Source organism: Zea mays, chromosome 9 (genome assembly GCF_902167145.1).
Source record: "Zea mays cultivar B73 chromosome 9, Zm-B73-REFERENCE-NAM-5.0, whole genome shotgun sequence".
Lineage (NCBI taxonomy): Eukaryota > Viridiplantae > Streptophyta > Magnoliopsida > Poales > Poaceae > Zea > Zea mays.
Window position 1 is genome coordinate 132,618,878 of NC_050104.1, and position 143,809 is coordinate 132,762,686.

General features: G+C 48.7%; 3 protein-coding genes and 1 pseudogene across 4 annotated transcripts; 1 reads left to right on the top strand and 3 right to left on the bottom strand.

Moving 5' to 3' along the window:
- The first annotated feature begins 69,907 nt into the window (after window positions 1-69,907).
- Window positions 69,908-72,857, top strand: LOC103639108 (Putative calmodulin-binding family protein). The gene is made up of 9 exons (XM_008661905.4): window positions 69,908-70,133; window positions 70,256-70,793; window positions 70,915-70,980; window positions 71,076-71,164; window positions 71,259-71,349; window positions 71,446-71,592; window positions 71,711-71,803; window positions 71,912-72,013; window positions 72,106-72,857. The coding sequence occupies exons 2-9, from the start codon at window positions 70,290-70,292 to the stop codon at window positions 72,628-72,630; spliced, it is 1,617 nt and encodes a 538-aa protein (XP_008660127.1). The 5' UTR covers window positions 69,908-70,133; window positions 70,256-70,289; the 3' UTR covers window positions 72,631-72,857.
- Window positions 72,858-75,178: 2,321 nt separating this feature from the next.
- LOC100272380 (SNARE associated Golgi protein family) lies at window positions 75,179-80,551 on the bottom strand. Of its 2 annotated transcripts, none has more exons than XM_008660000.3 (5): window positions 80,125-80,551; window positions 78,436-78,709; window positions 76,863-77,099; window positions 76,519-76,736; window positions 75,179-75,923 (listed from the first exon to the last, which is right to left on the bottom strand). In XM_008660000.3, the coding sequence occupies exons 2-5, from the start codon at window positions 78,685-78,687 to the stop codon at window positions 75,650-75,652; spliced, it is 981 nt and encodes a 326-aa protein (XP_008658222.1). In that variant the 5' UTR covers window positions 78,688-78,709; window positions 80,125-80,551; the 3' UTR covers window positions 75,179-75,649. The 2 variants fall into 2 exon arrangements, with proteins under 2 accessions (XP_008658222.1, NP_001140333.1); NM_001146861.1 differs by lacking the exon at window positions 80,125-80,551 and adding an exon at window positions 79,880-80,116 and having other exon boundaries at window positions 75,180-75,923.
- Window positions 80,552-94,764: 14,213 nt separating this feature from the next.
- LOC100283285 (uncharacterized) lies at window positions 94,765-98,659 on the bottom strand. The gene is made up of 5 exons (NM_001156187.2): window positions 98,069-98,659; window positions 97,603-97,971; window positions 96,321-96,923; window positions 95,321-95,448; window positions 94,765-95,014 (listed from the first exon to the last, which is right to left on the bottom strand). Exons 1-5 carry the CDS (start codon window positions 98,450-98,452, stop codon window positions 95,011-95,013), a joined length of 1,488 nt encoding a protein of 495 aa, NP_001149659.1. The 5' UTR covers window positions 98,453-98,659; the 3' UTR covers window positions 94,765-95,010.
- A 2,365-nt stretch (window positions 98,660-101,024) lies between these two features.
- Window positions 101,025-104,751, bottom strand: LOC109942626 (uncharacterized; annotated as a pseudogene).
- Window positions 104,752-143,809: the final 39,058 nt, after the last annotated feature.

Sequence of the window (143,809 nt, forward strand, 5' to 3'; positions counted from 1 at the left end):
TGACGTTCGAGGTGGTCGGGTTCCGAGGAACCTACCACGCCGTGCTAGGGAGGCCATGCTACGCGAAGTTCATGGCCGTCCCCAACTACACCTACCTGAAGCTCAAGATGCCGGGCCCCAACGGGGTCATCACCGTCGGCCCCACGTACAAACACGCGTTCGAATGCGACGTGGAGTGCGTGGAGTACGCCGAGGCCCTCGCCGAGTCCGAGGCCCTCATCGCCGACCTGGAGAACCTCTCCAAGGAGGTGCCAGACGTGAAGCGCCACGCCGGCAACTTCGAGCCAGCGGAGACGGTCAAGGCCGTCCCTCTCGACCCCAGTGGCGACATCACCAAGCAGGTCCGGATCGGTTCCGGGCTTGACCCCAAATAGGAAGCAGTGCTCGTCGACTTTCTCCGCGCAAACGCCGACGTCTTTGCGTGGAGTCCCTCGGACATGCCCGACATACCGAGGGATGTCGCCGAGCACTCGCTGGATATTCGGGCCGGAGCCCGACCCGTCAGGCAGCCTCTGCGCCGATTCGACGAGGAGAAGCGCAGAGCAATTGGCGAAGAGATCCACAAGCTAATGGCAGCAGGGTTCATCAAAGAGGTATTCCATCCCGAATGGCTTGCCAACCCTGTGCTTGTGAGGAAGAAAGGGGGGAAATGGCGGATGTGTGTAGACTACACTGGTCTCAACAAAGCATGCCCGAAGGTTCCCTACCCTCTGCCTCGCATCGACCAAATCGTGGATTCCACCGCTGGGTGCGAAACCCTGTCCTTCCTCGATGCCTACTCAGGGTATCACCAGATCCGGATGAAAGAGTCCGACCAGCTCGCGACTTCTTTCATCACGCCGTTCGGCATGTACTGCTATGTCACCATGCCGTTCGGATTGAGGAATGCGGGCGCGACGTACCAGTGGTGCATGAACCATGTGTTCGGCGAACACATCGGTCGCACAGTCGAGGCCTACGTCGATGACATCGTAGTCAAGACAAGGAAGGCTTCCGACCTCCTCTCCGACCTTGAAGTGACATTCCGGTGTCTCAAGGCGAAAGGAGTCAAGCTTAATCCTGAGAAGTGTGTCTTCGGGGTCCCCCGAGGCATGCTCCTAGGGTTCATCGTCTCCGAGCGAGGCATCGAAGCCAACCCGGAGAAGATCGCGGCCATCACCAGCATGGGACCCATCAAGGACTTAAAAGGGGTACAGAGGGTCATGGGATGCCTCGCGGCCTTGAGCCGCTTCATCTCACGCCTCGGCGAAAGAGGTCTGCCTCTGTACCGCCTCTTAAGGAAGGCCGAGTGTTTCGCTTGGACCCCTGAGGCCGAGGAAGCCCTCGGCAACCTGAAGGCGCTCCTTACAAAGGCGCCTGTCTTGGTGCCCCCGGCGGACGGAGAAGCCCTCTTGGTCTACGTCGTCGCGACCACTCAGGTGGATAGCGCCGCGATTGTGGTCGAAAGGCAAGAGGAAGGGCATGCATTGCCCGTTCAGAGACCGGTCTACTTCATCAGCGAAGTGCTGTCCGAGACTAAGATCCGCTACCCACAAGTTCAAAAGCTGCTGTATGCTGTGATCCTGACGAGGCGGAAGCTGCGACACTACTTCGAGTCTCATCCGGTAACTGTGGTGTCATCCTTCCCCCTGGGGGAGATCATCCAGTGCCGAGAGTGAGAGCACCTAGAGGGGGGGGGTGAATAGGTGATCCTGTAAAACTTCAAAACTTAAGCCACAAAACTTGTTAAGTGTTAGCACAATTATGGCCAAGTGGCTAGAGAGGAGTCAAAACACAATAACCACAAGAAAGCAATCACAGAGTTGACACGGTGGTTATCCCGTGGTTCGGCCAAGTACAAAACTTGCCTACTCCACGTTGTGGCGTCCCAACGGACGAGAGTTGCACTCAACTCCTCTCAAGTGATCCAATGATCAACTTGAATACCACGGTGTTTTCCTTTCCTTTGATCTTTTCCCGTTTGCGAGGAATCTCCACAACTTGGAGTCTCTCGCCCTTACAATTGAGTTCACAAAGAAGTATAGAGTAAGGTGGGAATGAGCAACGCACACAAGACTCGAAAATCAGAGCAACAACACGCACACAAGTCGCAACAAGAGCTCGCAATGCAACACAAAGAGTTCACAACTCCACAAGAGCTCTATATGCTATCACAATGAAACGAATGCGTGAGATTGATGTCTTGGTGCTTAGAAGAGTTGTAGGAATGCTTGGTGTACTCCTCCATGCGCCTAGGGGTCCCTTTTATAGCCCCAAGGCAGCTAGGAGCCGTTGAGAACAAATCCAGAAGGCTATCCTTGCCTTCTGTCGTCGGGCGCACCGGACAGTCCGGTGCACACCGGACACTGTCCGGTGCCCGATTTCTTTCCTTAACAGGCGCACCCGACCGTTGCCGACCGTTGCAGATCTGGCGCACCGGACAGTCCGGTGCACACCGGACAGTCCGGTGCTTCCTTCCGACCGTTGGCTCGGCCACGTGTCGCGCGCCGATCGCGCGGCCGACCGTTGGCCCGGCCGACCGTTGGCTCACCGGACAGTCCGGTGCACACCGGACAGTCCGGTGAATTTTAGCCGAAGTCGCCGGAGACAAACCCGAGAGCGGCCTCTTCGGCTGGGGCAGCCTGCACCACCGGACACTGTCCGGTGCACCACCGGACAGTCCGGTGCCCCAGACCGAAACAGCCTCTTGACTGTACACAGCCAAGTCTTCTCTTCTCTTCTTCTTTCTGTTTCTAACACTTAGACACGAATATTAGTACACAAAACCAATGTACTAAGGCTTAGAAACATACCTTAGCTTGTGATTTGCACTTTGTTCATCCATGGGCATATTTTCACATTTAAGCACTTGTGTTTGCACTCAATCACCAAAATACTTAGAAATGGCCCAAAGGCACATTTCCCTTTCAATCTCCCCCTTTTTGGTGATTTATGCCAACACAACATAAAGTAGATAGAACAAGTGCAAAATCACTTCAAATAAAAACTCAAATTGGTTTTGATTCAATTTTGGCATATATGGATCATCCTTTGCCACCACTTGGTTTGTTTTTGCAAATCAAACTCAAATCTCTATTTCTATGTCAAACACACATGTTGAGGCATAAAGAGAGTCATTCCAAAGGAGATTGATCAAAGATTTCAAAAACTCCCCCTATTTCCCATAATCAACACTTCTCCCCACAAGAAGCCAACTTTTGACAATAGAGACAATAAGAGACAATAAAAGCTTTTGACAAAACAAAAACTCTATTCTACTATTTTCAAAATCTCTCAAGTGGTAGCTGATCCATTTATCACTTTGGCCTTTATTTTCTCCCCCTTTGGCATCAAGCACCAAAACGGGATTAATCTTGGCCTTCTATCCCCATTGCCTCACCAAAGTCTTCAATTAAGATCAAATGGCAATAAGATTTCATGAGATGAACTTGGAATTAGTTACCCTCTCATCGGAGTGCAGTGGAAGTCTTTCATGGTCCAAGTCCACCTTTTCCCTTTCAATCCTCCTTCGAGACTAAATTATCAAACTCAAGCACAAGGTTAGTCTCAAAGGGTCAAGTTGTAACACATCTCCCCCTAAACATGTGCATCACTTTGCAATGGACTTGTGAGGTCCAGGGAGTGTTTGTACAACTTGAGCACCATAATAAGCAACAAAATGCAAAAAGGAACATGATCGAAAGCATAAGTACATGTATGCTACAATTCAATCCAGGTTCCGCGAATCTATGACATTTAGCTCACTACGCAGCCTGCAAAAGGTCTTCTCATCTAGAGGCTTGGTAAAGATATCGGCTAGCTGGTTCTCGGTGCTAACATGAAACACTTCGATATCTCCCTTTTGCTGGTGGTCTCTCAAAAAGTGATGCCGGATGTCTATGTGCTTTGTGCGGCTGTGCTCAACAGGATTCTCCGCCATGCGGATAGCACTCTCATTGTCACATAGGAGTGGGACTTTGCTCAGATTGTAGCCAAAGTCCCGGAGGGTTTGCCTCATCCAAAGTAGTTGCGCGCAACACTGTCCTGCGGCAACGTACTCGGCCTCAGCGGTGGATAGGGCAACGGATGTTTGTTTCTTAGAGTTCCATGACACCAGGGACCTTCCTAAGAATTGGCACGTCCCCGATGTACTCTTCCTATCGACCTTACATCCAGCATAGTCGGAGTCTGAGTATCCAACTAAGTCAAAGGTAGACCCCTTTGGATACCAGAGCCCGAAGCAAGGCGTAGCAACCAAATATCTAAGAATTCGCTTCACCGCCACTAAGTGACACTCCTTAGGATCGGATTGAAATCTAGCACACATGCATACGCTAAGCATAATATCCGGTCTACTAGCACATAAGTAAAGCAAAGAACCAATCATTGACCGGTATGCTTTTTGATCAACGGACTTACCTCCTTTGTTGAGGTCGGTGTGTCCGTCGGTCCCCATCGGAGTCTTGGCGGGCTTGGCGTCCTTCATCCCAAACCGCTTTAGCAGATCTTGCGTGTACTTCGTTTGGGAGATGAAGGTGCCGTCCTTGAGTTGCTTCACTTGGAACCCAAGGAAGTAGTTCAACTCGCCCATCATCGACATCTCGAATTTCTGCGTCATTACCCTGCTAAACTCTTCACAAGACTTTTGGTTAGTAGAACCAAATATTATGTCATCGACATAAATTTGGCACACAAACAAATCACCATCACATGTCTTTGTAAAAAGAGTTGGATCGGCTTTCCCAACCTTGAAAGCATTAGCAATTAGAAAGTCTCTAAGGCATTCATACCATGCTCTTGGGGCTTGCTTAAGTCCATAGAGCGCCTTAGAGAGCTTACACACATGGTCGGGGTACCGTTCATCCTCGAAGCCAGGGGGTTGCTCCACGTACACTTCCTCCTTGATTGGCCCGTTGAGGAAAGCGCTCTTCACATCCATTTGATACAACCTGAAAGAATGGTGAGCGGCATATGCTAGCAAGATACGAATGGACTCTAGCCTAGCCACAGGAGCGAAAGTCTCCTCAAAGTCCAAACCTGCGACTTGGGCATAACCTTTTGCCACAAGTCGAGCCTTGTTCCTTGTCACCACCCCGTGCTCGTCCTGTTTGTTGCGGAACACCCACTTGGTTCCCACAACATTTTGCTTCGGACGAGGCACCAGTGTCCAAACTTCATTGTGCTTGAAGTTGTTGAGCTCCTCCTGCATGGCCAATACCCAATCCGGATCTAGCAAGGCCTCCTCTACCCTGAAAGGCTCAATAGAAGAGACAAAGGAGTAATGCTCACAAAAATTAACTAATCGAGATCGAGTAGTTACTCCCTTGCTAATGTCACCCAGAATTTGATCGACGGGATGATCCCTTTGAATCATCGCTCGAACTTGGGTTGGAGGTGCCGGTTGCGCTTCTTCCTCCATCACTTGATCATCTTGTGCTCCCCCTTGATCAAGCGTCTCCACTTGAGGTACCTATTCGTCATCTTTGGTTGGGGGATGCACCATAGTTGAGGAAGAAGGTTGATCTCGTTCATCTTGTTCCTGTGGCCGTACTTCTCCAATCGCCATGGTCCGTATAGCGGCCGTCGGAACATCTTCTTCATCTACATCATCACAATCAACAACTTGCTCTCTTGGAGAGCCATTAGTCTCATCAAATACAACATCGCTAGAGACTTCAACCAAACCCGATGATTTGTTGAAGACTCTATACGCCTTTGTATTTGAGTCATAACCTAACAAAAACCCTTCTACAGCTTTGGGATCAAACTTAGAATTTCTACCCTTCTTCACTAGAATGTAGCATTTACTCCCAAATACACGAAAGTACGATACATTGGGTTTGTTACCGGTTAGTAGCTCATACGACGTCTTCTTGAGGAGGCGATGAAGGTAGACCCTGTTGATGGCGTGGCAAGCAGTGTTAACGGCTTCCGTCCAAAAGCACTCGGGGGTCTTGAACTCTCCTAGCATCGTCCTCGCCATGTCGATGAGCGTCCTGTTCTTTCTCTCTACCACACCATTTTGCTGTGGTGTGTAGGGAGCGGAGAACTCGTGCTTGATCCCTTCTTCTTCAAGGAATTCCTCCACTTGAAGGTTCTTGAACTCGGACCCGTTGTCGCTCCTTATCTTTTTCACTTTGAGCTCAAACTCATTTTGAGCCCTCCTGAGGAAGCGCTTGAGGGTCCCTTGGGTTTCAGACTTATCCTGCAAAAAGAACACCCAAGTGAAGCGGGAAAAGTCATCAACAATAACTAGACCATACTTACTTCCCCCTATGCTTAGATAGGCGACGGGTCCGAAGAGGTCCATATGCAGCAGCTCCAAGGGTCTTGAAGTGGTCATCACATTCTTGCTGTGATGCGCTCCTCCCACCTGTTTCCCTGCTTGACAAGCTGCACAAGGTCTATCTTTTTCGAAATGAACATTGGTTAGACCTATCACATGTTCTCCCTTTAGAAGCTTGTGAAGGTTCTTCATCCCCACATGTGCTAAGCGACGATGCCACAGCCAGCCCATGCAAGTCTTAGCCATTAAGCATGCATCTAGACCGGCCTCTTCTTTTGCAAAATCGACTAAATAAAGTTTGCCGTCTAATACACCCTTAAAAGCTAGTGAACCATCACTTCTTCTAAAGACAGACACATCTATATTTGTAAACAGACAGTTATATCCCATATTGCACAATTGACTAACAGATAGTAAATTATATCCTAGTGACTTTACTAAAAACACATTAGAGATAGAGTGCTCATTAGAAATTGCAATTTTACCTAACCCTTTTACCTTGCCTTGATTCCCATCACCGAATATGATTGAATCTTGGGAATCCTTATTCTTGACGTAGGAGGTGAACATCTTCTTCTCCCCCGTCATATGGTTTGTGCATCCGCTATCAATAATCCAGCTTGAACCCCCGGATGCATAAACCTGCAAGGCAAATTTAGGCTTGGGACTTAGGTACCCAACTCTTGTTGGGTCCTACAAGGTTAGTCACAATTTCCTTAGGGACCCAAATGCAAGTTTTATCACCTTTGCATTTTGCCCCTAACTTCCTGGCAATTACTTTTCTATCCTTTCTACAAATTGCAAATGAAGTATTCAAAGCACAATAAATTGTAGAAGGTTCATTCACTACTTTCCTAGGAGCATGAATAACATTCTTTCTACACACATGATGAATAGCATTTCTCCTAGACATATTTCTACCATGCATATAGGAAGAACTAGAAGCAAACATGGCATGAGGGTCAAAATCATCAAAAGCATTATAACTCCTATAAGCATTTCTAGTTTGTCTCCTATCATAATACATAAAAGCATGATTCTTTTGCACATTACTAGCCATAGGGGCCTTCCCTTTCTCCTTGGCGGGAATGGGAGCCTTATGGCTTGTTAAGTTCTTAGCTTCTCTCTTGAAGCCAAGTCCATCCTTAATTGAGGGGTGTCTACCAATTGTGTAGGCATCCCTTGCAAATTTTAGCTTATCGAAATCATTCTTGCTAGTCTTAAGTTGAGCATTAAGACTAGCCAGTTCATCATTAAGCTTGGAAATTGAAACTAGGTGTTCACTACAAGCATCAATGTCAAAATCTTTACACCTAGTACAAATTTCAACATGTTCTACACAAGAATTGGATTTATTTGCTACTTCTAATTTAGCATTTAAATCATTGTTGACACCTTTCAAAGTAGAAATGGTTTCATGACAAGTAGATAGTTCAAAAGAAAGCATTTCATTTCTTTTAACTTCTAAAGCATAGGATTTTTGTGCCTCAACAAATTTATCATGCTCTTCATACAACAAATCCTCTTGCTTTTCTAAAAGTATATTCTTTTCATTCAAGGCATCAATTAATTCATTAATTTTGTCTATCTTAGATCTATCTAAGCCCTTGAACAAACATGAATAATCTACTTCATCCTCATCACTAGATTCGTCCTCACTTGAAGAAGCATAGGTAGAGTTGCGAGTACATACCTTCTTCTCCCTTGCCATAAGGCATGTGTGACGCTCGTTGGGGAAGAGGGTTGATTTGTTGAAGCGGTGGCGGCGAGTCCTTCATTGTCGGAGTCGGACGAGGAGCAATCCGAGTCCCACTCCTTGCCTAGATGCGCCTCGCCCTTTGCCTTCTTGTAATGCTTCTTCTTTTCCCTCTTGTTTCCCTTTTCCTGGTCACTATCATTATCGGGACAGTTAGCAATAAAATGACCAAGCTTACCGCATTTGAAGCATGATCGCTTCCCCTTGGTCTTAGTCTTGCTTGGCTGTCCATTGCGACCCTTTAGCACCGTCTTGAATCTCTTGATAATGAGGGCCATTTCTTCTTCATTAAGACCGGCCGCCTCAATTTGCGCCACCTTGCTGGGTAGCGCCTCCTTGTTCCCTGTGGCTTTGAGAGCAAAAGGTTGCGGCTCGTTGATCGGTCCATTCAAGGCGTCGTCCACATACCTTGCCTCCTTGATCATCATTCGCCCGCTGACGAATTTTCCTAGGACTTCTTCGGGCGACATTTTGGTGTACCTGGGATTCTCACGAATATTATTCACCAAATGAGGATCAAGAACGGTAAAGGACCTGAGCATTAGTCGGACGACGTCGTGGTCCGTCCATCGCGTGCTTCCGTAGCTCCTTATTTTGTTGATAAGGGTCTTGAGCCGGTTGTATGTCTGAGTTGGCTCCTCACCCCTTATCATCGCAAACCGTCCAAGCTCGCCCTCCACCAACTCCATTTTGGTGAGCAAGGTAGCGTCATTTCCCTCATGAGAGATCTTGAGGGTATCCCAGATTTGCTTGGCGTTATCCAAGCCACTCACTTTATTATATTCATCCCTGCACAATGAGGCTAGAAGAACAGTAGTAGCTTGTGCATTCTTATGGATTTGCTCATTAATGAATATAGGACTATCCGAACTATTAAAGTGCATTCCACTATCTACAATCTCCCATATGCTAGGATGGAGAGAGAATAGGTGACTACGCATTTTGTGGCTCCAAAATCCGTAGTCCTCTCCATCAAAGTGTGGGGGCTTGCCGAGTGGAATGGAAAGCAAATGTGAATTTGAACTTTGCGGAATACGAGAGTAGTCAAAAGAAAAGTTAGAATTAACCGGTTTCCTTTGTTTGTCGTGGTCGTCGTCCTTTTGGGAAGAAGAGGACTCGTCGCTATCGTAGTAGACGATCTCCTTGATGCGTCTTGTCTTCTTCTTCTTCCCATCTCTTCGCTTGTGGCCCGAGCCCGAGTCATTGGACTTGTCATCCCTTGGCTCGTTGACGAAGGACTCCTTCTCCTTGTTGTTGATCACAATTCCCTTCCCTTTAGGATCCATCTCTTCGGGCGGTTAGTCCCTTTCTTGAAGAGAACGGCTCTGATACCAATTGAGAGCACCTAGAGGGGGGGGTGAATAGGTGATCCTGTAAAACTTCAAAACTTAAGCCACAAAACTTGTTAAGTGTTAGCACAATTATGGCCAAGTGGCTAGAGAGGAGTCAAAACACAATAACCACAAGAAAGCAATCACAGAGTTGACACGGTGGTTATCCCGTGGTTCGGCCAAGTACAAAACTTGCCTACTCCACGTTGTGGCGTCCCAACGGACGAGAGTTGCACTCAACTCCTCTCAAGTGATCCAATGATCAACTTGAATACCACGGTGTTTTCCTTTCCTTTGATCTTTTCCCGTTTGCGAGGAATCTCCACAACTTGGAGTCTCTCGCCCTTACAATTGAGTTCACAAAGAAGTACAGAGTAAGGTGGGAATGAGCAACGCACACAAGACTCGAAAATCAGAGCAACAACACGCACACAAGTCGCAACAAGAGCTCGCAATGCAACACAAAGAGTTCACAACTCCACAAGAGCTCTATATGCTATCACAATGAAACGAATGCGTGAGATTGATGTCTTGGTGCTTAGAAGAGTTGTAGGAATGCTTGGTGTACTCCTCCATGCGCCTAGGGGTCCCTTTTATAGCCCCAAGGCAGCTAGGAGCCGTTGAGAACAAATCCAGAAGGCTATCCTTGCCTTCTGTCGTTGGGCGCACCGGACAGTCCGGTGCACACCGGACACTGTCCGGTGCCCGATTTCTTTCCTTAACAGGCGCACCCGACCGTTGCCGACCGTTGCAGATCTGGCGCACCGGACAGTCCGGTGCACACCGGACAGTCCGGTGCTTCCTTCCGACCGTTGGCTCGGCCACGTGTCGCGCGCCGATCGCGCGGCCGACAGTTGGCCCGGCCGACCGTTGGCTCACCGGACAGTCCGGTGCACACTGGACAGTCCGGTGAATTTTAGCCGAAGTCGCCGGAGACAAACCCGAGAGCGGCCTCTTCGGCTGGGGCAGCCTGGCGCACCGGACACTGTCCGGTGCACCACCGGACAGTCCGGTGCCCCAGACCGAAACAGCCTCTTGACTGTACACAGCCAAGTCTTCTCTTCTCTTCTTCTTTCTGTTTCTAACACTTAGACACGAATATTAGTACACAAAACCAATGTACTAAGGCTTAGAAACATACCTTAGCTTGTGATTTGCACTTTGTTCATCCATGGGCATATTTTCACATTTAAGCACTTGTGTTTGCACTCAATCACCAAAATACTTAGAAATGGCCCAAAGGCACATTTCCCTTTCAGAGAGGCCTCGGGCAGGATCGCAAAGTGGGCGGTGGAAATCATGGGCGAAACGATCTCGTTCGCCCCTCGGAAGGCCATCAAGTCCCAGGTGTTGGCGGATTTCGTGGCCGAATGGGTCGACACCCAGCTGCCAACGACTCCGATCCAACCGGAGCTCTGGACCATGTTTTTCGACGGGTCGCTGATGAAGACGGGGGCCGGCGCGGGCTTGCTCTTCATCTCGCCCCTCGGAAAGCACTTGCGCTACGTGCTGCGCCTCCATTTCCCGGCGTCCAACAATGTGGCCGAGTACGAAGCTCTAGTCAACGGATTGCAGATCGCCATCGAGCTAGGGGTCAGACGCCTCGACGCCCGCGGAGATTTGCAGCTCGTCATCGACCAAGTCATGAAGAACTCCCACTGCTGCGACCCGAAGATGGAGGCCTACTGCGACGAGGTTCGGCGCCTGGAAGACAAGTTCTTCGGGCTCGAGCTCAACCACATCGCTCGGCGCTACAACGAAACCGCAGACGAGCTGGCTAAGATAGCCTCGGGGCGAACGACAGTCCCCCCGGACGTCTTCTCCCGGGATCTGCATCAACCCTCCGTCAAGCTCGACGACGCGCCCGAGCCCGAGGTACCCCGGCTCAGCCCGAGGTACCCTCGGCTCAGCCCGAGGTGCCCTCGGCACAGCCCGAGGTACCCTCGGCCCCCGAGGGCGGGGCACTGAACATCGAGGAAGGGCAGAGCGGGGCCACGACAGATCAAGATTGGCAGGCCCCGTACCTGCAATATCTCCGCCGAGGAGAGCTACCCCTCGACCAAGCCGAGGCTCGGCGGGTAGCGCGACGCGCCAAGTCATTCGTCTTGCTGGGCGACGAAGAGGAGCTCTACCATCGCAGCCCCTCGGGCATCCTCCAGCGATGCATCTCCATCGCCGAAGGTCGGGAACTGCTGCAAGAAATACACTCGGGGGCTTGCGGCCACCACGCAGCGCCCCGAGCCCTTGTCGGAAATGCTTTCCGGCAAGGCTTCTACTGGCCAACGGCGGTGGCTGACGCCACTAGAATTGTCCGCACCTGCGAAGGGTGCCAATTCTACACGAAGCGGACACACCTGCCCGCTCAGGCTCTGCAGACAATACCCATCACCTGGCCCTTCGCTGTATGGGGTCTGGACCTCGTCGGTCCCTTGCAGAAGGCGCCCGGGGGCTACACGCACCTGCTGGTCGCCATCGACAAATTCTCCAAGTGGATCGAGGTCCGACCTCTGAACAGCATCAGGTCCGAGCAGGCGGTGGCATTCTTCACCAACATCATCCATCGCTTCGGGGTCCCGAACTCCATCATCACCGACAACGGCACCCAGTTCACCGGCAAAAAATTCTTGGATTTTTGCGAGGATCACCACATCCGGGTGGACTGGGCCGCCGTGGCTCATCCCATGTCAAATGGGCAAGTAGAGCGTGCCAACGGCATGATTCTACAAGGGCTCAAGCCTCGAATCTACAACAACCTCAACAAGTTCGGCAAGCGATGGATGAAGGAACTCCCCTCGGTGGTCTGGAGCCTAAGGACGACGCCGAGTCGTGCCACGGGCTTCACGCCGTTTTTCCTGGTCTACGGGGCTGAAGCTATCTTGCCCACTTACCTGGAATACGGCTCCCCGAGGGCGAGGGCCTACACTGAACAAAGCAACCAAGCTAGCCGAGAGGAATCGCTGGACCAGCTGGAGGAAGCTCGGGACAGGGCCTTACTACACTCGGCGCGGTACCAACAGTCCCTGCGACGCTACCACGCCCGAGGGGTCCGGTCCCGAGAACTCCAGGTGGGCGATCTGGTGCTCCGGCTGCGGCAAGACGCCCGAGGGAGGCACAAGCTCACGCCCCCCTGGGAAGGGCCATTCGTCATCGCCAAAGTTCTGAAGCCCGGAACATACAAGCTGGCCAACAATCAAGGCGAAATCTACGGCAACGCTTGGAACATCAAACAGCTACGTCGCTTCTACCCTTAAGATGTTTTCAAGTTGTTCATATACCTCGCACCTACGCAAAGTTTAGTCGTCAAGGAAGGGTCGGCCTAGCCTCGGCAAAGCCCGACCCTCCCTCGGGGGCTAAAAGGGGGGAGACCCCCTCTGCGTCGAATTTTTCCTCGAAAAAGGACCTCTTTTTAGCATGATTTCTTTCGTGCTTCTTGACTACTTCGAAAAGCGGATCCTGGAAACGACGGAGTACACGTAAGCAGCCAAGGCTGACCGAGCCGAGGGACTCCTACGCTTCCGGGATACGGATACCTCACTCATCACCTTCTGCGATAAGTAACTTGCGCTCGGATAAAGCGACCCCGTGGACCGAACAAGTCTTCACGTTCGGAAGTTCTCCTGCCGAAGCAGTCCTTCAAGCTTTCTCGACTGAGTCGGGGACAGGGCCTCATGGACGGGTGAAAGTACGCGTAAGCGGCAAGGCCGACCGAGCCGAGGGATTCCCACGCCTCTGGGATACGGATACCTCACTCGTCCCTTCCGCGAAAAACAACTCTCGCTCACACAAACATCCCTGTTACCGACAGAGTCCAGATGCTCGAAACAAGAGGAAAGAAGGCGCAGCTTCGCAAGCGCGGCGAGGGTGTGTTTTTTCTGGCCTCGGCGGCCGCAGAAAGCACACGCTACAAGATGATCTGATCCCGCAGGCTCGGGTCTTCACGCTGAAGGGAGCCATAGCACCCTCGGCATCGACGACGTCCTCAGCAAAGTCCGACCCAGCCTCGGGCGGCGACGCGATCCAGGGACTCCTCCGGGAATCCGGCCCGAGCAGGCGGCTCAACCGGTTACCCCGGGGCCTCGGTCAACCGGCTTCCAAGGGCGCCAGCCCGACCCGAGGCCTCAACTGATCGACTTTGGTGTCGGCTCCGCTGACGGACAACACGACTAGGCTCCGGCCAACCAGGTTCCCATTCTCGAGCCAACTCCGCCTCTGTTCATACTGATATCGCTACCCCTGGCCTCGGTCCACCGAAGGGCGGCCGAGGGGTCTCTTTAACTAAGCTAGAGGAGCCCCAGACAACAAGGCCAAACGGGCCGAGGGATTCCTACGCCTCCGGGATACGGATACCTCACCCGTCACCTTAACACGGGGCGACTCATGCTTGGTAAAGCGGTTCAGATAATCAACCGGCGAGACTTAGTGCTCGAAAATGAGGAAAAAACACGGCTCCGTGCCGAAATTACATACATGTTCAGGCCCCGACAACCACAATGAACAAAAAACACTGGCATTCGAAGTGCCATTACCAACGGAACTCCGGTTCCCCCCTCCGCAGGCACGAACAACCCCACTCCGAGGGGGAAGGCCTGCGGAGCAACGGAAGGCCGACGAATGGTGCGCCGTCACCTGCTCCAGCAGCGGCGACGACGACGCCTTCTGCTCCGAGGGACCAAGCAGCGGCAACGCCGACCTCAGGCTCGATGCCGCTGCCAGGAGGCCCCCGCCCATGCCAAAACTTGTGAGGCAAGGACGGGCAGAAGGCCGTAGAGTTGGAGGTCAGCCCGTGGCCGGCCCCGGCTATCCTGCCGGCAGCAGAACCTTTTCAAGCTGCCGTGGCGGATGCCGGCACCGCGAGCGGCTCCGAAGCCACTCGCGCCTGAAAGCCAGGCACGCTGCAGCTGCCAGCGCCACGGACGGCGGCCGCCTTTCCTTCCGATCACTGAGTGAAGGAGCGGGCCGCCGCCCCCGCGGGGGCCGACCTCAACTCGGCGCACTCCCCTCCCCAGCCCTGGTGATGAAAATCCTTGAGGCTGAGGGAGGGGAAGAGGCCGCAGCCCGGCTCGCTTTCCCCCACCATCAAGTCGGAGGTCGCCATCTCAGGTGACCGCCGGCGGAGGGGAGCAGCCGGGCAGCACGATGAAAATCCTTGAAGCCGAACGATGGCTGAGAGGTACCAACTCCCATGGAGTTCTGTTCCTCCAACGAGGAGGCGGAAAGGCGGCGGATACCCCCCATCCAGGGGCTTGGAAGATGGGAAGACACGACGCTTAAGGGAGGAAGACATGGTTGCCTTCCGAAAGGAGTCTCCCTCCTTTTAAAGGCAACTCTCCCTACGTGCGCCCCCAGGCGCCACAGGCTGAGTCTTCTCCAACACGCTCCAAGGCCCTCCCCTGCGACTCGGGGGCTGGGTTCCGCATGTCATGCAAGCCGGCTCAGGGCAGAAGAAGCCAAACCGCCGCGCGTGGTGCGCACGACCGTCCAGCGGTTACAAGCGACCCCCCATTTTCGCCCAGACCAACGGGCAGAAGGGGCGGGCAGCCATGCAGGCGGCATGCAACCGCGCCAGGTGGACGCGCTTCTCCAACTTCTGACACGTCAGCTTGGGAACCCAGGCCCACGCGTCGAGCAACCGACGCGCCAGTTGCTGCATGCAAGCAACCGCACCGCTACTTGTGCCACCATCGCGCCTCTTCGGTTGCGGAGCCAACGCCGCGACTCGAGGCAACCCAACAGCGCCAGCCTGGCGCGTCGGTCAAAGCGACCGAAAGTGGGCCGGCAGTAATAGCGGTGGCAGGCGGGCGGGCGCAGCGGTCACGTCGTCAGCCAGGCTCACGTCCCATCCCGGGACAGCAAGAGAGCCTCCTCTCACGGCGTGGAAACGGTGCACCCGTGACCCGTCCCTCGAACGGATCGCACACGCGCAACGGCCGCCCCGCCAACCACTCGCCCCGTCGCATTTACTCCGCGGCGGGACAGGCGGCGTCTCTGACGGGAGGAGTGCGCGACGCTTCACCTTCGCCATAATAACCGCGTCAGAAAAGGTACGCCACGTCGTCCGATTTCGTATCCTTTTCCGTTTTCCTCTTTCTCTATCTCTTGCAACAGGGACCGGGAAAGGGGGATGCCCCGAAAGGGATCCTTCTCCGCGAAGGAACCGGGCTCCGAGCCCCCCACTACTTATCAGGGGTTCGAAGGCTGGCCCTCCGAAGGGTTCAACAGCCGCCTCAGATCGCGTGGGCCCGACACCCACTACTGGTCAGGGGTTCGAAGGCCAGCCCCCCGAAGGGTTCCATGGCCGCCTCAGGCTACTCGGGCTCCGCGCCCATTACTGATCAGGGGTTCGAAGGCTGGCCCCCGAAGGGTTCACAGTCGCCTCAGACACCGAGCGAGGGATGACCAGGGGTACGTTCGATACATAACCGAGGCTCGGGCTGCGCTCCCGAGGTACCCTAGGACATTTCCGAGACCAGCGGGAACGATCTTGTAACGGAATCCCATCGGAGGGAGGCATCGAGCCCTCGGACCCCGTCGCCAGGGGACCGGGTCCGGCAAATCACCCGCAGGTACTTTTGGGCGTGCCTCTGGGCCCCTAGCCGACCCCCAACGAACGGGGCACGGACGTCCACTCGGATTACCCGCTTGCAGCTCACCGGAGACACCATGTTCGGTGCCCATCGAGGGTAACATGGCGCACTCCCCCCCTCCTCCTTGCGGAAAGGCGACGTAGGGGCGTATGTAAAAAGTCGAGTCTGTCCCTGATCGTCCTCTCGCCCTGTGCGGAGGCTCGGGGGCTGCTCTCGCAAAAACCGACTCCGGCCAGATCGTTGACAGCGTCAACATACCAGCCCGAGAGCTTGGGCCCCGACCGTGCACCCGGGCTACGGCCAGTTCGCATGAGGGAACGACCAGGTCAGCCGAAGCGTTACGCGAGGTATTAAGACCTCGAAGGAGTGTAACCACTCCTCCAAGGCCTCAGGGGCTACACCCGGCGGGTGCGCTCGCGCGCACCCGCCGGAACGAAAGGCAACCGAGAAAGGCTGGTCCCCTTGCAAAAAAGTGTGACAAAAGCCTCCAAGCGAGTGCTAACACTCCCTTCGAGGCTCGGGGGCTACTGTCGGGGACCATAATTAGGGGTACCCTCAAGACGCCTAATTCTCAGCTGGTAACCCCCATCAGCATAAAGCTGCAAAGGCCTGATGGGTACGATTAAGTCAGGGATCAGTCCACACGAGTGACTCGATCATGCTTCACCCGAGCCTAGCCTCGGCCAAGGGCAGCCGACCTCGAGAGACTTCCGTCTCGCCCGAGGCCCCCTTTTTATGGCGGACACATCACCGGCTCGCCCGAGGCCTTGGCTTCGCTCAGAAGCAACCTTGACTAAATCGCCACACCGACTGACCAAATTGCAGGGGCATTTAACGCAAAGGTGGCCTGACACCTTTATCCTGACACGCGCCCCCGGCAGAGCCGAAGTGACCGCCGTCACTCCACCGCTCCACTAACCAGTCTGACAGAGGGACAGCGCCGCCTGCGCCACTCCGACTGCAGCACCACTCGACAGAGTGAGTCTGACCGGCAGTCAGGTCTTGACAAAGGCGCCACGGCGAACTCCGCTCCGCCCGACCCCAGGGCTCGGACTCGGGCTAAGACCCGGAAGACGGCGAACTCCGCTCCGCCCGACCCCAGGGCTCGGACTCGGGCTAAGACCCGGAAGACGGCGAACTCCGCTCCGCCCGACCCCAGGGCTCGGACTCGGGCTAAGACCCGGAAGACGGCGAACTCCGCTCCGCCCGACCCCAGGGCTCGGACTCGGGCTAAGACCCGGAAGACGGCGAACTCCGCTCCGCCCGACCCCAGGGCTCGGACTCGGGCTGAGACCCGGAAGACGATGAACTACCGCTCCGCCCGACCCCAGGGCTCGGACTCGGGCTGAGACCCGGAAGACGACGAAACTCCGCCTCGCCCGACCCCAGGGCTCGGACTTCGCCCTGGCCTCGGCCGAACGACTTCCGCCTCGCCCGACCCCATGGCTCGGGCTCGGTCACGGCAACAGGAGACGGACTCGACCTCGGCTTCGGAGGAACCCCCACGTCGCCCTGCCTAGGGCACAGACCGCCACGTCAACAGGAAGCGTCATCATCATCCTACCCCGAATCGACTCGGGTCACGGAGAACAAGACCGGCGTCCCATCCGGCCAGCTCCGCCGGAGGGGCAATGATGGCGCTCCACAAGCTCTATGACGACGGCGGCCCCCAGCTCTCTTACGGAAGCAGAACGACGTCAGCAGGGACTCGACCGCTCCAACAGCTGTCCCTCCGCCAGGCTCCGCCGCACCTCCGACAGCCACGACATCACACCAGCAGGGTGCCCAGATCTCTCCGGCTGCCACATTGGCATGTACCTAGGGCGCTAGCTCTCCCTCCGCTAGACACGTAGCGCTCTGCTACACCCCCCATTGTACACCTGGATCCTCTCCTTACGACTATAAAAGGAAGGACCAGGGCCTTCTCAGAGAAGGTTGGCCGCGCGGGACCGAGGACGGGACAGGCGCTCTCTTGGGGCCGCTCGCTTCCCTCACCCGCGTGGACGCTTGTAACCCCCCTACTGCAAGCGCACCCGACCTGGGCGCGGGACGAACACGAAGGCCACGGGACTTCCACCTCTCTCACGCTCGACTCCGGCCACCTCGCCTCTCCCCCTTCGCGCTCGCCCACGCGCTCGACCCATCTGGGCTGGGGCACGCAGCACACTCACTCGTCGGCTTAGGGACCCCCTGTCTCGAAACGCCGACAATATCTATTTTAAAATATTAGATATGTCGTAATAGTTCGGATACCTATTTTTCATCCCTTCATGCGTACAAGCTCGAGGCATCCGATGAGGCTATACGGATGAAAAGCTACGTATGATCTATCCATATTTTATTTAACAACTGCTTTATAAATTAAAATTTAACAAATAAAACGCGCAACTCTCCGAGCACAATTCTCTAACACTATCTAGTCATGTTGCAATGCCTCCAGATCGACACACAATCATTATTAGTCCTAAAAGCGCAGCTTTAGCTTATCCCCGTTTACCTGGCCACATGAAAGTGACACGCTCCACTAATTTCCAGCATAAAGTTCCATTCTCATTACCAGGCCACATGAAAGTTATACACTCCACTAATTTCCAACATAAAGTTTCATCCATAAATTATCGTATATTATATGTATATTCCAAATGCATAAACGTACTAATGGCGAGCACCGGCACCGCTAAGGCCAAAATTGACTATTTGAGAGTAAGCGGGGGCGAAACCCACGAATAAGAAACCTCCAATAGAGAACTAATAAGTAACTGGTCGTGGTTTGCTACGGTTGTTATATGTAATATAAATAGATATTAAGATATTTATTTAAAATAATTATTATTTATTTTTAAACACTAAGGTTTCTAAATTTTTTGGTGCAGAAGGTATAGGTTTGAGTCCTTATTCTGTACTATTTTTTTTCATGGTGTGGTGGCTGTACGAACAGAGCCGTGTGCTGGGTAGGCACAATAACTGACTGTCGGACGCTGGGATACACATGACAGTAGCTTAGATCGATGCGCGCGACACCGAGGTGCGACGCCTGTGATGGGAAAACCAACTGGAGCGCGTGGGACGGACACGGAGTCTCAGCTCAACGTGGAGGGTGAATCCGTGTAGCACCAGGTATCCACATTATGTTATTAACAGTGTAGTATAGATATAAATAACATATATATATATAAATCATGTACAAATTTAGTTTGCTCTCTACTTCCTATCTTTTTACACTTCTAAAATTATTTTGCATATATCAGAAAATTTCAATAAGACGTGCATCGTCTACGTACTGCAGCATAAGCATGTATATATTAGAAAATTTCAATCGAGAAACCCGGTCGAAAAAGGTACTAGCTTGACGGTGCTGAAGACCATCACTAGCGGTGGAACGCGATCTTTCCTGTGTGGTTCCCGCCGCCCGGCTCCCGCGATTCATTCATTCAAACTCTAAAGTGCATCACCCTACTAAAACTATACTACTATATAGTGATAAACAGACAAAATTATTGAACCCACAAATCCGGCTGTCGTCGTTCTCGCCATGCATGATCCAGGCATTCCATCCATCTTAGATTTGCCACCTTGCTGTCTGTCATGTGCACCGACGTGTACGTGCTCTGCTCTGCATATATATGTATACTAGAATTGACAATGATCCTACCAACTTACTAGCATGCATTGAAGCTTCCGCGGAAGGTGAGTCTGAAAAAGATAGCTAGCTGTACGAGAGCTAGTACACGTACGCAGCGGTTTCGCCAGCAAAAGCCACGTCGGCCATCCTCTTGCGTGTAATTTATCCCGCCGATGTACGATTAGCGTCAGAAACACCCTGGCGGCGTACCCGGTCGGTACGGTGCTTCCTTGCAAAAAAAAAAAAAAAAAAAACAAAGTATACAATTTCGAAACAGTGTTAAGTTTTAGACTTTTTTTTGTGTATCATCAGTTTGATCAAATCTAAGTAATACTAGTATTCACGTCGATCATGCATGCATGCATGTTGCGGATTAAGGGTCTGTTTAGTTGGGCTGTGGCTGTGAAAAAAGCTGCTGTGGGCTGTAAGCTGTGAGAAAAGCTGCTGTGGGCTGTGAGCTGTTAAAAAGCTAAAAAGTGTTTGGTGGAAACCACTAAAAGTCGCTAAAAGTTTTTCCATATATATTTTCACAGTTCCATCCAAAAGCCGCTAAAAGCAGGTCTAGAGGTGCTTTCAGTTTTGCACTGCAAGAAAGTCGGCTTTTAGAAAAAGCTGCTTTCTAGATTCAGCCCTTTGGTTTGGCTTTTGGCTTTTAGAGGGTAAAAGCCAAAGCCAAAAGCCAAACCAAACACACCCTAAGGTATCATCCTTTCCTGCTAATGAGGGGTGGGTTGTGTTTAGTTGACAACTTGACCGTTATCGGGCATGCCGCATGCCTGCGTACCTGGAACTCTTCTTAATTAGTAGTATATACAGGAATACTTATCTTGGATTCCTTGCTGGCATCTTGTCATACTACCGTTCATTTATACAATATTTATGTCTGGACCGGACGTACGCGTATGTCCGTGGTTTTGGTGATGCACGGGATTCGTCTCTTTGCGGTTGTGTGTGTGGGTTTGCGTTGAGTCGGCCGGCCAGACATAACTCCAATTTCAAAAACATTCCAATTATGCGAGTGTCTAAAAAACATTCCAATTATTCCTGCTTATGCTTGTTCTCATTTAAGGAACATTGATAGGCATATCTGACCGATATGATTCCTCTGTTAATTAATTCTTCCACTAAATAAATGAAATCCATCATGTTTGGCTTTCCTAAATTTTATGAAATAACTCCAGCCACCACAGCATAGAGTCCCAATTCTTAGTTGCTTACGAGGTTTTCAACACAATTGCCGAATGTCAAATTAAAACGAAAGAGCACAATTTAAAGAAAGCAAAGTCTCCTGTTACTTTTTTCCATATATTATTGGCATAGATTTGCAGAGTGATGATATTGTAATAGTCCCTAATAAGGCCTTGTTTGAATAGTCTAGTATTAATCTTAATTAATATGTATTGAGATAAATTAGGGTGTAAATTACTTTAAGTTTCACTCTAATTTACTTCACTACCGTGGATTAAGATAAATACGATAGTATCTAAACAAGGTCCAAGACTTCGCTCTCATGCATTCAAAGAAGCCCGGAAGCTTTTCGCTTTGCATGATCTATCCATATTCCATTTAAGGGCTAGTTTGGTAAATCATTTTCCCAAAAGTTGTTTTTTATTTTTTGAAGGTAATTTAGTTTATTTTTTCTTGTGAAAATATGAATTCCTTGGGAAAAAAATGGTTACCGGAACTAGCCCTTAACAGTTGCTTTTCCATCTATTCTTGGCTGATACCGCGCGGCAAGCGTGGTTAACTACTCGCGATATCTTCCAGAATTTGAAGAGAGAGAAAAACGGTCTCAGATGATAAATTACACTGTCCCAAGAAAGTTCACCGTCCAATTTTGTCGTGCGTTTCGTGGCCCCGTTCCCAATTTGACACGAGACACATGACAGAACCGACCGACCTGTTGTGTTCGAGGAGGTCAAAAGTCAAAACTCAGCTAAAACAAGAGCAAGTGTAACTATCCGTCTGTCTACCCGTGTCCAGGCCATATGGCGCACGAACCAGAGGTTCGTCGACGTCGCACGTATGCGCTGACGTGTTCTTACCGTATTTCAGTAATCAGTATTTCCTTATGTTTAGGAGTTTAGGACAATACGCTGACGTGTACGTGTAAAGCAGAATAAACTAAACGACGACGTGGCAAGAGCAGCATGCAAAGATCTCGTAAATCCAGCGGTTTGCCCTAACATATACTGGAAGTTACTTGCGTGTAGGATCCAAGAAAGTTCAATTCATCTCCAGCAGCGGTACTGAGAATTTAGGGATCCAAGACAAGTTTTAAAATGAAGGTTCTTCTAATTATTTTTTATATATACATAATATCAATTTAACCACTTAATATATATTTAAAAATATTCATATCACATATTATAGTATTATCACACACGCACACATTCACACACATATACATAGGGGTAGTAATGAGCTTTATATTTTATACTATAAAATTTGAGAATCGAATTGGATTAGGATCAAAATCTATTCCTATTCATTTTTTGAACCAAAATTGATTAAGGACCCTAGCTTATTGTAAAGAAATATTTGGACCGTGATCCGTTTCTACCCCTATATAAGGAACAAACAGCTTCGTACATAACTAGATGGAACTGGTGATGAAAGAGAAGATGAAGTCTGATTGTCTTCGAAACTACCTTCAAAGAAAGAAGCAGAAGACACTCAACAAGAAAAGACATGTATGACACATCTCTGTTTGTAAAAGGACATGATTACACCTCCTCTCTAGTTTTGTAGAACCATTGTATAGGGTGAGAGACATCCTTGTAATTATGTACGAAGATGTATACCGCCTCGATCCTATAAATAGGTGATCAGTGCCACTGCTATAGGGCATTGCCATTTTGCAATCTTGCGCCTGAAGCAACTTCTCCCAAGATAACTCTTGAAGGTCTTCAACATTATGGTGACCGTCTTTGCTTAAAGGATCTTCGAAGGTATAACATTACGAAGGTGTTTTGAGCGATCTTGTAATGGCCATGACCACATTGTATAACAATACAAAACATAAATACCACATTTGCCCTATTGATATGTGTCGGCGTTTCGAGACAGGGAGGTCCCTAAGCCGACGAGTGAGTGTGCTGCGTGCCCCAGCCCAAATGGGTCGAGCGCGTGGGCGAGCGCGAAGGGGGGAGAGGCGAGGTGGCCGGAGTCGAGCGTGAGAGAGGTGGAAGTCCCGCGGCCTTCGTGTTCGTCCCGCGCCCAGGTCAGGTGCGCTTGCAGTAGGGGGGTTACAAGCGTCCACGCGGGTGAGGGAAGCGAGCGGCCCCAAGAGAGCGCCTGTCCCGTCCTCGGTCCCGCGCGGCCAACCTTTTCTAAGAAGGCCCTGGTCCTCCCTTTTATAGTCGTAAGGAGAGGATCCAGGTGTACAATGGGGGGTGTAGCAGAGTGCTACGTGTCTAGCGGAGAGAGAGCTAGCGCCCTAGGTACATGCCAATGTGGCAGCCGGAGAGGTCTTGGCACCTTGCTGGCGTGATGTCGTGGCTGTCGGAGGTGCGACGGAGCCTGGCGGAGGGACAGCTGTTGGAGCGGTCGAGTCCCTGCTGACGTCGCCCTGCTTTCGTAAGAGAGCTGGGGGCCGCCGTCGTCACAGAGCTTGTGGAGCGCCATCATTGCCCATCCGGCGGAGCTGGCCGGATGGGACACCGGTCTTGTTCTCCGTGACCCGAGTCGATTCGGGGTAGGATGATGATGGCGCTTCCTGTTGACGTGGCGGGTCTGTGCCCTAGGCAGGGTGACGTGGGGGCTCCTCCGAAGCCGAGGTTGAGTCTGTCCTTTGTTGCCGAGGCCGAGCCCGAGCCATGGGGTCGGGCGAGGCGGAAGTCGTTCGGCCGAGGCCAGGGCGGAGTCCGAGCCCTGGGGTCGGGCGAGGCGGAGTTTCGTCGTCTTCCGGGTCTTAGCCCGAGCCCGAGCCCTGGGGTCGGGCGAGGCGGAGTTTCGTCGTCTTCCGGGTCTTAGCCCGAGTCCGAGCCCTGGGGTCGGGCGGAGCGGAGTTCGCCGTCTTCCGGGTCTTAGCCCGAGTCCGAGCCCTGGGGTCGGGCGGAGCGGAGTTCGCCGTCTTCCGGTTCTTAGCCCGAGTCCGAGCCCTGGGGTCGGGCGGAGCGGAGTTCGCCGTCTTCCGGGTCTTAGCCCGAGTCCGAGCCCTGGGGTCGGGCGGAGCGGAGTTCGCCGTCTTCCGGGTCTTAGCCCGAGTCCGAGCCCTAGGGTCGGGCGGAGCGGAGTTCGCCGTCTTCCGGGTCTTAGCCCGAGTCCGAGCCCTGGGGTCGGGTGGAGCGGAGTTCGCCGTCTTCCGGGTCTTAGCCCGAGTCCGAGCCCTGGGGTCGGGCGGAGCGGAGTTCGCCGTGGCGCCTTTGGCAAGGCCTGACTGCCTGTCAGACTCACTCTGTCGAGTGGCACTGCAGGCGGCGCTGTCCTTCTGTCAGACTGGTCAGAGGAGCGGTGGAGTGACGGCAGTCATTTCGGCTCTGCCGGGGGGGGGGGCGTCAGGATAAAGGTGTCAGGCCACCTTTGCGTTAAATGCTCCTGTAATTTGGTCAGTCGGTGTGGCGATTTAGTCAGGGTTGCTTCTGAGCGAAGCCAAGGCCTCGGGCGAGCCGGTGATGTGTCCGCCGTAAAAAGGGGGGCCTCGGGCGAGACGGAAGTCTCTCGAGGTCGGCTGCCCTTGGCCGAGGCTAGGCTCGGGTGAAGCGTGATCGAGTCACTCGTGTGGACTGATCCCTGACTTAATCGTACCCATCAGGCCTTTGCAGCTTTATGCTGATGGGGGTTACCAGCTGAGAATTAGGCGTCTTGAGGATACCCCTAATTATGGTCCCCGACAGTAGCCCCCGAGCCTCGAAGGGAGTGTTAGCACTCGCTTGGAGGCTTTCGTCGCACTTTTTTGCAAGGGGACCAGCCTTTCTCGGTTGCATTTTGTTCCGGTGGGTGCGCGCGAGCGCACCCGCCGGGTGTAGCCCCCGAGGCCTCGGAGGAGTGGTTACACTCCTTCGAGGTCTTAATACCTCGCGTAACGCTTCGGCTGGTCTGGTCGTTCCCTCATGCGAACTGGCCGTAGCCCGGGTGCACGGTCGGGGCCCAAGCTCTCGGGCTGGTATGTTGACGCTGTCAACGGTTCGGCCGGAGCCGGTTTTTGCGAGAGCAGCCCCCGAGCCTCTGCACAGGGCGAGAGGACGATCAGGGACAGACTCGGCTTTTTACATACGCCCCTACGTCGCCTTTCCGCAAGGAGGAGGGGGGAGTGCGCCATGTTACCCTCGATGGGCACCGAACATGGTGTCTCCGGTGAGCTGCAAGCGGGTAATCCGAGTGGACGTCCGTGCCCCGTTCGTTGGGGGTCGGCTAGGGGCCCAGAGGCACGCCCAAAAGTACCTGCGGGTGATTTGCCGGACCCGGTCCCCTGGCGACGGGGTCCGAGGGCTCGATGCCTCCCTCCGATGGGATTCCGTTACAAGATCGTTCCTGCTGGTCTCGGAAATATCCTAGGGTACCTCGGGAGCGCAGCCTGAGCCTCGGTTATGTATCGAACGTACCCCTGGTCATCCCTCGCTCGGTGTCTGAGGCGACTGTGAACCCTTCGGGGGCCAGCCTTCGAACCCCTGATCAGTAATGGGCGTGGAGCCCGAGTAGCCTGAGGCGGCCATGGAACCCTTCGGGGGGCTGGCCTTCGAACCCCTGACCAGTAGTGGGTGTCGGGCCCACGCGATCTGAGGCGACTGTTGAACCCTTCGGAGGGCCAGTCTTCGAACCCCTGATCAGTAGGGGGGCTCGGAGCCCGGTTCCTTCGTGGAGAAGGGTCCTTTTCGGGGTATCCCCCTTTCCCGGTCCCTGTTGCAAGAGATAGAGAAAGAGGAAAAAGGAAAAGGATACGAAATCGAACGATGTGGCGTACCTCTTTTTGACGCGGTTATTACGGCGAAGGCGAGGCGTCGCGCGCTTCTCCCGCCAGAGGCGCCGCGTGTCCCGCCGCGGAGTTAATGCGACGGGGCGTGTAGTTGGCGGGGCGGCCGTTGCGCGTGCGCGATCCGTTCGAGGAACGGGTCACGGGTGCACCGTCTTCACGCCATGAGAGGAGGCTCTCTTGTTGTCCCAGGATGAGACGTGAGCCTGGCAGACGACGTGACTGCTGCGCCCGCCCGCCTGCCACCGCCATTACCGCCGGCCCACTTTCGGTCGCTTTGACCGACGCGCCAGGCTGGCGCTGCTGGGTCGCCTCGAGTCGCGACATAGGCTCCGCAACCGAAGAGGCGCGACAGTGGCACGAGTGGCGGTGCGGTTGCTTGCATGCAGCAACTGGCGCGCCGGTTGCTTGACGCGTGGGCCTGGGCTTCCAAGCTGGCGTGTCAGAAGTCGGAGAAGCGCGTCCACCTGGCGCGGTTGCATGCCGCCTGCATGGCTGCCCGCCCCTTCCGCCCGTTGGTCTGGGCAAAAGTGGGGGGTCGCTTGTAACCGCTGGGCGGTCGTGCGCACCACGCGCGGCGGTTTGGCTTCTTCTGCCCTGAGCCGGTTTGCATGACATGCGGGACCCAGCCCCCGAGTCACAGGGGAGGGCCTTGGAGCGTGTTGGAGAAGACTCAGCCCGCGGCGTCTGGGGGCGCACGTAGGGAGAGTTGCCTTTAAAAGGAGGGAGACTCCTTTCAGAAGGCAACTATGTCTTCTTCCTCCCTTATGCGTCGTGTCTTTCCATCTTCCAAGCCCCCGGATGGGGGGTATCCGCCGCCTTTCCGCCTCCTCGTTGGAGGAACGCAACTCCATGGGAGTTGGTACCTTTCAGCCATCGTTCTGCTTCAAGGATTTTCATCATGCAGCCCGGCCGCTCCCCTCCACCGGCGGTCACCCGAGATGGTGACCTCCGGCTTGATGGTGGGGGAAAGCGAGCCGGGCTGTGGCCTCTGCCCCTCCCTCAGCCTCAAGGATTTTCATCACCAGGGCTGGGGAGGGGAGTGCGCCGAGTTGAGGTCGGCCCCCCGCGGGCGGCGGCCCGCTCCTTCACTCAGTGATCGGAGGGAAGGGCGGCCGTCGTCCGTGGCGCTGGCAGCTGCAGCGTGCCTGGCCTTCGGGCGCGAGTGGCTTCGGAGCCGCTCGCGGTGCCGGCATCCGCCACGGCAGCTTGAAGAGGTTCTGCTGCCGGCGAGATAGCCGGGGCCGGCCACGGACTGACCTCCAACTCTACGGCCTTCTGCCCGTCCTTGCCTTACGAGTTTTGGCATGGGCGGGGGCCTCCTGGCAGCGGCATCTAGCCTGAGGTCAGCGTTGCCGCTGCTTGGCCCCTCGGAGCAGAAGTCGTCGTCGTCGCCGCTGCTGGAGCAGGTGACGGCGCGCCATTCGTCGGCCTTCCGTTGCTCCGCAGGCCTTCCCCCTCGGAGTGGGGTTGTTCGTACCTGCGGAGGGGGAACCGGAGTTCCGTTTGTAATGGCACTTCGAATGCTAGTGTTTTTTGTTCCTTGTGGCTGTCGAGGCCTGAACATGTATGTAATTTCGGCACGGAGCCGTGTTTTTTCCTCATTTTCGAGCACCAAGTCTCGCCTGTTGATTATCTGAACCGCTTTCCCAAGCATGAGTCGCCCCGTGTCAAGGTGACGAGTGAGGTATCCGTATCCCGAAGGCGTAGGAATCCCTCGGCCCGTTCGGCCTTGTTGTCTGGGGCTCCTCTAGCTTAGTTAAAGAGACCCCTCGGCCGCCCTTCGATGGACCGAGGCCAGGGGTAGCGATATCAGTATGAACAGAGGCGGAGTTGGCTCGAGAATGGGAACCTGGTTGGCCGGAGCCTAGTCGTGTTGTCCGTCAGCGGAGCCGACACCAAAGTCGATCAGCCGAGGCCTCGGGTCGGGCTGGCGCCCTTGGAAGCCGGTTGGCCGAGGCCCCAGGGGTAACCGGCCGAGCCGCCTGCTCGGGCCGGATTCCCGGAGGAGTCCCTAGAGCGCGTCGCCGTCCGAGGCTAGGTCGGACTTTGCTGAAGACGCCGTCGATGCCGAGGGTGCTACGGCTCCCTTCAGCGTGAAGACCCGAGCCTGCAGGATCAGATCGTCTTGTAGCGTGTGCCTTCTGCGGCCGCCGAGGCCAGAAAACACACCCTCGCCGTGCTTGCGAAGCTGCGTCTTTTTTCCTCTTGTTTCGAGCATCTGGACTCTCTGTCGGTAACAGGGATGTTTGTGCGAGCGAGAGTTGCTTCTCGCGGAAGGGACGAGTGAGGTATCCGTATCCCAGAGGCGTGGGAATCCCTCGGCTTGGTCGGCCTTGCCGCTTACGCGTACTTTCACCCGTCCATGAGGCCCAGTCCCCGACTTAGTCGAGAAAGCTCGAAGGACTGCTTCGGCAGGAGAGCTTCCGAACGTGAAGACTTGTTCGGTCTACGGAGTCGCTTTATCCGAGCGCGAGTTACTTATCGCAGAAGGTGATGAGTGAGGTATCCGTATCCCGGAGGCGTAGGAGTCCCTCGGCTCGGTCAGCCTTGGCTGCTTACGTGTACTCCGTCGTTTCCAGGATCCGCTTTCCGAAGTAGTCAAGAGGCACGAAAGAAACCCTGCTAAAAAGAGATCCTTTTTTGAGGAAAAATTCGACGCAGAGGGGGTCTCCCCCCTTTTAGCCCCCGAGGGAGGGTCGGGCTTTGCCGAGGCTAGGCCGACCCTTCCTTGACGACTAAACTTTGCGTAGGTGTGAGGTATATGAACAACTTGGAAACATCTTAAGGGTAGAAGCGACGTAGCTGTTTGATGTTCCAAGCGTTGCCGTAGATCTCGCCTTGATTGTTGGCCAGCTTGTATGTTCCGGGCTTCAGAACTTTGGCGATGACGAATGGCCCTTCCCAGGGGGGCGTGAGCTTGTGCCTCCCTCGGACGTCTTGCCGCAGTCGAAGCACCAAATCGCCCACCTGGAGGTCTCGGGACCGGACCCCTCGAGCGTGGTAGCGTCGCAGGGACTGCTGGTACCGCGCCGAGTGTAGTAAGGCCCTGTCCCGAGCCTCCTCCAGCTGGTCCAGCGATTCTTCTCGGCTAGCTTGGTTGCTTTGATCGGTGTAGGCCCTCGTCCTCGGGGAGCCGTATTCCAGGTCAGTGGGCAAGATAGCTTCGGCCCCGTAGACCAGGAAAAACGGCGTGAAACCCGTGGCACGACTCGGCGTCGTCCTTAGGCTCCAGACCACCGAGGGGAGTTCCTTCATCCACCGCTTGCCGAACTTATTGAGGTCGTTGTAGATCCGAGGCTTGAGCCCTTATAGAATCATGTCGTTGGCACGCTCTACTTGCCCATTCGACATGGGATGAGCCACGGCGGCCCAGTCCACCCGGATATGGTGATCCTCGCAAAAATCCAAGAATTTTTTGCCGGTGAACTGGGTACCGTTGTCGGTGATGATGGAGTTCGGGACCCCGAAGCGATGGATGATGTTGGTGAAGAACGCCACCGCCTGCTCGGACCTGATGCTGTTCAGAGGTCGGACCTCGATCCACTTGGAGAATTTGTCGATGGCGACCAGCAGGTGCGTGTAGCCCCCGGGCGCCTTCTGCAAGGGACCGACGAGGTCCAGACCCCATACAGCGAAGGACCAGGTGATGGGTATTGTCTGCAGAGCCTGAGCGGGCAGGTGGGTCTGCTTCGCATAGAATTGGCACCCTTCGCAGGTGCGGACAATTCTAGTGGCGTCAGCCACCGCCGTTGGCCAGTAGAAGCCTTGTCGGAAAGCATTCCCGACAAGGGCTCGGGGTGCTGCGTGATGGCCGCAAGCCCCCGAGTGTATTTCTTGCAGCAGTTCCCGACCTTCAGCGATGGAGATGCATCGCTGGAGGATGCCCGAGGGGCTGCGATGGTAGAGCTCCTCTGCATCGCCCAGCAAGACGAATGACTTGGCGCATCGCGCTACCCGCCGAGCCTCGACTTGGTCGGGGGGTAGCTCTCCTCGGCGAAGATACCGCAGGTACAGGGCCTGCCAATCTCGATCTGGCGTGGCCCCGCGCTGCTCTTCCTCGACGTCCAGTGCCTCGCCCTCGGGGGCCGAGGGTACCTCGGGCTGTGCCGAGGGTGCCTCGGGCTGAGCCGAGGGTACCTCGGGCTGAGCCGAGGGTACCTCGGGCTCGGGCGCGTCGTCGATCTTGACAGAGGGTTGATGCAGATCCCGGGAGAAGACGTCCGGGGGGACCGTCGTTCGCCCCGAGGCTATTTTAGCCAGCTCGTCTGCGGTTTCGTTGTAGCGCCGAGCGATGTGGTTGAGCTCGAGCCCGAAGAACTTGTCTTCCAGGCGCCGAACCTCGTCGCAGTAGGCCTCCATCTTCGGGTCGCGGCAGTGGGAGTTCTTCATGACTTGGTCGATGACGAGCTGCGAATCACCGCGGGCGTCGAGGCGTCTGACCCCTAGCTCGATGGCGATCCGCAACCCGTTGACCAGAGCTTCGTACTCGGCCACATTGTTGGACGCCGGGAAATGGAGGCGCAGCACGTAGCGCAAGTGCTTCCCGAGGGGCGAGATGAAGAGCAGGCCCGCACCGGCTCCTGTCTTCATCAGCGACCCGTCGAAAAACATGGTCCAGAGCTCCGGTTGGATCGGAGCCGTTGGCAACTGGGTGTCGACCCATTCGGCCACGAAGTCCGCCAACACCTGGGACTTGATGGCCTTCCGAGGGGCGAACGAGATCGTTTCGCCCATGATTTCCACCGCCCACTTTGCGATCCTGCCCGAGGCTTCTCGGCACTGGATGATCTCCCCCAGGGGGAAGGATGACACCACAGTTACCGGGTGAGACTCGAAGTAGTGTCGCAGCTTCCGCCTTTTCAGGATCACAGCATACAGCAGCTTTTGAACTTGTGGGTAGCGGATCTTGGTCTCGGACAGCACTTCGCTGACGAAGTAGACCGGCCTCTGAACGGGCAATGCATGCCCTTCCTCTTGCCTCTCGACCACGATCGCGGCGCTAACCACCTGAGTGGTCGCGGCGACGTAGACCAAGAGGGCTTCTCCATCCGCCGGGGGCACCAAGACAGGCGCCTTCGTAAGGAGCGCCTTCAGGTTGCCGAGGGCTTCCTCGGCCTCAGGGGTCCAAGCGAAACACTCGGCCTTCCTTAAGAGGCGGTACAGAGGTAGACCTCTTTCGCCGAGGCGCGACATGAAGCGGCTCAGGTCCGCGAGGCATCCCATGACCCTCTGTACACCTTTTAAGTCCTTGATGGGTCCCATGCTGGTGATGGCCGCGATCTTCTCCGGGTTGGCTTCGATGCCTCGCTCGGAGACGATGAACCCTAGGAGCATGCCTCGGGGCACCCCGAAGACACACTTCTTAGGATTGAGCTTGACTCCTTTCGCCTTGAGACATCGGAATGTCACTTCAAGGTCGGAGAGGAGGTCAGAAGCCTTCCTTGTCTTGACTACGATGTCATCGACGTAGGCCTCGACTGTGCGACCGATGTGTTCGCCGAACACATGGTTCATGCACCGCTGGTACGTCGCGCCCGCATTCCTCAAACCGAACGGCATGGTGACGTAGCAGTACATGCCGAACGGCGTGATGAAGGAAGTCGCAAGCTGGTCGGACTCCTTCATCCGGATCTGGTGATACCCTGAGTAGGCATCGAGGAAGGACAGGGTTTCGCACCCAGCGGTGGAATCCACGATTTGATCGATGCGAGGCAGAGGGTAGGGAACCTTCGGACATGCTTTGTTGAGACCGGTGTAGTCTACACACATCCGCCATTTCCCCCCTTTCTTCCTCACAAGCACAGGGTTGGCAAGCCATTCGGGATGGAATACCTCTTTGATGAACCCTGCTGCCATTAGCTTGTGGATCTCTTCGCCAATCACTCTGCGCTTCTCCTCGTCGAATCGGCGCAGAGGCTGCCTGACGGGTCGGGCTCCGGCCCGAATATCCAGCGAGTGCTCGGTGACATCCCTCGGTATGCCGGGCATGTCCGAGGGACTCCACGCAAAGACGTCGGCGTTTGCACGGAGAAAGTCGACGAGCACTGCTTCCTATTTGGGGTCGAGCCCGGAACCGATCCGGATCTGCTTGGTGGTGTCGCCACCGGGGTCAAGAGGGACGGCCTTGACCGTCTCCGCTGGCTCGAAGTTGCCGGCATGGCGCTTCACGTCTGGCACCTCCTTGGAGAGGTTCTCCAGGTCGGCGATGAGGGCCTCGGACTCGGCGAGGGCCTCGGCGTACTCCACGCACTCCACGTCGCATTCGAACGCGTGTTTGTACGTGGGGCCGACGGTGATGACCCCGTTGGGGCCCGGCATCTTGAGCTTCAGGTAGGTGTAGTTGGGGACGGCCATGAACTTCGCGTAGCATGGCCTCCCTAGTACGGCATGGTAGGTTCCTCGGAACCCGACCACCTCGAACGTCAGGGTCTCCCTTCGGAAGTTGGAGGGCGTCCCGAAGCAGACGGGGAGGTCGAGTCGCCCGAGGGGCTGGACGCGCTTCCCAGGGATGATCCCGTGGAAGGGCGCAGCGCCTGCTCGGACGGAGGATAGATCGACGCGCAGGAGCTTGAGGGTCTCGGCGTAGATGATGTTGAGGCAGCTGCCCCCATCCATCAGGACCTTGGTGAGCCTGACATTGCCGACAACGAGGTCGACGACGAGCGGGTATTTCCCCGGGCTCGGCACATGGTCGGGGTGGTCGGCCTGGTCGAAGGTGATGGGCTTGTCGGACCAGTCTAGGTAGACTGGCGCCGCCACCTTCACCGAGCAGACCTCCCGGCGCTCTTGCCTGCGATGCCGAGCCGAGGCATTCGCCGCATGCCCTCCATAGATCATGAAGCAGTCGCGGACCTCGGGGAACTCTCCTGCTTGGTGATCTTCGTTCTTGTCGTCGTCGCGGGCCCTGCCACCCTCGGCGGGTGGCCCGGCCCTGTGGAAGTGACGCCGAAGCATAATGCACTCCTCGAGGGTGTGCTTGACGGGCCCCTGATGGTAAGGGCACGGCTCCTTGAGCATCTTGTCGAAGAGGTTTGCACCTCCAGGGGGCTTCCGAGGGTTCTTGTACTCGGCGGCGGCGACAAGATCCGCGTCAGCGGCGTCGCGTTTCGATTGCGACTTCTTCTTGCATTTCTTCTTGGCGCCGCGCGGAGCAGACGCCTCGGGAGCCTCTTCCGATGGGCGGCCCTGGGGCTGCTTGTCCTTTCGGAAGATAGCCTCGACCGCCTCCTGGTCAGAGGCGAACTTGGTGGCGATGTCCATCGGCTCGCTCGCCCTGGTGGGGGTCTTGCGACCCAGCTTGCTCACCAGGTCGCGGCAAGTGGTGCCGGCGAGGAACGCGCCGATGACATCCGAGTCGGTGATGTTGGGCAGCTCGGTGCGCTGCTTCGAGAATGGCCGGATGTAGTCCCGGAGCGACTCCCCCGGCTGTTGCCGGCAGCTTCGAAGGTCCCAGGAATTCCCGGGGCGCACGTATGTGCCCTGGAAATTGCCAGCGAAGGCTTGGACCAAGTTGGAGATCTGCCCCGGAGGCAGGTGCTCCAACCAGGCGCGAGTAGTGTCGGAGAGGAACAGGGGGAGGTTACGGATGATGAGGTTGTCGTCGTCCGTCCCACCCAGTTGGCAGGCATGGCGGTAATCCGTGAGCCACAGTTCCGGTCTCGTTTCCCCCGAGTACTTCGTGATAGTAGTCGGGGGTCGGAACCTGGTCGGGAATGGCGCCCGTCGGATGGCCCGACTGAAGGCCTGCGGACCGGGTGGTTCGGGCGAGGGACTCCGATCCTCCCCGCTGTCGTAGCGCCCCCCACGCCTGGGGTGGTAGCCTCGGCGCACCCTTTCGTCGAGATGGGCCCGACGGTCGCGTCGATGGTGCTCGTTGCTGAGGTGGCCCGGGGCCGCAGGCGCGGTGTTGCGCGTGCGCCTGGTGTAGACCGAGGCTTCCCGCATGAATCGGGAAGTCACGGCATGAGGTTCCGAAGGATATCCCTGCCTTCGGGAGGCAGTGCTTTCGGCCCGTCGGGCCGCAGCGCCTTCCAGGAGATTCTTGAGCTCTCCCTGGATTCGCCGACCCTCGGTGGTTGATGGCTCCGGCATCGCGCGGAGGAGCATCGCTGCGGCTGCCAGGTTCTGACCAACCCCGCTGGATGCGGGCGGCGGCCTGACCCTGACATCTTTGGCGACGCGGTGCTGGAGACCTTGGGGCAGGTGACGCATTTCTCCGGCTAGGGGTTGGCCCGCCCATGCCTGTCCGACGTCCCGACGGATCGGCTCAAGCGCTCCTGTTCCCTCGTTGAGCCTGGCCTGCGCCTCGCGGACTTGCTCGAGTTGTGGGTCGTAACCCCCCGCCGGAGCGGGGACCACAGCTAGCTCCCGTGGGATGTCGGCGCGAGGCGCCGGCCTAGGAAGATCACCGTCCTCCGGCATGCCGAGATGGTTGCCTTCGGAGGGACCCCCTAGCTCGATGTGGAAACATTCGCGGCTTGGGCCGCAGCTCTCGTCGCCAAGGCTGCGGCTTCCGTCGGAACAGTCGGAGAGGCAGTAGTCACATGCGGTCATGAAGTCCCGCATGGCACTGGGGTTGCCAAGTCCGGAGAAATCCCAACAGATGCTGGGATCGTCATCTTCCTCGGACCCAAAGGGCCCGTAGGTCGAGACGTCCGTCAGCCGGTCCCAAGGCGACCGCATACGAAACCCCAGTGGGGTTGCACTCGCCTCAATGAGAGCGCCCGCCAAAACGAGGTCGTTTGGCGGGTTGAGGCCGAGTCGAAATGACGCAAGATGGGAGTTAGTTGGTACCTTTTGGTCGACGGGGAGCGACGTAGTCACATCGGGGACTGGTTGCACCGTCATCTCAGGTACGAGGGTGACGTCCTGCAGGCTTTCCGCGAGCGCGCTGGCGTCGTCTTCTTGTTCGGGGTCGGCGTGTCGCGGGGGGACGGTGCTTGCCTCCGTCTTGAATGCGAGGTCGACGTCCGGCGTGCCTTCCGCCGGGGCGTCGGGGGCGTCGATTCGCTCGACGGCCAACGAAGCGCGGTCTCCCGCCTGGCCTTGACGGCCCCGCCTCCTCCTCCGTTGGCGGGGGAGAGAACGGAGCGAGCTCGAATGTTGCTCTTCCACCACGCGGGGAAGATGTCGTCGATTCCGCCGCCGGCGGGCGGGTTGTCGGCCGCCATTGTTGTCGTCGCGCGGCGGTGGAAGAAGTATCATGTCGTAGCTGCCGTCGAAGGACATGAACTCAAGAGTCCCGAAACGAAGCACCGCCCCGGGCCGGAGAGGTTGCTGGAGACTGCCCATCTGGAGCTTGACGGGGAGCTGTTCGTCAGCACGCAGCAGGCCCCTACCTGGCGCGCCAACTGTCGGCGTTTCGAGACAGGGGGGTCCCTAAGCCGACGAGTGAGTGTGCTGCGTGCCCCAGCCCAGATGGGTCGAGCGCGTGGGCGAGCGCGAAGGGGGGAGAGGCGAGGTGGCCGGAGTCGAGCGTGAGAGAGGTGGAAGTCCCGCGGCCTTCGTGTTCGTCCCGCGCCCAGGTCAGGTGCGCTTGCAGTAGGGGGGTTACAAGCGTCCACGCGGGTGAGGGAAGCGAGCGGCCCCAAGAGAGCGCCTGTCCCGTCCTCGGTCCCGCGCGGCCAACCTTTTCTAAGAAGGCCCTGGTCCTCCCTTTTATAGTCGTAAGGAGAGGATCCAGGTGTACAATGGGGGGTGTAGCAGAGTGCTACGTGTCTAGCGGAGAGAGAGCTAGCGCCCTAGGTACATGCCAATGTGGCAGCCGGAGAGGTCTTGGCACCTTGCTAGCGTGATGTCGTGGCTGTCGGAGGTGCGACGGAGCCTGGCGGAGGGACAGCTGTTGGAGCGGTCGAGTCCCTGCTAACGTCGCCCTGCTTTCGTAAGAGAGCTGGGGGCCGCCGTCGTCACAGAGCTTGTGGAGCGCCATCATTGCCCATCCGGCGGAGCTGGCCGGATGGGACGCCGGTCTTGTTCTCCGTGACCCGAGTCGATTCGGGGTAGGATGATGATGGCGCTTCCTGTTGACATGGCGGGTCTGTGCCCTAGGCAGGGTGACGTGGGGGCTCCTCCGAAGCCGAGGTTGAGTCTGTCCTTTGTTGCCGAGGCCGAGCCCGAGCCATGGGGTCGGGCGAGGCGGAAGTCGTTCGGCCGAGGCCAGGGCGGAGTCCGAGCCCTGGGGTCGGGCGAGGCGGAGTTTCGTCGTCTTCCGGGTCTTAGCCCGAGCCCGAGCCCTGGGGTCGGGCGAGGCGGAGTTTCGTCGTCTTCCGGGTCTTAGCCCGAGTCCGAGCCCTGGGGTCGGGCGGAGCGGAGTTCGCCGTCTTCCGGGTCTTAGCCCGAGTCCGAGCCCTGGGGTCGGGCGGAGCGGAGTTCGCCGTCTTCCGGGTCTTAGCCCGAGTCCGAGCCCTAGGGTCGGGCGGAGCGGAGTTCGCCGTCTTCCGGGTCTTAGCCCGAGTCCGAGCCCTGGGGTCGGGCGGAGCGGAGTTCGCCGTCTTCCGGGTCTTAGCCCGAGTCCGAGCCCTGGGGTCGGGCGGAGCGGAGTTCGCCGTCTTCCGGGTCTTAGCCCGAGTCCGAGCCCTGGGGTCGGGCGGAGCGGAGTTCGCCGTCTTCCGGGTCTTAGCCTGAGTCCGAGCCCTGGGGTCGGGCGGAGCGGAGTTCGTCGTGGCGCCTTTGGCAAGGCCTGACTGCCTGTCAGACTCACTCTGTCGAGTGGCACTGCAGGCGGCGCTGTCCTTCTGTCAGACTGGTCAGAGGAGCGGTGGAGTGACGGCAGTCATTTCGGCTCTGCCGGGGGGGGCGCGTCAGGATAAAGGTGTCAGGCCACCTTTGCGTTAAATGCTCCTGTAATTTGGTCAGTCGGTGTGGCGATTTAGTCAGGGTTGCTTCTGAGCGAAGCCAAGGCCTCGGGCGAGCCGGTGATGTGTCCGCCGTAAAAAGGGGGGCCTCGGGCGAGACGGAAGTCTCTCGAGGTCGGCTGCCCTTGGCCGAGGCTAGGCTCGGGTGAAGCGTGATCGAGTCACTCGTGTGGACTGATCCCTGACTTAATCGTACCCATCAGGCCTTTGCAGCTTTATGCTGATGGGGGTTACCAGCTGAGAATTAGGCGTCTTGAGGGTACCCCTAATTATGGTCCCCGACAATATGGATTACACGTTGGGCACATTGTTCCATTATAAGAGTTTCGGCTCATGAATATGCTTGCCAACCCCCTTTCCTAACACCCTTTGATCCCTTCAAAGGTGCGAGGAAGGGTTTGTAATTTAATTATGTTGTCTTATTGCGGTTATTTGCAGTATTTTGATAGGTACCCAACACTATCATTTGATCACAAATACCCATTCTCCACAAAAAACCTTAGGCAGTGCCATGTTTGAACCTTTGCACTACAATCTTATAGCATGACGAATAACCCTAGTTGCGCAATAGCATCAGCACGTATCGTACCCTACTTTTCACGCTGTCAAACCTCCCATTCCATGTGAATTCACCACTGAAGCTAAGTGGATTATTAAATACTTGTAGTTCATCTTCCATATTTTTCAAACAACCCTTCGTTTCTAACAATTGCTTCATAAAACAAACAGACTAAACAATCTATCTACAAAATAATTTCATCAAACTACATCAAATATCCAAAAAAAACAAGTAAATTTAGCTACATAAAACCTATACATACTAACTTTGGTGCTATTTATTAAAATAGTTTATAAAGTGGTTAAATACAAAATGTTAACATGAGTCTAATATAAACATAAACCTAAAATAGACTTGTACCTAGTCTGAACTAAATCTTATTTAACACTAAAACTAAGACCGTGTCCAGTAGTCTATCCAAACTTTACCCAAAATACTGGTCTGTAGATGTCGGGGACCATAATTAGGGGTACCCTCAAGACGCCTAATTCTCAGCTGGTAACCCCCATCAGCATAAAGCTGCAAAGACCTGATGGGTACGATTAAGTCAGGGATCAGTCCATACGAGCGACTCGATCACTGAAAGTCGCCTAGAGGGGGGGTGAATAGGGCGAAACTGAAATTTACAAATATAAACACAACTATAAGTCGGGTTAGCGTTAGAAATATAAACGAGTCCGCGAGAGAGGGCGCAAAAACAAATCTCAAGCGAATGAAGAGTGTGACACGCGGATTTGTTTTACCGAGGTTCGGTTCTCGCAAACCTACTCCCCGTTGAGGAGGCCACAAAGGCCGGGTCTCTTTCAACCCTTCCCTCTCTCAAACGGTCCCTCGGACCGAGTGAGCTTCTCTTTTCAAATCAAAGCCAGGAACAAAACTTCCCCGCAAGGGCCACCACACAATTGGTGCCTCTTGCTTTGATTACAATGGAGTTTTGATCTCAAGAACAAGTGAGAAAGAAAAGAAGCAATCCAAGCGCAAGAGCTCAAAAGAACACGGCAAATCTCTCTCGCTAATCACTAAAGCCTTGAGTGGAATTGGAGAGGATTTGATCTCTTTGTATGTGTCTTAGAATTGAATGCCTAGCTCTTGTAAGTGGTTGAGAAGTGGAAAACTTGGATGCAATGAATGGTGGGGTGGTTGGGGTATTTATAGCCCCAACCACCAAAAGTGGCCGTTGGGAGGCTGTCTGTTCGATGGCGCACCGGACAGTCCGGTGCACACCGGACATGTCCGGTGCCCCCGCCATGTCATCACTGCCGTTGGATTCTGACCGTTGGAGCTTCTGACTTGTGGGCCCGCCTGGATGTCCGGTGCACACCGGACATCTACTGTTCCTTGTCCGGTGCGCCAGTATGGGCGCGCCTGACTTCTGCGCGCGCAGACGGCGCATTAAATGCGCCGCAGAGAGCCGTTGGCGCCGAAGTAGCCGTTGCTCCGGAGTTGCACCGGACAGTCCGGTGCACACCGGACATGTCCGGTGAATTATAGCGGACTAGCCGTTGGAGATTCCCGAAGCAGACGAGTTCCGGAGGCCACGCTTCGTTGGAGCACCGGACACTGTCCGGTGTACACCGGACAGTCCGGTGAATTATAGCGCGCCGGCCTGAGAAATTCCCGAAGGTGGCGAGTTCGAGTTGGAGTCCTCTGGTGCACCGGACACTGTCCGGTGGTGCACCGGACACTGTCCGGTGTACACCGGACAGTCCGGTGCCTCCAGACCAGAGGTGCCTTCGGTTGCCTCTTTGCTCCTTTGTTGAATCCATAACTTGATCTTTTTATTGGCTAAGTGTGAACCATTTACACCTGTATAATCTATACACTTGGGCAAACTAGTTAGTCCAATTATTTGTGTTGGGCAATTCAACCACCAAAATAATTAGGGACTAGGTGTAAGCCTAATTCCCTTTCAATCTCCCCCTTTTTGGTGATTGATGCCAACACAAACCAAAGCAAATATAGAAGTGCATAATTGAACTAGTTTGCATAAAGTAAGTGCAAAGGTTGCTTGGAATTGAGCCAATCTAACTACTTACAAGATATGCAAGGAATGTTTCTTTCTTATTTAACATTTTGGACCACGCTTGCACCACATGTTTTGTTTTTGCAAATTCTTTTGTAGATCCTTTTCAAAGTTCTTTTGCAAATAGTCAAAGGCAAATAAATAAGATTTTGAGAAGCATTTTCAAGATTTGAAATTTTCTCCCCCTGTTTCAAATACTTCTCCTTTGACTTAAACAAAACTCCCCCTAAATGAGATCCTCCTCTTAGTGTTCAAGAGGGTTTTGATATATCATTTTGAAATACTACTTTCTCCCCCTTTTGAACACAATAGGAAAACCAATTGATGATATTCTTGGAAACACGAAGTTTTGAAATAGGTGGTGGTGCGGTCCTTTTGCTTTGGGCTCATACTCTCTCCCCCTTTGGCATGAATCGCCAAAAATGGAATCATTAGAGCCCTCGAAGTGCTTTCTTCCCCTTTGGTCATAAATAAATGAGTTGAGATTATACCAAAGACGAAGTCCTTTTGCTCTCTCCCCCAAGGATGGAGAGTTACGGAGTGGAAGCCTGAGTTGAGCGACGGCGAAGGATGAGTTACGGAGTGGAAGCCTTTGTCTTCGCCGAAGACTCCAATTCCCTTTCAATACACCTATGACTTGGTTTGAAATAGACTTGAAAGACATATTAGTCATAGCATATGAGAGAGACATGATCAAAGGTATATAAATGAGTTATGTGTGCAAGTCAACAAAAGAAGTTCCTAGAATCAAGAATATTGAGCTCATGCCTAAGTTTGTTAAAAGATTGTTCATCAAGAGGCTTGATAAAGATATCGGCTAATTGATCTTTAGTGTTAATGTAAGAAATTTCGATATCTCCCTTTTGTTGGTGATCCCTAAGAAAATGATACCGAATGGCTATGTGCTTAGTGCGGCTATGCTCGACGGGATTGTCGGCCATTTTGATTGCACTCTCATTATCACATAGCAAAGGGACTTTGGTTAATTTGTAACCGTAGTCCCGCAGGGTTTGCTTCATCCAAAGCAATTGCGCGCAACAATGGCCTGCGACAATGTACTCGGCTTCGGCGGTGGAAAGAGCGACCGAATTTTGCTTCTTTGAAGCCCAAGACACCAAGGATCTTCCCAAGAACTGGCAAGTCCCCGATGTGCTCTTCCTATTGATTTTGCACCCCGCCCAATCGGCATCCGAATATCCAACCAAATCAAATGTGGATCCCCTAGGATACCAAAGCCCAAACTTAGGAGTATAAGCCAAATATCTCAAGATTCGTTTCACGGCCGTAAGGTGAGCTTCCTTAGGGTCGGCTTGGAATCTTGCACACATGCATACGGAAAGCATAATATCCGGTCGAGATGCACATAAATAGAGTAAAGAACCTATCATCGACCAGTATACCTTTTGATCCACGGACTTACCTCCCGTGTCGAGGTCGAGATGCCCATTGGTTCCCATGGGTGTCTTGATGGGCTTGGCATCCTTCATCCCAAACTTGTTTAGAATGTCTTGAGTGTACTTTGTTTGGCTAATGAAGGTGCCCTCTTGGAGTTGCTTCACTTGGAATCCTAAGAAATACTTCAACTCCCCCATCATAGACATCTCGAACTTTTGCGTCATGATCCTACTAAACTCTTCACATGTAGACTCGTTAGTAGACCCAAATATAATATCATCAACATAAATTTGGCATACAAACAAGTCATTTTCAAGAGTTTTAGTAAAGAGTGTAGGATCGGCTTTTCCAACTTTGAAGCCATTAGCAATAAGGAAATCTCTAAGGCATTCATACCATGCTCTTGGGGCTTGCTTGAGCCCATAAAGCGCCTTAGAGAGCTTATAGACATGGTTAGGATACTCACTGTCTTCAAAGCCGGGAGGTTGCTCAACATAGACCTCTTCCTTGATTGGTCCATTGAGGAAGGCACTTTTCACGTCCATTTGATAAAGCTTAAAGCCATGGTAAGTAGCATAGGCTAATAATATGCGAATTGACTCAAGCCTAGCTACGGGTGCATAGGTTTCACCGAAATCCAAACCTTCGACTTGGGAGTATCCCTTGGCCACAAGTCGAGCTTTGTTCCTTGTCACCACACCATGCTCATCTTGCTTGTTGCGGAAGACCCATTTGGTTCCTACAACATTTTGGTTAGGACGTGGAACTAGATGCCATACCTCATTCCTAGTGAAGTTGTTGAGCTCCTCTTGCATCGCCACCACCCAATCCGAATCTTGGAGTGCTTCCTCTATCCTGTGTGGCTCAATAGAGGAAACAAAAGAGTAATGTTCACAAAAATGTGCAACACGAGATCTAGTAGTTACCCCCTTATGAATGTCGCTGAGGATGGTGTCGACGAGGTGATCTCGTTGGATTGCTTGGTGGACTCTTGGGTGTGGCGGCCTTTGCTCTTCATCCTCCTTGTCTTGATCATTTGCATCTCCCCCTTGATCATTGCCGTCGTCTTGAGGTGGCTCATTTGCCTGATCTTCTACTTCATCAACTTGAGCTTCATCCTCATTTTGAGTCGGTGGAGATGCTTGCGTGGAGGAGGATGGTTGATCTTGTGCATTTGGAGGCTCTTTGGATTCTTTAGGACACACATCCCCAATGGACATGTTCCTTAGTGCGACGCATGGGGCCTCTTCAATACCTATCTCATCAAGATCAACTTGCTCTACTTGAGAGCCGTTAGTCTCATCAAACACAACGTCACAAGAAACTTCAACAAGTCCTGAGGACTTGTTAAAGACTCTATATGCCCTTGTGTTTGAATCATATCCTAGTAAAAAGCCTTCTACAGTCTTAGGAGCAAATTTAGATTTTCTACCTCTTTTAACAAGAATAAAGCATTTGCTACCAAAGACTCTAAAATATGAAATGTTGGGCTTTTTACCGGTTAGGAGTTCATAAGATGTCTTCTTGAGGATTCGGTGTAGATATAACCGGTTGATGGCGTAGCAGGCAGTGTTGACCGCCTCGGCCCAAAATCGATCCGAAGTCTTGTACTCATCAAGCATGGTCCTTGCCATGTCCAATAGAGTTCTATTCTTCCTCTCCACTACACCATTTTGTTGTGGTGTGTAGGGAGAAGAGAACTCATGCTTGATTCCCTCCTCCTCAAGGAAACCTTCGATTTGAGAGTTCTTGAACTCCGTCCCGTTGTCGCTTCTAATTTTCTTGATCCTTAATCCGAACTCATTTTGAGCTCGTCTCAAGAATCCCTTTAAGGTATCTTGGGTTTGAGATTTTTCCTGTAAAAAGAATACCCAAGTGAAGCGAGAATAATCATCCACTATTACAAGACAATACTTACTCCCGCCGATGCTTATGTAAGCAATCGGGCCGAATAGATCCATGTGGAGTAGCTCAAGCGGCCTGTCGGTCGTCATGATGTTCTTGTGTGGATGATGGGCACCAACTTGCTTCCCTGCTTGGCATGCGCTACAAATTCTGTCTTTCTCAAAATGAACATTGGTTAGTCCTAAAATGTGTTCTCCCTTTAGAAGCTTGTGAAAATTCTTCATCCCAACATGGGCTAGTCGGCGATGCCAGAGCCAACCCATGTTAGTCTTAGCAATTAAGCAAGTGTCGAGTTCAGCTCTATCAAAATCTACCAAGTATAGTTGACCCTCTAACACTCCCTTAAATGCTATTGAATCATCACTTCTTCTAAAGACAGTGACACCTACATCAGTGAATAGATAGTTGTAGCCCATTTGACATAATTGAGATACAGAAAGCAAATTGTAATCTAATGAATCTACAAGAAAAACATTTGAAATAGAATGGTCAGGAGATATAGCTATTTTACCAAGACCTTTGACCAAACCTTGATTTCCATCCCCGAATGTGATAGCTCGTTGGGGATCTTTGTTTTTCTCATATGAGGAGAACATCTTTTTCTCCCCTGTCATGTGGTTTGTGCACCCGCTGTCGAGTATCCAACTTGAGCCCCCGGATGCATAAACCTACAAAACAAGTTTAGTTCTTGACTTTAGGTACCCAAATGGTTTTGGGTCCTTTGGCATTAGACACAAGAACTTTGGGTACCCAAACACAAGTCTTTGACCCCTTGTGCTTGCCCCCAACATATTTGGCAACTACCTTGCCGGATTTGTTAGTTAAAACATAAGATGCATCAAAGGTTTTAAATGAAATGTCATGATCATTTGATGCACTAGGAGTTTTCTTCTTAGGCAACTTAGCACGGGTTGGTTGCCTAGAACTAGATGTCTCACCCTTATACATAAAAGCATGATTAGGGCCAGAGTGAGACTTCCTAGAATGAATTCTCCTAATTTTGCTCTCAGGGTAGCCGGCAGGGTACAAAATGTAACCCTCGTTATCCTGAGGCATGGGAGCCTTGCCCTTAACAAAATTGGACAATCTTTTAGGAGGGGCACTTAGTTTGACATTGTCTCCCCTTTGGAAGCCAATGTCATCCTTGATGCCAGGGCGTCTCCCACTATAGAGCATACTTCTAGCAAATTTAAAATTTTCATTCTCTAAGTTATGCTCGGCAATTTTAGCATCTAATTTTGCTATATGATCATTTTGTTGCTTAATTAATACCATGTGATCATGAATAGCATTGATATCAACATCTCTACATCTAGTACAAACGGAAACATGCTCAACACTAGATGTAGAGGGTTGGCATGAATTAAGTTCAACAATCTTAGCACGCAAGATATCATTATTATCTCTAAGATTGGAAATTGTAACATTGCAAACATCTAGTTCTTTAACCTTAGCAATTAAATTTTCATTTTCTACTCTAAGGCTAGCAAGAGAAATGTTCAATTCTTCAATCCTAGCAAGCAAATCATCATTATTATCTTTAGGATTGGAGATCGAAACATTACAAACATGTGAATCAACCTTAGCATTTAAACTAGCATTTTCATGCCTAAGGTTGTCAATTATCTCATGGCAAGTGCTTAGCTCACTAGATAGTTTTTGACATTTTTCTACTTCTAGAGCGTAAGCATTTTTAACCTTAACATGCTTTTTATTTTCCTTGATTAGGAAGTCCTCTTGGGTGTCCAAGAGATCATCCTTTTCATGGATGGCACTAATCAATTCATTAAGTTTTTCTTTTTGTTGCATGTTGAGGTTAGCAAAAAGAGTGCGCAAATTATCTTCCTCATCACTAGCATTATCATCACTAGAGGATTCATATCTAGTGGAGGATTTAGATTTAACCTTCTTTTTGCCGTCCTTTGCCATGAGACACTTGTGGCCGACGTTGGGGAAGAGAAGCCCTTTGGTGTCGGCGATGTTGGCGGCGTCCTCGTCGTCGGAGGAGTCGCTTGAGCTTTCGTCGGAGTCCCACTCCCGACAAACATGGGCATCGCCGCCCTTCTTCTTGTAGTACCTCTTTTTCTCCTTTCTTCTCCCCTTCTTGTCGTCGCCCCTGTCACTGTCACTTGATAATGGACATTTAGCTATAAGTGACCGGGCTTACCACACTTGTAGCAAACCTTCTTGGAGCGGGACTTGTAGTCTTTCCCTCTCCTTTGCTTGAGGATTTGGCGGAAGCTCTTGATGACGAGCGCCATTTCCTCATTGTCGAGCTTGGAGGCGTCGATTGGTTGTCGACTTGGTGTAGACTCCTCCTTCTTTTCCTCCGTCGCCTTGAATGCGACGGGTTGAGCTTCGGATGTGGAGGGATCATCAAGCTCGTTGATCTTCCTCGAGCCTTCGATCATGCACTCAAAACTTACAAAATTCTCGATAACTTCCTCGGGGGTCATTTTAGTATATCTAGGATTACCACGAATTAATTGAACTTGAGTGGGGTTAAGGAAAATGAGAGATCTTAGAATAACCTTAACCATTTCGTGGTCGTCCCACTTCTTGCTCCCGAGGTTGCGCACTTGGTTCACCAAGGTCTTGAGCCGGTTGTACATGTTTTGTGGCTCTTCCCCTTTGCGAAGCCGGAACCGACCGAGCTCCCCCTCGATCGTTTCCCGCTTGGTGATTTTTGTGAGCTCATCTCCCTCGTGCGCGGTTTTGAGTACATCCCAAACCTCCTTGGCGCTCTTCAACCCTTGCACTTTGTTATACTCCTCTCTACTTAGAGAGGCGAGGAGTATTGTTGTCGCTTGAGAGTTGAAGTGCTCGATTTGGGCCACCTCATCCTCATCATAATCCTTATCCCCTACTGACGGTACCTGTGCGCCAAACTCAACAACATCCCATATACTTTTGTGGAGTGAGGTTAGATGAAATCGCATTAAATCACTCCACCTAGCATAATCTTCACCATCAAAAGTTGGTGGTTTGCCTAATGGGACGGAAAGTAAAGGTGCATGTTTAGAAATGCGAGGGTAGTGTAGGGGGATCTTACTAAACTTCTTACGCTCTTGGCGCTTAGAAGTGACGGACGCCGCGTCGGAGCCGGAGGTGGATGCCGATGAAGAATCGGTCTCGTAGTAGACCACCTTCCTCATCCTTTTCTTCTTGTCCCCACTCCGATGCGGCTTGTGGGAAGAAGATTTTTCCTTCTTCTCTTTGTGGTGAGAAGAAGATTTCTTCTCCTTCCCTTTGTTGGAGGAGCTCTTCTTCTTCTCCTTCCTCTTGGTGCGGGACTCTTCCGATGAAGTGCTCCCGTGGCTTGTAGTGGGCTTTTCGCCGGTCTCCATCTCCTTCTTGGCGTGATCTCCCGACATCACTTCGAGCGGTTAGGCTCTAATGAAGCACCGGCCTCTGATACCAATTGAAAGTCGCCTAGAGGGGGGGTGAATAGGGCGAAACTGAAATTTACAAATATAAACACAACTACAAGCCGGATTAGCGTTAGAAATATAAACGAGTCCGCGAGAGAGGGCGCAAAAACAAATCTCAAGCGAATGAAGAGTGTGACACGCAGATTTGTTTTACCGAGGTTCGGTTCTCGCAAACCTACTCCCCGTTGAGGAGGCCACAAAGGTCGGGTCTCTTTCAACCCTTCCCTCTCTCAAACGGTCCCTCGGACCGAGTGAGCTTCTCTTTTCAAATCAAAGCCAGGAACAAAACTTCCCCGCAAGGGCCACCACACAATTGGTGCCTCTTGCTTTGATTACAATGGAGTTTTGATCTCAAGAACAAGTGAGAAAGAAAAGAAGCAATCCAAGCGCAAGAGCTCAAAAGAACACGGCAAATCTCTCTCGCTAATCACTAAAGCCTTGAGTGGAATTGGAGAGGATTTGATCTCTTTGTATGTGTCTTAGAATTGAATGCCTAGCTCTTGTAAGTGGTTGAGAAGTGGAAAACTTGGATGCAATGAATGGTGGGGTGGTTGGGGTATTTATAGCCCCAACCACCAAAAGTGGCCGTTGGGAGGCTGTCTGTTCGATGGCGCACCGGACAGTCCGGTGCACACCGGACAGTCCGGTGCCCCCGCCACGTCATCACTGCCGTTGGATTCTGACCGTTGGAGCTTCTGACTTGTGGGCCCGCCTGGATGTCCGGTGCACACCGTCCTATCTACTGTTCCTTGTCCGGTGCGCCAGTATGGGCGCGCCTGACTTCTGCGCGCGCAGACGGCGCATTAAATGCGCCGCAGAGAGCCGTTGGCGCCGAAGTAGCCGTTGCTCCGGAGTTGCACCGGACAGTCCGGTGCACACCGGACATGTCCGGTGAATTATAGCGGACTAGCCGTTGGAGATTCCCGAAGCAGACGAGTTCCGGAGGCCGCGCTTCGTTGGAGCACCGGACACTGTCCGGTGTACACCGGACAGTCCGGTGAATTATAGCGCGTCGGCCTGAGAAATTCCCGAAGGTGGCGAGTTCGAGTTGGAGTCCTCTGGTGCACCGGACACTGTCCGGTGGTGCACCGGACACTGTCCGGTGTACACCGGACAGTCCGGTGCCTCCAGACCAGAGGTGCCTTCGGTTGCCTCTTTCCTCCTTTGTTGAATCCATAACTTGATCTTTTTATTGGCTAAGTGTGAACCATTTAGACCTGTATAATCTATACACTTGGGCAAACTAGTTAGTCCAATTATTTGTGTTGGGCAATTCAACCACCAAAATAATTAGGGACTAGGTGTAAGCCTAATTCCCTTTCAATCACGCCTCGCCCGAGCCTAGCCTCGGACAAGGGCAGCCGACCCCGAGGGATTTCCGTCTCGCCCGAGGCCCCCCTCCAACGGTGGACACATCTCCGGCTCGCAAGCTCTGTGACGACGGCGGCTCTCAGCTCTCTTACGGAAGCAGGAGGACGTCAGCAAGGACTCAACCGCTCCGACAGTTGTCCCTCCGCCAGGCTCCGCCGCTCCTCCGACAGCCACGACACCACACCAGCTGGGTGCCAAGATCTCTTCGGCTGCCACATTGGCATGTACTTAGGGCGCTAGCTCTCCCCCGCTAGACACGTAGCACTTTGCTACACCCCCATTGTACACCTGGATCCTCTCCTTACGCCTATAAAAGGAAGGACCAGGGCCTTCTTAGAGAAGGTTGGCCGCGCGGGGACGAGGACGAGACAGGCGCTCTCTTGAGGCCACTCGCTTCCCTCACCCGCGCGGACGCTTGTAACCCCCTACTGCAAGCGCACCCGACCTGGGCGCGGGACGAACACGAAGGCCGCGGGATTTCCACCTCTCTCATGCCCGTCTCCGGCCACCTCGCTTCCCCCCTTCGCGCTCGCCCACGCGCTCGACCCATCTGGGCTGGGGCACACGGCACATTCACTCGTCGGCCTAGGGACCCCCCGGTCTCGAAACGCCGACAGTTGGCGCGCCAGGTAGGGGCCTGCTGCGTGTTGACGAACAGCTTCCCGTCAGGCTCCAGATGGGCAGTCTCCAGCAACCTCTCCGGCCCGGGACGGTGCTCCGTTTCGGGAGTCTTGAGTTCATGTCCTTCGACGGCAGCTACGACATGATACTCCTTCCACCGCCGCGCGACAACGGCAATGGCGGCCGATAACCCGTCCACCGGCGGCGGAATCGACGACATCTTCCCCGCGTGGTGGAAGAACAACATTCGAGCTCGCCCCGTCCTCTCCCCCGCCAACGGAGGAGGAGGCGGGGCAACCAAGGCCAAGCGGGAGGCCGCGCTTCGTCGGCTGTCGAGCGAATCGACGTCCCCAGCGCCCCAACGGGGGCGCGTCGGGCGTCGACCTCGCGTTTGAGACGAAGGCGAGCGCCGTCCCCCCGCGACACGCCAATCCCGAACAAGTGGACGACGCCAGCGCGCTCGCGGAGAGCTTGCAGGACGTCGCCCTCGTACCTGAGATGACGGTGCAATCAGTCCCCGACGTGACTATGTCGCTGCTCGTCGACCAAAAGGTACCGACCGATTCCCATCCTACGTCATTTCGACTCAGCCTCAACCCGCCTAGCGGCCTCGCTTTGGCGGGCGCTCTCGTTGAGGCGAGTGCAACCCCTCTGGGGTTTCGTATGCGGTCGCCTTGGGACCGATTGACGGACGTCTCGACCTACGGGCCCTCTGGGTCCGAGGAAGATGACGATCCCAGCATCTGTTGGGATTTCTCTGGATTTGGCAACCCCAGTGCCATGCGGGACTTTATGACCGCATGTGACTACTGCCTCTCCGACTGTTCCGACGGTAGCCGCAGCCTCGACGACGAGGACTGCGGCCCAAGCCGCGAATGTTTCCACGTCGAGCTAGGGGATCCCTCCGAAGGCAACCATCTCGGCATGCCGGAGGACGGTGATCTCCCTAGGCCGGTGCCTCGCGCTGACATCCCGCGGGAGCTAGCTGTGGTCCCCGTTCCGGCGGGGGGTCACGACCCACAGCTCGAGCAAGTCCGCGGGGCGCAGGCCAGGCTCGACGAGGGAGCAGAAGCGCTTGAGCCGATCCGTCGGGACGTCGGGCAGGTATGGGCGGGCCAACCCCCGGCCGGAGAAATACGTCACCTGCCCCAGGGTTTCCAGCACCGCGTCGCCAACGACGTCAGGGTCAGGCCGCCACCCGCATCCAGTGGGGTCGGTCAGAACCTGGCAGCCGCAGCGATGCTCCTCCGCGCGATGCCGGAGCCATCAACCACCGAGGGTCGGCGAATCCAGGGAGAGCTCAAGAATCTCCTGGAGGGCGCTGCGGTCCGACGGGCCGAAAGCTCTGCCTCCCGAAGGCAGGGATACCCCTCGGAACCTCACGCCGCGACTTCCCGATTCGTGCGGGAAGCCTCGGTCTACACCGGGCGCACGCGCAACACCGCGCCTGCGGCCCCAGGCCACCTCGACAACGAGCACCATCGTCGCGACCGTCGGGCCCACCTCGACGAAAGGGTGCGCCGAGGCTACCACCCCAGGCGTGGGGGACGCTACGACAGTGGGGAGGATCGGAGTCCCTCGCCCGAACCACCCGGTCCGCAGGCCTTCAGTCGGGCCATCCGACGGGCGCCGTTCCCGACCTGGTTCCGACCCCCGACTACTATCACAAAGTACTCGGGGGAAACGAGACCGGAACTGTGGCTCGCGGACTACCGCCTGGCCTGCCAACTGGGTGGAACGGACGACGACAACCTCATCATCCGCAACCTCCCCTTGTTCCTCTCCGACACTGCTCGCGCCTGGTTGGAGCATCTGCCTCCGGGGCAGATCTCCAACTGGGATGACTTGGTCCAAGCCTTCGCCGGCAATTTCCAGGGCATGTACGTGCGCCCCGGGAATTCCTGGGACCTCCGAAGCTGCCGGCAGCAGCCGGGAGAGTCTCTCCGGGACTACATCCGGCGATTCTCGAAGCAGCGCACCGAGCTGCCCAACATCACCGACTCGGATGTCATCGGCGCGTTCCTTGCCGGCACCACCTACCGCGACCTGGTGAGTAAGTTGGGTCGCAAGACCCCCACCAGGGCGAGCGAGCTGATGGACATCGCCACCAAGTTCGCTTCTGGCCAGGAGGCGGTCGAAGCTATCTTCCGAAAGGACAAGCAGCCCCAGGGCCGCCCATCAGAAGATGCTCCCGAGGCGTCTACTCCGCGCGGCGCCAAGAAGAAAGGCAAGAAGAAGTCGCAAGCGAAACGCGACGCCGCCGACGCGGACCTTGTCGCCGCCGCCGAGTACAAGAACCCTCGAAGCCCCCCGGAGGTGCCAACCTCTTCGACAAGATGCTCAAGGAGTCGTGCCCCTATCATCAGGGGCCCGTCAAGCACACCCTCGAGGAGTGCGTCATGCTTCGGCGCCACTTCCACAGGGCCGGGACACCCGCAGAGGGTGGCAGGGCCCGCGACGACGACAAGAAGGAAGATCACCAAGCAGGAGAGTTCCCCGAGGTCCGCGACTGCTTCATGATCTACGGTGGGCATGTGGCGAATGCCTCGGCTCGGCATCGCAAGCAAGAGCGCCGGGAGGTCTGCTCGGTGAAGGTGGCGGCGCCAGTCTACCTAGACTGGTCCGACAAGCCCATCACCTTCGACCAAGCTGACCACCCCGACCACGTGCCGAGCCCGGGGAAATACCCGCTCGTCGTCGACCCCATCGTCGGTGACGTCAGGCTCACCAAGGTCCTGATGGACGGGGCAGCTGCCTCAACATCATCTACGCCGAGACCCTCAGGCTCCTGCGCGTCGATCTGTCCTCCGTCCGAGCAGGCGCTGCGCCCTTCCACGGGATCATTCCCGGGAAGCGCGTCCAGCCCCTCGGACGACTCGACCTTCCCGTCTGCTTCGGAACACCCTCCAACTTCCGAAGGGAGACTTTGACGTTCGAGGTGGTCGGGTTCCGAGGAACCTACCACGCGGTACTGGGGAGGCCATGCTACGCGAAGTTCATGGCCGTCCCCAACTACACCTACCTGAAGCTCAAGATGCCGGGCCCCAACGGGGTCATCACCGTCGGCCCCACCTACAAACACGCGTTCGAATGCGACGTGGAGTGCGTGGAGTACGCCGAGGCCCTCGCCGAGTCCGAGGCCCTCTCTAAAGAGGTGCCAGACGTGAAGCGTCATGCCGGCAACTTCGAGACAGCGGAGACGGTTAAGGCCGTCCCCCTCGACCCCGGTGGCGACACCTCCAAGCAGATCCGGATCGGTTCCGGGCTCGACCCCAAATAGGAAGCAGTGCTCGTCGACTTTCTCCGCGCAAACGCCGACGTCTTTGCGTGGAGTCCCTCGGACATGCCCGGCATACCGAGGGATGTCGCCGAGCACTCGCTGGATATTCGGGCCGGAGCCCGACCCGTCAGGCAGCCTCTGCGCCGATTCGACGAGGAGAAGCGCAGAGTGATAGGCGAGGAGATCCACAAGCTAATGGCAGCAGGGTTCATCAAAGAGGTATTCCATCCCGAATGGCTTGCCAACCCTGTGCTTGTGAGAAAGAAAGGGGGAAATGGCGGATGTGTGTAGACTACACTGGTCTCAACAAAGCATGTCCGAAGGTTCCCTACCCTCTGCCTCGCATCGATCAAATCGTGGATTCCACTGCTGGGTGCGAAACCCTGTCCTTCCTCGATGCCTACTCAGGGTATCACCAAATCAGGATGAAAGAGTCCGACCAGCTCGCGACTTCTTTCATCACGCCCTTCGGCATGTACTGCTATGTCACCATGCCGTTCGGTTTGAGGAATGCGGGCGCGACGAACCAGCGGTGCATGAACCATGTGTTCGGCGAACACATCGGTCGCACAGTCGAGGCCTACGTCGATGACATCGTAGTCAAGACAAGGAAGGCCTCCGACCTCCTCTCCGACCTTGAAGTGACATTCCGATGTCTCAAAGCGAAAGGCGTCAAGCTCAATCCCGAGAAGTGTGTCTTCGGGGTGCCCCGGGGCATGCTCTTGGGGTTCATCGTCTCCGAGCGGGGCATCGAAGCCAACCCGGAGAAGATCGCAGCAATCACCAGCATGGGGCCCATCAAGGACTTAAAAGGCGTACAGAGGGTCATGGGATGTCTCGCGGCCCTGAGCCGCTTCATCTCACGCCTCAGCGAAAGAGGTCTGCCTCTGTACTGCCTCTTGAGGAAGGCCGAGTGTTTCGCTTGGACCCCTGAGGCCGAGGAAGCTCTCGGGAACCTGAAGGCGCTCCTCACAAAGGCGCCTATCTTGGTGCCCCCAGCTGATGGAGAAGCCCTCTTGGTCTACGTCGCCGCGACCACTCAGGTGGTTAGCGCCGCGATTGTGGTCGAGTGGCAAGAAGAGGGGCATGCATTGCCCGTTCAGAGGCCAGTCTACTTCGTCAGCGAGGTACTCTCCGAGACCAAGATTCGCTACCCACAAGTCCAGAAGCTGCTGTATGCGGTGATCCTGACGAGGCGGAAGTTGCGACACTACTTCGAGTCTCATCCGGTAACTATGGTGTCATCTTTCCCCCTGGGGGAGATCATCCAGTGCCGAGAGGCCTCGGGCAGGATTGCAAAGTGGGCGGTGGAAATCATGGGCGAGACAATCTCGTTCGCCCCTCGGAAGGCCATCAAGTCCCAGGTATTGGCGGACTTCGTAGCTGAATGGGTCGACACCCAGCTACCGACGGCTCCGATCCAACCGGAGCTCTGGACCATGTTTTTCGACGGTTCGCTGATGAAGACGGGAGCCGGCGCGGGCCTGCTCTTCATCTCACCCCTCGGGAAACACCTACGCCACGTGCTACGCCTCCATTTCCCGGTGTCCAACAATGTGGCTGAGTACGAGGCTCTGGTCAACCGGTTGCGGATCGCCATCGAGCTAGGGGTCAGACACCTCGACGCCCGCGGTGACTCGCAGCTCGTCATCAACCAAGTCATGAAGAACTCCCACTGCCGCGACCCGAAGATGGAGGCCTACTGCGATGAGGTTCGGCGCCTGGAAGACAAGTTCTACGGGCTCGAGCTTAACCACATCGCTCGGCGCTACAACGAGACTGCGGACGAGCTGGCAAAAATAGCCTTGGGGCGAACAATGGTTCCCCCGGACGTCTTCTCCCGGGATCTGCATCAACCCTCCGTCGAGATCGACGACACGCCCGAGCCCGAGGCACCCTCGGTCCAGCCCGAGGCACCCTCGGCTCAGCCCGAGGCACCCTCAGCTCGGCCCGAGGCACCCTTGGTCCAGCCCGAGGTACCCTCGGCTCAGCCCGAGGCACCCTCAGCTCGGCCCGAGGCGCCCTCGGCTCAGCCCGAGGTACCCTCGGCCCCCGAGGGCGAGGCACTGCACGTCGAGGAGGAGCAGAGCGGGGCCACGCCTGATCGAAATTGGTAGACCCCGTACCTGCAATATCTCCGCCAAGGAGAGCTACCCCTCGACCAAGCCGAGGCTCGGCGGGTAGCGCGACGCGCCAAGTCGTTCGTCTTGCTGGGCGATGAGAAGGAGCTCTACCACCGCAGCCCCTCGGGCATCCTCCAGCGATGCATCTCCATCGCCGAAGGTCAGGAACTCCTGCAAGAGATACACTCGGGGGCTTGCGGCCATCACGCAGCGCCTCGAGCCCTAGTCGGGAATGCTTTCCGGCAAGGCTTCTACTGGCCAACGGCGGTGGCTGACGCCACTAGAATTGTCCGCACCTGCGAAGGGTGCCAATTCTATGCGAAGCAGACCCACCTGCCCGCTCAGGCTCTGCAGACGATACCCATCACCTGGTCCTTTGCTGTGTGGGGTCTGGACCTCGTCGGTCCCTTGCAGAAGGCGCCCGGGGGCTACACGCACCTGCTGGTCGCCATCGACAAATTCTCCAAGTGGATCGAGGTCCGACCTCTGAACAGCATCAGGTCCGAGCAGGCGGTGGCGTTCTTCACCAACATCATCCATCGCTTCAGGGTCCCGAACTCCATCATCACCGACAACGGTACCCAGTTCACCGGCAGAAAATTCTTGGATTTTTGCGAGGATCACCGCATCCGGGTGGACTGGGCCGCCGTGGCTCATCCCATGTCGAATGGGCAAGTAGAGCGTGCCAACGGCATGATTCTACAAGGGCTCAAGCCTCGGATTTACAACGACCTCAACAAGTTCGGCAAGCGATGGATGAAGGAACTCCCCTCGGTGGTCTGGAGCCTAAGGACAACGCCGAGCCGAGCCACGGGTTTCACGCCGTTCTTCCTGGTCTATGGGGCCGAGGCCGTCTTGCCCACCGACCTGGAATACGGCTCCCCGAGGACGAGGGCCTACAACGGTCAAAGCAACCAAATTAGCCGAGAAGACTCGCTGACCAGCTGGAAGAAGCTCGGGACAAGGCCTTACTACACTCGGCGCGGTACCAGCAGTCCCTGCGACGCTACCACGCCCGAGGGGTCCGGCCCCGAGACCTCCAGGTGGGCGACCTGGTGCTTCGGCTGCGGCAAGACGCCCGAGGGAGGCACAAGCTCACGCCCCCCTGGGAGGGGCCATTCGTCATCGCCAAAGTTCTGAAGCCCGGAACGTACAAGCTGGCCAACAGTCAAGGCGAGGTCTACGGCAACGCTTGGAACATCCAACAGCTACGTCGCTTCTACCCTTAAGATGTTTTCAAGTTGTTCATATACCTCGCACCCACGCAAAGTTTAGTCATCAAGGAAGGGTCGGCCTCGCCTCGGCAAAGCCCGACCCTCCCTCGGGGGCTAAAAGGGGGGGAACCCCCTCTGCGTCGAAATTTTCCTCGAAAAAAGATCTCTTTTACCAGAATATCTTTCGTGCTTTTTGACTACTTCGAAAAGTGGATCCTGAAAACGACGGAGTACACGTAAGCAGCCAAGGCTGACCGAGCCGAGGGACTCCTACGCCTCCGGGATACGGATACCTCACTCATCACCTTCTGCGATAAGTAACTCGCGTTCGGATAAAGTGATTCCGCGGACCGAACAAGTCTTTACGTTCGGAAGCTCTTCTGCCGAAGCGATCCTTCGAGCCTTCTCGACTGAGTCGGTGACAGGGCCTCATGGACGGGTGAAAGTACGCGTAAGCGGCAAGGCCGACTGAGCCGAGGGACTCCCACGCCTCCGGGATACGGATACCTCACTCATCACCTTCCGCGAGAAGCAACTCTCGCTCGCACAAACATCCCTGTTACCGACAAAAAGTCCAGATACTCGAAACAAGAGGAAAAGAGACGCAGCTTTACAACGCAGCGAGGGTGTGTGTTCTGGCCTCGGCGGCCGCAGAAGGCACACGCTACAAGACAATCTGATCCTGCAGGCTCGGGTCTTCACGCTGGAAGGGGGCTGTAGCACCCTCGGCATCGACGACACCTTCAGCGAGGTCCGACCCAGCCTCGGACGGTGACGCGGTCCAGGGACTTCTCCGGGAATCCGGCCCGAGCAGGCGGCTCGGCCGGTTACCCCTGGGGCCTCGGCCAACCATCTTCCAAGGGCGCCAGCCCGATCCGAGGCCTCGGCTAATCAACTCCGGCGTCGGTCCCGCTGACGGACAACCCGGCTAAGCTCCGGCCAACCAGGTTTTCATTTTCGAGCCAACTCCGCCTCTATTCGTGCTGATATCGCTACCCCTGGCCTCGGCTCGTCGAAGAGCGGCCAAGGGGTCTCTTTAACTAAGCTAGAGGAGCCTCAGACAACAAGGCCGATCGAGCCGAGGGACTTGAAAGGGAATTAGGCTTACACCTAGTCCCTAATTAATTTTGGTGGTTGAATTGCCCAACACAAATAATTGGACTAACTAGTTTGCCCAAGTGTATAGATTATACAGGTGTAAATGGTTCACACTCAGCCAATAAAAAGATCAAGTTTTGGATTCAACAAAGGAGCAAAGAGGCAACCGAAGGCACCTCTGGTCTGGGGGCACCGAACTGTCCGGTGTACACCGGACAGTGTCCGGTGCACCACCGGACAGTGTCCGGTGCACCAGAGGAATCCAACTCCAACTCGCCACCTTCGGGAATTTCTCAGGTCGGCGCGCTATAATTCACCGGACTGTCCGGTGTACACCGGACAGTGTCCGGTGCTCCAAGGAAGCGCGGCCTCCGGAACTCTCCAGCCTCGGGAACGCGCAGCAGCCGCTCCGCTATAATTCACCGGACTGTCCGGTGTACACCGGACTGTCCGGTGCAACTCCGGAGCAACGGCTATTTCGGCGCCAACGGCTCTCTGCAGCGCATTTAATGCTCGCTGCGCGCGCGCAGATGTCAGGCGCGCCCATACTGGCGCACCGGACAAGGAACAGTAGATGTCCGGTCCAGGCTGGCCCACAAGTCAGAAGCTCCAACGGTCAGAATCCAACGGCAGTGATGACGTGGCGGGGGCACCGGACATGTCCGGTGTGCACCGGACTGTCCGGTGCGCCATCGAACAGACAGCCTCCCAACGACCACTTTTGGTGGTTGGGGCTATAAATACCCCCAACCACCCCACCATTCATTGCATCCAAGTTTTCCACTTCTCAACCACTTACAAGAGCTAGGCATTCAATTCTAGACACATACAAAGAGATCAAATCCTCTCCAATTCCACTAAAGGCTTTAGTGATTAGCGAGAGAGATTTGCCGTGTTCTTTTGAGCTCTTGCGCTTGGATTGCTTCTTTTCTTTCTCACTTGTTCTTGAGATCAAAACTCCATTGTAATCAAGGCAAGAGGCACCAATTGTGTGGTGGCCCTTGCGGGGAAGTTTTGTTCCCGGCTTTGATTTGAGAAGAGAAGCTCACTCGGTCCGAGGGACCGTTTGAGAGAGGGAAGGGTTGAAAGAGACCCGGCCTTTGTGGCCTCCTCAACGGGGAGTAGGTTTGCGAGAACCGAACCTCGGTAAAACAAATCCGTGTGTCACGCTCTTCATTTGCTTGCGATTTGTTTTGTGCCCTCTCTCGCGGACTCGTTTATATTTCTAACGCTAACCCGGCTTGTAGTTGTGTTTATATTTGTAAATTTCAGTTTCGCCCTATTCACCCCCCTCTAGGCAACTTTCAATTGGTATCAGAGCCCGGTGCTTCATTAGAGCCTAACCGCTCGAAGTGATGTCGGGAGATCACGCCAAGAAGGAGATGGAGACCGGCGAAAAGCCCACTACAAGCCACGGGAGCACTTCATCGGAAGAGTCCCGCACCAAGAGGAAAGAGAAGAAGAAGAGCTCCTCTAACAAAGGGAAGGAGAAGAAATCTTCTTCTCACCACAAAGAGAAGAAGGAAAAATCTTCTTCCCACAAGCCGCATCAGAGTGGGGACAAGAAGAAAAGGATGAGGAAGGTGGTCTACTACGAGACCGATTCTTCATCGGCATCCACCTCCGGCTCCGACGCGGCGTCAGTCACTTCTAAGCGCCAAGAGCGTAAGAAGTTTAGTAAGATCCCGCTACACTACCCTCGCATTTCTAAACATGCACCTTTACTTTCCGTCCCATTAGGCAAACCACCAACTTTTGATGGTGAAGATTATGCTAGGTGGAGTGATTTAATGCGATTTCATCTAACCTCACTCCACAAAAGTATATGGGATGTTGTTGAGTTTGGTGCACAGGTACCGTCCGTAGGGGATAAGGATTATGATGAGGATGAGGTGGCCCAAATCGAGCACTTCAACTCTCAAGCGACAACAATACTCCTCGCCTCTCTAAGTAGAGAGGAGTATAACAAAGTGCAAGGGTTGAAGAGCGCCAAGGAGGTTTGGGATGTACTCAAAACCGCGCACGAAGGAGATGAGCTCACAAAGATCACCAAGCGGGAAACGATCGAGGGGGAGCTCGGTCGGTTCCGGCTTCGCAAAGGGGAAGAGCCACAACACATGTACAACCGGCTCAAGACCTTGGTGAACCAAGTGCGCAACCTCGGGAGCAAGAAGTGGGACGACCACGAAATGGTTAAGGTTATTCTAAGATCTCTCATTTTCCTTAACCCCACTCAAGTTCAATTAATTCGTGGTAATCCTAGATATACTAAAATGACCCCCGAGGAAGTTATCGGGAATTTTGTAAGTTTTGAGTGCATGATCGAAGGCTCAAGGAAGATCAACGAGCTTGATGATCCCTCCACATCCGAAGCTCAACCCGTCGCATTCAAGGCGACGGAGGAGAAGAAGGAGGAGTCTACACCAAGTCGACAACCAATAGACGCCTCCAAGCTCGACAATGAGGAAATGGCGCTCGTCATCAAGAGCTTCCGCCAAATCCTCAAGCAAAGGAGAGGGAAAGACTACAAGTCCCGCTCCAAGAAGGTTTGCTACAAGTGTGGTAAGCCCGGTCACTTTATATCTAAATGTCCATTATCAAGTGATAGTGACAGGGGCGACGACAAGAAGGGGAGAAGAAAGGAGAAAAAGAGGTACTACAAGAAGAAGGGCGGCGATGCCCATGTTTGTCGGGAGTGGGACTCCGACGAAAGCTCAAGCGACTCCTCCGACGACGAGGACGCCGCCAACATCGCCGTCACTAAGGGACTCCTCTTCCCCAACGTCGGCCACAAGTGCCTCATGGCAAAGGACGGCAAAAAGAAGGTTAAATCTAAATCCTCCACTAGATATGAATCCTCTAGTGATGATAATGCTAGTGATGAGGAAGATAATTTGCGCACTCTTTTTGCTAACCTCAACATGCAACAAAAAGAAAAACTTAATGAATTGATTAGTGCCATCCATGAAAAGGATGATCTCTTGGACACCCAAGAGGACTTCCTAATCAAGGAAAATAAAAAGCATGTTAAGGTTAAAAATGCTTACGCTCTAGAAGTAGAAAAATGTCAAAAACTATCTAGTGAGCTAAGCACTTGCCATGAGATGATTGACAACCTTAGACGTGAAAATGCTAGTTTAAATGCTAAGGTTGATTCACATGTTTGTAATGTTTCGATCTCCAATCCTAGAGATAATAATGATGATTTGCTTGCTAGGATTGAAGAATTGAACATTTCTCTTGCTAGCCTTAGAGTAGAAAATGAAAATTTAAATGCTAAGGCTAAAGAACTAGATGTTTGCAATGTTACTATTTCCAATCTTAGAGATAATAATGATATCTTGCGTGCTAAGATTGTTGAACTTAATTCATGCAAACCATCTACATCTAGTGTTGAGCATGTTTCCGTTTGTACTAGATGTAGAGATGTTGATATCAATGCTATTCATGATCACATGGTATTAATTAAGCAACAAAATGATCATATAGCAAAATTAGATGCTAAAATTGCCGAGCATAACTTAGAGAATGAAAAATTTAAATTTGCTAGAAGTATGCTCTATAGTGGGAGACGCCCTGGCATCAAGGATGGCATTGGCTTCCAAAGGGGAGACAATGTCAAACTTAGTGCCCCTCCTAAAAGATTGTCCAATTTTGTTAAGGGCAAGGCTCCCATGCCTCAGGATAACGAGGGTTACATTTTGTACCCTGCCGGCTACCCTGAGAGCAAAATTAGGAGAATTCATTCTAGGAAGTCTCACTCTGGCCCTAATCATGCTTTTATGTATAAGGGTGAGACATCTAGTTCTAGGCAACCAACCCGTGCTAAGTTGCCTAAGAAGAAAACTCCTAGTGCATCAAATGATCATGACATTTCATTTAAAACCTTTGATGCATCTTATGTTTTAACTAACAAATCCGGCAAGGTAGTTGCCAAATATGTTGGGGGCAAGCACAAGGGGTCAAAGACTTGTGTTTGGGTACCCAAAGTTCTTGTGTCTAATGCCAAAGGACCCAAAACCATTTGGGTACCTAAAGTCAAGAACTAAACTTGTTTTGTAGGTTTATGCATCCGGGGGCTCAAGTTGGATACTCGACAGCGGGTGCACAAACCACATGACAGGGGAGAAAAAGATGTTCTCCTCATATGAGAAAAACAAAGATCCCCAACGAGCTATAACATTCGGGGATGGAAATCAAGGTTTGGTCAAATGTCTTGGTAAAATAGCTATATCTCCTGACCATTTTATTTCAAATGTTTTTCTTGTAGATTCATTAGATTACAATTTGCTTTCCGTTTCTCAATTATGTCAAATGGGCTACAACTGTCTATTTACTGATGTAGGTGTCACTGTCTTTAGAAGAAGTGATGATTCAATAGCTTTTAAGGGTGTGTTAGAGGGTCAGCTATACTTAGTAGATTTTGATAGAGCTGAACTCGACACATGCTTAATTGCTAAGACTAACATGGGCTGGCTCTGGCATCGTCGACTGGCACATGTTGGGATGAAGAATCTTCACAAGCTTCTAAAGGAAGAACACATTTTAGGACTAACCAATGTTCATTTTGAGAAAGACAGGATTTGTAGCGCATGCCAAGCAGGGAAGCAAGTTGGTGCCCATCATCCACACAAGAACATCATGATGACCGACAGGCCGCTTGAGCTACTCCACATGGATCTATTCGGCCCGATTGCTTACATAAGCATCGGCGGGAGTAAGTACTGTCTAGTTATTGTGGATGATTATTCTCGCTTCACTTGGGTATTCTTTTTGCAGGAAAAATCTCAAACCCAAGAGACCTTAAAGGGATTCTTGAGACGGGCTCAAAATGAGTTCGGCTGAAGGATCAAGAAAATAAGAAGCGACAACGGGACGGAGTTCAAGAACTCTCAAATCGAAGGCTTCCTTGAGGAGGAGGGCATCAAGCATGAGTTCTCTTCTCCCTACACGCCACAACAAAATGGTGTAGTGGAGAGGAAGAATCGAACTCTATTGGACATGGCAAGGACCATGCTTGATGAGTACAAGACTTCGGATCGGTTCTAGGCCGAGGCGGTCAACACCGCCTGCTACGCCATCAACCGGTTATATCTTCACCGAATCCTCAAGAAGACATCTTATGAACTCCTAACCGGTAAAAAGCCCAATATTTCATATTTCAGAGTTTTTGGTAGCAAATGCTTTATTCTTGTTAAAAGAGGTAGAAAATCTAAATTTGCTCCTAAAACTATAGAAGGCTTTTTACTAGGATATGACTCAAACACAAGGGCATATAGAGTCTTTAACAAGTCCTCAGGACTTGTTGAAGTTTCTTGTGACGTTGTGTTTGATGAGACTAACGGCTCTCAAGTAGAGCAAGTTGATCTTGATGAGATAGGTGAAGAACAGGCTCCATGCATAGCGCTAAGGAACATGTCCATTGGGGATGTGTGTCCTAAGGAATCCGAAGAGCCTCCACATGCACAAGATCAACCATCCTCCTCCATGCAAGCATCTCCACCAACTCAAAATGAGAATGAGGCTCAAGTTGATGAAGCAGAAGATCAATCAAATGAGCCACCTCAAGATGACGGCATAGATCAAGGGGGAGATGCAAATGATCAAGACAAAGAGGATGAAGAGCAAAGGCCGCCACACCCAAGAGTCCACCAAGCAATTCAACGAGATCACCCCGTCGACACCATCCTCGGCGACATTCATAAGGGGGTAACTACTAGATCTCGTGTTGCACATTTTTGTGAACATTACTCTTTTGTTTCCTCTATTGAGCCACACAGGATAGAGGAAGCACTCCAAGATTTGGATTGGGTGGTGGCCATGCAAGAGGAGCTCAACAACTTCACTAGAAATGAGGTATGGCATTTAGTTCCACGTCCTAACCAAAATGTTGTAGGAACCAAATGGGTCTTCCGCAACAAGCAAGACGAGCATGGTGTGGTGACAACGAACAAAGCTCGACTTGTGGCCAAGGGATACTCCCAAGTCGAAGGTTTGGATTTCGGTGAAACCTATGCACCAGTAGCTAGGCTTGAGTCAATTCGCATATTATTAGCCTATGCTACTTACCATGGCTTTAAGCTTTATCAAATGGACGTGAAAAGTGCCTTTCTCAATGGACCAATCAAGGAAGAGGTCTATGTTGAGCAACCTCCCGGCTTTGAAGACAGTGAGTATCCTAACCATGTCTATAAGCTCTCTAAGGCGCTTTATGGGCTCAAGCAAGCCCCAAGAGCATGGTATGAATGCCTTAGAGATTTCCTTATTGCTAATGGCTTCAAAGTTGGAAAAGCCGATCCTACACTCTTTACTAAAACTCTTGGAAATGACTTGTTTGTATGCCAAATTTATGTTGATGATATTATATTTGGGTCTACTAACGAGTCTACATGTGAAGAGTTTAGTAGGATCATGACACAAAAGTTCGAGATGTCTATGATGGGGGAGTTGAAGTATTTCTTAGGATTCCAAGTGAAGCAACTCCAAGAGGGCACCTTCATTAGCCAAACGAAGTACACTCAAGACATTCTAAACAAGTTTGGGATGAAGGATGCCAAGCCCATCAAGACACCCATGGGAACCAATGGGCATCTCGACCTCGACACGGGAGGTAAGTCCGTGGATCAAAAGGTATACCGGTCAATGATAGGTTCTTTACTCTATTTATGTGCATCTCGACCGGATATTATGCTTTCCGTATGCATGTGTGCAAGATTCCAAGCCGACCCTAAGGAAGCTCACCTTACGGCCGTGAAACGAATCTTGAGATATTTGGCTTATACTCCTAAGTTTGGGCTTTGGTATCCTAGGGGATCCACTTTTGATTTGATTGGTTATTCGGATGCTGATTGGGCGGGGTGCAAAATCAATAGGAAGAGCACATCGGGGACTTGCCAGTTCTTGGGAAGATCCTTGGTGTCTTGGGCTTCAAAGAAGCAAAATTCGGTCGCTCTTTCCACCGCCGAAGCCGAGTACATTGTCGCAGGCCATTGTTGCGCACAATTGCTTTGGATGAGGCAAACCCTGCGGGACTACGGTTACAAATTAACCAAAGTCCCTTTGCTATGTGATAATGAGAGTGCAATCAAAATGGCCGACAATCCCGTCGAGCATAGCCGCACTAAGCACATAGCCATTCGGTATCATTTTCTTAGGGATCACCAACAAAAGGGAGATATCGAGATTTCTTACATTAATACTAAAGATCAACTAGCCGATATCTTTACCAAGCCTCTTGATGAACAATCTTTTAACAAACTTTGGCATGAGCTCAATATTCTTGATTCTAGGAACTTCTTTTGTTAATTGCACACATAGCTCATTTATATACCTTTGATCATACCCCTTCATATGCTATGACTAATGTTTTTCAAGTCCATTTTAAACCAAGTCATAGGTGTATTGAAAGGGAATCGGAGTCTTCGGCGAAGACAAAGGCTTCCACTCCGTAACTCACCCTTCGCCGTCACTCCAAGCAACTCTCCATCCTTGGGGGAGAAAGCACGAGCACCAAGCAAAAGGATTCCATCTTTGGTATAATCTTCACTCATTTGTTTTGACCAAAGAGGGAGAATGAAACTCGAGGGCTCTAATGATTCCGTTTTTGGCGATTCATGCCAAAGGGGGAGAAAGTATGAGCCCAAAGCAAAAGGACCGCACCACCACCTATTTCAAAAACTTCGTGTTTTCAAGAATATTATCAATTAATATCCTATTGTGTTCAAAAGGGGGAGAAAGTAGTATTTTAAAAATGATATATCAAAACCCTCTTGAACACTAAGAGGAGGATCTCATTTAGGGGGAGTTTTGTTTGGTCAAAGGAAAAGCATTTGAAACAAGGGGAGAAATTTCAAAATATCGAAAATGCTTTGCAAAATCCTATTTATGTGCCTTTGACTATTTGCAAAAGAACTTTGAAAAGGAGTTACAAAATAATTTGCAAAAACAAAACGTGTGGTGCAAGCGTGGTCCAAAATGTTAAATAAGAAAGAAACATTCCTTGCATATCTTGTAAGTAGTTAGATTGGCTCAATTCCAAGCAACCTTTGCACTTACTTTATACAAACTAGTTCAATTATGCACTTCTACATTTGCTTTGGTTTGTGTTGGCATCAATCACCAAAAAGGGGGAGATTGAAAGGGAATTAGGCTTACACCTAGTCCCTAATTAATTTTGGTGGTTGAATTGCCCAACACAAATAATTGGACTAACTAGTTTGCCCAAGTGTATAGATTATACAGGTGTAAATGGTTCACACTCAGCCAATAAAAAGATCAAGTTTTGGATTCAACAAAGGAGCAAAGAGGCAACCGAAGGCACCTCTGGTCTGGGGGCACCGGACCGTCCGGTGTACACCGGACTGTGTCCGGTGCACCACCGGACAGTGTCCGGTGCACCAGAGGAATCCAACTCCAACTCGCCACCTTCGGGAATTTCTCAGGTCGGCGTGCTATAATTCACCGGACTGTCCGGTGTACACCGGACAGTGTCCGGTGCTCCAAGGAAGCGCGGCCTCCGGAACTCTCCAGCCTCGGGAACGCGCAGCAGCCGCTCCGCTATAATTCACCGGACTGTCCGGTGTACACCGGACTGTCCGGTGCAACTCCGGAGCAACGGCTATTTCGGCGCCAACGGCTCTCTGCAGCGCATTTAATGCGCGCTGCACGCGCGCAGATGTCAGGCGCGCCCATACTGGCGCACCGGACAAGGAACAGTAGATGTCCGGTGTGCACCGGACATCCAGGCGGGCCCACAAGTCAGAAGCTCCAACGGTCAGAATCCAACGGCAGTGATGACGTGGCGGGGGCACCAGACATGTCCGGTGTGCACCGGACTGTCCGGTGCGCCATCGAACAGACAGCCTCCCAACGGCCACTTTTGGTGGTTGGGGCTATAAATACCCCAACCACCCCACCATTCATTGCATCCAAGTTTTCCACTTCTCAACCACTTACAAGAGCTAGGCATTCAATTCTAGACACATACAAAGAGATCAAATCCTCTCCAATTCCACTCAAGGCTTTAGTGATTAGCGAGAGAGATTTGCCGTGTTCTTTTGAGCTCTTGCGCTTGGATTGCTTCTTTTCTTTCTCACTTGTTCTTGAGATCAAAACTCCATTGTAATCAAGGCAAGAGGCACCAATTGTGTGGTGGCCCTTGCGGGGAAGTTTTGTTCCCGGCTTTGATTTGAGAAGAGAAGCTCACTCGGTCCGAGGGACCGTTTGAGAGAGGGAAGGGTTGAAAGAGACCCGGCCTTTGTGGCCTCCTCAACGGGGAGTAGGTTTGCGAGAACCGAACCTCGGTAAAACAAATCCGCGTGTCACGCTCTTCATTTGCTTGCGATTTGTTTTGCGCCCTCTCTCGCGGACTCGTTTATATTTATAACGCTAACCCGGCTTGTAGTTGTGTTTATATTTGTAAATTTCAGTTTCGCCCTATTCACCCCCCCTCTAGGCGACTTTCAGGACTCCTACGCCTCCGGGATACGGATACCTCACTCGTCACCTTGACACGGGGCGACTCATGCTTGGTGAAGCGGTTCAGATAATCAACAGGCGAGTCTTAGTGCTCGAAAATGAGGAAAAAACACGGCTCTGTGCCAAAATTACATACATGTTCAGGCCTCGACAGCCACAATGAACAAAAAACCCTGGCATTCAAAGTGCCATTACAAACGGAACTCCGGTTCCCCCTCCGCAGGTACGAACAACCCCACTCCATGGGGGAAGGCCTGCGGAGCAACGGAAGACCGACGAACGGCGCCCCATCACCTGCTCCAGCAGCGGCGACGACGACGACTTCTGCTCCGGGGGGCCGAACAGCGGCAGCACTGACCTCAGGGCGGATGCTGCTGCCAGGAGGCCCCCGCCCATGCCCAAACTCGTGAGGCAAGGACGAGCAGAAGGCCGTAGAGTTGGAGGTCGGTCCGTGGGCAGCCTTGGCTATCGCGCCGGCCGAAGAACCTCTTCCAGCTGCCGTGGCAGACGCCGGCGCCGCGAGCGGCTCCGAAGCCACTCGCGTCCGAAAGCCGGGCACGCTGCAGCTGCCAGCGCCACGGACGACAACCGCCCCTCCCTCCCATCACTGAGCGAAGGAGCGGGCCACCGCCCACGCGGGGGCCGACCCCAACTCGGCACTCTCTCCTCCCCAGCCCTGGTGATGAAAATCCTTGAGGCTAAGGGAGGGGTAGAGGCCGCAGCCCGGCTCGCTTTCCCCCACCATCAAGCCGGAGGTCACCATCTTGGGTGACCGCCGGTGGAGGGGTGCAGCCGGGCTGCATGATGAAAATCCTTGAAGCCGAGCGATGGCTGAAAGGTACCAACTCCCACGGAGTTGTGTTCCTCCAACGATGAGGCGAAAAGACGGCGGGTACCCCCCATCCGGGGGCTTGGAAGGTGGAAAGACGCGATGCATAAGGAGGGAGAAGACATGGTCGCCTTCCGAAAGGGGTCACCCTCCTTTTAAAGGCAACTCTCCCTACGTGCGCCCCCAAACGTCACGGGCTGAGTCTTCTCCAACACGCTCCAAGGCCCTCCCCTACGGCGCGGGGGCTGGGTCCCGCATGTCATGCAAACCGACTCGGGGCAGAAGAAGCCAAACCGCCGCGCGCGGCGCACACAACCGCCCAGCGGTTACAAGCGACCCCCACTTTTGCCCAGACCAACGGGCGGAAGGGGCGGGCAGCCATGCAGGCGGCATGCAACCGCGCCAGGTGGACGCGCTTCTCCGACTCCCAACACGCCGGCATGGAGGCCCAGGCCCACGCGTCACGCAACCGGCGCGCCGGATGCTGCATACAAGCAACTGCACCGCCACTTGCGCCACCACCGCGCCTCTTCGGTTGCGGAACCAATGCCGCGACTCGAGGCGACCCAGCGCTCGACCCAGCAGCGCCAGCATGGCGCGACGGTCAATGCAGCCGAAAGTGGGCCGGCAGTAATGACGGTGGCAGGCGGGCGGGAGTAGCGGTCGCGTCGTCGGCCAGGCTCACGTCCCATCCGGGGGCAGCAAGAGAACCCCCTCTCACGGCGTGAAGACAGGGCGCCCGTGATCCGTTCCTCGAACGGCTCGCGCACGCGCAACGGCCGCCCCGCCAACCACTCGCCCCGTCGCATTAACTCCGCGGCAGGACAGGCGGCGTTTCTGGCAGGAGAAGCGGGCGACGCTTCACCTTCGCCGTAATAACCGCGCCAAAAAAGGTACGCCGCGTCGTTCGATTTCGTATCCTTTTCCTTTTTTCCTCTTTCTCTATCTCTTGCAACAGGGACCGGGAAAGGGGGATACCCCGAAAAGGATCCTTCCCTGTGAAGGAACCGGGCTCCGAGCCCCCCTACTGATCAGAGGTTCGAAGGCTGGCCCCCGAGGGGTTCAACAGCCGCCTCAGATCGTGTGGGCCCTACACCCACTACTGGTCAGAGGTTCGAAGGCCGGCCCTCCGAAGGGCTCCACGGCCGCCTCAGGCTACTCGGGCTCCGCGCCCATTACTGATCAGGGGTTCGAAGGCTGGCCCCCGAAGGGTTCACAGTCGCCTCAGACGCCGAGCGAGGGATGACCAGGAGTACATTCGATACATAACCAAGGCTCGGGCTGCGCTCCCGAGGTACCCTAGGACATTTCCGAGACCAGCGGGAGCGATCCTGTAACGGAATCCCATCGGAGGGAGGCATCGAGCCCTCGGACCCCGTCGCCAGGGGACCGGGTCCAGCAGATCACCCGCAGGTACTTTTGGGCGTGCCTCTGGGCCCCTAGCCGACCCCCAACGAACGGGGCACGGACGTCCACTCGGATTACCCGCTTGCAGCTCACCGGAGACACCATGTTCGGTGCCCATCGAGGGTAACATGGCGCTCTCCCCCCCTCCTCCTTGCGGAAAGGCGACGTAGGGGCGTATGTAAAAAGGCCGAGTCTGTCCCTGATCGCCCTCTCGCCCTGTGCGGAGGCTCGGGGGCTGCTCTCGCAAACCCGGCTCCGGCCGAACCGTTGACAGCGTCAACATACCAGCCCGAGAACTTGGGCCCCGACCGTGCACCCGGGCTACGGCCAGTTCGCATGAGGGAACAACCAGACCAGCCGAAGCATTACGCAAGGCATTAAGACCTCGAAGGAGTGAAACCACTCCTCCGAGGCCTCGGGGGTTACACCCGGCGGGTGCGCTCGCGCGCACCCACCGGAACAAAATGCAACCGAGAAAGGCTGGTCCCCTTGCAAAAAAGTGCGACGAAAGCCTCCAAGCGAGTGCTAACACTCCCTTCGAGGCTCGGGGGCTACTGTCGGGGACCATAATTAGGGGTACCCTCAAGACGCCTAATTCTCAGCTGGTAACCCCCATCAGCATAAAGCTGCAAAGGCCTGATGGGTACGATTAAGTCAGGGATCAGTCCATACGAGCGAGTCGATCACGCCTCGCCCGAGCCTAGCCTCGGACAAGGGCAGCCGACCCCGAGGGATTTCCGTCTCGCCCGAGGCCCCCCTCCAACGGTGGACACATCTCCGGCTCGCCCGAGGCCTTGCCTTCGCTAAGAAGCAACCCTGACTAAATCGCCGCGCCGACCGACCGAGTCGCAGGAGCATTTAACGCAAAGGTGGCCTGACACCTTTATCCTGACGCTCGCCCCCGGCAGAGTCGAAGTGATCGCCGTCACTTCGCCGCTCCACTGACCGGTCTGACAGAAGGACAGCGCCGCCTGCGCCACTCCGACTGCAGTGTCACTTGACAGAGTGAGACTGACAGGCAGTCAGGCCCTGCCGAAGGCACCATAGGAAGCTCCGCTCCGCCCGACCCAGGGCTCGGACTCGGGCTAAGCCCCGGAAGACGGCGAACTCCGCTCCGCCCGACCCAGGGCTCGGACTCGGGCTAAGCCCCGGAAGATGGCGAACTCAGCTCCGCCCGACCCAGGGCTCGGACTCGGGCTAAGCCCCGGAAGACGGCGAACTCCGCTCCGCCCGACCCAGGGCTCGGACTCGGGCTAAGTCCCGGAAGACGGCGAACTCCGCTCCGCCCAACCCAGGGCTCGGACTCGGGCTAAGTCCCGGAAGACGGCGAACTCCGCTCCGCCCGACCCCAGGGCTCGGACTCGGGCTAAGTCCCGGAAGACGGCGAACTTCGCTCCGCCCGACCCAGGGCTCGGACTCGGGCTCAGCCCCAGAAGACGACGAACTCCGCTTCACCCGACCCCAGGGCTCGGACTCCGCCCTGGCCTCTGCCGAACGACCTCCGCCTCGCCCGACCTAGGGGCTCGGACTCGGCCTCGGCCACGGAAGACAGACTCGACCCCGGCTTCGGAGGAGCCTCCACGACGCCCAACCTAGAGCGCAGGCCAGCCACGTCAGCGGGAAGCGCCATCATCACTCTACCCCGAGCCGATTGGGGCCGCAGAGAACAAGACTGATGTCCCATCTGGCTAGCTCTGCCAGATAGGCAATGATGGCGCCCCGCAAGCTCTGTGACGACGGCGGCTCTCAGCTCTCTTACGGAAGCAGGAGGACGTCAGCAAGGACTCAACCGCTCCGACAGCTGTCCCTCCGCCAGGCTCCGCCGCTCCTCCGACAGCCACGACACCACACCAGCTGGGTGCCAAGATCTCTCCGGCTGCCACATTGGCATGTACTTAGGGCGCTAGCTCTCCCCCGCTAGACACGTAGCACTTTGCTACACCCCCATTGTACACCTGGATCCTCTCCTTACGCCTATAAAAGGAAGGACCAGGGCCTTCTTAGAGAAGGTTGGCCGCGCGGGGACGAGGACGAGACATGCGCTCTCTTGGGGCCACTCGCTTCCCTCACCCGCGCGGACGCTTGTAACCCCCTACTGCAAGTGCACCCGACCTGGGCGCGGGACGAACACGAAGGCCGCGAGATTTCCACCTCTCTCACGCCCGTCTCCGGCCACCTCGCTTCCCCCCTTCGCGCTCGCCCACGCGCTCGACCCATCTGGGCTGGGGCACATTCACTCGTCGGCTTAGGGACTCCCCGGTCTCGAAACGTCGACAGTAGACTGCTTTGTTAGCAGAGTGAAGTTTGAATATGAGTATGAGGATAAGTAAGCTGGTAGAGATAGTATAAGCTAAAGATATCTCAAATTTATCTAAAGCATCAATCCTAGCAATCAATCGTCTTACAAACATCAAATCAAGAAAGATGAAATGTGCAGGGAGTTTGGGATGACTAAATGGGTTAGTTTTTACAGAGAAATTTGTCAGATACTATTTTCAAAGATAGGTTTGAAAATATTTTTTTAAAAAAAATCCCTGCAGGTACCTTCGCAGTGTTGCGGACCGAAAATTTCGAAAATTTCCGGACTCCCGAGGACACGGCTGGATGCGGACTTGCGGAGTCAGGCAGCCGCAGCAGCATCGCTGGTTTTGATACACGGTTGCCAGCCATGCCACTGACCGCGGGCCGCGGCAGCCTAGCGCCACCGCGATTCCGACTTCCGAGTGAGACCAACTCTGACATCCCATCCCCGACAACACGTGGAACCGCCACAAAACTAATCGTCTTTTGGTGGGTCGGCTTCTCGTTCTCGCGCGCACCCCCGCGCCCCGCCCCGCCACCCAGAAGTCCACACCGCCAGCGACAGCGACCCTCATCAGCTCAGCTGCTCCCCCTCTGTCTATATATGGGCCTTGTCTCACACTAATCCTCTCACATAATTAGCCACCGCCACCAGTTAGCCCTCTGTCCTGTTTGACGAGGAGGAGAAGGAAGCAAGGAACAAGGCGCCGGAGGGGGAAGAGGAACTCAAGCTCCGGCAAACAGCAAGCCCATATACGTACATTGTGATAGGTGAGAGCTACGGATCGAGGCTGCCTCATTCTCCCCTCTTGCATTTCTCTTCCTCTCGCTCGCGCTCCAAATCTTCTTCTTGCGCATCAATCGGTTGCTTTGCTGCACGCGGTCTCCTGCAGCCGCTACAACAAGGCCGTCGCCGTCGCCGTTGCCATGGGAGTCCTCTTCTCGTGCCCCGCCGACGACTACGACCCGCTGCACCTGGTGGAGGAGGAGGCGGCGCCGCCGTCCGCCGGCGGCGCAGGGGAGGAGCCGGCCGTCTTCACGGCGGCGCTGGGCTCCGGCAAGCTGCGCATCGAGGGGTCGCTGAGCTTCAAGCGGGCGCAGGCCGCGCTGCAGGTGGAGACCGAGATCTCCATCCGGACCGCCGCCATGCCCGCGCCGGGACCGGGACCCCTGCCCAGGGGAGCTAGGTTCGCCGGGCCGGCGGCCGCGGACAGCCCCAAGCACGAGGCGGCGGCGCTCAGGCTGCAGAAGGTGTACAAGAGCTTCCGCACGCGGCGCCAGCTCGCCGACTGCGCCGTGCTCGTGGAGCAGAGCTGGTGGAAGCTGCTGGACTTCGCGCTGCTAAAGCGCAGCTCCGTTTCCTTCTTCGACATCGAGAAGCAGGAGACCGCCGTGTCCAAGTGGTCAAGGGCAAGAACGCGAGTCGCCAAGGTAACACAGTTTTTTTTTTCTTTTTCTTTTTGTGCTAGTGCCAGTATTGTGGAACGAATTTATAATGTTTGTGGGTTGGGCTGCTAACATTTCTGTTGGAATTTGGACGCCTCTCTCTCAGGTTGGAAAGGGGTTGCTGAAGGACGAGAATGCTCAGAAGCTTGCGTTGCAGCACTGGCTGGAAGCGGTGAGAAACACAATCTAAACAGTTTTGCAGTTTACACATCTTTTTTCGAATCTATAAACAGTTAGTTTCAAACTGAGATTTGTTTTTATGAGCAGATTGACCCGCGGCACCGGTACGGCCACAACCTTCACTGCTACTACGACTGCTGGCTCCACTCCGAAAGCAAGCAGCCTTTCTTCTACTGGTGAGTGCTCCTGGCTGCTAACCCTGCTGCTACCATCTCGGCTGCGACGGTCGTTTGAAGCTGACGGTCTTGGTTTTGGCCGATGCACATGCAGGCTTGACGTCGGAGAAGGCAGAGAGATGAATCTCGAAGGCAAGTGCTCAAGATCGAAGCTTCTGAGCCAGTGCATCAAGTACCTTGGCCCAGTAAGTATTTCACAAAGAGATGGAGCGAGCAAGCAAGCTAGGTGAAAAGCTAGAGCTAGGAGGCTGATACACCATCCTTTTTATATATCTGCGCAGAAAGAGAGAGAGGACTATGAAGTCGTGATCGAGGACGGCAGGTTCTTGCACAAGAAAAGCCGGCGGATCCTTGACACTTCGTCCGGGCCGCGAGACGCCAAGTGGATCTTTGTTCTTAGTACGTCTAAGAACCTGTACGTTGGCCAGGTAAATACCCATCGCATGCATTGGGGAAAAAAAAATAGGGCTCACTCGAGCCTAGAGACTCATCCTCTGTTCATCGTGTAACGTCGTTGTCCTGGATCGCAACTTCGAATGGATGCAGAAGAAAAAGGGAACATTTCAGCACTCTAGCTTCCTCGCTGGAGGGGCCACTTCTGCCGCTGGGCGACTGGTCGTTGAGAATGGAACTTTGAAGGTACTGCCTTTCAATAATCTACTGTCATTACTTGTGCATGCATTTTCAGTGATCGGTTTATTAGATTAGATGACGAATTAATCTGCTATGCTTGGTGTTGCGTGACAGGCTATTTGGCCTCACAGCGGGCACTACCGCCCGACGGAGGAGAACTTCCAGGAGTTCAAGAGCTTCCTCAAGGACAACTCGGTTGACCTAACCGACGTCAAGGTTGGTTGGCAGAAATCTAACTGTGTGAAGTAAAAAGTTCATGTCTTGTTGAAGGTTGAAGCTAACTCTTCTCGTGGACTCGGTCGCTGCAGATGAGCCCAGAGGAGGAGGACGAGGAGTTCTGGGGCAGAGGGGGATCAGCGGCAGGAGGCCGAGACCCATCGGAAGACGTCGACCAGGATGCGGCGGCGGCGGCGGCCGGGGAGCAGCAGCAGCAGGCGGCCGAGGCCGAGGAGGAAGAGGAGGAGCGGCAAGCGCCCGTGCCGCGGGAGAAGATCCTGCAGCGGATCAACTCCAAGAAGGGGGCCAAGTCGTACCAGCTGGGCAAGCAGCTGTCCTTCAAGTGGACCACGGGGGCGGGGCCCCGCATCGGCTGCGTGCGCGACTACCCGTCCGAGCTCCAGCTGCAGGCGCTGGAGCAGGTCAACCTCTCTCCGAGGTGCGCCGCCGCCGCCGCCTCCCGGGTCGCCTCGCCACTCGCGCGAAGCTTCAACAACCACCCAGCGCCCGCGACAACAGCAGCAAGGGGGTGCGAGGCGTCCACGCCGAAGGAGGCGCTCCGGTCGCCTCTGCAGCACGGAGCACTGGCCGTGGCAGCCGCAGTTGAGTCTGAGTGACGCACGCAGTTGCACCTGCATCAGCTGAAACATTTCTTGAATAGTCCTCGGATAATTCATTATTGAAGATATGAAAAGTTTTGAAAAAATCATCAGACAGTTCGATGATGAAGTGGTGTACAGTACTAGGTAGGTAGGGGCCAACAAGGAGAATAATGGAACATACTGTTTGAGTAGTAGATGTCGTAGGGTCCATTTTTTTCATTCTGGTTCTTTTTGACCTATAAGAGCAACTCCAGAAGATGACTAAAAAGGAGTCACAACCTAATAAATAATTCTGAGGATTACATTTAAAAAATACCCTCTCCCAAAACATCTTGAAAAATAGCATAGCTCCAAAACTCCTCCATGCGACCCACAATTATGTTGTAGGAGGAAAGCTCCCAATCCTTTCCCTCGCGAAAGCTCTCAATCCTTTCCCTCGCGTACATCTAGGCTTGCTACTCTGGTGCGCATGCATCTAGACTTTAACTTCCCTCGCCATGTGATAGGTTTAAATATTGGACTACCAAATTATTAGGAAGTTGTTGTGCACAAATATGATTTTGGGCTATGAAAACATTTGTAGTGCTCCTACTAGCTTCTTTTGGGGCTGTCTTTTTTCACATGTTCCTAGAGTTTCTCTAATTGATTCTATCTTTCACTCCGAAATCGATGTGGTCCCTTGTACTACCCCACTTGCCACTACCTCTATCTCTAAGGCGGTCTTTAGCCGCTTACTCATCGTATCTTCTTTCACACCCTATTGCAAAATTCATTATGTAAACAGTCTACGGTGCGAAATAATATTTTACACGACCATATGCACGATCTGCTAGAGACAGTGTGTCGTTGCTTTTGTCCTTGACCCTACCCGAGTAACCCGACCCTGTCTATGGCCTAGCTCGACAACCCCATCCGATGACGTTATTGCTCCTCTCCCTTGGCCCCGACCTCACCCGTCCTCGCCCCACTAAGTGCTCCTGTTCTGGCGCCTACCTGTCCGCTGGTCATGCCTCAACACAAGTCCCCACCCCGTCACTTTTGCTCCTGCACCACCTAAGTCTGGTGAATATGAGTTTTTTTATTGATTGATAACTTAGTTTTTAACTTAATTAATGACATACTTATAGTTAGCTATATAAGGTCATGTACAACTTAGAAATCCTGGATCTTTTTTTTCAAGTTATATAAGGGCATGTACAACCTAGAGACTCTATATCAGTTTTTCAAGTATAAGAGATAGTTAAAAGACAGTATGATATAATACTGAGCCTTTGAATCATAGATACAACTAAGAGACAATATGTAAATAGAGTAGTGTAGAGAGGGCTCTTCGCAAAGATCTCATGTCTTGATTTTTTTTTAATTAATCCCTTATAGACCTCTTAAGAGACCCTATATTAAATGGAGTTATACGTGCCCTGACTAGTTAGTGGTCTATTATTGACTTAGGTACTAGCATTATTTATTAGTACTTAGATAGTTTACACACATATGTAGTTAGTTAGTTTGTTATTTTGCAGTTAGGTTATTATGTAAAATTTAGTTACTTACTAATTAGTTAGGTTGCTAGATATAGGAAGGAGACGTGTTGTGATGCAAACGAGTATAATATCTCATTTGAGGGGTACTTCATATGGGTTTTAAAGACTCAATTATAAAAAAGATGACCTCACTTTTGTCTGAGTATCACTAGCAGAATTATATAAGCTCGATGATGAGAACTTAAACCTAATGGTTGGATGTGTGGTTGTGCTTAAGGTGTCCATTAATCCCACCCTTCACGGGTATCTAGTAGAATTTAGTGATCCGACCTCCATGACCCTCCCATACCTAAACATGAGGTGGATGAGGAAGATGTGGTTATGGTCATGATGATGCTGAATCTACCTTGAATGAGGTTGGAGGCTCTTAACCTATTAGAATTAAATGTTGCAAGAATGATGTCATGGCGACCCTCATTCAAGTAATTGACACAATAAACATTTTACTCCCTCTGTTCCAAAATAAATTTTGTTTTACCGTATTAGTTGATTCATATAGTAATTATGTATTTGTTGTGTATATGTGTTTATATTCATCATCATCCATCTGAATCCATCTGAACATAGACATAAGAAATAAAAGCTAAAATGACTAATATTTTGTGACAGAGAAAGTACTTTTTAGGTTTTCTCCTTAACTCCGTTTATTTGTCTCAATGGTGCCGTTTTTGAGCTTGTGATGCAGGAGATACTCCGACGGCCGAACTGCAAGGCCTACGCCGCCGTGGATTTCATTTCCTGCAAGCCAACGCACTGATATGCCCACTGGCCCAGCGGACTGCGCGGCCCTAGGCAGCCGCTTGCTGTGCGGCCCAAACGAATGCCGTGGCGCCGGTGCCGCACTCGCCCGCTGCTCCCCATTCTCACTCGCGTGAATTTTACCATTTCTGTACAAAAAAAAGGACCAATCGCGGAAAGTTCTCTGCTGATTCATAGCTCCCAGATGCCCCTCTTGTTCCAATTTATACATCGTTTGCATAGCAAAAAAATACGTGTATACAGAAACCAAAACCCAAGCAACCTACAGAAAAAACAAAACCCATAATAACATATAATTTGAGACAGAGACAGGATGGGACCGAACATGGCTGAACAGCCCACGAGCTTCATGTTCAAAACTAGATCATATGCTAACTCTATTAGCAGTTACGTTATATACAAATGTACTACTCAAGTCCAATGTATGCTTCAACATGAAGCTCCAGTGTAGGCTTCAGATCAAGGACTGATTGATACGCTGATGGTCACAGAAACATCGTTGAGAGCAGCATCGCTCGGTCAGTAACTCAGTAGTGAGTAGCCCTGCACCTTCAGATTCAGACAGTATGGCAGTGCAGTAGGCAAAGCACACGAAACGAATCACGCAAACCACGTCAGCTGGGTGTGGATTATTTTAGCCTCCTCTTGTAAACTATAGCTAGCTACCTACCGTAGCCGTGCACCTAATGACCTACTGGTGCCTCCTTCCAAGCAAGATCCGGGCCAACACACCATCACATATCATCTAGTTCTATGTAACGTGCGTCGGCACGCTCCTGACGACGATTCATACGCACCCCTGAGCCATTTGGGCCGTGATCTTCTTCGTCTTTACCGATGCCATCGTCCGGACTTTTTATGTCACCCAGAGCTCTCTTCGCGTACACCGTGAAGGCGACCGTGAGGGCGATAGCGATGACGAAGGAAATGGCGTTGTATGCTATTTCCACTGGTGTCATTTTATAGTTGCCGTACTTCATGTCAGCCAATGTACGTATTAAACGCCCACTGCACCAAAAAAAAAAACACGGCAACATAAGCAAAACACAGCAACATAAGCAAAACACAGGGAACCAATATAAATGCATTCAATAACTTAGTAAGTACATTGGGTGAGTTGTCCCAATATACCGGGAACCAAAAAAACTCAACGAAGTTTTCAAATAAACTAAATAAACTTCTACATGGTCAGATATATTATATAGTACCCCATCACGAAATATTAGTCATTGTAGCTCTTTATTTTTATGTCTATATTCAAATTGATGATGAAGAATCTAGACACGTATATAGAACACATACATTAATTATTTTATGAATCTATTTAAAAGGTAAAACGAATTTTAATTTGGGACGGAGGGAGTAGCTTATAAGAAGAGTACACCAAGAAGCAAGATATCCTTCAACTGGTGAACTTATATAAGAAACAATGATTGGTTAGATTCATGGTCCGAAATTCGGCATGCTACTTTCTCAGTACGTGAATCATGTGAAAAGAATTCGCACACAAGTAGATGATACAGATTTACATGGTAGATGAAAAAAAGAACATGCTAAACTCAATGGATCGATAATCTGCAATGTATTAGAGATCATGTCTAACCTGTAGATATAAATGAAGGCCTCAGGTACCATTCCAGCAACAGAACCACATAGATAAGGGTTGAACTTAATTTCTGTCACAGTCACGGCATAATTAAAAATTGTATATGGGAATGGTGAGATTCTGAAAAGCGCGACAACCCGAAACTGCTGGAACCAATTTCCTTCACCCGCGAGTTTTATTAGTGCTATCTGCTGAGGCCACTTTGTCAGCCATACCTGTATTTTTAAAAAGAAACAGAGAAAGGAAGTAGAGAAAAAAAACGAATCAGGGAATAATCCTAACATAGAAAAGATCTACCTCTTAAATTACAAATCACAGAACATATGGCTTAGAAATTTTACATGCAGACGTTCACGGAACAATGAACCAATCCAATATGGAACCACCATGCCAATAGTACTCCCGGCCATTATAATCAAGAAACCCCAACCATATCCAAAGATCATTCCTGCTAACCACATAGAAGGTCCAGAAGGAACTAGAATAACTGGAAAGAGAGCCAAAGATGCAACGAGAACAATAGCTAATACTGGACGCCCAAAAGCACTGGCTTCCCATTGCATGATTGGCAAGAGAACCTACAACAAACAGGAAAAGTACATGTATCAATAATTTGAAGAAGTGCTGTGAGAAAGCATGTAACTAACACAAAATAGCATGAAGAAGGATGGCACAAGCGATAATTTCATAAAGACATAGACCACAAAATACATTTCACTTCAACTACAACATATTGTATCAACTTATCAACTGCTTGTTACAAAATGATAAGAGTGTGCTAGGATGTTTGCCACTTGAAGTACAGCATACTCACTGTTTTTAAGAAAAAAAAATCACCAGTGTTGTAGGATACAACGAGACATGGGCCCTGGTACCATGTGTTTGTTACTGAGTGATAATTTCTGAACTACAAGCTTTATGGCATATATACATCTAAAACCTACTTATTTTTTTATTCCAAATAGCATAAAAAAGATATTTAAGACATCTTGCATATTCTTTATCATGGTGAAAGGGCTTCTAGCTGAGTCGATAAGTGATCTGAGTTGCACTCTTTAGGTCCTGAGTTCGACTCCTCATGGAAGCGCAAAAGCACATGTCTAAGGCCACAAATTTCAGGTTAAAAAAACCTCTCGCCTGTCACCGCCCGGCTGCCCCGAGCGGCTGCCCGGGCTCACCTGCTGCAAACGTGTATAAATATATGTATCTCAGCAGTAAAATATACTTTAGTGTGGGCAACAATTAAGCTTTATGTTTGTGGCAATGTTATCTTCTAATATTTGCCCAGGCTTTGGAAATTTTCTGGGTCCACCACTGGTCTCACGCCAAAGCAGATGTCTATGGCATGGTCCCAGTCAGTCTCACATGGTATACGGTGTTGTTGTGTATAGACGAGGCAGGGGTTCAAGGGTTTCTCGACCAAGGTGAGGTCTTCTTATTAATGCAATACCCCCGTAAGTCAAGTTTTTTATACTCCCTCTGTCTCAAAATATACTTTGTTTGACTAAACATGCATTCATTAATTAACCTATGAATGTAGTTTGTTTGTATATCTATTTTCATTATTATTCATTCGAATGAGGTCGGAAAAAAGAGGGCTAGAAAGAACTATATTTTGGAATGGAGGGAGTATTGTTTATCATGACAGTTTGAAGTAATTAGCAAGCATAAGAAACGTATATCTTGAAGGTTCGAGGCATATGTACCATATCAATCAAGCAAGCCATCAGACAAAAAAATGTAACTATCCTTTAAGTCCTTTTGAAGTAGCATATTTCAGTTTATCTCTGAAATATAATTGTTGTTGTCCTAGCAATATCCTAATGATCTGATTCATCTATGCAGATGACAAGACCTTTCAGGTTAGAGAAAAGAATGCCTGCAGAAGTGGTGATAAAGAGTATCAGTGCTCACCTTCTCAAAGACAAAGGGGACCCCCCATTTCACGAAGACATAGCCCACTAATATAAGAAGGAAGCAGCCAAGCAGAACTTTCATCCACCAAATGAAAGATCTTGACTTTGGTTGCTCAGATAAAATTGTCGTGCCAACATCAGATGTTGCATGTTGAGCTCTTGTAACCAGCCTCTCATATTCATCATCCTTTCTGCTCTGCTCAGAATGGTCAACTGCTGTGCATGACGCCCCGGCTGATGACCTTGGCATGTCTACCACTGCCTCTTCGCCTCTGTTTATCAACCAAACAAAACATATCAATGTAAGGCTGTGACATACTTGTGCTGTATACTAGAACAGCTTATGAAACTGTGCCAGAAGGCTACCATGTAGCATATATCCAAGAAGCGAACTAATCAACTAAGGAACCTTATATGGTTCGCATGCTATCGTAATGAGATCTCATTTTTGCAATATATACAATACCACGGTATTCACGCATGCACAATAGAAACCCAGCCAACGGAATGAGGGGAACATAGGTTCTAGGTTGCAGTCTCTTTGGAAGTTGAAGTGCAGGTGCTCTCTGGCTAAAATTAGCAGTAAAACATTACCTGCCCTCTTTATTTCAAGGTCACATTTGACGACCCTAGTGAAACAAAGTCGAATTTACCCACAAAAAAGGTCCGCCATGTGTTCTTTGTTTGGTGTAGTATTGCAACTACATCAGTGCAAGAGCAAGATTGTCAAAAGCATCCACTTGTGTTCATCAGTACAGTTCATCCACAACCACAGTAGTCTATGAAACCACCCACCACCACCAGTCGGTACAGTGCAACGGCCAGTGGCCCAATCGAGATACTCTCATACTCATACGAGAGAGATTTTAATATACTCGGATAGGATTGGAAGTTGGAACATCATTAACTAGTAGCAATAATTATGTTCCCCAAATTCGACCAAGCTTCGGACTCTACGTTTTTAAAAAAGATCCACGCGCGGCGCGTGCGTGACACTGGCACCAGGGGTGACCACACGGCGACGCGTGGCGTGGCATGGACGCTCGGCGGCTCCGGTGGCTGGCCGGCGGCGGCCGCCGTTGCTCCGGAAGGCACCACCGACCGCCATTCTTGGAAACTTAAGCGCACCGAGCAAGGAAAAGGTGTGGGGGCCACGGGACATTTCCCGACCAAGCGGAAAGAAGGAAGGGAGCAAGAAGAACATCTTCCTCCCGGAACGAATGAAAACCCCGTGAAGAAGCGCAATCCACCTGTGCCTGCGGGCGGCAGCTACACCACACCTCACGACCTTAAGAAGAACTCTAACGCAACAGAAATACCGAACAGAGTCTCTCAAGCCTGCAGCCGAAGCAAAATTTCCAGGGGGGGAGGGGATGAGAGGAAGGAAAGAGGTAATCTGAAGTTGATGAAGAAGTTTTTTTTTTTTGACCCCGCGCGCGTACCTGGCCATCTCGGCAGTCTCGAGCGGGAGGACGCGCGCCATGGAGGAGGGATCGACGGGGAGGAAAGCCCACGAACGGGGATCAGAGCATTTGGTGCGACTCTGCTCGGCTCCCGGGTCTCCGGTTCCCTCCCTTGTTTCTGGAAGCGGCGTGACTCGGTGGAAGGAGAGAGAGGCGAGGGGGAAGAACGAGAAGCAAAGGTAGCAGGCAGCGCACACGGAACTAGAAAAAGGAAAAGGGCGTACGCTGCTGCTGCTTCTGCTTCTGCTCTTCGCCTTTGGCAGGGGAGGGGGATGACTGGATGACCGAAACGCCCCCGCGCGTCAATTGAGCCCTGGGGGTTGTTGCGACGCGTCGGACGGAACTGGCCCTGCCTGCGGCCGCGGCGGGATGAGAATAATAATATTCGGCGGCGCGCAGGAGTCTCAATGACGCGCGGGGGCGCGGAGGTCAGGTTTCTGGGGTGGGGTGGTGGTGGCAGCGGCGGACGGGACGGGACGGGACGGGGGTCGTGGGTGGGATTCGAATCGGCGAATGTCGCGAGTTGCGAGGGGAGGAGACGCGTGGATTCTAAAGCTCGTCGGCCGGCGGACGTTGCCACGTGCGCCCGCCGGCGCGGTCAGATGCAGCGAGCGCGAGCCCTCAGGAACCGCCCGAGGGCATGTACAACCCCGGTCTTGTGTCAATTGAAAAAAAAATACGAGATAAAAGTCTATCTTTACACGATTCTTCGTGTATATTGTTTTTTAAATATATTTATAATTTAATATCTTAGAATTGTATTATATAATCTCTTAACTGTATAACTAAATTAGGGACCTTGACGGATCTGTGTTGCAGTTAGGGATGACAACAAGAAATTCCCTATCGGATTTTAGCTCCCCAAACACGTCCCCACGACGAAAAGTTTCCTCACGGGGCTTCCCACGAAAACTTGCGGGGGACATTTTTCCTCATCCCCATTCTCCGCGGGAATAAATCCCCGTCGGATAAGAATTTTTCCTTATTGACATCCTGTGGGGAAGAAACTTCTCCATCCCCATCCTCTAATTGAGGAATTTCTAACGGGAAATTGGAGATCAGGTCTCTATTGTCATCTCTAGTTACGGTGGACTAGTGGGAGGGGTAGTAGCAGAGTAGTGCTATGTAGCTTTGCTTTGCTTGCTTCGAAGGGAAGCAATTACTCAAACCCTTCTGACTTGTCAATCTCTCCTGGCTGGTTTTGCTTGAGAAAAGTTGGAACTGCTCACGTATTCAGCTCTACTAGAAGATTAGAAAGTCCCGCGCCATTCTTTTCTCATCTCCGTATGGTCAAAGCGCATTCTCGTTGTTGTCTTTGACTATAGTAATACGTCTTTTTTTTCTTTCGGGTGGGTTGGGGTACGATAATTCATCTTTGACAACTGTCATGTGTGATTGATGTTCAAGACTTACTACCACATAGTATGCAATGTTCTCAGCCAGTTCAATAGCTTTTGGCTCGAGGTCAACTTCGTTCTCGAGGCTCGCGACACTTGTGATTGAAATAAGGTGCCGTTTGGTTCACATATTTGTAACGTAATGGGTAAATGATAACGTTAAATCATGTTTGTTTTAGTCCAACCGTAATCAGATACCATACTAAAATTTGATACCAGCCTATTCAAATTTGTTACCGCCAGTAATCAAGCGTAAACCATTACCATTACCATTTGCGTTACATTTCTTAAACCAAACAGCGCCCAAGATGCTTCGTTAGATGTATGATGATCATGTATGAAAAGCATTCGGTTGTCTCTTAGCCCCAATTTATAGTTCGTTTGAGTTTTTTTACTAAGTTTGACTGACTCATCTTATTTAAAAAATTTGGGAGAATTATAAAACTCAAAGCCATGTTTAAAGTATGTTACTATGTTATATGATAAATGATATCACAGTAAAAACTAATAATACTTACGGAATTTTGTTGAATAAGACGAGCCGGTCAAAATTGAATTAAAAAGTCAAACGAACTATAAATTGAGACATAGGGAGTCTATGGTACAACGCAGTCTACAGTATAAAACAATATCTGGACTTGCGTCTGGCCATATTATTCCCTTGTTATGTGATGAAGCTCTTTAGATGCCTCATCTATTCGTTGTCGAAGCTGAGCGACTCCAAGCATCTTTTGTTTCTAAATATTGATATGTTTTAGATGGCTTCATGTCCTTCAATTTCTTCATCAACATTATCTGGCTCAACCAGTCTAGAGCTCTCGAGCTTTCCTCTTTTCTTGCCTTCGATCTAAGCTTTGGTGTGATCTTAGCCTTCGCGGGTTTAACAACACGTCTAGCACTACCAAACCTATCTTTATCCCTTCGTGGAGACGTGATTATGGTCGTCGATGAGTTCACCAGACGTGGGCACCAAATATTGGGGACCTGCCGAAGTTCTTCAAAAGCCTCTTAAGCCAAACTTAGCGCCTAGAAACTATAGACCTTCGAGAGCTCTCCTAGACGAATATGCTACAAGATCTAGGGAACCAAGTAATCGCCCCCTGTAGCAGCAATATTGTTCACCTATTTATAGGGTTGGACCAGTGTACATCTCTAAATGGAATTATAGGAATGCCCTTCATCCTCTACCAAGATTCTACATCACTAGAGATGGGTAGTTGTGTCTTTACAAGAGAGACCTATCATGCATGCCTCCTCTTCCTTCTATGTAGCTTCCCCTTCCGCACCGTCCGAAGGGGATCCTAGTAACAGTCTAGCTTTCTCCCTCTTTTCATCTTCGACTTATCATTTGCCAACTTCGTAGACTAGTCTAAAGCTCTGACTCAATCTATGGTCTAAAGGTGTATTCCCTAAAAACACACTAAAACATCACTTCTTGTTAACATGGACCTTCGGCTAAGAACATTCTCTCCATTAGTCGCATATACTTGCAATAAATGTGTTGGAGAGAGTAGAGGTACCATATAAGGCTATCAACTATGTTGTCTCCTCCGATCCTAGGAATGATTGGAAGACTTTTGGTCGCTCGAGACAAGGTTTCACAGATATGATAGCATAGACAAGGACCCAAGCCACTTGCATCACTCAAAAATTCAATTGAGGAAGCTTAACTTGTAGTTGAAAACGTCCTAAAGGACATCATCCTAAAGATGGAGCCCCTAAAATGACAACTCAGCATGAAGTTGACCTGGTACCTGAAGGACCCCATCCTGAATATGTAAATTTCAATGCGTTGCGCACACATTATCACATTGAAATATTGGAATGCCCTAGCTCGATCGTTGTGGGAAATCACAATGAGCTAGAGAATGATCATGAGAAAATTGCCACTAACTATGTGGAATCAGAAGAGTCGCAAAATAGAAAGACCATTACTATCAACATTTATTTTGCCTGAAAATGCTAGCTCAATATATATGAACCTAGAATCGGAGTCCATGGCAGAGTGCTAGAAGCACTTAGATTGGAACAAATGGAAAGCAATAATTGAGACAAAGTTGTGCTCGCTTTTATCAAAGCGAGGGTTTTGGGCCTACAACCCCAACACCTCCAAAAGACATCCCTATATGATGCAAATGGGTCTTCTTCCAGAAGAGGAATGAACATGGACAGGTGGTGAAATGCAAAGCAAGACTGGTGGCACAAGGGTTCATGTAGAGATCTTATGATGAAACTTACTCTCCGTGCCATGAGTGGCATAATGTTCTCTTATCGTATACCTATGGTAGTAAAATTTAATCTAAAAATGCACTTGATGGATGTTGTGACAACATATTTGTATGTGCCATTGGATTCAGAAATCTATATGGGGTCCCTAAAGGATTAAACATCCTTGAACTAAATCAAAACCGCAACATGTTTAGAGTATACATGCAACGGTCGTTGTATGGGTTAAAACCTATAAAGACGTGGTTCAACCAATTGAGTAACTTTCTCCTAAAGAGGTTACACAAAAAATGATGATTGTCCCTATGACTTCATAAAGAAGTCCAACGATGGACTTCACATCATCTCAATTTATGTCAATGATTGTGCATTAGCCTTGGAGACTTGATACGAAAGACCAACTATTGTACCTTTTTCATGCAAGGTTTTTAACGAGGCAACAAGTATAACATAAGTAATGCATGTGATGTGCTTTCTTCTACTTTTTCCAACATAAATTTTTGAGGGGAGGCGTAATAAGACATACATATAATATGAATTAGGCCAAGAGGGTGTTATGAATTCATGTCAAAGAACAAATATAAAAACAAGACTTTAATGGTGGCCAAATTAATGAAAGAAGTTGCTTAGACATCTCATGCCATCCTCTTCTCTCTAAAAATGAGATGGGTAGGAGAGCTAAGAGATATTTCAGTGTACATACATTCATGTTCTCCAAAGAAGATGGATAGGAGAGCTAAGAGATTTCTCAGTGTACATACATTCATGTACTTTACAAGCAAAGAAACATGCAAAAGCTCACATTCCCCCTTTGTAACACCCATGGTGTTACGATAACTAAAATGCTGACATGTCATCATAAGCACTTGCATTATCTTGTTCGATATACCTAGAATGCATTCACTAGGTTAAACTTTTTCAAAAGTATGATGTTGTGTGTTGGGTTTAGAGTTTAGTTTAAGGACTTGGCTCAAGTTAAACAGGAGTAGATCATCTCTCAAGCAAGTGATAATTTGGTTTGAAGTCTTAGAGTGCTAAAGGCAAGACTTAGAACCGAGAGAAACTATGATTTCGGAGGTATGTTAAGTGGAAGAATTAATTGATGAACTGGAATGACCTTAAAAAAACCTTAAGTGAGATTTGGAAACCTTACTTGGAATTGTGGATGAACAAAACAACTCCTAAACCAGGGACACTTTGGACATGAGCTTCATATACTAGAGTTTGATTTGAGATTAAGGAGTCACTCATCTTTTAGGAGGATGAATTGAGTTGGTAAATCACTAGATGAGAACGAACCATATTTGAAACCCTAAATTTGCCCTAAAAGTGGAATTCAAAATCTAGAGACAATTGGGCAAAAGTCAAAGTGCCAAAGTTGTAGAGTTTGAAAAAGGTGAACAACTTTTATATTTGGAGATTCCCAAGTTGTGCGGAAGAATTTGGAGTAATTTGCACAAATTCAGTTTTGGGTTCAAATTGGAACTTCTGAAATTAATATAAACTAGCCAACTTTGAACCCTTATAAATTCTGATCTATAAGCATTTTGAAGATAGTCCTTATAACAAAGTCATAGAGCTACATGAGGAGTATAAGTTTGGTTAAGTCATCTAGCTCTAAAACTATTTGGAACCTAGAGAAAAGCTTGCCTAAAGTAGAGCTGTCTGAAAGTGTGGATTTCACTCTTGGTGAAATTCAGAGTCTGAATTTCAGCAATTGGAGCAAACTTTGGGCTATTGAAGTTTGGAGTCCAAGAGGTTTTGGTTAATGGTTACTATATCAAACTTGTAGAGGAACTATAAGAGTATAAACTTTATTAAGCAACTTGCCCCTGTAAACATTTGGAACCCAGGAAAAAGAGTGGTTCCAAGTGGTGCTGCTGTTTTTCTGAATTTTTAGATTGAAAACAGTAACTGAAACCGAGTTTCAGTGTTTTGATAGCAGTTTGGAAGCCTATTTGTGGCTATTCTATAAGGTTTTGGGCTGTGATGTTTGTAGAGGAAAGGAATACTATATGATTTTGAATAACTTTCTTTAAGGGTGAGGGACATGATCCTATACAAAAGTTGGAGTAACAGCTGCTCAAATTTGGACTGTCAGCTAGGTGGCTGAATTCTGAATTTTCAGATTTGGAATAGTATATAAGTCCGAATTTCAGTGATTGTGACTTACTTTGGAGCTTCCTAGTGCACAATCCATAAGGTTTTGAACTATGGTTTTTATAGAGGAATTGAAGAGCATAAGTTGGGGTACAAATGTCTTTGAGGGTGATGGATATGATCCTACACAAAAAGTGTAGAAAAAGTTGACTGAAAATGGGCTGTTGAGTTGCTGGTGACTGAAACCAGTTCAGTTAACAAAAAACTGAAATTCAGTAAATGGTGCCAAATTTGGAGATCATTTGTGATCAGTCCAAGTAGTTTTAGACAAAAGTTTTCATAAAAACGTTGGAGCCCATAGTACAGAGAACAAGTTTCATAAAGAGGGTTGGACTTGGTTCCACATAAACCTGGGAGAAAAGGCTGTTCCAAGTTGTGCTGTCAGGATGTAGAGATGTTGATTTAGTTGATTGTTGCTAGCAGTTTCAGTGAGTTTTACACACCATTGGAACTCTATGGTAATTAAACCAAGGAGAGTTGGGTTAGTTATTTCTAGCAAACTGAAAGGCCTTATATAGAACAAATTCCCTTGAGTGATGTTGGTTTGGTGCTATATGAATTTGGGAGTAAAATACCCTCAAACTCTCTCTGTCAGACTTTGTAGGGGTCGTTTTAGTTAAACTGAAACTGTGTTTCAGTGAGGTTTGCCCAACTTTGGAGCACCATAACTCTTGAATTAGGGGCATCTGGCCTTAGGCTACTGCAACAAACTTGTAGAGCTGTGTTAGGTGAGCAAATTCTGTGAACCAAAATCAGCCTGTTGTCACCAGGAATTGGGAGAAAGTGTTGCTCCAAGTCAGGCTGTCAGTCTTGGAAATTCTGAACTCGATTTAGTCTCTAAAGTTGTGTTCTTGTATTTTTTGTTAGTATTGGAGCTGTTTGGTGTCTGATCCAAGGGGTTTAAGGCTGAAGTCTTTATGAAGAATTGGTAGAGGGTTGTTTAATCGACCAGTTTTAGTAAGTGTGCTCCCCATGTTACTATGGGAAATCGTGGGATTGAAGGAGGTGAACAGGGAGAGATCAGAGTTCAACGGAGTTGCTACAAAAATCTGAAGAAAGATCTTCACATCCCTGTTGTCCTCCACTTATGTGCACAAACTGAGATAGACTTGGGGTGGGCAGTATGGGGCTCGAGGTTCAGTCCCCCTATGCAGAAAAATATCAGTTTTGCACCTGTTTGAGCCTACCACAGTAGAGTTTTTGTCTGTCTTTACTTCTGTCTGTATTCAGTGGATTGGTTGGATATTTGTGGACAGTACAGTGAACCCTTATCTGCTCTACTCTCTATTTGAATAACTGGACAAAGTAGATATTTGAGCTAAGTCGTGGCTGGTGTGGATGTTGAGCATGAAAGCCACGTGTGTTAGTCCCTGTTGTGCTGTCACCTTGGAACTCTTCACCACTAGGCGAGCTGAACCTGAAGACGTCTGCCTTCCTGCCCTTTATTTAAGTGCTGGTTCGATGAAGATTTCCCTTTGCCCTGGTGTTCTAGCCAAAGCTTGCAATGGTGTGAGGGATTCATGTGTATTGCAAGCCAAAGCTCCTCTCCCACTGCCACCAAGTTGGCACTGTCCAGAGCTGTGTGCGCTGTCTTCCTGTGTTTGTGATGACCACAACCACCAAGTTCACCACACCATAGCCAGAACATTCTAGGGAGTTGCTGGACTGTATGAAGCTTGTTCCGTAATCATCTCAGGTCAGTGAAGCTCACACCATTTACTACTTGTACTCTACCACTATCTGTTGTTGGGAACTAGGTGTAAAATTCGCTCAAAAATAGGCTGTTGGATTTTTGGATCCCAGACTTAGTGTAGAAGGCTGAAACTAGGTTCTAGTGTGTTGAGCTCCACTTTGGTGCTTCATAAAAAATTGTTCTGAATGTTTTCAACCTAAGGGTATTATACCAAAGTAGTAGAGCTATATCTAAGTAATAACTTTGGTAATGTGAGCTTGGTCTGTTGCTATGTAAAAATTGAAGAAAAGGGTTGGCTAAAGTTGGTCTGTCAGGCTGGACACATAACTGAATTTTTATTCAGTTCTGAGAACTGAATTGCAGCAGGATGCCTAGTTTGGAATTCATTTGTGACTGATTCATGGGGTTTTGGATTAAAGTTTCCATAGCAAAGCTAGAGACCATAGTAAAAAGAGCAAGTTTTATAAAGTGAGGTGGACTGAGTTCCACGTAGATTTGGGAGTAAAAGTGGCCAAAAGGTGGACTGTCAGGTGTTGGGATTCAGACCTAGAATAATATTTAAGTCTGAATTTGTGTGTTTTTATTCAATTTGGGTCCTTGTGGTAATTAATCCAAGAAGAATTTGGGTAGGAATGCTATAGCAAAGTGAAATACCATGTTATAAGGAACAAATCCCTTTAAGAAAGTTAGGCTTGAATCCACTTAAAGTAGGAAATAACAGTTGTCCAAAACTAAACTGTCAGAGTGACTGTGACTGAATTTTATTGAGTTAGTTGAAATAGCAGTTCAGTGTGGGGGTAACTTTGGGGCACAATAGAATTTGCTCTGAATGTTTTCAATCATGGATTGGTATACCAAGTTGGTAAAGCTAAAGTTGGAGTATAACTTTGGCTAAGAAGTTTTGGTCTGCACCATATTAAATTGTGAGATACAGGGGTTTTAACAGGGAGGTGTGTTGATGGGGCAGCAGGCCTAAGGTAATTGAGTTCAGGATTTCATTTGAAAACTAACGAAGATCACCCCTGCTGCTCTCACCTGTGTATGTGAATAGATGTGAGGGGAAACGGAGACTGAATATATATTGGTTGTGGTGTCGACTAGGTAAAGTTTCAGTATCTGAAATTGAATTCGGTTCAATTCTTTTTCAGTTACCTGAATTTTAGTTTTTGTGTTTTCACCTCAAGTTGGTGTTCAACTTGAGATCTGTTTGGGGTTAGCTGGTAGCCATTGAAACAAAGATAAAGAGTGATTATAGAGGAACAACTCCTAGTAGCGGAGTATGTCGAGCCCTCATGTGGAATTGAGAGGAAGTAGAGTCTTGTGATGTTTTATAATATTTTATTTGCATCAGCATAAGCATTCATGTTCATATCTTTACATGTAGAATTCCGAGAAGAAGAAGATGAAATTCAAGAAGTGGTTTCTCAAGAGGAGTCTGCTTCAGTGCCTGCTCATCAAGTGGTGGGAGCCATCTAACTGGGGTTTAATAGAGGGATTTAGACCTCATCTCTGCAACAAAGGCAAGCCCCGGTGCATTTACCCATTCCTTGTGTTTTTAAAAGATTTTTATACACTTTAAGTCTAGTGAAATGTGCATTAAGTTTATAGGAGTTGCTTGGAAACTATTGGATGCATTGCCTACCTTGATATCCATACCTTTATAGATATTTCTCATGAAGTATCAAAATATGATTTACAAAAAATGCTTAGCCCTGCTTAGATCTTGTGGATAGAGGTTGTCTTTTGCATTAATGCCTAGCTCAGGGGTTATCTTGAGGAAGGATGGCTTCTACCTGCAAGAATATTTTCATTGGGAGCATATGGTGGGATCTTACTGCAAAGTTCCCTATAATGCTCTTTTCATCCTAAGGAACACAAAACAATCCTAAGGGTGGAAGTACTTAACTCGAGACTTGGGCTAGGAACAGGTGATGCTCCACCCAGGTTAATTAAGTATTGGATGCGTATGTAGGCCTGTATGATCAAGGACTATCTTAACTGGCCACATGCCCTGGATATGGGACAGGGTAAGCTTGAACCCGGCTATTCCATACGTGAAAAGACAACCGTGCACTGGGTGTGGGAGATGGTGGGAGTAGTGTGTACCCTCCTGGCTAGAGGCTGGACGGAGGAGTACTGTGCTCCCGGGTAGCGCGGACCGGTTCACGTTGCGGAGGATCTGTGGGAATGGTTGACATATGCAAGGGTTAAGTGCTACATATGTCGTGTGGTTAGAGATCCTCAGCTGAGTAAATCGATTCGGACCGCCGTTATATCCCCGGAGAGTGGAGACTTGATCTTTGACCTGCAACCTAAGTAAGAATGTAAACATTATGAATAAAAATGATGTTGTATTGATGAGATGGTGAAATTAGACTAGATGCAACTAGAGTCTATTAATATTTAATCTGGCTTTAAAATACTGAAAGTAAGGACTCACTTTAGTAAGCTATTTCTGCAAAAGTATCTAATTTGATTCTTGCTAAAGCCTTTTCCTTGATTCCTATTTAACCAGCATATCCTTGAGAGTCATTTTTCCTTAGTCGGGTAAGACTTGCGAAAGTACACTTCGTACTCAGGGTTTTCAAACCCATGTTGTTGTAGGTGATGAGGAGTACTCTAAGTGTTCCTGTGGCTGGAGGGCGTTTCCAGTTCTGGAGGAGGACTAGCTAGGTTTATGTATAAGCTTTGAAGGATTTCTACCTTCCTGCATTTGCAATAAGATATGCACTTTGAGTATATCAGGACTTGTAATAAATATTACTCTTTCGAAACATGTAAAACTTGAGTTTTGAAAAGGTAAAGAATGTTTGTAAAGTCTTCTGCTCTTATCTCTGAAGTGTGTATCGAATGTGATTACTGTAATATGCATGTATGGTGGGAGATCCTTGGGATGATGAGTTCAAGTGGTTGAACTCGTGATAGCCTTGTTAAGTTATCTGGTACACGTGCATAGCCATCTGATGCCATAAAGGCAAGGATTGGCGCATGTGGGCCTGATAACTTGGGAGGGCTGCCACACCCTTACTCTATGTTCTTATTCTAAGGTGTGTGTTCTTCTATGTGTAGATTTCTAGCATTTGTAAGTGATATTTAGGCCTTTATCTATACTACTATGAAGAATGTAAGGAGGTAGGCTGCCACCCGGTTCTGCCCCTCCCTCGTTCTGCCCTCCCCGTCCGTTATTGTCGCAGCAAAAAAAATTGCTGCTAGACTCAGGAATTGAACCCTGGATGCCTTGAGTAGAATACCTAAGCTTCCACTCACTAGCCAACTCGACTCATGTTAGTTTATATTCAATCTCAACTACGATATCTAAGTGATGCTTAGTTTTTCATTTGGTGACCCTGGTATGTATAATTTTTTATCTACTCTGGTATTTTTAACAACAACTTACACACTTACAGGTGATAGACTATTGCATAAATTTAATAAAATCTAAAAAATTACGCATCAGGGGGCATAGTTCACATGGAAAATTGAGCATTATAAAAAATAGTTCACATGACAAACTTGCGCGGCAGAAAAAAACGTGGATTAGTTCACATGGAAATTTTACTCGAAAAGGTGGTTTAGTTCACATGAAAAAAAACGCAGGAGGGAAAATGTGGATTAATTACATGGTAGTTTTATATGTTTAGGCTCCTTCGAAATGCAGAAATTTTAGAAAAAAATCGATTTATGATAAAGCCAAAAAGATACCCCATTGATGCTTAATTTCTGCATTTTACCAAAAATTGTCTAAAATCATCTACTTGGAGGACTGCGTCCTTTGTCATCTATAGTCAATAATGGAGGGCATGTTTTTTCCTTGCCATTTACAACAGTCGAGGAAAAGCTTGAGTTGTATTGCAACATTAGGGTCGTAGTATATGATGTGATATCTGTCTCATAATTGTGATAGGTATTTTTAACAACAACTTACACACTTGCAGGTGATAGACTATTGCATAAATTTAATAAAATCTCAAGATTATCTAAAGTGTCAATCTGGAGGTCGTGTCCACATAGAAAATGCTTTTCAGTTCAACTTTCTAAAGTGAGACGGTGATGTTGAAACTAAAACATACGAGCTATATCCAATTCAAGACATGTCACAAATATGTAGTGCTGAATGAAGGGTTTTACTTTACCTAGACCATGACATGGTAAATATGAGTTTAAAATTTACACTGTTATTGTTTGCATGTATTTTATTTTTTATGCAATATTTATAATTGTTTTGTAGGTGTATCCAATTAAAGACATGTCACAAATATGTAGTGCCTCCTTGTCTCCCTCTCCTCCTACGGTGATAGCTTCCTCGAGGAGATGAGCGCATCGCCCCCACGATCGGCCTACCTCCGCCGTCCCCGCGTGCACCACCACCATCGGGTGGGAGAGGCAGTAACAACTCGCTCGAGGCCAACCCTCGGTGGGAGGGGCAATTATGACTTGCCCGAGGCAAAGCCAAAACAGGACAGACAGTCACGACTCTTCCTAGACCACTCTCGGACGGGAGACACAGTCACGACTCATCCGAGGCCAAGCCTAGGCGGGACAGGCAGTAACGACTCGCCTAAGGTCATCCGCGGGCGGGACAGACAGTCATGACTCGCCCAATGCCAACCCCCGGGGTGGGATACCCAGTTACAGCTCGCCTGAGGCCAACCCCGGTGGGATACAAAGTTACAACTCACCCGAGGCCAAGGCAAGACAGAACAGGCAGTCCGCCCGAGGCAACCCTCGGGTGGGAGAGGCAGTCACGACTCGCCCGAGGCCAAGCCCAGGCAGGACAGGCAGCCACGACTAGCCCAAGGCCATCCTCTGGCGAGACAGGCAGTCACGACTCGCCAGAAACCAACCCCCGACGGGAGACACAATCACGACTCACCCGAGACCAAGCCCTGGCTGGACAGTTAGCCACGACTCACATGAGGCCATCCTCGGGTGGGATAGGCAGTCACGACTCGCCCGAGGACAACCCGGGGTGGGAGAAGTAGTCATGACTCGCCCGTGGCCATCATCAGGCAGGATAGGTAGTCACCACTCGCCCGAGGCCAACCCCCAGCGGGATACGTAGTCACGACTTGCTTGAGGCCATTCTCGGGTGGGAGAGACTGTCAAGAATCGCCCAAGTTCAAGCCCGGATGGGAGATGCAGTCACGACTCACCCGTGGCCAACCTCGGGCGGGAGACACAATCATGACTCGTCCGAGGCCAAGCCCGGGCAGGAGACGCAGTCACGACTCGCCCGAGGCCACCTTTGGGAATGAGACGCAATCATGACTCGCTCAAGGCCATGCCCAGATGGGACAGGCAGTCACGAGTCGCCCGAGACCAAGCTCATGCGAGAGACGCAATCACGACTTGGCTGAGGCCACTCTCGGGTGGGAGAGGCTGTGACGACTCGCTTGAGGCCAAGCCTACACGGGACAAACAGTCACGACTTGTCCTAGGACACTCTTGGGCAGGAGACATAGGCACGAGTCACCCGAGGCCATGCCCAGGTGGGACAAGCAGCCACGACTCTCCCATGGCCACCCTCGGGCGGGACAAGCAGACACGACTCGCCCGAGGACAACCCCGTGCGGTACTGGCAGTAATGACTCGCCCGAGGCAACCCCGAGCGGGAAAGGCAGTAATGATTCGCCGGAGGGCAACCCTGGGTGGGAGAGGCAGTCACGATTCACTCGAGGCCATCCTCGGGGGGAGAGGCAGTCACGACTCGCCCGAGGCCACCCTCAGGCGGGAGACACAATCACGACTCGTCCGAGGCCAAGCCTGAGCAAGACAGGCAACCATGACTCGCCTGAGGCCATTCTCGGGCGAGACAGACAGTCACGACTCGCCCGAGGCCAACCCCCAACGGGAGACGCAGTCACGACTCAACCGAGGCCAAGCCCTGGCTAGACAATCAGTCACGACTCGCCTGAGGCAACCCTCGGGTGGGACATGCAGTCATGACCCGCCCAAGGGCAACTCCTGGTGGGAGGCATAGTCACGACTCGTTCGTGGCCATCCTCAGGTGGGACAGATATTCACAACTCGCCTGAGGCCATCCGCGGGTGGGACAGGCAGTAATGACTCGCTCGAGGCCATCTGCGAGTGGGATAGACAGTCACGACTGGCCCAAGGCCAACCTCCGGCAAGACAAGTAGTCACAACTCGCCCGAGGCCATCCTCCGGTGGGATACGCAGTCATGACTCGCTCGAGACCACTCTCGGGCGGGATAGGCTGTCAAGAATCGCCCAAGGCCAAGCCCGGTGGGAGACGCAGTCACGACTCACCTGAGGACACCCTCGAGCGGGAGACATAATCACGACTCGTCTGAGGCTAAGCCCGGGCGGGACAGGCAGTCACGACTCATCCGAGGCCAAGCCCGGGCAGCAGACGCAGTCACGACTCATTCGAGGCCAAACTCGGGTAGCAGACGCAGTCACGATTCGCCTAAGGCCACTTTGGCAGAACTGTCCGCACCCGACCTCCTCCACCTCTTCCCGCCTCTCGCTCTAACTGCGCCACGTTCCACATGTCGCGACCTCCATCCACCTAACGCCCTCCAATCTGCCTCCCGACGCAATTCGCGGTCCCACACACCCGACGCCCCGCCCCCCGAGCCTACCTCCCAATGTCACCTCCCTCGCATGTTGACCCGACACATGAAGTTTGGTTGATAACATCACTAAACAATGACCTATACATACACAAGTGTCACCCTGCCGGTTGATTACCTCACTAAACAATGACCTATGCCTGCATTAGTATTACCCGTTGCAACGCACGGGCATATACCTAGTTATTATATAAACATCATGGTGCCGGTAGATGTTTCAGTTTTTTTTCCAATAAATTAACATTTTGCTAAAACTATACTTCTTTGCAACCGATTTAACATGGGTGGCAATAAATCACAATCAAAATGTTTCTTCACAATAGGCAACGACCCTTAATTAATTTGCAACGACCCTTAATTAATTTTAGTTTAAAAATAAATAGAAATATAGCCGAATCCTAATCAGATTGGATCCTTAAATTTTATGTAAAATTTAGAGCCATTACCCTCCCCTATTTGGACGTCAGTCTCTTGAGACGCCTCAGTTTTTTTGCCAATAAATTCAGTTCACATTTTGACAAAACCAAAATTCAACCATAGCCAATTTAACATAGCGTTCAATGCCGAGGCTACTTTCGTTGATTCGTTCAGGTGTTGCGGCCAGGAGTAAGAAGTTGCACGAATGACGATATAGCAGTATTTGTCAAACCCAGAATGAATAGTTTGACTTGGCATAAAATCAGAAACCGCGTTATATTTTGTAGGATTGCATAGTTTCTAGTGAGAGTAAGAAGGTCAAACGTGTTTTGGATGAAAAGTAAGCCTCAAGGATTTACCATCATGACCTGTTTCTGACGTAAAGTTTCTTTTAAGGATCTTTCATGCTTTCGATAAGTGTGTATAATTATCTTCTCCTTCAACTAACTAATATATAGTAAGCAAGCATTGGGTATCCTGTCGACAAAATCCATGAGTATAGCACAAATATGAACTGGTATCATACATCGTTCGTAGCTTTGATGCATTTGTCCAGGCGATCTTTTGGATTCAAGACTGTCATAGTCGTCGCTCATCAGTAAACGTGCCACAGATCAACCATCACCTGCCATAGTCATCACTCAATCATTTAAAAATCCATAATGAGGTATAATCATAACAACTTAGTTTCGCATCATGATCTGAAGCAGTTCAAAGGGTTTTCCAACGTTTCTACAAGCTAATTGTCTACGTATGACCCAAAATAAGTCCAACAACAAACACGGCATAAGATGACCCGTTGAATTCATTATAGAGAGGCAACATGGCCAACAGAATCGAAGTGAGTTTTTATTGATTCTAGGGCAACGACTCAGTGCCTAAAATCTACTTCGTTGACAGGATGAAATTTACAATCATACTGATGACTTACATTAGTCGAATGGAAGAAGGTCCAGTAACAGCGGCAACTTTCTGAGCCTTCTGCGTTTCTGATTTATACAGGCCTTTGAGCTCTTTCTTTGCTTTCCGGGCTTCTCTCTTTTCTTCTTTCACTGCTGCCTACAGGTAGCAAAGGGCCAGAGGCCAAGAATGTAAGACTTGTGAAAAATATTTTTCATCAGTTCCATAAAGATAAATGATATCTACTGTCAAGCAGGTTTTGCGAATCAACTTTTTTTAAGAAAAAATTGTGAAACACTTGACAAAGAGAGGCATTCCATCATTGCATGATAAGTTTATTAACTAAACCATTTGGAAGATCAAATTGCATTACAAATAACCAAATCATCACTCTGGTATGAGTGAACTTAAACCTTTAAAATCATCAGCTATTGATATTAGAACAGTCCCATGTGCAGAGTAGGATTGGCTCATGAAGAAACTCCTGCTACCTGTGAATCTATGGCGTATTTTATTTTGTTACAGCAAGACTTTGACCAACAATTACTATCATTTTTGTGATACAAACTTTTAACCATAAACAAGTACTTTTTAATAAAAAAACTAGTGACACCAACTTTGTAACAAACTTATATATATTAACAGAATATTATCCTAACAAAACAAAATACCATAAAATAAAAAAGAATCATGATCTAATATGCAATAGAGGAAGTAGTCAAAATTATGTTAAATACTATGTTGAAACGTCCAAGGGACAATTTGTTTCGATGAAATGTCGACACTATTTATCACAATCACAAGTTAATGCATATTGGTTATCATGAACAAATACTTCAGGTTGTTTAATCTCTAGAAGAGTATACAAAACAAAATTAGATCACAGGCATAACTTGGAAAGCTGGGCCCACTGGCCAAATGAAGAACCAATTGATTAAACAATATTAGCATCCTTTACTTCTTTTTTCCACTTCTGCATTAGTCGATCAAACATAATATATGGCCATAAGGTAGACCTAGAGACCTTTTACCTTTCTTGCCTTCTTCTCCTCTTTTGTTTCCTTCTCAGCTCCTTTTTTAAATTTATCAGTGACAGAAGCTTCTACAGGCTTTACTTTCTTCTCCTTTTCACCATTTCTTCTCCTCTGTGGCAGGTATTCTACTGGCAGTTTCTCTTTCCCATGAAGCTTGATGATGCCATTTGTTGTAGTTGTTTCTCCAGGGAAAACCCTAGGGAACCGCGCTCTGGAGATTCCTGGAGTTTCAATTGTCCCAGGATGATTATCAAGGTTAGAGAATGTGGAAACAATGGTCTCACAGTCCCAAACTTCAGATTCATCACTGCTTTCCGAAACAAGCACAACCACCTCCTCTTCTGCAGTTTCATTTAAATATATTTCAGCATATTCAGCACATTTTTTTATCACACGAGCAGATTCATCCACCTCATCAGCCATGCTTGAATCCAGTTTTTGACGAACAAAATCTGCTGGTGTTCTATATTCTTCATCAACACATACATTCTGATTTTGGAACAGTTTCAGTTCATCAATAGCCTCATTTGGCAGTTCATATTCCCCACCTTTAACACCCATGTCATCATCATCACTGTCTCCATATTCCTCTAAAGCAAGCTGAAAGTTTATTCGCAAGAAGTATTTTTCAGCACAGCATTTGCAACATCTACTCTAAACTTTGAGCAACGGAGTAATAATGAACTATAGATGTCATAAACACTAATGAATGATGAGACATCATGTATGTTAACTAATAATTATTGGTTGTTTTTCCTGTCCAGAGGTTCTATACTACCGGTGATAGAGAAAAAACTAATTCTCCAACGAGCTATAAAGGCAGAGGTACAGTTGACACAACAGATATGTTTCCTACATATTAATCAAAGTGGACTTTCCTTTTTGTTTTACGTAAGGAATTGTATTACTTAATATTATGTGCATATGATCACCGAGCCTTCTAAATAATTTTCCCCAAATTATAACAGACATGTTACAAGCTCAACATAATGACTTTGTCATGTAAACTTACCATTTTTTCCAATGTACAAAAGACAAGATGTCAAACTTCGTAGATTGTTTGATCAATAATTATTCAAATTATATGCACGCTTAGTATATTTGAAGTTATATCAACAGATTTGGATTCTACTTTCCACATATATTTTTTAGGAACTAATTTTGATGCAATTGATGTAGTGTTGTAAGAGTAATTGATGATCAAAGTATGTTTCTAAAGACAACCCAGAATCCAAATATGACATATAAAAAAAAGGAGTATTAGGTTAAGTAGGCTCACCAAATCAAATTGTTCATCCAGCAATCGTCTCACTCTTGGCTTTGGCTCATCCTCCTCAAAATCGAACTCCTCCTCTTCAACATCACTGAAGACACCATTCCACTCTTGCTTTTCTTCCATGTCTCCATCCTCATCCTCCTCCTCCTCCTCAGCTTGGTTAGCTATGATGACAAAATCCTCCTCCAGCCCCTCATCCTCGGACCCAACATGAGACACATCGCTCTCATCGAGCAACCTGGCGATATCTGGGTCGACAGCCTTCTCAATTCGCCTCACTGGCGCAGTCTTGGCAGCCACCTTACACATCGTCTTCCCCTCGTCCAGTTCACCCTCGCTGAGACCAATGCGTACCCTGCTTGCATCATAAGCCTGCAGATAGAAAAGGGTAAAAATAAACTTAAGCATTGCAAGTCCAGTTGCAAAAAGGACAGGGATTCAGGGACTTTGGTATATTAAAAAAAGTGACCTTGACATCGAGCGGGAGGGGCTCCGGGCGACCGGTGGAGCTGGGGACGAAGGATGAGGCTGCGGCGGCGGCGGGACGGAGCTCGCGGAGGTGGGAGAGGTAGTTGTAACCGTCGTCAGGGAGGCCGAGCTCGAGGATCTCGCGGCGGACGTGCTCCGGGAGGGGGCCGGATGCGGAGCCGAAGTTTCCATTGCCGGCGGAAGGGTCGGACCGGGATGGGTCGAAGGAGTCCTCGTCGGCGAACCCGGGGACAGTGTAGTCGTTGTTGTCGACGCGTACGAACACGCGGTCGTTGGGGTCGGCGGCGCCGGCGCGCGGGAAGAGGCGGAAGGTCGCAAAGTTGCGGGCCTTGCGGCCGCCTCCTCCTCCTCCTCTTGCTCCCATATTGGCGGCAGCGACGGTAAACGGTGGCGACGATGGATAGGTTAGGGTTTTGGGATTTGGAGAGCGATGCTGACAATAGGAAGAATGAAAACGTGGTGAAACTGGACTCTATAATCTATTTGGAGAGCATGCTGACAATATGGTTAGGATCTTTGGTCTAGATTGATGGAGCTCCCAGATTGATACGGCTAGGAATTAGGATCTCTGGTGAACATTATCTAGATTGTTACGATTAGGATCTCCAGCTAGTAATTTCGTTCTGCAAGAAGGCCGGCCATCTAAGCATAAGGGTCCCTTTGGTAGGGCTTATTTTTCAGCTTCGGCTCTGGCTCATGCAAAAGTTGTGTCAAACACCTCTTTTTCAAATGGCTTCACCAGTGAAGTGCTTTTCCAAAATGAACTAGAGGGCATGAGCCAAAAAAAAGTGGCTCACCCGACTTCAGCTCACGTCATTTTTGCACAATAGCCCTCCCACCAGTCCAAATTAATTTTTTTTGGTCCTGCCCTCAATCTCTAGCCACGTACAAGAGAGATTTTTCAGAAAAAACTATACAAGGGTCTTTCTGAAAAACAACCTATAAGCCGTTTTGTCAAATGATTTTTTAGAATAACTTTGGCTCATCTAAAGAAGTGGCTTCACCTCGTGAGCCAGAGCCAAAACCATTTTTGGAGAAACCAGAGCCCTGCCAAAGAGGCTCTAAGTATTTCCAAACTCAAAAGCTTTTTACATTCAAATATTGTACTCGGCCATCTAAAATGCATTCACATTCACATCGATATAACAAGCAAGTAATCTTTTTTATGATCTTTACTCAATAATCTACTAGCTAACAAAAAATCTCATTAATTTTGATCACATGCTCTTTTCATGCTCCATCGGAACTTGTGTACCACTAATCATTTCGACCATTCGCTATATCGTCTGTACGCGTTTGTTCTATCTCGTGGCACTTTAGCTAATAGATTTTGTTGTTTATTACCTACGCACAATCTTGCCCAACAAGCAAAAACCTGCTCATGCCACTGTGATTGGCATCCTAGAGAATCATTGCCTTCGTCGCATCTTTAGCTGTCTACATCTTCAACTTATTTAGAATGTCCGCAACACATCCCTCGTGTCCATCTTTCCCCTATTACACAGTCTCCCTCTTCCACCCGCAACGACGCCTCCCTTCTCTTTCACAACGGATGGAGAAGAGCATTGTTCAACCCTCTAGTGTCTTCTCGCGGACGCCAGCGCCTCGCGCGCTCCACAAGTAAGCAATGATTATGTTCGCCCCCAAGTCGACTGACAACAACATTCGGGCGAGTGAACAACGACAAGACGACATGGACGCAAGCAGGCGCAGTCCAACCCGGTCGAGTTCGTCGACGACGAGGAGGGACATCACGAAGGTTCTTGTGAAAGCGGGTTTCGGTACAGTCCTCTTCGTCGTCTGAATGATTGGTCGTCGGATCCGTCTTCTCCTCCAAAGACAGAGGTCATCGTTGTCAATGTTGTTTGGGTCAATGACTTGTTTCCATCTACTTAACGGCTACAAAATATGGCTTTTTACCTTCTTACCATTCATACATTATACAATTCTTTAATATGTGTGAGTAGAGTTCGACGACGAATTTTTTTTGTGTGTTGCTAGACTAACTTTCACTACAAGAAACTGATAAATGTTCGTGGGTAAAATTAAGAACGTGGGTACCGACGTTCTTATTTGATTTAAGTTCATGGGTTATGTTAAGAACGTGGGTGCCAACGTTCTTAATTTAAATTCGTGCGCCCTGGCTAAAACCGTCGAACTTAACGAGTTAGGAACGTGGGTACCCACGTTCTTAAGTTAAGTTCGTGGGCCATATGGACACCGTCGAACTTAATCAAAAAAACCTAAATCCCCTAACCGACCCACGCGCGACTCTCCCTCTCACCTGCTGCCTCATTCCCGCCCACCGTACCACCGCAACAAAAAAGCGCCGCCGCGCCACCGCCAGCAGGCCGCGCCGCCGCACCACTGCCCCGGCTCGCCGCCAGCAGGCCTCGGCTCGCCGCCCCGTCGCCCTTTCTCCTCTTTTCACCAGCTCCGCCGCGCCGCTGCCCTGCCCAATCTCGTCGGCCTCGGTGCCGCCACCACCCAGCTCGCTGTCGCGCCGCCGCCAGAACGCCGCGCCGCCGCACCACAGCCCAAGCTCGGCCTCGGCGTCTCCTCGACCATCACCACCTCGACGATCTCCTTGAAGGTATTTTTCTTCTTTATTCATGCTTGATTTGTACTTAGAACATATATTATATTAGTATATATTTGGTAATCTATATATGTATGACGACAACTAAGACCTGGTCGACGACAAATTGCAGTTAGTCACCTGATCAGTCCTATTGCGACTAGGAATCTAGGATTGACTAGACAACTTGTTAACATTGATCCTACCTATACCAAAATCACTCACAAGAGGGGGGGGGGGCGGAAACAGCCACACATGCTTCTAGTTCAGATTCACTCCAGCATTGGAGTATCATTTTCAAGGTCCATTATATACAGTAAAAGGCAGAATAATGACATACAACATTGGAGTATCATTTTCAAGGTCCAGTAGGCATAAAATAAAAGACTGGATATGCCCAGTGTCTTTTACAGAGCTCAGTATAACTACCTTCCCTTCCCCTCTCATCTATGCGTGTCTTCAAAACCTTTCTTCTCTTCGGTGCGGTGGAGGCAGGCTCAACTGTAGAATCCTGTTTCTTGTTACTGACAGGAGGATCGCTGCTATTTTCTTTTAAAGTAATCCCAGAATGGTTCATAGTATTGACAGTTTTGGTTTTACATTCAGAAGTGAAGTCAGAATCCACCCCATTGAGGAACCTTTTTCAGTGTTCGGTACATCATCTTTATTTTCCAAGTTCTTTTGATTTACTTCAGCGTCTTCAGTAGTTTCAATAACAGGGTCTGGGGTATGCTGATTTGGTACCTCAGGAGATGCAATGCTTATAATATTATCAACTTCCTCATCATCCGAAAAATCAAATACTGCTCTTCGCTTTCTGTTATTTGCATTGGTGGATTCCCTCTTGTACTTTATTCCCTGTTCATCATCGCTGCTATCTCCATCTGCTTCTTCCTTTGCACATATTTGTGCATCAAGAGTAGCTGAACATATTAACAGCATGAGATCTACAGTAGCATGCTTAGAAGGGTTTATATACAGGACTAGATGTGTGCTGAGAGTTATACATAAGAAAAGCACGGAGAATTAAATATGACCATTAGTGAGATACCTGCAGCACTTTCTACAGCTGTAGAGTTAGTGGTACTTGGAGGCTTAGGTTTAGCTGATGCAAGGCCCCACATGTTAGCCAGAGATCCACCATTATTAGGCATGGTCTTTCCATTTTGAGCTCTACTATTGCTTGCATGGGCATCAATTGATTGTTCTTTGACAACAGGAGCATTGCCGGCTTTATCTAATAATGTGGAATTATCCTTCTCAGACTTATTGCCTGCTCCATGCTTTGAACTTACAAGCAAATCTTGCTGCGGAGCAGTAACAAATCTTGTTGCGGAGCAGTAACAAACTGCTCCTTTGTAACAAACGTTTGGAATTTACCAGAATGGGAGCTTCTACGATTGTCAAGTAGAATAAATCACCCTGGATCATAAGCCAAGAGCATTATTTTGTAAGAGACTAAATTTAGATAACCTGTCGTTGAATTGAAAAGAGTCTTGCATGAAAAAAGTAACATCAGGTTACAACTACATGCATGATTTTTAGGTAGTTGTTACAATTGATGCATCCGTGAAGGTATTTTCTTCTTTCTTTGATGCATATTATTACAATTAGTTTGTTAGTTAAAATTTGATGCATGATTTTTGGGTAGTTGTTACAATTGATGCATAATTTCTTGTTCATTGTAAATTAATCGATGTTAGGTTCAATGTTTGGTTAAATGTTTTTTATGTCTAGTGATCCTTCCTAATAGAAGAAGGGCTTAATGATGTTTATTTACACTTTTTTATTTATGTTTGTATGCTTAATGATGTTTGTTTACTCATTTTTTATTTATGTTTATATGCTTAATGATGTTTATTTACACTTTTTTATACATTGGGTTATTTAGTTTTGCAAATGGATGACAACAGAAGAAGGGCGATGTATGATGGATTCAATAGCGTGACTCTAGGTCACTCAAAGGAATGGGTTAGGGTTGCAAAACAATTCGTGGATCTCGCATTTTCCGGTGGACCTCGTGTGGTGAAGTGTCCGTGTACCAAATGTCAGAATTTTAAGTATGTGAGAAAGATCGAAGAACTGGAGCATCACCTTTGCAAGAATGGGTTTATGCCTAACTATCTTGTGTGGCGCTCACATGGAGAAGTAGAGCAGAATATCACAGAGTCAGAAAGAATTGATGAGGAGGAGGAGGATCAGATGGATGACTTGGTGGCTGATATAGTAGAGAGTATTCAACATTGGCCTCGTAACAGGGTACACCAGAGGAAGTGCAGGAGTTTTATAAGCTTCTTCACGCGTCAGAGGAAAAAGTGCATGACGACACTACTATGACCGTGTTGCAGGTGGTTACACGTCTTATGGCAATGAAGGCAAAGTATAACTTCTCGAATAACTGCTATAACGATATAATCAATCTGATTATTGATCTCATCCCATCGAACCATAAGATGCCAAAAGACTTATACCAGTCTAAGAAGATCGTGTCCGGTCTTGGGATGAAGTATAAGAAGATTGATGTGTGCGAAGATAATTGCATGTTGTTCTGGAAGGAATATGAAGCGGCCACCCATTGTCAGATATGTGGTAAATCAAGATATGCGGAGGTACTAAAAGAGGATGGAGCTACTTTTGCTACAAAAGTAACAGTTAAACAACTTCGATATATGCCCATCACCCCAAGGCTTAAACGTCTGTTTTTAACCCCAGAAACTGCGAAGCTAATGTTGTGGCATAAGGAAGGAGACCGTGAGAGCCAAGATCCAGACATTATGATGCATCCATCAGATGGCGATGCTTGGAAGGCTCTGGATCGTTTTGACCCAGAATTTGCAAGAGACGCTAGGAGTGTTCGTCTAGGCTTGTCCACTGATGGTTTCACTCCTTACGACAACAGTTCAACTTCATACTCTTGTTGGCCGGTTTTCATCATACCCTACAGCCCCCTCCCAACAAATGCATGAAAGAAGGGTTCATATTTCTTGCCCTTATTATTCCAGGGCCTAAACATCCTGGAAAGAAGATCAATGTATTCATGCAACCGTTGATTGAAGAGTTCAAAGAGCTACAGGTAGGGGTAAAGGCTTATGATGGTCATCTAAAACGTGAATTTACCTTACGTGTTGTATATTTGTGGTCAATTCATGATTTGCCTGCATATGGTATTTGGTCTGGCTAGTGTGTCCATGGTCGACTGTGTTGTCCCATATGCATGGGGGACACACAAGCATATCGATTGGAGCATGGTAAAAAGGTCTCATTCTTTGATTGTCATCGACGGTTTCTTCCATCCAATCACCCGTTTCGAAATGATACAAAGTCATTTAGAAGAGGCATAAAAGTTAAAGATGGTCCACCAAAACGTTTAATGGGTGAAGATATCCTGATACAACATCGTGCCCTTCAAAGGGCTGCAGAAGGTCATGAGTTTGAAGGCTATGGTCAAGATCACAACTAGACTCATATTTCTTTTCTCTGGGAACTTCCATATGCGAAGGTATTGATTTTACCACACAACATAGATTTGATGCACCAAGAGCGCAATGTTGCTGAAAGCATCATAAGCATGTGTCTAAACATTAAGGGTAAAACAAAAGACAACATCAATGCTAGGAAAGATTTAGCTAATCTTTGCGATCGCCCTAGCCTTGAGGTCAAATTAAATCCTAATGGAAAGGAGAAGACACCACGAGCTCCATACTGTCTAAAGCCGGAAGAGAGAAAAGAAGTATTTCAATGGTTGAAAATGTTGAAGTTTCCAGACCGCTATGCAGCTAACATAAAACGTACTGTTAACCTCAACACTAATAAATTAAATGGTTTGAAGGCTCACGATTACCATATTTTGATGGAAAGACTTATGCCGGTAATGTTCCGTGGCTATTTGAAGCCTCCTCTGTGGAAGATGATTGCTGAACTTAGTTACATATATAGACATATATGTGCTAAGCATATCTCAAAGAAATTGATGATTCAATTTGAGAAACAAATCGCGGTGCTTGTATGCAAGATGGAAAAAGTATTTCTGCCTGGATTTATGAATGTGATGCAACATTTGCTAGTGCACTTACCTTATGAAGCATTGGTAGGAGGACCAGTGCAGTTCCGATGGATGTATAGTCAAGAAAGAGAATTGAAAAAACTTAGAGCTACTGTGTGGAACAAAGCAAGGGTTGAGGGGTGTATCGCAGAGGCCTTTGCAGCTAAAGAGATCACAATCTTCTCAAGTCAGTATTTATCACACACTAACAACGTGAATGCTCAGTCAACACGGTATCATACTGAAGAATAAGGTCCTTCGACCGACCTTAGTGTTTTTCTCTGGAAGGGGAAAGGGGTCGGGGCTTCTACTGCACATTATGTTGACATAAGAGAGCATAATTTCACCATGCTCTACTTGTACACCAACATGGAGGAACTTGATCCATACTTTGAAATGTTTGATTCCATATATTTAGCTGGCCACAAACCTACACCAAAGGAACTGGATAATCTACGTATGAAAGGGATGAATGTAGGTCCATGTTTCGTTGAATGGTTCCACGAGCATGTAATTATCTCTTTATAATTTTCCTTTGTGTACTTAGTTTGCTCATATGACTTGCTATTTACCTATATCTTTTTTTTCTGCTCTATGTAGTGTAAGAAACTTGACTCTCTAGTCTTGGATGATTTGCGACAGATATCACATGGTCAGTTGAAAGCAAGAAAATATAGCCGCTATGATATTAATGGATACCGTTTTCGAACATCAAAATTAGAAAAAAACCGCCCGCAGGCAGCCACGACAAACAGTGGAGTAGTAGCAACTGCCACAAATGCAGACGGAGACACTCATGACTATTATGGTGTTCTTCAAGACATAACGGAGTACACTCTTGGTGGGGCCAAAGAGTTCATGTTTGTGTTATTTGATTGTGAATGGTTTGATCCTCAACAAACGCGAGAGGATGAATTTGGAATTGTGGAGTGTTGGAGACTTGTTCTCAAATGCTATGAATCAAGAACAAGGCAACATAAAATGTTAAATATCAAAGCCCTTCGTCCTTCAGATCATTATTTCCCTTCGGATATAATGAATCTAAGACGAAGGTCGTGAAGGACATACCTTCATGATCATGATAAAAGATGGAGAACATTCATACAAAGTACAGAAAGTAACATGATTTCTGTAAACATTATTATTAATCTATTTCCATTTATATTACTTATGTAAACAATGGTAAATTACAAATGTACCTTTGGCTTGAAGGAATGAGAATACAGGCGTGACACAAAAGTGAATGCCAAGTCACCGTGAACAGTACGAGAATATTGTTCACCTATTTATAGGCACGGGTCGCAGCCCATGCAAAATTACATTAATGCCCTTTACATTTATCAATAACTCTATAGTAATTCTTCGAGGTCTAATTTGGCTTTTCATCTTTAAGTCGGGTTCCCCTTTCTGCCGTTATGCCGAAGCTCTTCTGCACATAGCTTCGTGATCGTCTTATCCTTCGTCGTGATTGCCGTCCCATTCTAGCTTCGTCTTAACCATGCTCTTGTATACTCGCAATCTGACTTCGAAGGTACCTGTTCACATATTTCTCTTGGAAAACATAGTCAAATTACATTTTTGAGGACCTTCGGAAGCCGAGGGCCCCCAACAGTAGCCCCTCGCAATATTAATTTGCTGTAAAGATAAGTTTATATTGCGATATGGACGAAGGCTATGGGCCGAAGGTCCGAAAAAACACCTTCCTTTTGCTAGAATAGCAACAGTCATTGACAAGCGGGACCCTCCAGTTTTCGACACACTGGGTGTATAAATAAGGGCTCACCACAAGTTATTTGGCACGCTCTCTTGCCATCTGTTTTACCTGCTCAAATAGCTTTCTGCCCACAAATATTTGACTGTCTCCCTAGTTTTAAGCTTCAGAGCCGAGAGGCAGGATTTCTGAAGGGATGTCTCAGAAAAAAAAAGTTGTTGCCAGAGTGAAGCTGAGCCTTTTTGAGGAGAAAAATCTGGGCTTCATTGAATCAATAGCAAAAACAAATACAGAGAAAATTACTAGGGAGATTTTGGAAGGCTTATCTGAAGATACTGGTGAAAGTGATAGTTATGATGCAGACAACGGGGGTGAGGATTCCGAAGACCGACCATGGCGACCAAGCCATTCAGTCTTCAGAAAATCAACTATTGGGCAAAGTCATCTTGAAAACATGAGGGGAAGATATTTTCGAGATATGTCCATCGTGAGGGCAGATGACGGAGAGAGGACTGTGCTGACTCCCGAAGATAATGAAGTCGTGATCTTCCGAAGCTTTTTTAAAGTTGGGCTACGATTCCCTATAAGCAGGTTTGTGGTAGAAGTTCTGAAAATATATCAGGTTTACCTTCATCAACTTACCCCTGAAGCAATAATAAGAATGGGAGTCTTCGTCTGGGCCGTGAAGAGCCAGGGCCTAGAGCCAAGTGCGAAAAGCTTTTGCAATATACATGAGTTATATGAGACGAAGCCCTGGGGTAAAGAGCAATATCATAACAACTTTGGTTTTTACAGCTTCGGTGCTCGTTCTGGATCAAGCTGTCCCGTGCCAACCTTTCGGAAGAGATGGCCCGGGGAATGGATGAAGGAATGGTTCTATGTAAAAAATGATTTGAATGTTCGAGAAGATATTAAGGATATCATCATGTGCCCTATCTGGCAGCGCTTCGGACTCCGGAAACCGAAGGTAGAAATGGATGAAGTAGCCGAAGAATGCCAACGGGCCTTCGGCGTAGTCTGTTCTTTTATTGGGACAAGGGATTTAATACAAGAACACATTGCCTTCAGAGTGTGGCCACTTGCAGATAACTGGGAAATGCCAAAAGAAACTGTTAAAGAAACTGAGGAAGGTGGGTTAGTCAGGCTGAAGTATACATTCAAGTACGGAGACAAGTTCGTTGAACCAGATGATGATTGGTTAAAGAGCATTGAGACTGTAAGTGATGAATTGCTTGGGGTATATTCGAAGGCCGAAGACACTGCATTGTCAGCGGCCTTCGGAGGCCGAAAAAAGAAAAGACTCAACCGAGTATTTGATGCAATTGGTTTTGTCTACCCCGACTACCGCTATCCAGCGCGAGGGCAAAAAAGAAAAGGCACAACTTCTGCAAAAGAAACTGCTTCAGCCGCTCCTAGCGAGCCAGCGCCGAAGAGAAAAAGGGTAAAAGGTTCTCACACACCGGCCACGCTATATTGAACCAGCCACGGTGCCTGAGTTCGCCGGTGAGACCTCTTCGGCCACCGAAGCTAAAGAACCAACCCTGCTGCCAGAAATCAAAGAGTTGGCCGAAGTGCCAGTAACAGAAAAGATGGAAGAACCAAAGACTGAAGAAGCAAAAACATCAGCTGAGGGAGTAAAAATATCAGAAATTTTAAGTCCTTTAGGAGAAATTGAAGTAGCAGAAATTAAAAAGGGGCCAACAGTGACCCCGAAAAGAAAAAGAATGGTTAATGTGTTAGATGTTTTAGAAACAATTAAATCTTCAAGCATAACTCCAAAGAAGACTGCTGAAACTTCTGAAGCGTTTGCTGAAGCATATGTTGTTGAAGCTTCAAAGCAACATACTGGAACTGAAGCCGGACCTTCAGAGCCAACCAAGATAAAACCTTTGGAAACAGAAGAAACAAAAATTGCAAAGGCAACCGAAAAAATGAAAATGTCAGAGCCAATTTTGGTTGAAGAAATTGATACTGCTGCCCCCGAAGCACCTTCTAGAATATACGATTATATCGTTCGACATGCTTCAGAGAAAAAATTATCCGAAGAAGAAGTTTTTGAAGCTAATCACTATGCCAAAGAATTGAAATATCCGAAGGGGGCACTAGTGTTCAATGGGACAAACGAAGATGACTTCCTATACTGCCTCCCAGACAACAAAGAATTATCCGTCTGTCGGGAGATGGCTAGAAGTATGGGGTTTCCGAAGTTTGAAGCTGGACTCTGTGCTATGACGAAGGACGATCTTGCAGATAGTCTTGCATATAATAGCCTGAAGTTATGAGAACTGCGTGTTTGAAAATTTTATAATTTGCAAATCATTCTTTTATTCTTATACCAACTCTTTTACATATAGGGTTTAATACTAAGCAACGCGTTGAGAGCGCAAAAGAATGCCGAAGACGAGAGCTATGATATTGCTTTCAACAACCTACGATCAGAGGTTATTAAGCTGAGAAACGAAGCTCTGGAAAAGGATAAAATTCTACTTACATTGGTGGACAAGATAAAAGAGGACGAAGCTGCCTCAAAGGCCCAGGCTGAAGCCCAAAAACGCGAAATTAAAGATCTTCAGAAACAGCTAGCTAGAGCTAAAGAAGAACGTATACTTGAAGAGACAAAACGAGAGCTTAGTGATCAATGGGCCGATCATTTAGAAATAAATGTTAAAGAGCTTCGTGCATCCCAGAGAAGATGCTATGTTAAATCCATAGAGTGTGTTAAGAAGATAAAATCCAGCTTCGCCAACATTGGCGCATTCTCTAGCGAAGAGAATTTCTCAAGGGGCAATCCCGAAGGTCCGATTGAGTGGATCAGTCACGAAGCTGAGGCCTTCGAGGAAATACTGAATAGCTGCAGAGACATATGTGCTTTTTCGGGTGCTAGAGGAATTGCTACTGTTTTGGAGAGGAAAGGTTGCGAGCATGTAAAATTCTTAGCGCAATACGAAGCTACTTTGTCCTCCGAAGACATTAAAGACCCCTCAGCCGAAGCAAGCATGATTGGCGGAAAAATTTTCACCGATATTTGGGACAACGGCGGACGAGAAATGGCTCAAGAAATTATTCAAAAGAGCGAGAAAGGCATTCACGATGCTAGAAAAATAACAGAGGCTGCTGAGAAAAGTACAGAGCCCGAAGGGCAAATAGGTACTAATTAGTGATAATTGGCTCTTCGCTGTAATCTTTTGATTTTGAACTTGTTCACGGCTTGTAATAATATATCTGTACTTTTTCTTTTCTCAGAACCTACTGAGCTAGCCCCAAGCCCTCAGACAAAGGGGGATGACGAAATTAGACAAATGGCAGAAGCCATCATGGATAGAGTTGTTGATCAACTTTTAAATGAAGCTGCAGAAGTAGTCTTAAAAGAAGATTAAATGCTACTGTAAAAACATTTAGTTTGTAATATTTGTCAAAAATCGTGTAACATTGTGTAACATATTAGCTGTTTATAACTCCATTTTTGACGATGCATGAAACATCATACACATACCATTTTTGAGCCTTCGGCGAAAAAACACCTTCCCTTCTTTTCATGCTTCGTAAAAATCAATAATCAATCCTTGTAAAATCAATAACCAATAGATCCTTTCATTTCAGTAATTGACGAAGGTATAGCTCTTCAGCGGCTATTTCTTGTGCCTTGTCAGTAATTCTTTAAAACAATCTTCGGCCATCAATATCAAAACCCTCCCTTCTTGCATTGTTGATGCACTATGATTTATGATGTTATGCTATGCGAATGATGTAATGTTGTGCAAAATGATATTTGCCGAAGATTGATGAAATCAGCGTTTATTTTTCGTTGTAAGCCTCCCTTAGGAGCTTCTTCGCCTTTTACTTCAGCGGAATCAACGTTTATTTTTCGCTGTAAGCCTCCCTTAGGAGCTTCTTCGCCTTTTACTTTCAACGGAATCAGCGTTTATTTTTCGCTGTAAGCCTCCCTTAGGAGCTTCTTCGCCTTTTACTTTCAGCGGAATCAGCGCTTATTTTTCGCTGTAGGCTCAGAAAACTTACACTGCGCTCCCTTAGGAACGACTTTTTGTTGCTTCGAATAAATTGTACTTTGTTCCTTAGAACAAGTTTTTGACAACTTTGAAAATCCTCCTTGCCAACATAAATTCTCATGCTTCAGCAGCTTAGGCCTATGGAGAAGATATATTTTTATTACAGAAAAAAGCGAAACTATTACAAAAAGTTGAAAGGCGATAAAAGACATTAAAACTACCCTTAATTGTTCCTTATTAAAAAGAAAGTAATAGTGAATATGAAAATGCAAAAGAGCTGCTGCTGAGGTAGGATATTTGTCAGTAAATGTGCTTCGACTCCGGCACAGTGCTATTGACTGTGCGAGCTTCGGACTCCTCTCTGAAGTCCCGCTGAAGGTTGACGCGCTGACTCCCTTCTGGCTGCTGACCTCTTTGTGTTGGTGGTGGCGGTGGAGGCTGCTGCCAAGATGCTTGGGGTTGGCTTGCCGAAGCAACAGAAGCTGCAGGGTGGTTGCCTACATATTCTGGAATATAAGGCGAATGATACGAAGCAGTATGCATGACCTGCTTCGGCTGACTTTGTTGCGCTGCTGCTTCTGCTATCTCCTTTTGCTTCTGGATGGTAACGTGGCACATCCTGGTGGTATGGCCCTTGTCTTCACCACAGAATAGGCAGTAAATTTTTCTTGGCTGATCTCCAAACCTTCCCCCGAAGCCCCTGGCGCCTCTGCCCCTTAGCGCTGACGGCCGAAAAGAACTTTGCTGCTGCCCCGAAGCTTGTGAAGAGTATTGTGGCCTTTGCTGCTGGCTCCCTCGATCATCACTTTGAGTAGAGTTATGAATTGACCTAACGTGCCTCGGGTGAAATCTTCCTCCGAAGCCCCTGGTCATTTCAGAGAACCTGAATGCTTCCTCCCTTCTTTGGCGGAAGTCATTGTCAGCTCGAATATACTCGTCCATCTTTTGGAGCAGCTTCTCCAAAGTTTGTGGTGGCTTCCTGGCAAAGTATTGCGCTGAAGGTCCCGGCCGAAGCCCCTTAATCATGGCCTCAATGACAATTTCATTGGGCACTGTTGGCGCCTGTACCCTCAAACGCAGAAACCTTCGGACATACGCCTGAAGGTATTCTTCGTGGTCCTGGGTACACTGGAATAGAGCCTGAGCGGTGACTGGCTTTGTCTGAAATCCTTGGAAGCTGGTTATCAACATATCCTTCAGCTTTTGCCATGAGGTGATTGTCCCTGGCCGAAGAGAAGAGTACCAAGTCTGAGCGACACTCTTGACGACCATGACAAAAGACTTTGCCATGACTGTTGTATTGCCACCATACGAAGATATGGTTGCCTCATAGCTCATCAAGAATTGCTTCGGGTCTGAATGACCGTCATACATGGGGAGCTGAGGTGGCTTGTAAGACTGGGGCCATGGTGTAGCCTGTAATTCTGTTGACAAAGGAGAAGCATCGTCAAAAGCAAAATTTCCATGATGGAAATCTTCATACCAGTCTTCCTCATTGTAGAAACCCTCCTGATGGAGCTCTCTGCGCTGAGGCCTTCGGCTCTGGTCATCTTGAACAAGATGACGAACCTCTTCCGACGCTTCATCTATCTGCCTCTGAAGGTCAGCTAGACGGGCCATCTTCTCCTTCTTCCGTTGAACCTGTTGCTGAAGCATTTCCAGGTTTTGGATTTCCTGGTCCAAGACGTCCTCCGGAGGCGTTGGACTAGTAGCCTTCCTCTTTTGACTTCGGGCCTCCCTGAGAGAAAGGACGTCCTGATTGGGATCCAGCGGCTGTAGAGTACCAGCCCCTGTCGCTGAAGCTTTTTTCGGCGGCATGACGAAGGTGATGCTTGCCGAAAGTGTTCAAGGCTCAAAAAATGGAAGTGAGTTCACCGGAGGTGGGCGCCAATGTTGGAGACTTGTTCTCAAATGCTATGAATCAAGAACAAGGCAACATAAAATGTTAAATATCAAAGCCCTTCGTCCTTCAGATCATTATTTCCCTTCGGATATAATGAATCTAGGACGAAGGTCGTGAAGGACATACCTTCATGATCATGATAAAAGATGGAGAATATTCATACAAAGTACAGAAAGTAACATGATTTCTGTAAACATTATTATTAATCTATTTCCATTTATATTACTTATGTAAACAATAGTAAATTACAAATGTACCTTTGGCTTGAAGGAATGAGAATACAGGCGTGACGCAAAAGTGAATGCCAAGTCACTGTGAACAGTACGGGAATACTGTTCACCTATTTATAGGCACGAGTCGTAGCCCATGCAAAATTACATTAATGCCCTTTACATTTATCAATAACTCTATAGTAATTCTTCGAGGTCTAATTTGGCTTTTCATCTTTAAGTCGGTTTCCCCTTTCTGCCGTTATGTCGAAGCTCTTCTGCACATAGCTTCGTGATCGTCTTATCCTTCGTCGTGATTGCCGTCCCAGTCTAGCTTCGTCTTAACCATGCTCTTGTATACTCGCAATATGACTTTGAAGGTACCTGTTCACATATTTCTCTTGGAAAACATAGTCAAATTACATTTTTGAGGACCTTCGGAAGCCGAGGGCCCCCAACATGGAGGTAAAGCATGAATCACGGTTTAAAGGCAGCGATTATAGCAATGTTGTGCTTGCACATCAAGCGCAACAGGTGTACTATCTAACATATCCTCATGAAAACTTGAAGTCTTGTTGGGTTGTATACAAAATTAATCTTGAAGTCCATCCGTTACGATATGATTATTACAACACAAATAACGAAGATGATGATTCTGTTAATATTTATCAAGAAGAAGGCGATCAGTCAGAAAATAGAGAATTTACTATATCTGAGGATTTAGGGCTCAATGAAGTAGCTAGTCTCACCATAGATTTGATGGAAGAAGAACCAGGTCCTTCTAGGGCAAGGACTCGTAAGTCACAGAGAATTCTTGAAAAACAACAAAGACTTGAAATAATTGAGCAGCATGTTGCTGAAGCAGATTCTGATGCCGATGATTTTTGAAAAGTATATTTATTTAAATTCTTGTATATGCATTCCTATTTCAATACTAAAAGTATATATATTTAAATTCTTGTAATGAAATTTGTGCAGATGATGAGGGTCATGGACAAGCTCAAAGGGAAGAAGCGCGGAGATCGTGGTGATTCCTCAAGGTCACGGTCGACTAGGGGTTCAGGTGGTGGGGATACATCCTCTATGTTGTTCCAGGTATTTAATTTGTTTTATTTTCTTTTCTTCTACGTATACATCGAGTACTTGATATATCTCATTGTTGATTATGTTTGTAGGGCTCTATAGCGTCAAGGCAACGACTAGAGCAGCTCCTTGGTTGCATGGAGGAGCAGGGGCGCGAAGTGGCAAGCCATAGTGCACCTGGGCAAGAGCGCGAGGTGGCAGGCCATAGTGCACCTGGGCAAGAGCGTGATGTGGTAGGCCACAATGCACTTGAGCCAGATCGTGAGGCGATAGGCTCAAGTGGACCTATGCTAGAGCAGGACCACAATGCATTTGAGCAAGCGCGCGAGGCGGCAGAGCACAATGCACCTAGGCAGGAGGACGAGCTGGCACGCCAAGGTTCACTGATGCGTGATGATGATGACTATGGGGAGGACTACGATGGAGAGGCCGATGGAGAGGCCGATGACGAGGTTGTTACAACGACACAGGCAACGAACTTCAGGTAATTTTATTTTGACGAGGAGTTCTATTTTTTGTTGGATTGATATTATTACCAGTGCACAATTTACAATTTTGTAGGTTTCGGCGGTCCCTTAGAGTTCCACCGACACAACCCTTGGACCAACGTAGGGTCATAAACCCTGCAGGAGAGAGGAGCTGGGTGGAGGTGGCATGGAGTGGCAAAGGTCACCGGACACCAGTTAACACAGTGCTGGGATCTATAGCTCGTTTTCACTATCCAGGGGTGGTACAACTCAACGGGGCAGAGATAGGGGCGTATCACTGGGCTCACTGGGGCCTCAAACCATATGGACCCGACCGTACTCACCAAGACGCAATGTGGTCATCGTTTTGGGTGAGTTTATTATGTCTTTTAAATTTACTTACCGTGGGCGTCTATAAATGAATTTAATTGCTTCTTCATTTTGCAGGAACAATTTAGATTGGACGAACCAACGAACGAAGAACATGCAAAACGTGTATTCCACAATGCTGCTAGAAAAGTTATAAATGGTTCAATGTCAGATGCACGGGTCAAAGCTGTTACCGTGTACTTCAAGAAAGTGAAGGGTCAAAGAATGACCAGCAAGCAGGCATGTGAAATCCACTTGACAGCTGAGGAGTACAAACAAAGTGAAGTGGACTGGCTCACTGCTCATCCTGAAGCTTGGGTCAAGCTCTGCGAGTACTGGGCTTCAGATGAGTACAAAGTGATTTCAGATAGAAATCGTTTGAACCGGAAGAGCAAATCGGGCCTCCATCGATTTGGAGCAGATAGATTTATTGGGAAATCACAACGAATGGTATGACAAGCTAAGTAACATTTAGTCTTTTTCCCTCAGACAAATTTGTATATTTTATTATGTCTCTTACTGCAGGAGGCTCCTGATGGTGTTGAACCCTGATTCATTGACGTTTACATGGAGGGACACCGAGGTCCAGATCCAGAGCATCCAGAAGTTTTATGTGATGACAACGCGACAGAAAAGCTGGTAGGTGTAAATAATAACTATATATTCTTAATTAACTTGTGACTCATTTATAATTAACATAAATTGTTTTGTAGACTCGTTATGCCGAGGAGGTTAGGAGGAAAGCAGGAGACGATGATCTAGATTGGAGAGAGGCACCTTTCGATCCGGATGCAGCATATGTTGCTGGTGGTGGGCTACCACATGGGAGGTATGATAAGATCAAATTTGTGATATATAAAAACTACTGGTTCATAACTTGTGATGTTTCTAGGTTGTGGATCGGTGATGGGGTTGTGAGTCGCGATAGCTTTGGTCGTCGGTCAGTTTCCTCGATGGGGAGTAGATCTCAAACTTCAACTTCGAGGGAATCAGAGCTTGATGAGCAACTAAGACAACAACAACAAGTTCAACAACTATCTCAACAAGTTCAGATGATGCATGGAATGCTGATGCAGGTAATAATTTTAGTAATCCGCTCAGAATCTGCCCATATTTTTTTATCTAACTCGCTCTGAGCCTTAGACAGCCCAAAATCGGTCTGGTCAATTGTTGAGTGATTTCTGCATTTATTAGGAGGTTGTCACAGCCTGTGATATGAACATACCCTTAACTGCACAAGCACAACCACTTCAGATTCAGGATGTGATTAGTTGAATCTAGGCTAAGTGAGACAATGACAAACCCTTAACGTTAGCCAAGCAGCCTGGGGCAAATTCAAAGAATTAAAGAACATCGACACACTTGTCTAACGCCAAGCTGCCATGGGCTTTCTACAAGAAAGTTCTCAGCTGCTCTGGTGCAGTGGCACTGTGGTATTGAGACAAGGATCACCTTTTTCTGAATGAAAAAACTTGAAAACGGATAAGAACAGTACTGTGGCACTTATGAAACAATGGCATGGCATAGTCTTTAACGCAAGTAACATGTTATGTTCCGATCTTGCTTGACGGCTCATATGCTGCACAACAGTCAGCTGGAGGACTGGTGCTAGGCAGGCTGAAAATGTTTGGTACAAACACCACATCATAGCTAGATTTGGTGTCTAGTAAATAGTAGTAAACTAAAATTAGTATTGTGATCGTACAGGTTGCCCACCAAAGACCTCCATTCTATCCAGTGGTCTCCTTTGATCGAGCAAATTCAAAAGTGAATTTTTGAATACAGCTACAAGACCGGTTGACACCATTTTCTGGACATCATATCTCTCCTCTTGAACATGTAAAAGGCCACCAATGGTTTTTATGCTTACAACCAGCTCTTTTCTGTATGATCGCAAATAATCATCATTCAGAATTGTCCAAACACTATTCTCTATAGCTGGAAGGTTACAGTTGACCAAACAGTTATTTCTGTACTTCCCCTCACTTAGCTTGTTTTATGAATAATGCCAGTAAATATCACATACAGCAGGCAGGTAGCTAATCAGTAATTGATTATTTGCAAATGAACTACAAATGTACTAGTCAATGACTATATCGGACCCTTGAAAATTCTTCATCGCCCCTTCTTTTTCCTTTCCTGCCAAGATTGTCTATATCTAAAGAAGTCCAAGCATCATAAAGAATGCATACCAGTATCAACAAGCACCAGATAAAAAAAACCATAAATCTAACACTATGTAATTATTTCATTTGTTTCATTCAGTTACTCAGCATCTTGGCCTAATCTGGCTAAATCGCACATTGCTGCTGCAGATAAACAGAATCAAAACATGAAAAAAGGTGAAACTTACATGGAAGCTAAACCTGTTATGTGTTATGATCAGATTCCATGTGTTCTGTCATTTTCTCAATGCTACGCTATAGGTCCACTGAACAGCATAAAGTAAAACATAAATGAACCACCCCTCCTCTCGTTTTCGGGGAAAATAGTAGTCTGGTAGAGATCTGTGCCATTCTAATTCACTGCAAGATCTCTGGAACTATTATGTGCTCCCGGTGATCGTAAGAGTTCTCAAAAGAAAGAGAGGATATTTCTCTCTCAACAAACAGAAACAAACAAGAAAGGGACGCCGTCCTCATAGCCCATAGAGCACGACCTTGTTTGTTCCTGCCATTGCTTTCTGGGATACTTGATAGATTTGCATTGTACTTTAAGCTGCGAGTTGGGATGGGCATATATAGTCGCAAGGTTTAGGCTGTATACATGGCAGCGCGCCCTGCAGATTATTAGATCATCCACATAGACTCCCACCACCAGGAGAGAATTTCCAGCCCCTTTTCTGTAGACAGCATGTTCCACTACACACTTGTTGATTAGCTGATTTTTGTGTTATGTGTAATCTAGGCTTTTCCTATTTGCTTTCTTGATTAGCTGATTTTTGTGTTATGTGTAATCGCAATTTCTGTCATCTACTAGTTGCCTGCATCAGTGAATTGTGACTTCAGTTGGTAAAGCCAAACTCATGGTTCAGTTGGTAACTTGCTTGTGACTTCAGTTGGTAAACCAACTTCGACATCAGCTAGCATCCCATCGTTTACAACATTTTTACATCCAAGTTTTTTTTAAATGGTCTGGTTGTAGAAATAAAGAAAAAAGCATGCACATAGATTATGGTGGCGCGAGTGCTTTTTAGCTCTGTCTTTCTTCTGTATTTATCAACCACTCTAATCCTACACGTTCCAATGCACTTTATGTTTTCCATCGGATTCAGAATTCATTTGTTTAGTATAAACTCTATATATACATTAGTTTAAAATAAAACTCAAGCTTATTGTATTTGCATATGTATAGTGCTCAGATGGGATCTCAAATGGGACCCCAGTTCACCCGTCCGTCACAATCCGGACAGACCCCAAACACCAACGAAACACAGGTATAGTTTTGTAGTATATTTACTTTCATTTACAATTATAATCATGCATCCTTTTATTTGGTTATAGGGTTCTAAGACCGGACAAGGAAACCCACAGATGGACACACAGCGGTCGATGCCCCCTAGAGGACAGATTCTTCCTCCTCCACAACCAGGTATGGGATATTGGCCGCCACCACCATGGGGATATCCTACACATCCAATGGGACCTTGGGGACGCCCCACATGGCCAACACAACCACTTCCATCACCAGCGCTACGTTCCTGAATTTAATGCTAGTTGATTTCCTCCTAAATAAACTAAGTCTAGATTGGTTTTATCGTCTAGTTTTAGTCACTTTCAGAGGGGGGCCACAGTGCACCCTTTTCCTAGTGATTTCTGTTGGTTATCAGTCAGTTCCTCAACAGTTTCTACTAATAACGCATCTGCTACCATAATCAGTCAGTTCCTAGTGATTTCTGTGTCGTTGTGCTTTCAATCTGTTGACTGCTGCCTTTGTCATATTGAGCTAGTTCTCAATTCTCACCTAAACAGATTCATTGTGTGTCAATACAGACATGGGGCAGCAATTAACTCTTAAATCACTGTCTGGTAATATATTGACTCCATTCTGGGGCATATGAATAGTTCAAGAAGAAAGGTCCAAACTATCAGCAAAAAAGTGAAAACAGCAAGTGATGCACACTAAACACAATTAGTGACTATGAACCTATTTAATTTCTAGCAAATGAAATGGTGGTTTTGATGATTGTTAGCTAGAATGTCATGCACACATTAGTTTTTCTGTCTGACTGTGCATGCAGTGTGTATCCGCATCCACGCGTCGTCTTTCTGTTCTTCTCCGCTTGGTGTGTGTTTCAGTTCTGTTCCGGTGATCTCAAACAACTGTACAGAGAGTCAGGGTAAATGCACAGATCTAGAGAGAGAGAGACAAAGAGTTTTTTGCTTGGCAAAGAGTTATGGTAAATGCACAGATCTGAGTAAATGCACGGTTAAATGCACAGATCTGGTAAGACTTTGCAGAAAGGGTGACATTAGAATGTCTGAACAACGTCGGTTAAAGAGCAGTAACCTGAAGCCCAACAAGCCAACAACAACCAGGGAAAGAATGTTGTCGTCCTGCAGCTGTGGCGTGCAGATGAAACCGAGCACAAATGGCCGGGACGGCAGACAGCCGGCGTACAGTGAGTGGATACGAAATGCATAGGTGCAGTTCGTGAGCAGGTGTATCCTCTAGTAGTGCGTGCGTGTATCTGTGTATCCTCTGCCCTTTTATGTGTAGAATATGTGATGTGTATCTGTCCTATCCCTCTAATAATTAAACAAGGCATGATGGATGGGAGGGCAGGAGAGGAACATGTGGCGTCCAAAAACTGTACAACACAACGTGGGCGGCTACTAGTACTAGTACATATGTGCAGGTAGACACTGCATGCATGCACAGTCAGACAAAAAGCTTTTTTCTGAAAATAAATGGCAAAATAAGTTGTGAACCCATTGTGAACATGTTCTGCATTTACGTTGTGGTGGGGCCTTCTGTTTGCACTTTAGCAATGTGAATTTTGTGTTTATCATGCTTTCCTATATCTTTGTGTACATGTGATTTAATGCCAGTTGTATATTTATGAGAATTTTGGTTTATTTTGTAGGATTCCGGCTCTCATCAAGTGACTCCTCCCCCTCGCGATGACTTTGCAGACAGATGTCTCAATTCTAGTGGTGGAGCTACGAACAACAATCTGATGTCCTGATCGAGAGCAATGAAGCTAATGTTTGAACTTGTGAACTAAAAATGTGAACTAGTGTGTTTGAACTTGTGAACTATGGATGTAAACTTGTGTGAATTTGTGAACTTATGTATTTGGACTTATGTGAATTTGTGAACTTATATATTTGGACTTGTGTGAATTTGTGATATGAACATATATCAATGTGTTTGAAATCTGTATTGTATGTTATATATTGTGTTGCATGTGATATTATGTGTGCCTAATTTTTCATTTTTGTATTTTTTATTTTTTTCTGGAAAAGGGTTAAGAACGTGGGTACCCATGTTCTTAAGGTTAAGAACGTGGGTACCGTCGAACTTATTGTGCAGTCCTTGCAGACCCACGCAGGGTTAAGAACATGGGTACCGTCGAACTTATTGTGCAGTCCGTGCAGACCTCCGCAGGACACATAAGTTTGACGGCCACGTGGCCCCGTCGAACTTAAGGTTAAGAATGTAGGTGCCGTCGAACTTATTTTAAAAAATTCGACGGCCCCCGTCGAACTTAAAAACGCACGTTCTTAACCTTAAGTTCGACGGTACCCACGTTGTTAACCTTAAGTTCGACGGGGCCCACGTTCTTAACCTTAAGTTCGACGGGGCTCCCTAAGTTCGTCCAAAAATCGTCGTCGGCTATATTCGTCGGTAAACCCACGTTCTTACAGTAAGTTCGACGGCCTATTACATTAAGTTCAACGGTTTTTCACCCACGTTCTTTAACCAGTTTCCTATAATGTTTATACATGTCTAAAATATTTATTCAGACTTCGTATAAAAGGTTGACAACACCTTTGCACATGGCATCCTCGAAAGAAGAGAACTTGAATGCTTTGCTCAAAGTCCTTGTAGACTGTGTCGAGGATGCTAGCTAATCGGTGGAGGGTTTAGTAGATCATGCATTAGATCACATGTATGATGAAGATATCCTCTTTAGGACCTTGTTAGCCATCAAAGAAATGGTTCGATTGTTGCAGGAAGAAGCCTTAGAGGCTAAATTCCAAGCATTTCTAGAAAATGTGAAGTACGAGGGTGATGACATCAATGTGGAACCAAGTACTCCATCCACCCCTCCAACTATGTCCAATAACTATGATGAAAACGGTTACTACTGCCCTGATGTTAGCGATTACTTCTACCTCACCAACTCAGATAGGTCCACACGAACTAGCTATTAGAACATGTTATAGGGACTTATACATCCTAGAATTTTACCTGATTTTTTTATTTTGGCTTTTTCCAAAAAAAAAACACGTGTAGACCCCCCAAACGACTTAATTTTGTTTTTCGACCCTTTGCTCGGTGTCGTAGGACATGTCGTCGAGGTAACACAGCTCGGTGCCACAGTCTACAGTGCTGAGGTACGTGACCTGCTGGCAGTGAGGGTTGACGCGGAGGCCGACGTGGCACCTAGCTCGTCGCCACAGATCTTGGCGCCGAGCTAGCAAGTCATATAAATTGGTTGTTTCCTAGCCGAGATCCCGATTTTTTTGTATTTTGGCCCTTTTCTCGAAAAAAATCGCGTTTAGACTCGGACGACTTAATACCAAATTTGGACCCTCTGCTCAGCGCCATAGCTCGTGGCACCGAGGTAACATGTCTCGGCGCCACTGACTATGGCGCCGAGGTATGTTACTCGCTATCCGGGGAGGGCTGACGTGGCCCCTAGCTCAGCACCATAGATCTTGCGCGTCAAGTAGGAAGCTAATTCTCCAGTCGCCTCCTTCTCTCTCCCTGTGCGCCACTCTTTCTTTTCCTCCCCGCCAAGGTATTTATAATGTACGACAAGGTAAGCCTAAGATCACAGATGAGTCAAGCAACCGAAGGTCGAGTCGGACAGACTCCTATCTACAAAAAACATAATAATCTCAGTAAAAATTTCGTCATCAACCCCTATATGGTAAGTGTCGGTACCCTGAATCAGGGGTACCCCTTACTACAGTATAAAGGCACGGTGCCCGTGCGGCAATCTCTAGCCGCACGGTGAACAGCACCCGACCCCACCGCATGGACGACTTCAGGGGCGCCACGTGGCCAGAAAGGATGATATATCCTAGGACGCAATTAGTTGGACCAGACCTCCACGAGAAAGCTGAAAGGGAATTAGGCTTACACCTAGTTCCTAAATGATTTTGGTGGTTGAATTGTCCAACACAAATAAATTGGACTAACTAGTTTGCTCTAGTGTATAAGTTATACAGGTGCCAAAGGTTCACGCTTAGCCAATAAAAAGACCAAGAATCGGGTTCAACAAAGAGAGCAAGGGATAACCGAAGTGTGCCCTGGACTGGCGCACCGGACTGTCCGGTGTGCCACCGGACAGTGTCCGGTGCACCAGGGGACTTCACGCTGAACTCTTCACCTTCGGGAAAAATCCAGAGGCGCTCCGCTATAATTCACCGGACTGTCCGGTGTACACCGGACAGTGTCCGGTGCTCCAAGGAAGAGCGTCTCAGGAACTCGCCAGCGTCGAGAATTTGCTCCGCTATAATTCACCGGACATGTCCGGTGTACACCAGACTATCCGGTGAGCCAGCGGAGCAACGACTACTTCGCGCCAACGGTCACCTGCAGAGTCATTTAATGCGCGCCAGAGCGCGCAGAAGTCAGGCACGCGCGAAGTGGCGCACCGGACACTCTACAGTGCATGTCCGGTGTGCCACCGGACATCCAGGCGGGCCCAGCAGTCAGAGCTCCAACGGTCGGAACCCAACGGCCTGGTGATGTGGCTGGCGCACCGGACACTGTCCGGTGTGCACCGGACTGTCCGGTGCACCATGCGACAGACAGCCCCACCAAACGGCTAGTTTGGTGGTTGGGGCTATAAATACCCCCAACCACCCCACATTCAAGTCATCCAAGTTTTCCCACTTCAACTACTTACAAGAGCTCTAGCATTCAATTCTAGACACACCCAAGTGATCAAATCCTCTCCAAACTGCACACAACGCCCTAGTGATTAGTGAGAGAGATTTGCTTGTGTTCTTTCGAGCTCTTGCGCTTGGATTGCTTTCTTCTTTCTTTGATTCTTTCTTGCAATCAAACTCACTTGTAATTGAGGCAAGAGACACCAATCTTGTGGTGGTCCTTGTGGGAACTTTGTGTTCCAAGTGATTGAGAAGAAAAGCTCACTCGGTCCGAGGGACCGTTTGAGAGAGGGAAAGGGTTGAAAGAGACCCGGTCTTTGTGACCACCTCAACGGGGAGTAGGTTTGCGAGAACCGAACCTCGGTAAAACAAATCCACGTGTCACACTCCTTATTCGCTTGCGATTTGTTTTGCACCCTCTCTCGCGAACTCGATTATATTTCTAACGCTAACCCGGCTTGTAGTTGTGATTATTTTTGAGAATTTTAGTTTCGCCCTATTCACCCCCCTCTAGGCGACTTTCAATTGGTATCAGAGCCCGGTGCTTCATTAGAGCCTAACCGCTCGAAGTGATGTCGGGAGAACTCGCCAAGAAGGAGATGGAGTCCGGCGACAAGCCCGCTACAAGCCATGGGAAGGCTTCATCGGGAGAGTCCCGCAACAAGGAGAAGAAGAAGGAGAAGAAGAAGGAGAAGGAGAAGAAGACTTCTTATCACAAATCGCATCAGAGTGGCGACAAAATAAAGAAGATGAGGAAGGTGGTCTACTACGAGACCGACACTTCATCACCTTCTACCTCCGGCTCCGACGCACCCTCCATAACTTCTAAGCGCCATGAGCGCAAGAAGTTTAGTAAGATCCCCTTACATTATCCTCGTACTTCTAGACATACTCCATTACTTTCCGTTCCATTAGGCAAACCGCCAACCTTTGACGGTGAAGATTATGCTAGGTGGAGTGATTTAATGAAATTTCATCTAACCTCACTCCACAAAAGTATATGGAATGTTGTTGAGTTTGGAGCACAGGTACCATCCGTAGGGGATGAGGATTATGATGAGGACGAGGTGGCCCAAATTGAGCACTTCAACTCCCAAGCCACAACCATACTCCTCGCCTCTCTAAGTAGAGAGGAGTACAACAAGGTGCAAGGACTAAAAAGCGCCAAGGAAGTTTGGGACGTGCTCAAGACGGCGCACGAGGGTGATGAACTCACCAAGATCACCAAGCGGGAAACGATCGAGGGGGAGCTCGGTCGCTTCCGTCTTCGCCAAGGGGAGGAGCCACAAGATATGTACAACCGGCTCAAGACCTTGGTGAATCAAGTGCGCAACCTCGGGAGCAAAAAATGGGATGACCACGAGGTGGTTAAGGTTATTCTAAGATCTCTTATATTCCTTAACCCTACTCAAGTACAATTAATTCGTTGTAATCCAAGATATACACTAATGACTCTCGAGGAAGTAATCGGGAATTTTGTGAGCTTTGAATTTATGATCAAGGGCTCACGAAAGATCAACGAGCTTGACGGCCCCTCCACGTCCGAAGCACAACCGGTCGCATTTAAGGCGACGGAAGAGAAGAAGGAGGAATCTACACCAAGTAGACAACCAATCGACGCCTCTAAGCTTGACAATGAGGAAATGGCGCTCGTTATCAAGAGCTTCCGCCAAATCCTCAAACAAAGGAGGGGGAAAGATTACAAGCCCCGCTCCAAGAAGGTTTGCTACAAATGTGGTAAGTCCCGGCCACTTTATAGCTAAATGTCCTATTTCTAGTGACAGTGACAGGGGTGACGACAAGAAGGGGAGAAGAAAGGAGAAGAAGAGGTACTACAAGAAGAAGGGCGGCGATGCCCATGTTTGTCGTGAGTGGGACTCCGACGAAAGCTCTAGCGACTCCTCCTCCGACGAGGACGCCGCCAACATCGCCGTCACCAAAGGACTTCTCTTCCCCAACGTCGGCCACAAGTGCCTCATGGCAAAGGACGACAAAAAGAAGAAGGTTAAATCTAAATCCTCCACTAGATATGAATCCTCTAGTGATGAAAATGCTAGTGATGAGGAAGATAACTTGCGCACTCTTTTTGCCAACTTAAACATGCAACAAAAGGAGAAATTAAATGAATTGATTAGTGCCATCCATGAGAAGGATGATCTCTTAGACTCTCAAGAGGACTTCCTAATCAAGGAAAACAAAAAGTATGTTAAAGTTAAAAATACTTATGCTCTAGAAGTTGAAAAATGTGAAAAATTATCTAGTGAGCTAAGCACTTGCCATGAGACAATCGACAACCTTAGAAATGAAAATGCCAATTTATTAGCTAAGGTTGATTCAAATGTTTGTGATATTTCAATTCCCAATCTTAAAAATGATAATGATAATTTGCTTGCTAAGATTGAAGAATTGAACATATCTCTTGCTAGCCTTAGGATTGAGAATGAAAAATTGCTTGCTAAGGCTAAGGATTTTGATGTTTGCAATGCTACTATTTCCGACCTTAGAACTGATATATTACATGCTAAGGTTGTAGAATTAAAATCTTGCAAACTCTCTACATCTACCGTTGAGCACACTTCTATTTGTACTAGATGTAGAGATATTGATGTTAATGCTATACATGATCACATGGCTTTAATTAAACAACAAAATGATCATATAGAAAAATTAGATGCTAAAATTGTCGAGCATAACTTAGAAAACGAAAAATTTAAATTTGCTAGAAGTATGCTCTATAGTGGGAGACGCGCTGGCATCAAGGATGTCATTGGCTTCCAACAGGGAGGCAATGATAAACTTAGTGTCCCTCCTAAGAAATTATCCAACTTTGTTAAGGGCAAGGCTCCCATGCCTCAGGATAACGAGGGTTACATTTTATACCCTGCCGGTTATCCCGAGGACAAAATTAAAAGAATTCATTCTAGGAAGTCTCACTCTGACCCTAACCATGCTTTCATGTATAAGGGTGAGACATCTAGCTCTAGGCAACCAACCCGTGCTAAGTTGCCTAAGAAGAAAATTCACAATGCATCAAATGATCATGACATTTCATTCAAAACTTTTGATGCATTTTATGTTTTAACTAACAAATCCGGCAAGGTAGTTGCCAAATATGTTGGGGGTAAGCACAAGGGGTCAAAGACTTGTGTTTGGGTACCCAAAGTTCTTGTTTCTAATGCCAAAGGACCCAAAACCATTTGGGTACCTAAAGTCAAAAACTAAACATGTTTTGTAGGTTTATGCATCCGGGGGCTCAAGCTGGGTAATCGACAGCGGGTGCACAAACCACATGACAGGGGAGAAAAAGATGTTCTCCTCCTATGAGAAAAACCAGGATCCCCAACGAGCTATCACATTCGGGGATGGAAACCAGGGTTTGGTCAAAGGTTTGGGTAAAATAGCTATATCCACTGACCATTCCATTTCCAATGTTTTTCTTGTAGATTCATTAGATTACAATTTGCTTTCTGTATCTCAATTATGCAAAATAGGCTACAACTGTTTATTCACTGATGTAGGTGTCACTGTCTTTAGAAGAAGTGATGATTCAACAGCATTTAAAGGAGTGTTAGAGGGTCAGCTATACTTAGTGAATTTTGATAAAGCTGAACTCGACACTTGCTTAATTGCTAAGACTAACATGGGCTGGCTCTGGCATCGCCGACTAGCACATGTTGGGATGAAGAATCTTCATAAGCTCCTAAAGGGAGAGCACATTTTAGGATTAACCAATATTCATTTTGAGAAAGACAGGGTTTGTAGCGCATGCCAAGCAGGAAAGCAAGTTGGTGTCCATCATCCACACAAAAACATCATGACGACTGACAGGCCACTAGAACTCCTACATATGGATCTATTCGGCCCGATTGCTTACATAAGCATCGGCGGGAGTAAGTACTGTCTAGTAATTGTGGATGATTATTCTCGCTTCACTTGGGTGTTCTTTTTGCAGGAAAAATCTCATACCCAAGAGACTTTAAAGGGATTCTTGAGACGGGCTCAAAATGAGTTTGCCTTAAGGATCAAGAAAATTAGAAGCGACAACGGGACGGAGTTCAAGAACTCTCAAATTGAAGGCTTCCTTGAGGAGGAGGGCATCAAGCATGAGTTCTCTTCTCCCTACACCCCACAACAAAATGGTGTAGTGGAGAGGAAGAATCGAACTCTATTGGACATGGCAAGAACCATGCTTGATGAGTATAAGACTTCAGACCGGTTTTGGGCCGAGGCAGTCAACACCGCCTGCTACGCCATCAACCGGTTATATCTACACCGAATCCTCAAGAAGACATCTTATGAACTCGTGACCGGTAAAAAGCCTAATATTTCATATTTTAGAGTCTTTGGTAGCAAATGCTTTATTCTTGTTAAAAGAGGTAGAAAATCTAAATTTGCTCCTAAGACAGTAGAAGGCTTTTTACTAGGATATGATTCAAACACAAGGGCATATAGAGTCTTTAACAAGTCCTCCGGACAAGATGAAGTTTCGTGTGACGTTGTGTTTGATGAGACTAACGGCTCTCAAGTAGAGCAAGTAGAGCAAGTTGATCTTGAGCCCTGGGGGTTGTTGCGACGCGTCGGACGGAACTGGCCCTGCCTGCGGCCGCGGCGGGATGAGAATAATAATATTCGGCGGCGCGCAGGAGTCTCAATGACGCGCGGGGGCGCGGAGGTCAGGTTTCTGGGGTGGGGTGGTGGTGGCAGCGGCGGACGGGACAGGGACGGGACGGGACGGGGGTCGTGGGTGGGATTCGAATCGGCGAATGTCGCGAGTTGCGAGGGGAGGAGACGCGTGGATTCTAAAGCTCGTCGGCCGGCGGACGTTGCCACGTGCGCCCGCCGACGCTGGTCAGATGCAGCGAGCGCGAGCCCTCAGGAACCGCCCGAGGGCATGTACAACCCCGGTCTTGTGTCAATTGAAAAAAAATACGAGATAAAAGTCTATCTTTACACGATTCTTCGTGTATATTGTTTTTTAAATATATTTATAATTTAATATCTTAGAATTGTATTATATAATCTCTTAACTGTATAACTAAATTAGGGACCTTGACGGATCTGTGTTGTAGTTAGGGATGACAACAAGAAATTCCCCGTCGGATTTTAGCTCCCCAAACACGTCCCCACGACGAAAAGTTTCCTCACGGGGCTTCCCACGAAAACTTGCGGGGGACATTTTTCCTCATCCCCGTTCTCCGCGGGAATAAATCCCCGTCGGATAAGAATTTTTCCTTATTGACATCCCGTGGGGAAGAAACTTCTCCATCCCCATCCTCTAATTGAGGAATTTCTAACGGGAAATTGGAGATCAGGTATCTATTGTCATCTCTAGTTACGGTGGACTAGTGGGAGGGGTAGTAGCAGAGTAGTGCTATGTAGCTTTGCTTTGCTTGCTTCGAAGGGAAGCAATTACTCAAACCCTTCTGACTTGTCAATCTCTCCTGGCTGGTTTTGCTTGAGAAAAGTTGGAACTGCTCACGTATTCAGCTCTACTAGAAGATTAGAAAGTCCCGCGCCATTCTTTTCTCATCTCCATATGGTCAAAGCGCATTCTCGTTGTTGTCTTTGACTATAGTAATACGTCTTTTTTTTCTTTCGGGTGGGTTGGGGTACGATAATTCATCTTTGACAACTGTCATGTGTGATTGATGTTCAAGACTTACTACCACATAGTATGCAATGTTCTCAGCCAGTTCAATAGCTTTTGGCTCGAGGTCAACTTCGTTCTCGAGGCTCGCGACGCTTGTGATTGAAATAAGGTGCCGTTTGGTTCACATATTTGTAACGTAATGGGTAAATGATAACGTTAAATCATGTTTGTTTTAGTCCAACCGTAATCAGATACCATACTAAAATTTGATACCAGCCTATTCAAATTTGTTACCGCCAGTAATCAAGCGTAAACCATTACCATTACCATTTGCGTTACATTTCTTAAACCAAACAGCGCCCAAGATGCTTCGTTAGATGTATGATGATCATGTATGAAAAGCATTCGGTTGTCTCTTAGCCCCAATTTATAGTTCGTTTGAGTTTTTTTACTAAGTTTGACTGACTCATCTTATTTAAAAAATTTGGGAGAATTATAAAACTCAAAGCCATGTTTAAAGTATGTTACTATGTTATATGATAAATGATATCACAGTAAAAACTAATAATACTTACGGAATTTTGTTGAATAAGACGAGCCGGTCAAAATTGAATTAAAAAGTCAAACGAACTATAAATTGAGACATAGGGAGTCTATGGTACAACGCAGTCTACAGTATAAAACAATATCTGGACTTGCGTCTGGCCATATTATTCCCTTGTTATGTGATGAAGCTCTTTAGATGCCTCATCTATTCGTTGTCGAAGCTGAGCGACTCCAAGCATCTTTTGTTTCTAAATATTGATATGTTTTAGATGGCTTCATGTCCTTCAATTTCTTCATCAACATTATCTGGCTCAACCAGTCTAGAGCTCTCGAGCTTTCCTCTTTTCTTGCCTTCGATCTAAGCTTTGGTGTGATCTTAGCCTTCGCGGGTTTAACAACACGTCTAGCACTACCAAACCTATCTTTATCCCTTCGTGGAGACGTGATTATGGTCGTCGATGAGTTCACCAGACGTGGGCACCAAATATTGGGGACCTGCCGAAGTTCTTCAAAAGCCTCTTAAGCCAAACTTAGCGCCTAGAAACTATAGACCTTCGAGAGCTCTCCTAGACGAATATGCTACAAGATCTAGGGAACCAAGTAATCGCCCCCTGTAGCAGCAATATTGTTCACCTATTTATAGGGTTGGACCAGTGTACATCTCTAAATGGAATTATAGGAATGCCCTTCATCCTCTACCAAGATTCTACATCACTAGAGATGGGTAGTTGTGTCTTTACAAGAGAGACCTATCATGCATGCCTCCTCTTCCTTCTATGTAGCTTCCCCTTCCGCACCGTCCGAAGGGGATCCTAGTAACAGTCTAGCTTTCTCCCTCTTTTCATCTTCGACTTATCATTTGCCAACTTCGTAGACTAGTCTAAAGCTCTGACTCAATCTATGGTCTAAAGGTGTATTCCCTAAAAACACACTAAAACATCACTTCTTGTTAACATGGACCTTCGGCTAAGAACATTCTCTCCATTAGTCGCATATACTTGCAATAAATGTGTTGGAGAGAGTAGAGGTACCATATAAGGCTATCAACTATGTTGTCTCCTCCGATCCTAGGAATGATTGGAAGACTTTTGGTCGCTCGAGACAAGGTTTCACAGATATGATAGCATAGACAAGGACCCAAGCCACTTGCATCACTCAAAAATTCAATTGAGGAAGCTTAACTTGTAGTTGAAAACGTCCTAAAGGACATCATCCTAAAGATGGAGCCCCTAAAATGACAACTCAGCATGAAGTTGACCTGGTACCTGAAGGACCCCATCCTGAATATGTAAATTTCAATGCGTTGCGCACACATTATCACATTGAAATATTGGAATGCCCTAGCTCGATCGTTGTGGGAAATCACAATGAGCTAGAGAATGATCATGAGAAAATTGCCACTAACTATGTGGAATCAGAAGAGTCGCAAAATAGAAAGACCATTACTATCAACATTTATTTTGCCTGAAAATGCTAGCTCAATATATATGAACCTAGAATCGGAGTCCATGGCAGAGTGCTAGAAGCACTTAGATTGGAACAAATGGAAAGCAATAATTGAGACAAAGTTGTGCTCGCTTTTATCAAAGCGAGGGTTTTGGGCCTACAACCCCAACACCTCCAAAAGACATCCCTATATGATGCAAATGGGTCTTCTTCCAGAAGAGGAATGAACATGGACATGTGGTGAAATACAAAGCAAGACTGGTGGCACAAGGGTTCATGTAGAGATCTTATGATGAAACTTACTCTCCGTGCCATGAGTGGCATAATGTTCTCTTATCGTATACCTATGGTAGTAAAATTTAATCTAAAAATGCACTTGATGGATGTTGTGACAACATATTTGTATGTGCCATTGGATTCAGAAATCTATATGGGGTCCCTAAAGGATTAAACATCCTTGAACTAAATCAAAACCGCAACATGTTTAGAGTATACATGCAACGGTCGTTGTATGGGTTAAAACCTATAAAGACGTGGTTCAACCAATTGAGTAACTTTCTCCTAAAGAGGTTACACAAAAAATGATGATTGTCCCTATGACTTCATAAAGAAGTCCAACGATGGACTTCACATCATCTCAATTTATGTCAATGATTGTGCATTAGCCTTGGAGACTTGATACGAAAGACCAACTATTGTACCTTTTTCATGCAAGGTTTTTAACGAGGCAACAAGTATAACATAAGTAATGCATGTGATGTGCTTTCTTCTACTTTTTCCAACATAAATTTTTGAGGGGAGGCGTAATAAGACATACATATAATATGAATTAGGCCAAGAGGGTGTTATGAATTCATGTCAAAGAACAAATATAAAAACAAGACTTTAATGGTGGCCAAATTAATGAAAGAAGTTGCTTAGACATCTCATGCCATCCTCTTCTCTCTAAAAATGAGATGGGTAGGAGAGCTAAGAGATATTTCAGTGTACATACATTCATGTTCTCCAAAGAAGATGGATAGGAGATCTAAGAGATTTCTCAGTGTACATACATTCATGTACTTTACAAGCAAAGAAACATGCAAAAGCTCACATTCCCCCTTTGTAACACCCATGGTGTTACGATAACTAAAATGCTGACATGTCATCATAAGCACTTGCATTATCTTGTTCGATATACCTGAGAGCACCTAGAGGGGGGGGGGGTGAATAGGTGATCCTGTAAAAGCTTAAACTTATAGCCACAAAACTTTGATTAAGTGTTAGCACAGTTAATGCCAAGTGGCTAGAGAGGAGTCAAAAACACAATAACCACAAGAATTCAATCACAGAGATGACACGGTGGTTATCCCGTGGTTCGGCCAAGTACAAAACTTGCCTACTCCACGTTGTGGCGTCCCAACGGACGAGAGTTGCACTCAACTCCTCTCAAGTGATCCAATGATCAACTTGAATACCACGGTGTTCTTGCTTTTCTTTTCTCAATCCCGTTTGCGAGGAATCTCCACAGCTTGGAGCCTCTCGCCCTTACAAAAGATGTTCACAGAGAATCACGGAGCAAGGGAGGGAATGAGCAACGCACACAAGACTTCAAAAGATCAGAGCAACACGCACACAAGCAGCAATAAGAGCTCGCAACACAACTCAAAGAGTACACAACTCCACAAGAGCTCTATATGCTATCACAATGAATCGAATGCGCTAGATCAATGTCTTGGTGCTTAGAAAGGTTGTAGGAATTCTTAGTATGCTCCTCCATGTGCCTAGGGGTCCCTTTTATAGCCCCAAGGCAGCTAGGAGCCGTTGAGAACAAATCTGGCAGGCCATCCTTGCCTTCTGTCGTCGGGCGCACCGGACAGTCCGGTGCACACCGGACACTGTCCGGTGCCCGATTTCTTTCCTTAACAGGCGCAGCCGACCGTTGCCAACCGTTGCAGATCTGGCGCACCGGACAGTCCGGTGCACACCGGACAGTCCGGTGCCTCCTTCCGACCGTTGGCCAGGCCACGTGTCCCGCGCAGATCGCGCGGCCGACCGTTGGCTCAGCCGACCGTTGGCTCACCGGACAGTCCGGTGCACACCGGACAGTCCGGTGAATTATAGCCGTACGTCGTCGGCAAATTCCCGAGAGCGGCCTCTTCGGTCGAGGCAGCCTGGCGCACCGGACACTGTCCGGTGCACCACCGGACAGTCCGGTGCCCCAGACCGAAACAGCCTCTTGGCTGTACACAGCCAAGTCTTCTCTTCTCTTCTTCTTTCTGTTTCTAACACTTAGACAAATATATTAGTACACAAAACCAATGTACTAAGGCTTAGAAACATACCTTTACTTGTGATTTGCACTTTGTTCAACCCGTGGGCATAGATTCACATTTAAGCACTTGTGTTTGCACTTAATCACCAAAATACTTAGAAATGGCCCAAGAGCACATTTCCCTTTCAATCTCCCCCTTTTTGGTGATTTATGCCAACACAACATAAAGCAACTAGAACAAGTGCAAAATCACTTCAAATAGAACTCAAATCTATTTTGATTCATTTTTGGCATATATGGATCATCCTTTGCCACCACTTGGTTTGTTTTTGCAAATCAAACTCAAATCTCTATCTCTAAGTCAAACACACATGTTGAAGCATAAAGAGAGTCATTCCAAAAGAAATTGATCAAAGATTTCAAAAACTCCCCCTATTTCCCATAGTCAAAACTTCTCCCCACAAGAAGCCAACTTTTGACGAAAGAGACAATGCAAGAGTTTTGAATAAACCAAAAGCTCTATTCTACTATTTTCAAAATCTCTCAAGTGGTAGCTGATCCATTTTTCACTTTGGCCTTTATTTTCTCCCCCTTTGGCATCAAGCACCAAAACGGGATCAACTTTGGCCCTTTAACCCCATTGCCTCACCAAAATCTTCAATTAAGAGCAAATGGCAATAAGAGTTCATGAGATGAACTTGGAATAAGTTACCCTCTCATCGGAGTGCAGTGGAAGTCTTTAATGGTCCAAGTTCACCTTTTCCCTTTTAATTTTCCTTCGAGTCTAAATCAAGCAACTCAAGCAAATGGTTAGTCTCAAAGGGTCAAGTTGTAACACATCTCCCCCTAAACATGTGCATCACTTTGCAACGGAATTGTGAGGTCCAGGGAGTGTTTGTACAACTTGAGCACCACAATAAGCAACAAAATGCAGAATGAACATGATCAAAGGCATAAACACATGTATGCTACCATTCAATCCAAGTTCCGCGAATCTAAGACATTTAGCTCACTACGCAGCCTGCAAAAGGTCTTCTCATCTAGAGGCTTGGTAAAGATATCGGCTAGCTGGTTCTCGGTGCTAACATGAAACACTTCGATATCCCCCTTTTGCTGGTGGTCTCTCAAAAAGTGATGCCGGATGTCTATGTGCTTTGTGCGGCTGTGTTCAACAGGATTTTCCGCCATGCGGATAGCACTCTCATTATCACATAGGAGTGGGACTTTGCTCAGATTGTAGCCAAAGTCCCGGAGGGTTTGCCTCATCCAAAGTAGTTGCGCGCAACACTGTCCTGCGGCAACATACTCGGCCTCAGCGGTGGATAGGGCAACGGATGTTTGTTTCTTAGAGTTCCATGACACCAGGGACCTTCCTAAGAATTGGCACGTCCCCGATGTACTCTTCCTATCGACCTTACATCCAGCATAGTCGGAGTCTGAGTATCCAACCAAGTCAAAGGTAGACCCCTTTGGATACCAGAGCCCGAAGCAAGGCGTAGCAACTAAATATCTAAGGATTCGCTTCACCGCCACTAAGTGATGCTCCTTAGGATCGGATTGAAATCTAGCACACATGCATACGCTAAGCATAATATCCGGTCTACTAGCACATAAATAAAGTAAAGAACCTATCATTGACCGGTATGCTTTTTGATCAACGGACTTACCTCCTTTGTTGAGGTCGGTGTGTCCGTCGGTCCCCATCGGAGTCTTTGCGGGCTTGGCGTCTTTCATCCCAAACCGCTTTAGCAGATCTTGCGTGTACTTCGTTTGGGAGATGAAGGTGCCGTCCTTGAGTTGCTTCACTTGGAACCCAAGGAAGTAGTTCAACTCGCCCATCATCGACATCTCGAATTTCTGCGTCATCACCCTGCTAAACTCTTCACAAGACTTTTGGTTAGTGGAACCAAATATTATGTCATCGACATAAATTTGGCACACAAACAGATCACCATCACATGTCTTTGTAAAAAGAGTTGGATCGGCTTTCCCAACCTTGAAAGCATTAACAATTAGAAAGTCTCTAAGGCATTCATACCATGCTCTTGGGGCTTGCTTAAGTCCATAGAGCGCCTTAGAGAGCTTACACACATGGTCGGGGTACCGTTCATCCTCGAAGCCAGGGGGTTGCTCTACATACACCTCCTCCTTGATTGGCCCGTTGAGGAAAGCGCTCTTCACATCCATTTGGTATAACCTGAAAGAGTGATGAGCGGCATATGCTAGCAAGATACGAATTGATTCTAGCCTAGCCACAGGAGCAAAAGTCTCCTCGAAATCCAAACCTGCGACTTGGGCATAACCTTTTGCCACAAGTCGAGCCTTGTTTCTCGTCACCACCCCGTGCTCGTCCTGTTTGTTGCGGAACACCCACTTGGTTCCCACAACATTTTGCTTCGGACGAGGCACCAGTGTCCAAACTTCATTTCTTTTGAAGTTGTTGAGCTCCTCCTGCATGGCCAACACCCAGTCTGGATCTAGCAAGGCCTCCTCTACCCTGAAAGGCTCAATAGAAGAGACAAAGGAGTAATGCTCACAAAAATTAACTAGTCGAGATCGAGTAGTTACTCCCTTGCTAATGTCACCCAGAATTTGGTCGACAGGATGATCCCTTTGAATCATCGCTCGAACTTGGGTTGGAGGTGCCGGTTGCGCTTCTTCCTCCATCACATGATCATCTTGTGCTCCCCCTTGATCACACGCCTCTACTTGAGGTACCTGTTTGTCATCTTGGGTTGGGGGATGCACTATGGTTGAGGAAGAAGGTTGATCTTGCTCCAAGTGTTCCTGTGGTCGCACATCACCAATCGCCATGGTGCGCATAGCGGCCGTTGGAACATCTTCTTCATCTACATCATCAAGATCAACAACTTGCTCTCTTGGAGAGCCATTAGTCTCATCAAATACAACGTCGCTAGAGACTTCAACCAAACCCGATGATTTGTTGAAGACTCTATACGCCTTTGTATTTGAGTCATAACCTAATAAAAACCCTTCTACAGCTTTGGGAGCAAACTTAGAATTTCTACCCTTCTTCACTAGAATGTAGCACTTGCTCCCAAATACACGAAAGTAAGATACATTGGGTTTGTTACCGGTTAGAAGCTCATACGACGTCTTCTTGAGGAGGCGATGAAGGTAGACCCTGTTGATGGCGTGGCAAGCCGTGTTCACGGCTTCCGTCCAAAAGCACTCGGGGGTCTTGAACTCTCCTATCATCGTCCTTGCCATGTCGATGAGCGTCCTGTTCTTCCTCTCTACCACACCATTTTGCTGTGGTGTGTAGGGAGCGGAGAACTCGTGCTTGATCCCTTCCTCTTCAAGGAACTCCTCCACTTGAAGGTTCTTGAACTCGGACCCATTGTCGCTCCTTATCTTCTTTACTTTGAGCTCAAACTCATTTTGAGCTCTCCTGAGGAAGCGCTTGAGGGTCCCTTGGGTTTCAGACTTATCCTGCAAAAAGAACACCCAAGTGAAGCGGGAAAAGTCATCAACAATAACCAGACCATACTTACTTCCTCCTATGCTCAGATAGGCGACGGGTCCGAAGAGATCCATATGCAACAGCTCCAGAGGTCTTGAAGTGGTCATCACATTCTTGCTGTGATGCGCTCCTCCCACCTGTTTACCTGCTTGACAAGCTGCACAAGGTCTATCTTTTTCGAATTGCACGTTAGTTAAACCTATCACATGTTCTCCCTTTAGAAGCTTGTGAAGGTTCTTCATCCCCACATGTGCTAAGCGGCGATGCCACAGACAGCCCATGCTAGTCTTAGCTATTAAGCATGCATCTAGACCGGCCTCTTCTTTTGCAAAATCAACTAAATAAAGTTTGCCGTCTAATACACCCTTAAAAGCTAGTGAACCATCACTTCTTCTAAAGACAGACACATCTACATTTGTAAATAGACAGTTATATCCCATATGACATAATTGACTAACAGATAGCAGATTATATCCAAGACTCTCCACTAAAAATACATTAGAGATGGAATGCTCATTAGAAATTGCAATTTTACCTAACCCTTTTACCTTGCCTTGATTCCCATCACCGAATATAATTGAATCTTGGGAATCCTTATTCTTGACGTAGGAAGTGAACATCTTCTTCTCCCCCGTCATATGGTTTGTGCATCCGCTGTCGATAATCCAGCTTGAACCCCCGGATGCATAAACCTGCAAGGCAAATTTAGGCTTGGGACTTAGGTACCCAACTCTTGTTGGGTCCTACAAGGTTAGTGCAAATTTCCTTAGGGACCCAAATGCAAGTTTTGTCTCCCTTGCATTTTGCCCCTAACTTCCTAGCAACTATTTTCCTATCCTTTCTACAAATAGCAAAGGAAGCATTTAGGGCATGATAAATTGTAGGAGTTCCATGAACTTTCCTATGAGCATTAACAACATTTCTCCTAGGCATATTGTGAATAACATTTCTTCTACCAACCTTTCTATCATGCACAACATGAGAACTAGAAGCAGTCATAGCATAAGAATCATAAGCATGTGAATCAAAGGCATCATAACTTCTAAAAGCATTTCTAGAATTTTTCCTATCATGATACAAAAAGGCATGGTTCTTTTTAGCACTAGTAGCCATAGGGGCCTTCCCTTTCTCCTTAGCGGGAATGGGAGCCTTATGGCTTGTTAAGTTCTTGGCTTCCCTTTTGAAGCCAAGTCCATCCTTAATGGAGGGGTGTCTACCAATCGTGTAGGCATCCCTTGCAAATTTTAGCTTATCAAATTCGCTTTTGCTAGCCTTAAGTTGAGCATTAAGACTAGCCACTTCATCATTCAATTTAGAAATTGAAACTAAGTGTTCGCTACAAGCATTAATATCAATATCCTTACACCTAGTGCAAATTTCAACATATTCAACACAAGAGTTGGATTTATTTGCTTCTACTAGTTTAGCATTTAAATCATCGTTTATGCTCTTTAAGTTAGAAATAGAATCATGGCATGTTGACACTTCACAAGCAAGCATTTCATTCCTCTTAATTTCTAATGCAAGGGATTTTTGAGCCTCTACAAACTTATCATGTTCTTCATACAACAAATCCTCTTGCTTTTCTAAAAGTATATTCTTTTCATTCAAGGCATCAATTAATTCATTAATTTTGTCTATCTTAGATCTATCTAAGCCCTTGAACAAACATGAATAATCTACTTCATCCTCATCACTAGATTCGTCCTCACTTGAAGAAGCATAGGTAGAGTTGCGAGTACATACCTTCTTCTCCCTTGCCATAAGGCATGTGTGACGCTCGTTGGGGAAGAGGGTTGATTTGTTGAAGGCGGTGGCGGCGAGTCCTTCATTGTCGGAGTCGGAAGAGGAGCAATCCGAGTCCCACTCCTTGCCTAGATGCGCCTCGCCCTTTGCCTTCTTGTAATGCTTCTTCTTTTCCCTCTTGTTTTCCTTTTCCTGGTCACTATCATTATCAGGGCAGTTAGCGATAAAATGACCAATCTTACCGCACTTGAAGCATGAGCGCTTCCCCTTCGTCTTGGTCTTGCTTGGCTGCCCCTTGTGACCCCTTAGCACCGTCTTGAAGCGTTTGATGATGAGAGCCATCTCTTCATTATTAAGTCCGACCGCTTCAATTTGTGCCACCTTGCTAGGTAGCGCCTCCTTGCCTTTTGTTGCTTTGAGAGCAAAAGGTTGTGGTTCGTTGATCGGTCCATTCAAGGCGTCGTCCACGTACCTTGCCTCCTTGATCATCATTCGCCCGCTGACAAATTTTCCTAAGACTTCTTCGGGCGACATTTTGGTGTACCTGGGATTCTCACGAATATTATTCACCAAATGAGGATCAAGAACGGTAAAGGACCTTAGCATTAGTCGGACGACGTCGTGGTCCGTCCATCGCGTGCTTCCGTAGCTCCTTATTTTGTTGATAAGGGTCTTGAGCCGGTTGTATGTTTGAGTTGGCTCCTCGCCCCTTATCATCGCGAACCGTCCGAGCTCGCCCTCCACCAACTCCATTTTGGTGAGCAAGGTAGCGTCATTTCCCTCATGAGAGATCTTGAGGGTATCCCAGATTTGCTTGGCGTTATCCAAGCCACTCACTTTGTTATATTCATCCCTGCACAATGAAGCTAGAAGAACAGTAGTAGCTTGTGCATTCTTATGGATTTGCTCATTAATGAATATAGGACTATCCGAACTATTAAAGTGCATTCCACTATCTACAATCTCCCATATACTAGGATGGAGAGAGAATAGGTGACTACGCATTTTGTGGCTCCAAAATCCGTAGTCCTCCCCATCAAAGTGTGGGGGCTTGCCGAGTGGAATGGAAAGCAAATGTGAATTTGAACTTTGCGGAATACGAGAGTAGTCAAAGGAAAAGTTAGAATTAACCGGTTTCCTTTGCTCGTAGTCGTTGTGGTCGTCGTCCTTTTGGGAAGAAGTAGACTCATCACTGTCGTCGTAGTAGACGATCTCCTTGATGCACCTCGTCTTCTTCTTCTTCCCTTCCTTTCGTCTATGACCCGAGCCGGAGTCGGTAAGCTTGTCATCTTTGGGCTCATTGACGAAGGACTCCTTCTCCTTATCGTTGATCACAATTCCTTTTCCCTTAGGATCCATCTCTTCGGGTGGTTAGTCCCTTTTTTGAAGAGAACGGCTCTGATACCAATTGAGAGCACCTAGAGGGGGGGGGTGAATAGGTGATCCTGTAAAAGCTTAAACTTATAGCCACAAAACTTTGATTAAGTGTTAGCACAGTTAATGCCAAGTGGCTAGAGAGGAGTCAAAAACACAATAACCACAAGAATTCAATCACAGAGATGACACAGTGGTTATCCCGTGGTTCGGCCAAGTACAAAACTTGCCTACTCCACGTTGTGGCGTCCCAACGGACGAGAGTTGCACTCAACTCCTCTCAAGTGATCCAATGATCAACTTGAATACCACGGTGTTCTTGCTTTTCTTTTCTCAATCCCGTTTGCGAGGAATCTCCACAGCTTGGAGCCTCTCGCCCTTACAAAAGATGTTCACAGAGAATCACGGAGCAAGGGAGGGAATGAGCAACGCACACAAGACTTCAAAAGATCAGAGCAACACGCACACAAGCAGCAATAAGAGCTCGCAACACAACTCAAAGAGTACACAACTCCACAAGAGCTCTATATGCTATCACAATGAATCGAATGCGCTAGATCAATGTCTTGGTGCTTAGAAAGGTTGTAGGAATTCTTAGTATGCTCCTCCATGCGCCTAGGGGTCCCTTTTATAGCCCCAAGGCAGCTAGGAGCCGTTGAGAACAAATCTGGCAGGCCATCCTTGCCTTCTGTCGTCGGGCGCACCGGACAGTCCGGTGCACACCGGACACTGTCCGGTGCCCGATTTCTTTCCTTAACAGGCGCAGCCGACCGTTGCCAACCGTTGCAGATCTGGCGCACCGGACAGTCCGGTGCACACCGGACAGTCCGGTGCCTCCTTCCGACCGTTGGCCAGGCCACGTGTCCCGCGCAGATCGCGCGGCCGACCGTTGGCTCAGCCGACCGTTGGCTCACCGGACAGTCCGGTGCACACCGGACAGTCCGGTGAATTATAGTCGTACGTCGTCGGCAAATTCCCGAGAGCGGCCTCTTCGGTCGAGGCAGCCTGGCGCACCGGACACTGTCCGGTGCACCACCGGACAGTCCGGTGCCCTAGACCGAAACAGCCTCTTGGCTGTACACAGCCAAGTCTTCTCTTCTCTTCTTCTTTCTGTTTCTAACACTTAGACAAATATATTAGTACACAAAACCAATGTACTAAGGCTTAGAAACATACCTTTACTTGTGATTTGCACTTTGTTCAACCCGTGGGCATAGATTCACATTTAAGCACTTGTGTTTGCACTTAATCACCAAAATACTTAGAAATGGCCCAAGAGCACATTTCCCTTTCAATCTCCCCCTTTTTGGTGATTTATGCCAACACAACATAAAGCAACTAGAACAAGTGCAAAATCACTTCAAATAGAACTCAAATCTATTTTGATTCATTTTTGGCATATATGGATCATCCTTTGCCACCACTTGGTTTGTTTTTGCAAATCAAACTCAAATCTCTATCTCTAAGTCAAACACACATGTTGAAGCATAAAGAGAGTCATTCCAAAAGAAATTGATCAAAGATTTCAAAAACAGGTTAAACTTTTTCAAAAGTATGATGTTGTGTGTTGGGTTTAGAGTTTAGTTTAAGGACTTGGCTCAAGTTAAACAGGAGTAGATCATCTCTCAAGCAAGTGATAATTTGGTTTGAAGTCTTAGAGTGCTAAAGGCAAGACTTAGAATCGAGAGAAACTATGATTTCGGAGGTATGTTAAGTGGAAGAATTAATTGATGAACTGGAATGACCTTAAAAAAAACCTTAAGTGAGATTTGGAAACCTTACTTGGAATTGTGGATGAACAAAACAACTCCTAAACCAGGGACACTTTGGACATGAGCTTCATATACTAGAGTTTGATTTGAGATTAAGGAGTCACTCATCTTTTAGGAGGATGAATTGAGTTGGTAAATCACTAGATGAGAACGAACCATATTTGAAACCCTAAATTTGCCCTAAAAGTGGAATTCAAAATCTAGAGACAATTGGGCAAAAGTCAAAGTGCCAAAGTTGTAGAGTTTGAAAAAGGTGAACAACTTTTATATTTGGAGATTCCCAAGTTGTGCGGAAGAATTTGGAGTAATTTGCACAAATTCAGTTTTGGGTTCAAATTGGAACTTCTGAAATTAATATAAACTAGCCAACTTTGAACCCTTATAAATTCTGATCTATAAGCATTTTGAAGATAGTCCTTATAACAAAGTCATAGAGCTACATGAGGAGTATAAGTTTGGTTAAGTCATCTAGCTCTAAAACTATTTGGAACCTAGAGAAAAGCTTGCCTAAAGTAGAGCTGTCTGAAAGTGTGGATTTCACTCTTGGTGAAATTCAGAGTCTGAATTTCAGCAATTGGAGCAAACTTTGGGCTATTGAAGTTTGGAGTCCAAGAGGTTTTGGTTAATGGTTACTATATCAAACTTGTAGAGGAACTATAAGAGTATAAACTTTATTAAGCAACTTGCCCCTGTAAACATTTGGAACCCAGGAAAAAGAGTGGTTCCAAGTGGTGCTGCTGTTTTTCTGAATTTTTAGATTGAAAACAGTAACTGAAACCGAGTTTCAGTGTTTTGATAGCAGTTTGGAAGCCTATTTGTGGCTATTCTATAAGGTTTTGGGCTGTGATGTTTGTAGAGGAAAGGAATACTATATGATTTTGAATAACTTTCTTTAAGGGTGAGGGACATGATCCTATACAAAAGTTGGAGTAACAGCTGCTCAAATTTGGACTGTCAGCTAGGTGGCTGAATTCTGAATTTTCAGATTTGGAATAGTATATAAGTCCGAATTTCAGTGATTGTGACTTACTTTGGAGCTTCCTAGTGCACAATCCATAAGGTTTTGAACTACTGGTTTTTATAGAGGAATTGAAGAGCATAAGTTGGGGTACAAATGTCTTTGAGGGTGATGGATATGATCCTACACAAAAAGTGTAGAAAAAGTTGACTGAAAATGGGCTGTTGAGTTGCTGGTGACTGAAACCAGTTCAGTTAACAAAAAACTGAAATTCAGTAAATGGTGCCAAATTTGGAGATCATTTGTGATCAGTCCAAGTAGTTTTAGACAAAAGTTTTCATAAAAACGTTGGAGCCCATAGTACAGAGAACAAGTTTCATAAAGAGGGTTGGACTTGGTTCCACATAAACCTGGGAGAAAAGGCTAGTTCCAAGTTGTGCTGTCAGGATGGAGAGATGTTGATTTAGTTGATTGTTGCTAGCAGTTTCAGTGAGTTTTACACACCATTGGAACTCTATGGTAATTAAACCAAGGAGAGTTGGGTTAGTTATTTCTAGCAAACTGAAAGGCCTTATATAGAACAAATTCCCTTGAGTGATGTTGGTTTGGTGCTATATGAATTTGGGAGTAAAATACCCTCAAACTCTCTCTGTCAGACTTTGTAGGGGTCGTTTTAGTTAAACTGAAACTGTGTTTCAGTGAGGTTTGCCCAACTTTGGAGCACCATAACTCTTGAATTAGGGGCATCTGGCCTTAGGCTACTGCAACAAACTTGTAGAGCTGTGTTAGGTGAGCAAATTCTGTGAACCAAAATCAGCCTGTTGTCACCAGGAATTGGGAGAAAGTGTTGCTCCAAGTCAGGCTGTCAGTCTTGGAAATTCTGAACTCGATTTAGTCTCTAAAGTTGTGTTCTTGTATTTTTTGTTAGTATTGGAGCTATTTGGTGTCTGATCCAAGGGGTTTAAGGCTGAAGTCTTTATGAAGAATTGGTAGAGGGTTGTTTAATCGACCAGTTTTAGTAAGTGTGCTCCCCATGTTACTATGGGAAATCGTGGGATTGAAGGAGGTGAACAGGGAGAGATCAGAGTTCAACGGAGTTGCTACAAAAATCTGAAGAAAGATCTTCACATCCCTGTTGTCCTCCACTTATGTGCACAAACTGAGATAGACTTGGGGTGGGCAGTATGGGGCTCGAGGTTCAGTCCCCCTATGCAGAAAAATATCAGTTTTGCACCTGTTTGAGCCTACCACAGTAGAGTTTTTGTCTGTCTTTACTTCTGTCTGTATTCAGTGGATTGGTTGGATATTTGTGGACAGTACAGTGAACCCTTATCTGCTCTACTCTCTATTTGAATAACTGGACAAAGTAGATATTTGAGCTAAGTCGTGGCTGGTGTGGATGTTGAGCATGAAAGCCACGTGTGTTAGTCCCTGTTGTGCTGTCACCTTGGAACTCTTCACCACTAGGCGAGCTGAACCTGAAGACGTCTGCCTTCCTGCCCTTTATTTAAGTGCTGGTTCGATGAAGATTTCCCTTTGCCCTGGTGTTCTAGCCAAAGCTTGCAATGGTGTGAGGGATTCATGTGTATTGCAAGCCAAAGCTCCTCTCCCACTGCCACCAAGTTGGCACTGTCCAGAGCTGTGTGCGCTGTCTTCCTGTGTTTGTGATGACCACAACCACCAAGTTCACCACACCATAGCCAGAACATTCTAGGGAGTTGCTGGACTGTATGAAGCTTGTTCCGTAATCATCTCAGGTCAGTGAAGCTCACACCATTTACTACTTGTACTCTACCACTATCTGTTGTTGGGAACTAGGTGTAAAATTCGCTCAAAAATAGGCTGTTGGATTTTTGGATCCCAGACTTAGTGTAGAAGGCTGAAACTAGGTTCTAGTGTGTTGAGCTCCACTTTGGTGCTTCATAAAAAAATTGTTCTGAATGTTTTCAACCTAAGGGTATTATACCAAAGTAGTAGAGCTATATCTAAGGAATAACTTTGGTAATGTGAGCTTGGTCTGTTGCTATGTAAAAATTGAAGAAAAGGGTTGGCTAAAGTTGGTCTGTCAGGCTGGACACATAACTGAATTTTTATTCAGTTCTGAGAACTGAAT

Coding starts and splice junctions, on each gene's coding strand:
- LOC103639108 (XM_008661905.4), top strand. CDS start 70,290: ATGGGAGTCCTCTTCTCGTGCCCCGCCGACGACTACGACCCGCTGCAC. Junction 71,350..71,445: donor GCATCAAGTACCTTGGCCCA/GTAAGTATTTCA, acceptor ATATCTGCGCAG/AAAGAGAGAGAGGACTATGA. Junction 72,014..72,105: donor TTGACCTAACCGACGTCAAG/GTTGGTTGGCAG, acceptor CGGTCGCTGCAG/ATGAGCCCAGAGGAGGAGGA.
- LOC100272380 (NM_001146861.1), bottom strand. CDS start 79,920: ATGGCGCGCGTCCTCCCGCTCGAGACTGCCGAGATGGCCAG. Junction 76,737..76,862: donor TGTTCCGTGAACGTCTGCAT/GTAAAATTTCTA, acceptor TTAAAAATACAG/GTATGGCTGACAAAGTGGCC. Junction 75,924..76,518: donor GCCTTCATTTATATCTACAG/GTTAGACATGAT, acceptor TTTTTGGTGCAG/TGGGCGTTTAATACGTACAT.
- LOC100283285 (NM_001156187.2), bottom strand. CDS start 98,452: ATGGGAGCAAGAGGAGGAGGAGGAGGCGGCCGCAAGGCCCGCAACTTT. Junction 97,972..98,068: donor CCCTCCCGCTCGATGTCAAG/GTCACTTTTTTT, acceptor TTCTATCTGCAG/GCTTATGATGCAAGCAGGGT. Junction 95,449..96,320: donor AGGAGAAGAAGGCAAGAAAG/GTAAAAGGTCTC, acceptor TGCTACCTGTAG/GCAGCAGTGAAAGAAGAAAA.